Source organism: Tupaia chinensis, unplaced genomic scaffold (genome assembly GCF_000334495.1).
Source record: "Tupaia chinensis unplaced genomic scaffold, TupChi_1.0 Scaffold000096_1, whole genome shotgun sequence".
Taxonomy (NCBI): Eukaryota; Metazoa; Chordata; class Mammalia; order Scandentia; family Tupaiidae; genus Tupaia; species Tupaia belangeri.
Window position 1 is genome coordinate 2,644,860 of NW_006159558.1, and position 112,596 is coordinate 2,757,455.

At 44.9% G+C, this 112,596-nt stretch overlaps 3 protein-coding genes and 1 pseudogene across 4 annotated transcripts; 2 read left to right on the plus strand and 2 right to left on the minus strand.

Annotated features, from left to right (window-relative positions):
• The first annotated feature begins 1,084 nt into the window (after positions 1–1,084).
• On the plus strand, positions 1,085–13,553 carry CMBL (carboxymethylenebutenolidase homolog). The gene is made up of 6 exons (XM_014585842.2): positions 1,085–1,136; positions 5,298–5,520; positions 7,913–8,020; positions 9,226–9,368; positions 12,252–12,343; positions 12,958–13,553. Exons 1-6 carry the CDS (start codon positions 1,085–1,087, stop codon positions 13,135–13,137), a joined length of 798 nt encoding a protein of 265 aa, XP_014441328.1. The 3' UTR covers positions 13,138–13,553.
• A 6,188-nt stretch (positions 13,554–19,741) lies between these two features.
• CCT5 (chaperonin containing TCP1 subunit 5) lies at positions 19,742–37,471 on the minus strand. The gene is made up of 11 exons (XM_006143311.3): positions 37,247–37,471; positions 33,740–33,800; positions 32,347–32,511; positions 31,324–31,522; positions 28,528–28,720; positions 26,257–26,406; positions 24,302–24,421; positions 23,498–23,683; positions 22,595–22,732; positions 22,206–22,386; positions 19,742–19,935 (listed from the first exon to the last, which is right to left on the minus strand). Exons 1-11 carry the CDS (start codon positions 37,349–37,351, stop codon positions 19,808–19,810), a joined length of 1,626 nt encoding a protein of 541 aa, XP_006143373.1. The 5' UTR covers positions 37,352–37,471; the 3' UTR covers positions 19,742–19,807.
• Positions 26,847–28,520, minus strand: LOC102495381 (plasminogen activator inhibitor 1 RNA-binding protein pseudogene; annotated as a pseudogene).
• Positions 37,472–37,547: 76 nt separating the features above from the next.
• On the plus strand, positions 37,548–60,113 carry ATPSCKMT (ATP synthase c subunit lysine N-methyltransferase). Of its 2 annotated transcripts, none has more exons than XM_006143309.2 (5): positions 37,548–37,788; positions 46,216–46,496; positions 48,620–48,757; positions 50,393–50,443; positions 59,893–60,113. In XM_006143309.2, the coding sequence occupies exons 1-5, from the start codon at positions 37,731–37,733 to the stop codon at positions 60,094–60,096; spliced, it is 732 nt and encodes a 243-aa protein (XP_006143371.1). In that variant the 5' UTR covers positions 37,548–37,730; the 3' UTR covers positions 60,097–60,113. The 2 variants fall into 2 exon arrangements, with proteins under 2 accessions (XP_006143371.1, XP_027625691.1); XM_027769890.1 differs by lacking the exon at positions 37,548–37,788 and adding an exon at positions 45,497–45,552.
• Positions 60,114–112,596: the final 52,483 nt, after the last annotated feature.

A 112,596-nucleotide genomic window follows, 5' to 3' on the forward strand; every position in this document is an offset into this window, starting at 1 on the left:
AGGGAGCAAGCTGCCAGGTCGGGGATTCAAACCAAGGTCAGCCATGTGGGAATTCCAGCCCCTTAACCAGCATGCCACCTGCTGGTCCCCCTCCCCATGGTTTTTAAAAAAGTTTTCCAATTTTTTTTTTTATTAGAGACAGAGAGACTTCCCAACAGAGGACTCCATAGTGTTAGGAGAAACTGCTTGTCATTGGAAACATACGTGTTTTGTTACATACATGTTTCCTGTTGTCTGTCACACCTTATGGGTTGTCTGGTTCTAGCCCTGTGCGTTGTATCTGAGCCATTTTGCAAATCTATACATTGTGGGCAACACAGACTGATGGGTTTGGAGTTCTTTTGGGTCCTGTAGAGAATTGACTTCCTTCTCTCCTGTGGAGTATTTTGTCCATTTGCAATTTATCTTAACATTACTTCAGGGCATATAAATTTTTACCCCTTTGGAGGCTCCCACATGGCCAACCATGTTCAAGTCCTGGACCTAGCAGCTTGAGAATCATGCCAGATGCGTGGTATGCATGCATGCCCAAAATCCCGAGAGGAGAATGGAGGAAAAGGGATTGCAGTGTGGCCATCTCCCCTGGGGGGTGATTTCTCACTTTCCTTCTCGCTGTCTTTCTCCAATGAGCACTTGCACTCTATGGAAAAAAACTGTACCCTTTTGACTTTCCTTCAAGCCGGTTAGAACATCTTCTTCATTGCTTCTATTATCTGAGTAAAATTAAATCCTTAACAGTGTTCATTTTTTATATCTGTTATTTTCCTCCTGAAAATTTTTCATAATGTGTATTTTCATAAATGTGGTCTGAGGGGGAGGAAAAGCAAAAACACTGGAAGATATTATATACAGAAAGTGAACTTACAGTACAGTCAGGCAAGGGTCAAGGTAGTTCCCTGGAACTTGCCAGGGCCCACAGGCCAGTCAACAGTCTGCCCGCCCTGAGCCTCTGGACTCGACCCTGACATGGGCTTGGCCTGGCTGCGTAGCCACGTGAAGGTCTGGGCAGGAGTCCAGCCACCAGCGTATGATGTGAGCTCGCCCAGGCCTCTCCTGGCTGCCACCCTTTCTTGGGAGAATAAGCATGCAGCTCCGGCCACAGAGCTGCTCTGCTGGCTACAACATCACTTTGGAAGGTACATATCAACTGGAGGGAAAGTTAAAAACAAAGGTCCAGATTAGAGGCTGCTTTCCAACGGCCAGGACTTCCTGTGGCCCCTGGGCCGTTGCAGGGTAGCCGGCCAAGGTATCAGCCGGGGACTCCGTTCTCAACAACACTGTGCAGGAGGGTATAAACCGACTGCCGTTGGCATGGAGGGGCCAGGGCATCTCTTACTGGGAATAGTCTGATCGTGCAGCATGCAATATCAAAGCAAGAAACAGTCCGGTTGGCCTTGAGCGAATAACTAGTTATTCATTTCTTTCTCCCCAAAACCTAATACCAGCCCCGTCGGCGATGTGGTGGCTGAGGCAGCTGGATCTCACATGGCTGATTGTGAGGTTCCAGTCCTGGACCCGGAAGCTTAAAAATAAATACAGTGGGCAGGACCAGCAGATAGCATAATGATTATGTCACTGGACTTGCATTGACCGTGGTTCAGTCCTGGACCTGGTGGCTTAAAACTCATGCTGGGCACATGTGCATGTGTGCACACGAGAGGAGAATGAGGGGAAGGGATTGCGGTATGGCCATCCCCCCGGGAGGTAATTTCTTGCTTTCTGATTCCCTGTCTCTGTCTCAACATTGAGTACACATGCCCTAGAGCAAAAATTTCTCTTAAAAAAAGAAAAAGAGGGACCAGCAGTTAGCGTAATGGCTATGTCGCTGGACTCCCACGTAGTCGACCACGGTTCGTGTCTGGGACCCAGTGGCTTAAAACTCATGCCAGGTGCGTGTGCGTGCGTGCCCAAGATCCCGAGAGGAGAATGGAGGAGAAGGGATTGCGGTGTGGCTATCCCCCCTGGGGGGTGATTTCTCGCTTTCTGTCTCTCTGTCTCTCTCTGTCTGTCTGGCGAGCGCACGCGCCCTATAGCAAAAACCTCTAAAAAAAAAAAGATAAAGAAAAAGAAAAAGTACACTGGGCCCTTGTGCATGTGTGCCCTGAATTCCAAAAGGGTAGTGATGTGACCATTCCCCACGAGGTGCTTTCTCACTCACCCTCATCCCTGGCCCATCTCAGTCGAACCCATGCACCCTCTAGCAAATTAAAAACAAACGAGGAGATTAAGGCGCTGTATCCTACATGGCCGGCTTCACAGTTAAGAGTCCTGAACTTGACAACTTAAAAAATCACGCCGGGCGCAAGTGCCTTCATGGCCAAAATCCCGAGAGGAGAATGGAGGAGAAGGGATTGCAGCATGGTCATCCCCCTTGGGGGGTGATTTCTTGCTTTCTGTCTCTCTGTCTCTCTGGTGAGTGTATGTACCCTAACGCAAAAATCTGTCTAAAAAAAAAACCAACAGGTTTCATTGTCAGATAAGGTAGCAGTCTCCTTCATTTTCTTCCAGTAATCTTTGCTGTTCTTGTCCCCTCACTCTCTCTCTTTTTTTTTTCCCCATAGGGCACATGTGCTTGCTAGGGAGAGACAGAGAGAAAGTGAGAAATTATGTCTCGGGGAGATGGCCACACCACCATCTCTTCTTCTCCATTCTCATCTTGGGATTTTGGCCACACACACACATGCACCCAGCATGATTTTTTTTTATTATTATTTATTTACTTACTTATTTATTAACATTCCCAGCATGATTGTCAAGCTGCCTGGTTCAGGACTCGAACCACAGTTGGCCACAGGGGAGTCTAGTGTCTTAACCACTATACTACCTGCTGCCCCCGACATAGTCAGATTTTATCTGTTCCAAGTTGACATTTACTCCTGACTTTTTCTTTTTTTTTTTTTTTTTTGATCAGAGAATATTTTTGATTAAGTCCCTTACCCCACTTTCCATTGTGAGAACTTGGATTACAGGGGACTAGCAGGTGGTGTGGTAGTTAAGGCACTGGACACTCCCTCTTGGCCAACCATGGTTCAAGCCCCCACCAGGTGGCTTGCTTTCTGACTCTTTCTCTTTGTGTGTCTCTTTCTGGTCAAATTAAAAAAACAAATGAATGAATAAATAAAATTAAATAATTATTTTTTAAAAATGTTAACGTATTAAAAAAAAAGAAAGAACTTGGATTACAGAAAAATGTTAAGAACGGTGTAGCAAGCTCTCATGTGCTGGCCCCTTACTGGCCGTGTGCCATCTTGGGTCACGTGTCCACATGCGTATTTTACAACCTATTTGAGAGCAAAGTGCAGACGTTACGCCACTTCATCCCCTAGAGATTAGACACACGTCTTTTAAAAATAGGGACATTCTCCTACGTGGCTGTTAGACCACATCTTAGAAAATGATACTAATTCACAACATCAACTATCATCTCCTTTAACTCCCCCAGTTGTTCCCAAAATCTCTCTCTCGCTATCTTTTTTCCTTCCAAGTTTGCAATAGACATATGCATTTGCCAGAGAGAGACAGAAAGTGAGAATGCCGCCCACTCGGGGGCAGGGGGGATGGCCGTGCCACAATCACTTCTGCCACAATCACTTGGGCACACTCGCACACACACCAGCATGTTTCCTAAGCCAGCAGGTCCGGTGCTTGAATGCACAGTCGGCCTCGTGTGGGATCTGGCCCCCTTACCGTCCACATCGCCTGCTGGCTCAGAGCGAGGGGCTTCTTGGTGATTCCCCTTACTGCATGGTAGAGCTTATCTTGCTTTGTTTGGGACCCCTTTGCCCCCGGGTGTGAGTCCTGGAGGGCTCTGACATTGCAGGGTGGATCTCAGGGACCAATCACTGTATCATGTGGTCCCAAAGCTTCACAGGACACACAGTCCCAAGCACCTGATCGTTAGGACGTGGGTCTAAGGCTGGCCCAGCCCCCCCACCATTTCTAGGCTCTTTACACACTGCGGGGGTCGTCTTGACTCTGGCTTTTAACACCCTCTGTGATCCTGGCTCTGGGAGTTCCTTGTTCTCTGAGAGCTCGTGTGTGTGTTTGTGTGTGTTTTGAGAGGTTTTTTTTGCTATAGGGCGCGTGTGCTTGCCAGACAGACAGAGAGAGACATAGAGAGAGAAAGCGAGAAATCACCCCCCAGGGGGGATGGTCACGGCACAATCCCTTCTCCTCCATTCTCCTCTTGGGATCTTGGGCACGCACGCACACGCGCCTGGCGTGAGTTCTAAGCCACCAGGTCTGGGACACGAACCGCGGTCGACTACGTGGGAGTCCAGCGACATAGCCATTACGCTAACTGCTGGTTCCTGAGAGCTTGTGTTAGTAAGTGGTGGTTTCCCTCTGGCATTTCTGGGGTTTGCAGTGGGGGTGATCCTCCTTAGCCTTAGCTGTAGTATCACTAGGACCAGAGCTCACTATTGATTTCTTACGTAATAATGCCATAGATGTAATTAAAAGGAAATTTTTAAAAAGAATTATTTTACTTAACTTTATGTACTTATTTACTTTCTTTGGGGTTAGGTTTTTTTTTTTTTTTTTTTTTTTTTTTTTTTTTTTTTTTTATATGGCGCCGGTGGCAGAGAGACAGAAAGCAAGAAACCATCCCCCAGAGGGGATGGCCATACTGCAGTCCCTTCTCCATTCTCCTCTTGGGATCTTGGGCACACACGCACGTGCACTCAGCGTGAGTTTATGCCACCAGGTCCAGGACTCAAACCGTGGTTGACTACATGGGAGTCCAGCGACATAGCCATTACGCCAGCTGCTGGTCCCTATTTACTTATTTTAATTTGACCAGAGAGGGACAGAGTGAGACAGAGAGAAAGTGAGAAAGAAAGCCACTGGGTCTGGGATTCAAACTGCAGTCGGCCATGTGGGAGTCAAGTGTCCTTAACCACCTGCTGGCCCGAAGAGATAATTTTTGAGAGCCAGCAGGTGGTGTGGTGGTTGGAGTTCTGGGTTCCTACATGCCTGGATGCTGTTCAAGTCCAGACCCAGTGGCTTGAAAATCACTCCGGGTGTGTGTGCATGCGTGCCCAAAATCCCAAGAGGAGAAGGGATGGCGGCGCGGCCATCCCCGCTGGGAGTTGACTTCTCACTTTCCCTCTCTGTCAGTCTTTGATGAGTGCATGTGCCCGATGGCAGAAACCTAAAAAAAAGAAAAAGAAATCAGTTTTTGTCTGCCTGCCTGACTTCGGTGTGCATCCCGTTCGCCGTGTGTAGATGTGCAGCCTTCAGAACACGATGTGGTTTCTCTCCACAGCCCGACTCGCACGCCCGCCATGGCTAAAGAGGCTTATCCCTGGCTAACGAGGCTTATCCCTGCCCCTGTGACATCGGCCACCGAATGGAGTATGGCGGCATGGGGCAGGAAGTTCAAGTCGAGCACATCAAGGCTTATGTCACCCGGTCCCCTGTCGACGCAGGCAAAGCTGTGATTGTCATCCAGGACATATTCGGCTGGCAGTTGCCCAACACTAGGTACATGGCTGACATGATCGCCGGAAACGGATACACGTATGTACACGGTGACCTTTCGTTGCGTGTGTTCATGTGAAGGTCTGTGGTCTATTTTGTTCCCTTTAGACAGAAAGAAAACAAAATGAAAGCCAGCCTGGCTCCAGTGTGTGTATCTACTGCGTTCTCACTGGGAAGGGGGCTGGGAAGTGTATGAATTTAACGTGGTAGAAGCAGCTGCTCCAGAACCATCCCTGGGCTTCAGGTTCTCTTGGGAGTCTCTGGCCCCAGAGACTGGTTGGGCCCGTGCGGGCCTGCGGGCTCTCCGTCCCCGGGCACCTTGGGCAGCCCCTGCCAGCTCTGAAATGGACCCATTACTTGACCCTGGAGGCATCTCAGCCTCGGCTCCGATTTCACAGGCCTACCGGATGGCAGGTCACTTCTGAGTCACTGTCGGCCAACGCACTGTTCGAATTAGACTGGGTACGGGGCCAGGAGGAGGTGTGGGGAAGGTGCCGGACTCCCACATGGGTGACTGTGGTTCAAGCCCTGGGCCTGGTGGCTTGCTTTCTCATTTTCCCTTTCGCCTATCTCTGGGGAGCATGTATGCCCTACAACAAATAAAAAATAATAATAAGTAAAATTAAATAAATCTTTAGAAAAAAATTCCTGCATGAATTAGACTGGGTGCCAGAAATGACATGATGTGACCTCTCCCATGGTGCGGAGTTGACGTCTTTGTCCCACTGAGTGGCTGTGACCACCCTGGGAAGGCTGCGGCCTGGCTGCTCGGTCCGCCCCGGGGTTGGGGTTGCTTCCGTGGGTCCTGGAGGACAGTGGACCGTGCTCCCCCTGCCCCCTGAAGCTTAGAGAGCATGAGCCCAGCAAGCCCCGAGCCCGGCCACCGCTGCTTCTTGTTTTCTCAGGAAGAGAGGCTGGAACCCAAGGGTGCAGCCAGCAGTGTCCTGCAAAGGGGAACTGGCTCCAGGGAGTCACATGTGCAGGCCGTGAACCTCGTGGGGAATGGAAAGATGCCTCTTGCCTTTTTGGCCCAGGCTCTGGAGGTTGAGGCGCTGTACCTTCCTGGGGCAGCCCAGTACTAGCAGAGCCCACACCTTCCTGGGGCAGCCCAGTACTAGCAGACCCCACCCCGACTGCCTTGGCGCGGCCAGCCTCTGGGCTGAGGGTGTTTCAGGGATCCTGATCCTCCCAGCAAGCCCGGAGGGAGGAGCTGCCGTTGTTCCTTTTACTGGTCGGGGAACCAGGGCAGAAAGACAGAGGCGAGAGGTTGCCCTGGGTCCCTCTGCCGCTGCTGACGCTGACCAGTGGGCTCTGACCGAGTGGGCTCTGGGCCGTCAGCTGGAGTCAGGAAGTGAGGATGAGTGGAGACACCTATGCATGATGAGGGCCTTCACTTATTTATTTATTTATTTATCTTGGAGAGGTTTTTGCTCTAGGGTGTGTGTGCTTGCCAGAAAGAAAGAGAGACAGACAGAAAGTGAGAAATCACCTCCTGGGGGGATGGCCACGCTGCAGTACCTTCTCCTCCATTCTTCTCTTGGGATTTTGGGTGTGAATTTCCAGTCACTGGGTGCAGGACTCGAACTGTGGTCAGCCATGTGGGAGTCCAGTGCCTTAACCACTATGCACTATGCTACCTGCTGGCCCCAAGCACGTTCACTTAGGCACCTCCTTATGTCCTCAGAGCCCTGAGGTTGGTGACTGGCTGGGAGCTGACATTGGTGGATCCAGACAATGGGGCTAGAAGCTGAAAGCAGCTGAGTGAGGGGCTAAGGTCACAGGGCAGGGCTCGCAGGAGGACGAGCTGGGATTCTCCATTCCAAGTCTTGGGGTACTTTTGCTCCTGCAGGAGGCGCTGCCTCCCTCGGGTCCCCACAGCTCTTTATTTTAGGAACCAGGTCTCTGGCTGAGCTGCCTTGGCTCCTGGGTGGCTGGGGCAGAACAGCACGGTCTGGGCGTGGCCTCTTTTAGAACCTACTCTGGACCTTGCCCTCTGGGCAGAAAGCTGCCTTCTGGTGGCCGGGTGGAGGCGGGAAACTGCTTGGTCATGATGACTGGGTGCTGCCCAGGTGTGCCCTTGGTTCCAGGCTCTGGTGAGAGGCCCAGAGAGGCCTGGGGCAGCCGATGTACAAGTCTGCCCTGCCCCAGGCTGGGCCCAGGCACCCTGCAGCCCATGTGGAGTGTCCCTGGGAGCGCCTGCCATCCTCAGGGCTGGTTGCAGCAGGCTGCCAGGCCTGCACCTGCGGTTGTGAAATCCGAGATGGCTGAGTCCAGCACCAGCTGGCCTCTGGCTTCCACCAGGGCTGGCCTTCACGCTGCGGCAGTCCCGTCTGAGTCAGAGTCACCAGCTTAGCAGGCTTCTCAGTCCGGGTAAGCAAGCAGGCGTCCAAAGGACACTGGAACTAAGACCAAATGACGTCCATGTTTGCAGGACCATCGTGCCAGACTTCTTTGTAGGGCAGGAGCCGTGGGACCCCTCCGGTGACTGGTCCACCTTCCCTGAGTGGTTGAAAACGAGAAATGCCAGGAAGATCCATAAGTAAGTGGTGACCACATGGCTGGTACAGCTGGCCCAGGGAGGATAGTGGTGGGGGCTTCACTCAGGTACCTATCCTGCCTCGCTCCCTCGGGGTAGGGCTGAGCATGGCCCCAGCCAATGGTCCTTCTCACAGAGTAAAGGAAAATGGGGTGCATTTAGTACAACGTAGGAGACAAAGGTAGAACCAACATACTCCCCTGTGGCCCCAGCAGCTCCTCTGCCCCCTGAGAACCTTCTCGGGGCCTGATGCCAAAGTGGGGCTTTGTGGGAGTGACATGTGGGGCCGTGTACCTGGACGGCTGGGTTTCAGAGGTTAATTGGGTCAACCCATTCTTCTTCTCCTTCTGGCTGCAGGACCAACCAGCTGAGAAGGGTAAAGGAAGAAAAAAAAGGAACTAGATCAAACATCAGCCCATTGTCTCAGCTGATTGGGGACTGTGGTTAAAGAATTTTCAGAAAAAATGTCTTTTTCCTCCATGTCCTTTGCAGTTAAGGCAGTTATTCCTAAAATAAAAGCATTCAAGAAAAAAATAAAAAGTGCCATAGGATTGTTATTTTTTTAAAATTACAAACACTGCATTTATTTCTATTGGATCAAACAGAACCTCCCAGGCTCTCCTTGCAGCCCTAGATCTGTTTGGTGCCTTCTTGCGAGCTACAGTGGCTCAGTCTGGCAGTGGATCCGTTTGCAAATGAGCCATTTGCAGATGAGAGCAACTTTATTTGGTCCCTTGGCTGGGCTCTGGCTCTGGTGAAGGCAGATTCTGCTTCCTTCTTGGGAGCTGGAGGAGGTCAGTGATGCAGAGTAGGGAGTGTGGGAGAGAGAACGCAATGTGTCAGTTCAGAGTGCGTGGGATGGCAGCTGGCTGAGGGGACAGAGGGGACAGTCAGGTCTTAGGAACCAAGTTGTGGATTTTGGCCTTTATCCTGAGGCTGTGGGAGCCGGTGCTCAGCTCTGCCAGGAAGTAAGGGGTCACATCTGTGTTTTGGAAAGACCACAGCAGGCCTGCAGCCTCACCAGGTGGGCCTGGCGGGGAGACCTGCTGGGATGGGCCAGGGGTGGTCAGGAAGCAGTTCCAAAAATAAGAATCTTTGATAACTTCCAATAGCAGTTGCCAATACAGCCCTGTTGTCATTGGCACAGCCCTTCGAGGGCTCAGAAAATAACCCTGGGATTTTGAATGCCTTTATTTTTTCTCTTCTAGAGAGATTAACGCCGTCTTGAAGTATCTGAAGCAGCAGTGTCACGCCCAGAAAATTGGCGTTGTGGGCTTCTGCTGGGGCGGAACTGCTGTCCATCATCTGATGATGGCATCCTCAGAATTCAAGGCAGGGGTGTCTGTCTACGGTAACCTTGCCTCGTGTGTTTTTACAGTGTAACAGGGCTATTTGAGTGACACTAACCATTCGGCTTTCCCACCCAGTGCAACACAGAACGCAGTGGAGAGATGACTCGGCTCAAGAAAATTGGCTTTAAAAATCTGAAAATAGGGCCGGTGCCATGGCATGGTGGTAATGCACCCTGCAGGAGAAGCTGGATCCTCGGGCCAGCCGGTGGCATGGTGGTTAAGGTGCCTGGATTCCACATGGCTGAGAGCAAGGTTCAAGCCCCAGACCTGCTGTCTTGACAAACTTGCTTTGTGCATGTGGATGTGTGCCCAAAACCCTGAAAGGAAGAGCAGTGGAGAAGGGACTGCAGTGTGCCACGAGAGGGTGGGGTGGGATGCTTTCTCTCTCTGCCTCTCTTTGGCGAGTGCACACACCCTCTGGCAAACACTTAAAAAAAAAAGCAGCAGCAGGACTCCACATGGTGACCGTGGTTTGCATCTCCTGCCAGTCAGCCTGAAATACACCTGAGTTCCCAGGATCCCTGAGAGGAGCGGAGGAGGGGCATGGCGGAACGACGCACCCTGTGGTGGTTCTCTCCCCCACTCCCTCTCACGTGGGCACCCTTGTGCTTTACCATGTATGAAGAAAAGGTTTTTAAAAAGAATCTGAAAATACAGGTGGAGTTTGGTAATGCAGTGACCAGCGGATGTCGCTGGGCGCACAGAGGGCTGGTCCTGGCCCTGTGGCCCTGCGACTCGGGGCAGCCACTCGACCAGTCTCGTTTCCTCACTAGGGTGATGGGAGTCTTTCCTCCTGATGCTGACTGAGGTCAAGCAGTGTTTTTGAGTAACATCTATAAAAATACTTGCCCACGAAGTGAATTGCCCTCACCTAGGCACACACACTAAAGAAGGAAAGAAAGCAAAGGAAAACCCACTCTACTGTGCAAACAGCGACTTCACACATTCTGGCCACATGAACCAGCACTATCATAGCCCAGGAGTAAGACCATCCTATCGTGCATAGAAACTGCACACTAAGCGCATGCCACAGAAGCATTCAGACAAAAACAAAAACAAAAACAAAAACTGTGAAAAACCAAGAAAGAAAGACACCAGGAAGTTTCACCTTCTTTTATAACAGTATATCCTAAAGTTATACTAATGACTCTTACTTGGCTTAGTGATTCCTTACTGGTATTTTCACCTGCTTTTAGCATTTAAAAAAGTCCTTCAAATGTTTACTTATAAAAAGGAAATTGAGTTAGTAAAAGGCCAGTTGCCAGGACCAGCAGTTGGCGTAATGGCTATGTCGCTGAACTCCCATGTAGCCGACCATGGTTCGAGTCCTGAACCAGTGGCTTAAACTCACGCCGGGCGCATGTGCGTGCCTGCCCAAGATCCCAAGAGGAGAATGGAGGAGAAGGGGTTGTAGTGTGGCCATTCTCCCTGGGGGGTGATTTCTTGCTTTCTATCTCTCTGTCTCTCTCTGTCTTTCTGGCGAGCGCACACACCCTATAGCAAAAACCTCTCCAAAAAAACCAAAAAAACAAAAAAAACTGGCCTGTTGCCTCTGCGATGTGGGTCCAGGGTCCAGCCTGTCCCGTCAGTGCCTGAATTAGCAGAAGTGCTCAGGAGTGGACGCTGCGGTGGCGCCATCTGCTGGTGGCCCTTGTGTCTTACATTTACTGTAGAACGTGGCCAACCGCAGGCTCAAGGGGGTGGCAGAACCAGGCATGGTTTTGCCAGACTGTGGCAGGGAGCAAAGGTCATTTTTCTTGGGGCTCCCAGCCTAGAGAGGAGTTGTAGGTGAGGGGAGGCTCTCTATTACTGACTTGGCTGGGCTGCTGGCAGGAAGTGGAGAAAAAGTCATCACTCTTTTCTTTCCTTTTATAAAGAATTATTTTATTTAACTTTATTTATTTATTTGCTTATTTTAATTTGAGCAGAGAGGGACAGGGAGATTCCTTTTATGAAGAATTATTTTATTTAACTTTATTTATTTATTTGCTTATTTTAATTTGAGCAGAGAGGGACAGGGAGAGAGAGATGGAAATTGAGAAAAGCAAGCCACTAGGTCTGGGATTTGAACTGTAGTCAGCCATGTGGGAGACCAGCACCCTTAACCACCACACTACCTGCTGGCCCCTTCACTGTTTCCTTTATTCTCTTAAAATAGTAACTTCCTGTGAAACTTTTCATTAGTTTCTGTAGAAGCAAGCACATCTGCAGGTTGTTTCCAGAACCCCCAGGTTGGGCAGAGTGTGCTTTTGACTAGTCTGTAAAATTCTGAGACCAAAGATAATAACTGATTTTTACAGAATAACCTGGGAGGCAGTGGTGTCATCTGAGCATAAATAATAGTTCTAGTATGACGATTTGAAAGTTATCACCTCTTGGGACCAGCAAGTGGTGTGGTGGTTAAGGCGCTGGACACTCCCACATGGCCGACCATGGTTCGAGTCCTGGACCTGGTGGCTTACTTTCTCACTTTCCCTCTCTCTCTCTGTGTATCTCTGTGGGCAAATTAAGATAAATAAATGAATAAATAAATAATTCTTAAAAAAAAGAAAATGATCACCTCTCAAGAGAGCCCCCACCAAGCTGCTCCTGTATCTTGAGATACCAAGCGACTCCAGAGTCTAATTTCATTATTCGGTGGCCTGATACCTAGTGGGTAAAGTGGAGAGTAGGAGGAGCTGACTCAGTATGTCTCTTACACACTAATTTTGTAGGCCAGGCCACTTCTGTGGAATTGCTAAAAAAGAAAATAAAAAATGCCCCATAGAGAAAATAAAGCCCAGAAGTACATATTTTGGCTTGAAAAATCAAACCAAATGCATGTGGCTTACTGTGGCCCTAGTATAAAGCCCATACTCTCATGCCCTGTACCAAATTTTCAGGCATTGTCAAGGATTCTGAAGATGTTTACAGTTTGAAGAACCCCACGTTATTCATTTTTGCTGAAAACGATGCTGTGATTCCACTTGAGCAGGTAAGCTCCCATCCTTCCTCTTCTCATTTATATATTGAACACCGCAGTCCTTTCTCCTCCATTTTTCTTGCTCTGAATGTTTTTCTACATTAACATTTTAAAGATGGATTCTCTCAGGCACTTAGAGGGGATTCATAACCCCAAAACGTGCTTATTTAACATGACAGATGCAGGAAGTGCTCTCAGCTTGGCCTGGTATTTGAGTATAGAGTAGGCTCTTTCTCCCCCTATGGCAGCCAACGAGTAATCATAAAAAGCCACATGTGGATGTGGTAAATCCAGTATGACGATGAGGAAAAAGTAGAAGAAAATTGTTGCTCAAAAGCAGTAACTTAGAAATGACTGCTGTTATTGATAAATGATGCACTAGGACACAAGATTCAGATCATTGCAGTTGTGTCATGTTTAGTTGCTCTGTAATCTTTCCTTGGCCATAGGCGAGAACTGTGCTGGGTATAAAATTAAAAGAAAGACATCAGTGTAGCTGTGGAACTTGTTTATAACCTCTTAATCAATGTTAAATCTCTTTTATAAACAATCACTGATGATTTGGAAGATGGGAAATATGACCAAAGGGTTAAAATCCTACTATTCTGAAATCTTTTGCATTCCAGGTCTCTTTGCTGACGCAGAAATTGAAAGACCACTGCAAAGTTGAATATCAAATTAAAACCTTTTCTGGGCAAACACATGGGTTTGTGCATCGAAAAAGAGAAGATTGCTCACCTGAAGACAAGCCCTATATTGATGAGGCGAGAAGGAACTTAATCGAATGGCTGAACAAATACATTTAGCAGTGATTCAGGGAAGGAAAGAGATCTCACTCCCAAATCCATTTAATTTCTCACTTTATATAAAATAAGTTTAAGAATCCTGAAATTCATTATTTCACCTGAAACAAATTTAGCAGGAAATTTTAATGTATGAAATAATGTAATTTTAAACATGTATTAATACATCAAATAAAAATTTAAAATATAGGTCAGTATCCAAAGAATTTGGATGCATCCCCGAATTATTAACAAAAACCTAGGGCTGCTCAGGGAGTAGTGGACAGCTCAGGTATGGCCTTCCTATCTTTAATTGAACACATCCTTAAACCTAGCCTAGCTACTGTTGGAAAGCTATAAAGAACATGAACTGTAAACTGGGGTGAATTCAGAACCCTATTGTCTCTGTCTTAAGAGAGCTGAATTTGGGGGACCAGCAGTGTCATAATGACTGTGTTGCTGGACTCCCACGTAGTCAACTGCAGTTCGAGTCCTGGATCCAGCAATGTAAAACTCTTGCCAGGTGTGTGTATGTGTGTGGGCATGGGTGTGTGTGTGTGTGTGTGTGTGTGTGCGTGCGTGCCCAAGGTCCTGAGAGGAGAATGGAGAAGGGAATGTGGCATGGCCATCCGCCTTGTGAGATAATTTCTTATTTTCTCTCTCTGGTGAGTGCATGTACCTTATGGCAAAAACCTCTCTCTCTCAAAAAAAAAAAAAAAACAAAAAAAAACCACTGAATTTGTCAGATTCACATACTGCAATATGAGAAGTAATGAGATAAAAATAGGTTTCCATTGACCTAATGATATCAATGTAATAAAGTGATTTTTAAAAAAATTTGTAGCTTTATTTCTTTTAAGATGATAGAAAATGATGGATTAAGTCCTGGCCAGGGCAACTTGAAAATGATGCCAATGCATGCATGTGTATATGCAAAAATCCCAACAGGATGGAAAATGGAGAATAAATTGTGGTGTGATTGTATTCCATTAGAGGGTGCTTTTTCCTTTCTCTCTCAGCAAGTTCAACAGTCTGACAAATAAAAATACCCAAGTTGTTCCAAACATGCTTTAAGTTTTCTAGAAATTGAGGCTGTACCCGCACTTTTCTTTACGGCTCACCTTGGACATGGACAAAACTGGTTCATCTTTTGTTTTAGGAGGCTTGGTATGACTCTGAAGCTCACTGAGTGTGAGTGTCAAAGTTTGGAAGGGCCTGGCAGTTTATGCAGAGCAGCTCTACAGGTGTCGGTGTCCACAGAACAGCCTTCTCATTTTTGTCGTTTTTGCAGAAGTACGCTGCACTGCTTCAGCTTTTACATTTAAATTAAAATCTGAGCTCCCCAGTAGCACTAGCCACTTGTCAAGCCACTGGCCACACACGCAGGTCTTCACTGGCAAAGGGGATTCTAATCTAGCATCAGCCTGTTGATTTTCTGTACATCCTGTTGGCCCCTCGTGGGACAGCCCTGCTGTCACGATTTAGATAATGGTTCGTCCTCCAAGGGTTCATGTGTTGGAATTTGGTCCTTAATGTAATGGCATCGGGAAGTGGTAAGACTTAAGAAGACTCACCTTCAGTATAGGTGGGCACTTTGCCAGACAAGTTAGGCAGTGGACAGAGGGAGGAAGACCCAGCTTCAATGGGAGTGGGCACCATCCAATCAGCTGGGAGCATGGGAGCGACAAAGGGGGGGTTGAAAAGTCTGTTTCCTTTTTTTGCTCTCTGCATGAGCTCGCCTTTCCCTCTGGGCCATGCTGAGACATAGCACCAGATGCCGGCCAGACACCAGACCCATGCCTTTGGGCTTTCCAGCCTCCAGAATTGTGAGCCAATTAAACATCTAGTTTTGGTGCTGGCAGGTGGTGTGGTAGTCAAGGTGTTCAACTCCCAAATGGCTGATCACGGTTCAAGTCTTGGACCTGGCACCTTGGCTTCTCACTTTCCCTCTCTTTGTCTCTCTCTGATAAGCGTGCATTCCCTACAGGAAATAAATAATATTAAACAAAAAATTCTTTTAAAAATATTAAAAAAAAAAATTAACTTTATTTATTTATTTAAATTTGACAAGAGAGGGACAGAGTGAGAGAGAAAGAGCCACCAGATCTGGGACTTGAACTGCGGTCAGCCATGTGAAGTCCAGTGCCCTTAACTACTCCGTGACTTGCTAGCCCTTAAAAAAGTATTTTTTATAAACCCAGAGTTAGGTATTTCTGTTAGCAACCCAATAATGGGCAAATATGCAGATAGTTGGTTGTTATCAATAGTAGCCTGGAGAATTTGCCAAACCTCTCAGGCCTAGACAAATATTTGTCTCTCTCATTAGCTCCTCAGTCATTCATCTTCTCTCTCATCCAGGCCTGGGCCCTGTACAGGGCTCCCGCCATAAGAAGACCCTGGGAGGGGGTTTGCTTAAGTCGGGTTGAGGGTGGGGCATATATCCCAATGTGCCTGGTCAACTTGGGCAATTTCTTACCAGTCCTGGGTCTTCAGCAGTCTACAGACTCAAGGCCTTTCTGTTATGGAAGGACACTCCCAACCTCGGAGAACCACACCCTCCCCTTTGTCTTCCCTAAAGGGGTGGCCTGTTTTGGCTGGTCCAGAGCTCTAAGCTGGTGTTCTTCTAGGCCCTTGGAGTTACAAAATGGCATTTGTGTTTTTGGACTAAAGCCCTTCTGGGAGGGAGGGAGCAAGGGAATAGGGAGTTACCAGGTGGGTGATGGGGAGGTGAGGAGGGTCCCGCAGCATTTACAGCAGAGACCCAGAGGGCAGGGGATGGAGGGGTGAGAGGTCTGCTGAGATGGTCCAGGTTAGGAAATCCCAGAGACACATGGCTGTGGGAGAAAGGATTTTTTTTGTCTAGTCTGGAATATCAATTAGGGCTGCAAATACCAGAAAACTCAGCCAAGAGCAACATTGAGCACCTCCAAAGGGGTCCAGGGTCTTCCTGGAATCAGGCCCTTGGGTGGGTGCCCATGTACTTGGGGCAGAGCTTAGGTGCAGCCTCACAAAACACAGCCAGCAGGGAAGTGTGGGGGTGAGTGGGTTGCACTCCTGTCTCTAGTTAGGGAGAGAAGTCTGTTCCTGTCTTTCTAGTTAGGAAGTTTGTCCCTGTCTCTCTAGTTAGGGAAAACTGTCCCTGAAGTCCCCCCGTGTGCTCCTCCCACCCCCCCATGAATACAGCTGAGGGGGACCATGTCCCATGGTGGGTGCTCTCACCTTCCCTCCTCTCTTGCGAGTGTATGCGCCCGCTAGCAAGTTTATAAAAACCGTGAGTGGATGAGGGTAGCAGATGGAAGGCCTGCCATTCACTCCCTGGGGTCTTCCTGTGCAGCATCGCTTCCTCCTGGAAGGTGGGCGTCTTCAATGGAGGAGCGCCCTTCCCAGGTTTCATGGATTGCTTTGGGGAAGGTGGGTCCTGGTTGCTAAGGCCAGTGCTAGGAGAGAAGGGGCAGGGAGGACACAGAAGGGTGGGGTCTGCCCGAGGCCTCCCCATCACCTCGGATTACATGTTCAGCGTGCACGGCACCGTGCCTTGAGGTTCCACGTTCTGAGCCCCAACAGCAGGGAGGACAGGAGAATGGAGAGCTTGAGCTAGCTGGCAGGCAGGCAGGAGGCGGAGGGCTTCAAGTATGCTGAGGTCGCTAGTTGTGTGACTGGGGCCACTTCCCTAAATTCTGACCGTTCTTCTCAGTGTAAACTACATGAGGAGCATCACATGACCGTGGGGTCACATGTGACGTGGTATGTGTATCTTGCACTTGGGTGATGGTGGGGCCCAAGTTCTGGTCTATGAGTAGATGGCAGCTGTCAGAGGGCAAGGTGGGGAGGGTGCACTGAACAGCCAGCAAGGTGGGAGGACTGCCAGGACAAAGCCTTCCTCACAGAATTCCCGGGAGGAGTTTCAGAGGGAACAAATAAAGGGAAAAAAGGGGTAAGATGAAGGGGCAAGTCCACCCTGTGACAGGACAGAGACCACCACCCAGGAAACCTCCCAGGGCTCCAACGGAAGCCCACGTGACCTGTTTCCTGCACAGGGCCGCAGGCAGAGCAGAGGGTTGGCTTGGAGAGTGCAGTGAGGGCAGGGGCAGGAGAGGGAGGAGGCTGAGCATGCACCAGCAGGCTGTGTGTGGGGGGAACCCAGGCTGGCAGTGCAGTCTCACCTCGGGTTACCGCACACAGCCCGCCAAGGAAGGCCAGCTCTGCAGGGCCTGGCCTTGGCAAGGAAACGTTGCTTCTCCCAGCTCACTGGCCTAGCAGGATCCAGGAGGGGGGTCCTATCCTGTGCCCAGGAGTCCCACATAGGTGGGGACCACTAAGGACCATCTCCAACGCAGAGGAGAGAGGAGCTCTGAGGGGAGATAGGATTGAGCCGGCAAGCAGTGTGGTGGTTAAGGTGCTGGATTCCCATATGGCTGGCTTGGGTTTGAGTCCCCGGACCTGGAAGCTCGCTTTCTCACTTTCCCTTCTTCATAGTCAAGATTAAAAAAAAAATAATAATAAAAAATTATTTAAAAAGACCAGGGTACGAGTCCCAGACCCGGTGGCTTAAAACTCATGCCAGGCATGTGTGCACGCGTGCCCAAGTTCCCAAGAGAATGGAGAAGGGATTACGGCGTGGCCATGCCCCCTGGGGGGTGATTTCTCGCTTTCTGTCTGGCGAGCGCACGTGCCCTATAGCAAAAACCTCTCCAAAAACACAAACAAACAAACAAAAAGAAGTAAAAAAATAAAAAAATGGCACCTAGTGACACAGATGACCCCAGGGCCCCCATTCCCAGCTGAGGCCAGACAGCAGCAGGAGGCTCCGAGTGCCGCCGAGACCGACTCGGCGGCACGTGTTCCATCGTGCGGCTGTCAAGAAGCCAGCTGGCCATGCCAGGCGCCTGCTCTGTGCTGGCTCTGTGATGCCCTCACAGTGTTGACCGGCTGGCTACTGGGAGGCTGGGGACAAAACCCACTTCCAAGGTTGTTTCTAGTGGTGGTGATCTTGAGGTCTCCTCGCTGGCTGCCAGCAGGGGGCCACCTTCAGTCCTGTGCATGTGGCCCATCTCTGAGCCCCCGCGCAGTGCTGAAATTTTCTCTGGCTGTGGTCCCCTTTCACTAAACCTTTATCTGAGGGCGCACTGGGCCCACCTTGGTCATCCTTCCCAATGTCAGGTCAGCTGATGAGCGACCTTAACATCTGTCAAGTCCCTCACACAGCTTCTAGACTAGCGACTGAGAATGGAAGGGGTGCTGCCGTCTGCAGGTGGGAGCACAGTGGCCGGCAGTTCCCACAGCTAACTTCGGTGCTACTGTCTATTATGTTTTCTTAAAACCTATTTGCAGGACCAGCAGTTGGCATAATGGCAACGTTGCTGGATTCTCATGCAGTTGACCATGGTTCTAGCAGGGAACTGTGGTAACCAAACAGCACTTTCTATTACAGACCCGGTGGCTTTCATGCCGGGTGCCCAAGATCCCGAGAGGAGAAGAGATTGTGGCGTGGCCATCCCCCCAGGGGTGATTTCTTGCTTTTTGTCTCTCTGGCAAGTGCATGCGCCCTATAGCAAAAACCTCAAACAAACAAACAAACAAACAAACAAACAAAAAACCCAAAAACCCTATTTGGAACTTAAAGGCATCACATGGCTGACTACTGGGATGCAAGCAGGAAGGACCCAATCTCAGGCAGCAGGGGAGGCCTGAGTTTATGCTCAGCTCACCCTATAGAGGTGAGGAACGGTGGGGTGGTGTGCGCCTGCCGCCCCAGCTAACAGGGAAGCTGGGGCAGAAGGTGGTAAGGGATGAGATGGAAACTCAGAGGTCAGGCTGCTGGGACTGACCTGACTGCCACTTACTGGTGACAAATGCTGGCAGGTTATCAGAAGCCTGGCAAGATGTGAACAGTAAGAATGCATCTACTGCGTGGGCCGTGAGGACGGGGACAGGCCAGGTCAAGTTCTCAGAACTGCGGGGCCCACGAGCAGGGTGGTCAGTTGGTAAGCACTGGTCTACCTGTCCTGCTCATGGCAAAGCTTTCTTCCCACTTGATCCAAACCCTCCCCTATTCTCACTCTACCTACTATTTACGTTGTCCCTCTGATGAAACACGGAGTTCCCAACTGCCCCACGAAGCACCTGCTGGCGGTACAGCTCGGCCCACAGGCTGACTGGTGTTCACGAAAGGGCCAAGACCACAACAAAGCAGAGGGGATTAAACAAGACCAAACTGTCAGCACTGGCCCCAGCATCTCCACAACACCCCGGAACTCCGTGGGAGAAAGACTCATCAATGACCCCTCGCAACCATCAAAGGCCCACCCATTTAAACGGAATCAAGCCCATGTTCCGCTCAATGCTACAACAGACATTCAGAACACGTGCAATGCTTAAGCTGTTACAATAGCTCCTACAGCTTATTTTTTAAAAATTCACTTAAACCGCTTAAGGCAGCATTTAATTAATGTTATGATGAGTGTTTCTTAAACTTCAAGAGAAAAACGAAGGTTCTTTAAAGAGATCCCTTTAATATAAGGAATACAAAAGACCGAGAGTACCCCTACAATTACACAGCTCTGAGCAGGGAACTTTCTATTACAGCATCTCCAGCGTCTGAAAGGACAGAATAATAAATAACTGCAGATGCATCACAAGACACCCATTTATTTACTCACAGTAGTGGATCTCACTACATTTCACCCTACAGTTTTTATTCTTCAGATTCTCCAGGTTTACGGATATCGTCAATCTTCAAAATCATTCTAACCATTTGTGTTGCAAGAGAGATCTGTTGCTTTTTTCCAATCAAGGTTTCGATGACATGTTGTTGCTTCATATCTGAAAAACACAAGTACATTGATTACCCCAGAACAGCAAATGTACTTGGTATCGGTAACAAACTGATATGAAATCACAGTAAAACTTAAAAAATCCACACTACTGACAATGCGGGAGGCCACTGTTCATTATATTTCAGTTTCAGATGAACACAAAACTTTTTTTGAGAGATTTTTGCTACAGGGGGTGCTCACTTGCCAGAGACAGAAAGTGAGAAATCACCCCTGGAGGGATGGCAATGCTGCAATCCCTTCTCCTCCAGACTCCTCTTGGGATTTTGGGAACACGTGCACACGTTCCTGGTGTGAATTTAAGCTGCCGGGTCCAGGATTTGAACCGTGGTCAACAACATAGGAGTTTAGCAACATAACCAGTATGCCATCTGCTGGTACTCAAATGAATACAATTTTATTACTTCTGAGAACAGCTAGAAATTTGAGTCTGCCTAAAAACACCTGTGGGGAAGCAGGGACACACCCCTCCCCAAGGAATAAAAGATAAAACCTTCCAGTGACATCGTACCCCAGAGTACTCAGACCCTAACTTAGTTAACTAGAAACGAGTGAGATCTGATAGCACTTGAGATGTGTATTTCCCGAAAGACTGTCAACACTACATTTTAGAGCCAGGCATTCAATTAAAAACATTAAATATGTGTCTGACAAAAAGGTGCTATAATTAAAATTTGGGATGTGAGCATTAAAGTAGAATGTATCTTCACTCTTTTTTTTTTTTTTCCCCAGGAGAGGTTTTTGCTATAGGGCGCGTGCTCTTGCCAGACAGAGAGAGAGAGAGAGAGAGAGAGACAGAAAGCGAGAAATCACCCCCCAGGGGGGATGATCACGGCGCAATCCCTTCTCCTCCATTCTCCTCTTGGGATCTTGGGCACGCACGCACATGCGCCTGGCGTGAGTTTTAAGCCACCGGGTCCGGGACGCGAACCGCGGTAGACTACGTGGGAGTCTAGCGACATAGTCATTACGCTAACTGCTGGTTCCCGATCTTCACTTTTTATAGGACACTCGAATAATCCAGGATGTAACCACATAGCAAACTACAAACTAAAAAGTGCGTTTCAGAGCATTGAAAACAAACAAAAAAACCCATTTATTTATTTTTATTTGACAGAGTGAAGGAGAGAGAGTGCAAGCAAGAGGAAAGTGAGAAAGCAAGCTGCCAGGTCCGGGACTCAAACTGCAGCTGGCCATGTGGGAATCTAGCGCCCTTAAACACCATGCCACCTGCCGGTCCTCAGAGCTGTTTTACATGACATCCAGAACCCACTCTGACAAACGTCTATTTGTGTCAAGAAAAGCAACATGTGAATCCCCCCCCCAAGAGACTTTTGTTATAGGGTGCATGTGCTCGCTGGAGAGAGAGACAAACGTAGAGATATAAAGCAAGAAATCACCCCCCAGCCCCCCGTCACCGCTGGGAGATGGCCATTCTGCAATCCCTTCTCCTCTTGGGATCTTGGGCCAGCACACACATGTGCTGGCCTGAGTTTAAGTCACTAGGTCCGGGACTTGAACTGTGGTGGACTACATGAGAGTCCACGACATAGCCATTACGCCAACTGCTGGTCTCCACACCTGCTTTTCTTTTAAGAGTTAATTATTTCTGTTTGTCAGAGACAGAGGGAGGGAAATCAAGAAGCAAGCCGCCAGGTCCGAGACTTGAGCTGTGGTTGGCCATGTGGCTGACTACGTGGAGTCCAGCAATGTAACCATTACGCCCTCTAATGGCCCCAGGAATTATTTTCTAAAATCAGAAATTAAAACAAGTCCTCTCTGGGCCAGCAAGTGGTGTTGTGGTTAAGGGTGCTGGACTTCCACAAGGCCAACCATGGTTCGAGTCCTAGACCTGGTGGTGTGCTTTCTCACTACCCTCCACTCTCTCTCTCTGTCCCTCTCTGGTCAAATTAAAAAAAAAATAAAGTTAAATAAAATAATTCTTAAAAAAAAAAAAAATCTCTGGTATTAATACCATCTTATGATTAATTGTTGTTCAACACCCAAAAATGTTTAGATATTTAAAAAGGTAATACTTCATAGTTTCTATTATGAGGGGACTTTAACAAGTTTATGAAATAATGGAATTAAATGAGGTTCTTCTGGCATAAAATAATGAGAAATCTTGGTATAGACTTTACCTAATATGCATTTCCCATCAACTTGAGAACCCCTATTAGATACTGTACAATAAACTCAAAATTCAACGATCCACTTAAATACAACGCAGCACCACAAGGACGCGCGGCGGGGCCTCACCGTTTGTGCCCTTGTGCAGACAGTCAATTCCAAGAGCAGGATTCATCTCCTTCACTTGTCTGGCTCGGACTTCGGTCATAGTTTGGATGGGGTTCATGCCGCTGTTTTCGGAAAGGGCCATGGGGATGACCTCCAACGCGTCTGCAAAAGCCCTCATGGCGTACTGCTCCAAGGTCGGGCACTGGAAGGGCACAGGGCACAGCAAGTGCATTTGGCAAATAAGGAAAAACCAATAGAAAAACCAACCCGGCAACACTATGGAAATACACCTGTATACATACATTAAAAACACTAACTCCGAGTTTGAAGGACAGGCCATCCCGACTATGTTTAATGTATCAGAATATTAAACGTCTCTACAGAATAATGAGTCTTCCCACCTATCCCACCTTATCTGCCTCTTGGCTAACGGCCAAGGCGCACGCTATCTCGGCAGCACCTCCTCCGTACACCACGCGGTTGTCGCGGACCAGGTTCCGGATGACACACAGGGCATCATGAAGGGATCGTTTTGCTTCTTCAATAATCTATAAAAAACAGTTTTGCCTAAATTAAATGTGAACAAGGTCTATGCATTTTAGAGCTAAATACCAGGCATCTCTGGTTTAGTCTAAGTGTATTGGCTACTGAGAATAATCCTAACTGCCCTCATTAAAGCCATATTGGTTAAGGGGCCGGCAGGTGGCATGGTGGTTAAGCGCACTGGATTCCCACATGGCCAACCACAGTTTGCTTTGAGTCCTGGGTCTGGTGGCTTGCTTTCTCACTTTCCCTTTCTTTACTCTCTTTCACTCTGTCCCTCTCTGGTCAAATTAAAATAAATAAATAAATAAAATTATTCTTAAACAAACAAAAAATAAGAACTATATAGATTAAAACCAAATGGACAAGATGTGCAGATAATCTTCGCCATGCGTTTCCTCCTCACAATAATAGTTTAGAGGTTCAACAGGCAGAGGAAGCCATAGTGACTCTGTTCAGGACACACAATGAAGCCAGGTGGCCAAGAACCGACAAAGCCACAGCCTCTCAGTGACGTCTGGACTCACCTCGGTGTGCTAACCATTTGTTCTTGAAGAACAGAGACTGCCGAGGTCTACTAACATGGGGTTCCCAGTCTACCCGAGGGACAGAAGAAGGCAACGCAATGTGCCTCATAAAATGGACAATTTAACACCGTCTTCAGCGATTCTCACCAGGACACATCGTGGTCTGGAGAAGTATCTGTAAGGTAACTGTGTCTCAGTTAAACGCATGATGAGCAACCAGGTATCAGTTGACTGAGTACTCACCATCTTATTTCCTCCTCTAATGAAAATGGTGACGGCTCTGGAGTTCTTACACTTCTCGATGACCAGCATTTTGTCTTTAGTTGTCCCAAATGAGATCTCCTGTACGAGCCCAGCGAAGCCCAGCTTCTCAGCTGTGAGCTCAGAGAACCGTGGGACGATCCGCCCTCCAGTCGCAATGGCGATCAACTAAGTGGAATGGGTTAGGGGACAGAGGAAATGTCACAGAACAGTTAACTTTCAAAGCTGGACCACGAATGAGCTAAACTGTGTCTAGGACCACACTGCTCACCGGAACCCACACAGCACTTGTTACACGAACATATTTCTGAAGAGTTGGGTGCCCTGGTCTGGCAGGGCGCTGCCCACTGTACCCCTGACCCACCTGCACCCCTGAAGCTCTCTTCTCCCCTCTGCACAGCCCTGTCTGTGAGCCTGGGCTACAGTGAGGACCAACGGGACAGAGTATGACCAAGACCCAGACCGCTGCTCGAGATGGCTGTTGGCACTGGCCAACACAGGAGGGGATGAGACCAGGTCTTCCTGCCTTTGAGAGCTGGGGAGTGGGCCCGGTGGGGTGGCAAAGCATTTCAAAATGCCAGGAAATAACTGTAAATACACAGCATTGTCAAAGAAAAAAAAAGACTAGCACATTTCTCCCCAGCTCATCCTCCTGTAACCTGGGAGCCCCGGGGATGTGGTTGTGGAGGCCAGCAGCGCCAGAGCAGCCTGAGTGCTAAGTGCTAAGTATCTAAGTACTGCGAGCTCCACCTCCGTGTCTCGGAAGCACTGTGTGGAGGTTCTTACCTCAATTTCAGGGCCTCCTACCCAGCGGACTGCAGGCAGGTTATTCTGGAGAAGTAAGTGATTCACTTCATCATCAAAGCCCCACTGGCAGATAGCTAGGTTAGTGCCTGTGTCTTTAATTTGTTGGATCATCGCCACAATCATGTCAATAAAAAGGTGGTCTTCACATGTGGCCGCGTCAAAAACAGAGGACGTGGACAGCTGGGTGTGCGAGGTGGGCGCATTACAACACCCAAGAGAGGAGTACCCTGCTGTCAGTTCCAGTTCCGCAGCGACATACGTGCGGGAGCTACCTCAGTTTTAAGCTGCACTTTACAATCCAATGGCTGGTCTGTTCTGTGCTCGTCGTCATGAAGCAAAACTAAAGACGTGTGAACAAAGCTAGTGCCCTCTCCCTTCTGGGAGAAGGGAAAAGGTCCTGCTAACCGCTCCCTCAGAGGCCCAGCAGTGTAAGTGCGCGCGGGCCTGATGCGAAGACAGAATGTTACGGCACACTTCTCTGCAACGTGCTCGTCTCACCTGAGAAACGACTGCCCGAGGGTCAAGTCACACGTTAGAGCTGGAGCGGCAGTCCTGTTTCCAGGAAGCACAACCCTGCTCCCCGCAGAGAGCCAAGAGACTTATCTCAAGGCCAAGATCCGAACTGACCAGCCCCTCCTTGGCGACCACCTGTTCACTACACTGAGCCCCACCCTGCTGCTGGCCCGTTCCCCCTCAGCAACTTGCGTTGTAACAACCATACTCCTGTGCAACGCGTCTGCCACAGTTTGTGAATGGACTCTGCCTGTCGCGAGATCCAGCCTGTCCTGCATCCTCAGACGGCGGCTGCTTTTCCTGTCCTGTGCTCACAACAGGCTACGGGTTCCCCGTGTGGCTCCCTCTCACTGCTCAAGATTCCAGCATCTTCCCCACTACCACCCCTGCCGTTCTTGCAGCCTGCCTATCCGCAGCACAACCGCCCCACACCTTTGGCTCTTGGGTATCTTTTTTCCCTCTGGTGCCCCTGTCAGGACCCCAAGCTGCCATGGAACCAGGTCATGGGGCTTTTATCTACACTGTCCTGCATGCATGCTCCTACCCCTCAGGCCGGCTATTCCGGCACAAGCCACCCACATTCCTCTGCAGATGCTCTCAGTCCACAGGTCTCTGCTCACCTGCCACCTCCTGAGAGAGGCTCCTCGGTGCCAACAGTCTAGCCCACCAACCTTCCCCTTAGTCTGTGCCAAAGGCTCAGAGTCTGGTTCTGGCTGCTGCACCTCTGGTACCTACAACAGCGCCAGGCACACCCACCCTGTGGTGGGCACGAGGAATGGACCATGGAGGGATGAATGAATTCGATGAATGAGTGCCTGACTTCCCTAAAGGATATGAGAACCGCCTCTGGTTTGTTGCCACGGTAAATGATGCTCTAACCAACATCCATGTTCCTGTGTCCTCGAGCACGGTACTGCGTGCAAGTCCTCAAGGGCAGAGTCCCCAGTAGGAAGTGCTGTCAGAGCACACACCCCCCAGAATACTAATAGCCACAAGGGAAACACTGAGGTATCTAGAAAACACCTCTGATTTGCTGAGGCAAAGAATTAGGATTACTACGAAAGCACCTGGAGTTAATTCCAGTTACTCAATACCTCCGTTGTCCAAAGTTATATCCAGAGCCTTTAATACATGGTAGGCCATGCTGAAGTTGTCCAGGGGAGCGAACACGTGCAATCCAACGCACAGCTCCAGGGACTGGTGTCAACTCTGTCCAGTACCCTGTGACACCATCTCTGTGTACGAACATTTACTACTTTTCTATTTTAAAACTGAAGGAAGACTATACGGTTAAGGCTATGTGTGGGCACATAATGACAAGCACCGAGGCGAGGGGAGCCAGTGCTACCACGCTGGCCACTCCTAACCGAGTGTGTCTTCGGGCAATCTGGCTTTCCCCCGAGGGCCAGGGTAAGACGTACTTGTTGGATCATTTCCTCAAACTTCTCCTTCTCGTATTTCTGAAGGGCTTTATAGTCTTCTACAGAGGTCACATCCAGCTTATGCTTCGTCTTTGGTTTAGGCGGTTCAAATGGACACGTGAGAATCGCAATCTTAGCATCCTCCACTTTCTACAGGAAGAAATAGAAACTCGATTTATTTATCTTATTTACTATTATTTTTGGCACACAGCATTCATACCTGTATTTTGAGTTTGGAAATGCACACTCCAAGCAGCAATTCAGGAGTATTTATAAGAATGCATAATCGTGGGACCAGCAGTTGGCTGGCGTAAGGGCTGTGTCACTAGACTCCCACGTAGTTGATCACGGTTTGAGCCCTGAACCTGGTGACTTAAACTCACGCCAGGTGAGTGTGCATGCGTGCTCAACATCCTGAGAAGAGAATAGAGAAGGGATTGCAGCGTGACCATTCCCCCAGGGGGTGATAGCTCGCTTTCTGTCTCTCTCTCTCTCTCTGGTGAGCGCATGTGCTCTACGGCAGAAAAACAAACAAACAAACAAAAACCCAAAACAACAACAACAAAACAAAAACAACCAACCAAAAACTCTCAAAAAACCAAAAAATAAAAAAGAATGTGTAATCGCTGAAAATTATGAAAACACTCGCCACCAACACATTTCTATGTACGAAACTGATTATCATACTTGTTACTTCTGTGTAGTCAGAAAAGTTCAGTTTCAAAATGGAAAAAATTCAGTCTTTAGGTGTGAATGGTATGAATGACATTACCTTTTTTAAAAAAAATTTTAGTTGTTTGGGATCCTTAAGCATGCAAAAGCTTTGAACGGGACAGCCCATGAAGGAGCCAGGGTTGTCTTACAGCACTGTTACGCCAGAGCTGGGAATGCCTCTAGGTCACCCACATCAGGAGCAAAGCGCTGGACGTGCTGGTCTGGCTGCCATGGTTGGGACGTCCACCACGCCCACTGAGTCCTTGCTGCCATCCCACCCGGAGTGGCCAAGTCTCCAAGATTTATCTCCAGCTGAGATGTTACGTGGTTTGTTGGCTCCCGGAAATGATGGTCTGTAACGGAATCTTCGGCGCAAGCCTCTTCACTGATTTATGAACAAATCTCTTCTTCCACTGACCATGGGCATCTTTGTTTGGTTTTTAAATATTAAATTCCACTTTTGCCCAGTCCTTATTTTGAATAGCTTTCTACTCATCCAGTCATCTCTTTTGGCCCCTCTTCCTTGACCTCTTCAAGGTGGTTTTCCTCCTTTTCTGTGACTGCCATGGGATGTTCTTCACCTTCAGGTGTTTCCTCGGTCACAGCTGATTGAACCCTGTCAATTAACTCCCCTTTGGCAGTTGCCCAGCTGTGAGAGCCGCTACCTCCATGGTTGTCCCCATGTTTCTGGCCACATCTGCCACTTCCACTATGCCTCTTAAACTGACGTTCGCCATGGGGATCAAGCCCATCTCCTTGACCTTTTCCAAGACCACCACAGCCTTGGACAGGTTGGTCAATACTTGGGTCTGTCAACTGAAAATTCGGCCCCTTCACCCTTTTCTTCAGGTGGCTTTTCAAATCTCCTTCATGGAGGTGGTTGCCTTCCCGGTCTCCTATCAGTTATCTCCCATCACTCTGAAGCTGTTGATCAGGTCACCTTCCAACATGTCATATTCCTTCTTTCTTAAACATCGTGGGTGGCTGTGTCTCCTGTCAATCACGCTGACACTGGTGGGCACCGAGTTCTTGCGTCCGGGACTCTTTATGCAGCTGTTTGCCTGCCACAGCAGAGCTGGTGTGGGCTGCGACCTGAGTCACGCTCTTGGCCCCAGGACTCCCAACGATGACCCTGTTGGCTTCTATTTTCTTATTCTATGCTTCCTTTAGCACCTCAAAGGGGTCCGATTTGTCATCAAATAATCGGTCGAATGGGCTGATGATCACGCAACCGAAGCTGTCCTGTAAATGCCCAGGCACGATGGCGGCTCGGCAGTGAGTTCGTCTGTGGACAGCAGCGGGCTGCACCAAGCCAAGAAAGCTCGCGGCGGCTCTCCCCACGAGATGGCCAGGCCCATTATGATTATTTTTAAATTCTGCTACAGGACACATGAGCTCACATGAGCGCAGAGAGACAGAGAGAGAAAAAGTGAAAAAGCAAATCACCAGGTCAAGCCCGTGGGAGTCCAGTGCTTTACCACATCTGCTGGCCCCTACTTTAACTGGTGGATTTAAGAGTTAAAAGGCAAAGTGAGGCTGTGAAAGGCAAGGGCTTACTTTTGGCATCTGCGGGTGGCTGAAATCCTTGTCCACGATTACGCCCTTGATAAGCTTTGTGTCCTCCAGCCTCCCGCCCACTTTGCCTTCCACTTTGATGAGCTCGAAGTCCACATCTCTCCGCTCCATGTCTGCAACAGTGAGGACAGCGTTCACGGCGATCTCGGCCATCTGGCGGTGACAGCTGTTCACCCTGCGGAGGACACCACAGAGCAAGCTTTCCACTCAAGCCCAGACCACAGGATGTTACGCGACTCAGAGATATTTTAGAACACCAATGCTGTACTGAGTCTTCTAGAATGGAAAGCCACCACAACCAGCATTTTGGACAATCTGAGGCAGGGATTCTCAGTCTGAGAGCCAAAGACCCTAAAAGGGACACCATAAGCACGGACAGGAAAGTTCTCTTTATCCTAACTTGGACTGAAAGTTACTACTTCCTTCCTCTATGAATGTATATAAACTACCACTGCAGTATAAGGCAGGGGGTAAGGATTAAGAAAGAACTAAGGTTGTACAGCTTTTAAGGGGCAGTGACTACTGGGTCGTCGGAAAAGTCATAAAGCCATTTGTGCACAGAAAAACATGTCCTGACTTTTCCGATGACCCAATATTTTACAAATTTGAAACAAAATGGAAAAATCAGTAATCACTCAGAAAAATCCCATCTCAGTGAGGTATGGCACTTAAAAGGAAGTGAACGGATGCCATACGGCAGCTTCCCATTGCAAGATTTCCCACTATAGCACTGACTACAGACAGGAAGTGTTATCTTTTTCAAAAGCTTTGAAACATTTGAATAGGCTGCTCGATAAATGTACTCTAATCTGGATAAGCCACAAAGAAACCTGACACTTGAAACACAGTATGTGAAAAATTGAGAAAAGAGAAAGCAACCTGTGGGGAACAGCCACTCCCTCCTTCGCTGATTTTGAGCCCACATGCTTATGTGACTAGCAGGTTTCTAAAGCTGCTGGGTCTGGGACTTGAACCATGAGGTTCTGAACATGTGGGATCTGGCTGATGCTTTTTTTCTTCCCCCGAGAGATTTTTGCTACATGGTACGTGTGCTTGCTGGAGAGACAGAGACAGAAAGCAAGAAACCAACCCCTGGGGGGATTGGCCACGTTGCAATCCTTTCTTCTTTGTCCTCCTCAGGATTTTGGGCATGCAAGTGCTCGCACACACATCCAGTGTTGATTTCTAGCTGCCAGGGTCTGGGACTCGCACCATGGTCGACCATGTAGGAGTCCCTTGTTTTCACTACTGTCACCTGCTGGCCGTGGAATCTGGCTGTCTTAACCATCAGGCCATGGAGCAGACCCCAGTATGTGAAATCTTAAGTCATCCAGAAAACAGAAACTTGGAACTAAGAATGTTGGTATCCTAAGTAGGTGACTTACAATGTTCTGCTTTCTGATGAATATATGTGGCCATTATCAGTCAACTGAGCATATTTTTACAGTGAAGACCTATATGAAGGAGCCAGCCATAGTGTGGTGGTTGAGACAGCTGGACCCCACATGGCTTGGAGGACACGACAGGTGTGTTCATGTGTGCTCAAAATCCCGAAAGGAGAAATGGAGAAGAGATTGTGGCATGACCACCCCTCACAGGGATTGCTTTCTCATCTTTTCCTTTTCTTTTCTCTCATGCAACCACTAACAAAGTTAAAAAGCAACACCCCCCCCAAAAAATATATATGAAAGGGCTTCAATAGTTCAAGAGAAATATATACTTAGAAAGTTACAGATTTCAATTTTACTTTTGCACCAAAATAAACTTGTCGTTTAATTTCATTTTTCCAAGAACTTTTTGAGTTCCTTTGTACAACGGTTGGGTTCCACAGAGACGTGCAAATAGAGCAGGATCAACTTATGCAACAATGAAGTAACTCAAATAATGGCAATGCCTTCCTTACGTGAGCATATAGTGCCATCCTTATGGCAGAAGCCACCCTGGGGGGCAGTCACTGTTGCCTAGTCACAAACTTGCCCCTGCTAGGCCCTGTGGCCAGAGGACTGCCCTCACCAAAGGCATCTGTCCCAACCCGAGCTGTGGGGCTGTCTTGCCCAGGGCAGACAGACACGTGCTGTATTTTTCCTAATCAATCTTACCTTTTTGCTAAAATGAACACACATATCGACCAGCTCTCACAGATACCAATTTAAGCAGCTCGATAAAGCACCGTAAACTGATTTGTATGCCGCATTATGGCAATACAGGTTAACGCATCCTTTGGTTGAAGATACTTAAGAGCCTCCAGGGGAGAGAGAACTGTATCTTTGTGTCCCTGAGACTTGGCAGTACACCTGGCAAGAGTGGATATTACGCAAATGTTTAAAGGACTTGACGTAAGTCAATTTTAGGCCTGCTCATCCATACTAAATTAAAACACTGGGCCAGTAATTTGGTTAAGTAAGTGAAAAGAGGAACCTTCCAAACAGCTTCCTGGCCAAAAAGTTACAAAAGATAGTTATGAAGATCAACACAACCTTCAAGCAGGACCCTCCCTTCCCGGCAGACCCCCTAATGAGCCTGTCCTGCTGCACTGAAGGACTGTATCTGGCGAACACCGTCATGATGATCTAATACCCAAACTTGGGAAGTCTGCTTCTGACTAAAACCAAGATGCATTTGTCTATGTCTACATTACAAATAAAGCAAAACCAGAGCCATGAGAGAAACTTGTCAAACCAACGTGGGCTGCTGGTGCCCGTTTCGTGTTGCTTCTAGGAACAGGCAGGCCGTGCCTCCTCCTCGGATGCTTAACCCCAACACTCTACTGACACGCACACTTTGGAGCCCAGAGTGGTCTTCGCAGTCTGAATCAGGGGCTCGATGTCGTTGGGGTCTACGAGGACGCTGTCGCTGATCTTGTCCAGGTGCTCAATGGCAATGCGGGCAGCCTGCTCATAGCCGTCAGCGATCCTGATGGGGTGGATCCCACGGTCCAGCAACTGTTCAGCTTCTTCCAACAAGGCACCAGCCAGGACTGCACACACGAGAGCAATCAGTTCAGAAACACGCCAAAACTTAACGCAGTACACTCAATACAAAGTAGACACTTCCCCGGAAGCAAGAAGGTTCCAGAATTAAGCTGCAAGTACCTTAGAAGCTGATGCCATCTATTTTCAAAAAGGAGCCTCTTGTTTTTGTTCTAGCAAAAATCTAACAGGGTCTCCTTTTATAGGATAATGTCCATCTTTTAGCAATAACATAAAAAACACTTTTACAGAGGGACTAAAACCCCATTTATGTTTCCTGAGCCTGGAATTTCTAAGTCAGTGAAATTTCTCCTGCTAATAAGAAAATTTCAACTCTGTTTATAATTTATCCTTTCACACCAACTTTCTATTCCCCACATTCTTTTAAAAGTGCTGTTCTCCAAGCACACCAAAAATGCACGCGGCATACAAGAATTTGTTGATAGGGGCATTCTCCTACATAATTGAAATGTAACTGCCACACTCAGGAAATTCAACAATGACATGAACACATGATCCATCACCAATCCCCCAGCCTGATCTAAAATTCCTTTTTGGCTTAAAAAGCAAGAACAGTAAGTAAGAAACACCCTAGCGTCCAATCAAGTATAACGCATGGCAGCTGGCTGTCACTTCTCACTGCCAGACTCCCTTTGGCCCCTGTTCGTTGTGATGCTATCGGTTTTGGGAAACCTGGGCCACCTGTTTTGTAGGGTGTCCTTCAACTTGGACTTGCCTGTGTCCCCCGTAGTCTAACCTAGGGTAAACACTCTTAGGAGGCACCTTAGCCCTGTGAGCTCAAAATGAGAAAGGCTACTTTGCCTTTTCTTACCAACCACCCCTGTGGTTCCATCTCCTATTTCGTCATCCTGTGATTTGGATAGTTCGACCATCAGCTTGGCGATCTGGTGATCGACATCCATCATGCTTAGAATGGTGGCACCGTCATTAGTCACAGTCACATCGCCATCCTTATCCACCATCATCTTGTCAAGCCCTAAAAAGACAACAATACTTAGACAGCCTTGTGCAAAGAACCCTCAAATACCAACGACTGTTAAAAAAAAAAAAAAAGTCTCTTGACCCAGTTTTCACCTATGCAGTTTTATTTCAAAGAAAACCGTTTAACGTACATAAAAGAATATCAACCTGATGACACTTTTAAAGCGAAACACAGAAAACAAACTCAATGATTAAGATCAAAGGAACAGGGGAAGAAGAGTCTCATCAGATGTAGAATTAATTCCAAAGCATTTGGAAAATGCTGGCAAAATGATGTTAGGTGAAAAGTCTGATCTCAAATTATACACTATTAAAACGGTGTTTAAGATGTCTAAAAAGGGGGGGGGATGGGGGTGAACCAGCAGTTAGCATAATGGCTATGCCGCTGGACTCTCACGTAGTCAACCACGGTTCAAGTCCTGGCTGGACCCACTGGCTTAAAACTCATGCCGGGCGCATGTGCGCCCAAGGTCCTGAGAGGAGAATAGAGGAGAAGGGATTGTGGTGTGGCCATCCTCCCCGGGGGGTGATTTCTCGCTTTCTGTCTCTCTCTCTCTGGTGAGCGCATGCACCCTACACCCACCACAAAAAAAAAAAAAAAAAAATTTTCCAAAAAAAAAAAAAAAAAAAAAAAAGTCTAAAACTGGAACCAGCAGATGATGTAATGGTTGTCACCAAACTCCACGTAGTCAACCATGGTTGGAGTCCTGGATCCAGCAGCTTAAAATTTAAGCTGGGAGCATGTGTGTGCATGCTCAAAATCCAGAGAGAACGGTGAAGGGACTGTGTTGTGGCCACCCTCCCAGGGGAAATGATTTCTTGTTTTCCATCTGTCTGTCTTTCCTCTTTTTGGTGAGTGCACACACTCTGTAGCAAAAATCTCTCTGAAACTAGCAGGTGGCAGAAGTTGGGGGTGCTGGACAACTGCAGTTTGAGGCCCAGACCTGGCAGCTTGCTTTCTCACTTTCCCTTTCACTCTCTCTCACTCTGTCCCTCTCTGGTCAAACTAAAAATTAAATAAATAAATTTAAATAAAATTCAATTCTTATAAAACAAACAAAAACAGAAAAACAAAATACCTCTCTACACCTCTCCAAAAAGAAGTCTAGGATGAACTAAAACAATTTTGTCTATGTTATGGTAGTAGGGCTCCCTCCCCCAATTTTCCTATAAAGATGCATTGGGTATTTTATGATTTAAAAACCAGAATATTTGACTCTTACCATTTGGTCCCAGTGATGTTCTCATGGTATTTGCTACAGCCTTTGCTGCCATTATATGAGACTAAATGAAACAATGAGAAAAAGCAAACACCTAGTTAGGTACAATTTCAACAGTTAAAAGCACACAACTGATGATTAGCAAAAATCACAACACATTATAGTTTCTGTTCTCTAGAAGCTTCTACATTTATAAGCACGGCTCTAAATCTAAGGGTGAACAACATTTACAAGGGCCAACTTAGCAGACACTTCTGTAAAAGAATCAGAACCAAGAGCTCTGTGTCACCTCATTCAGCCCTCAACACACCACAAGGCAAGTTTTCTCACAACCCACTCTCAGGCCTCGCGAGATGACTCTACAATACCAACTTCCTGTGACAACACCTTGAACTGTTGCATTTGGTCTTTTTTCTTCTCTCTCTCTCAATAAGGTTTTTGCTATAGGGCACGTGAACTTGCCAGATTAAGAGAGAAGGAAAGTGAGAATGTGCCCTCTGTGTGGAACGGCCAGGCTGCAAGCCCTTCTCCATTCTCCTCTCAGGACTTTGGGGTCACACACACCTAGTGTGATTTTTCAAGCCACTGAGTCCAGGACTTGAACCGTGGTTAGGTTAACTATGGCTGGAGTCCAGCGCCTTAGCCGCCACGCCACCTACTGGACTCACATTGTTTTTTAAAATGGTCAAGCAATACATAACATACAGAGAAGAGTCACTTGTACCTGACAGTTCTTAAGAGAGAGCAACTCTGGAAGAACAAAAGTTCTGAGAAGCGGCTAAGAAACCCGTGGAGGTTCCGTGTAGGCACGAGGTCCAGGAGGCTGCTCTGATGGAACGTCGCTTCTCTCGCCCTGAAACCTTCCTCCACCTGCCCCAGCTTCTACCTCTACTGACAGGTCAAGGTGGGCAAGTAAGTGGCTCTCTCAGAGGTACCAGAATAAGTTAGCTGGAGTTTTCCTCTTGCCACATCAGCGGCTAAACTTAGCCACACACTGCAATGATTTGTTTAGGGCGAAGAAACAAAATGGGAAGGAGGGTGAGAGTTTTGACAATAGAAGTGGAAGATAACTTTTGTTTCTTTCTCCTTCCAGTCTAAGCAGCCCTAGGACTGGGGCTGACTTCCAGAAGATGCCCTTCATGAGCCAAGTACTGCCTGTGTTACCTTAGGCACGGTCGGCCACGTCCCTATCCCTCTGCCTCAGCTTCCACTGTTCCTGGGATTATAGGTGCGGGCCACTGCAGCCGACTCTCAGGGTGGGTCTGGAATCAACCTGGCTTCCCAAGTGGCCACCGCCTGCATTTTTTAAAGCTTTTGCTATAGGGTACAGACACTGGCTAGAGAGACAGAGAGAGGGAGGGAGGGAAAGTGAGAAATCAGTCCCCTTCTCCCCCAGGGGATTGTCATGCTGCATTCCTTTCCACTCTTTTCTCAGGATTTTGGGGGTGCATGCGAGCGTGGGCACATACGCCCAGTGTGATTTTCAAGCTGCTGGGCCCAGGTCTTGAACTGTTGTTGGGACCTCCAATTCTTTTTTTTTTTTTAAAGAGAGATTTTTGCTATAGGGCATGGGTGCTTGTCAGAGACAGAAAGCGAAATCACCCTTCTCCCCACTCCCCAGCTCCCACCCCGGGATGGCTATGCAATCACTTCTCCTCTCAGGATTTGGGCACACCAACACACACGCCTGGCGTTGAGCTTTAGGTTGCTGGTTCAGGGACTCAGCCAGAGGTCAACTACCTGGGAACCCAGTGACCTGACCATTACGCCATCTGTTGGTCCTGCCTTTTTCTATTTTTAAATAAATGATTAATAATCTGGCCAAAGGGGGAAAGAGAGTGGAAGAGAGAGAAAAAGAGAGGGAAAGTGAGAAAGCAAGGTGCCAGGTCTGGGACTCGAACCACAGTCAGCCATGTGGGAGTCCAGTGCTCTAAACTACCACACTACTTGCTGGTCCCTTTTACTTAAAAAAATTTTTTTTTTTGGTCATAGGGCATGTGCTTGGGGGAGAGGAGGGAAGAGAAGGAGGAAGAGGTGGGGGGCATGTGCTTGGGGGAGAGGAGGGAAGAGAAGGGGGAAGAGAAGGAGGAAGAGGTGGGGGATGGCCACACCACAATGTCGTCTTCTCTTAGGATTTGGCCATGTGTGCACACATGCACCCAGCATGATATTCAAGACTTTGGGTCTGGGACTCTTACTGTGGTCAGCCACGTGGGAGTCCAGGCCCCTAACCACCATGTCACAGGCCAGCCCAACCTGTAGCTTTAATCATACCCAACATGTCCCTGTGGATCCCTTTAATTGAAAAATGGAACTGAATAAAGTAGCTGAAACTTTTTTCTAGAAAGGAAGTAAAAACGTTGGGTACTTCCCACGGACCCAGCACTGCCCAGCCTCTCCTTGGGTTACCCCACTGTGTAACACTGTGGCCCCCGCAGCGTGACAGGGTGTCATCCAGGAGCCTGCTAACTCGTCCTGTCAGTGTGGCAAAAAGGTACTACTTGTACGTTTAAGGCAACCCCAAGACACTAAGTGAACAGGGGCACTTCTGCCCTAGTGGCATTGCCTGTGCACCTAAACATTGCGGACTCACTCTATAATCAGCTCAGGAGGCCCCCTTACAGCGCCCCGTCCACGTCAGTGTCCATGAGCCTTTGTTACCCGGACTCCTGCACTGCTTTACCCAGCGGGTCTCCAGTCCCTCCAGTCCATCTCCAGCACTGCGCCCTAAGCTGCAACTACACTTAAAATCCTGCTCGAACACCCTCGAAGGCGCTCCTTCCCAGGGCTTCATCTTCGTTGCTGGAGGGGCATTCCTCCAAACTTCAGGCCGTCTGCTCCACCGAGTCGGGGAGCTCTTGCGACCCGGAGCTGTGCGGCTGCCGGCCAAGCCCCTCCTCTCACCGTCCTCCCCCAAGAACGCTAGCTCTCCGGCTGCGAATTCGTACCCGTTCCGGATCAAGGCCGCCCCCCATGCGCTGAGAGTCCCCTCCACTCCCACCTGCACCCTGTCCACGGCCGGCCATCCTGGCCACACACACCTGGCATTACGGTTTTGTGTCTGCTCCCGCTCTTGAAACACCTTCCTCGGAAGGGCACATGCTACTTGGACCAGTCCCATCCTCAAACACGCCCTGAATAAAGGCACCCCTAAATGAGCCTCCATTTCCCTTAGCACTGTTTGGGGGCACGCCGGTCGGAGCACAGCCTCACGCAGACAGGTGGCCGAGGCGTCATGTCTGATGAACGGGGCGAGGCTGGGCCGCGGGCCGCCGAGGCTGCCCCGCCCAAGCCTGGAGGGGGGTCGACCCCCACATTAGCACTAGGAGCTCAGACTTCGGCCCGAGCTCAAAGTCCGGGCGCGTGAATGGGGACCACCGGGGACCCCTCGGAGGAGCAGATTCTCTGCCTTCCCGAAGCACATGGTAGGTGGCTCCCAAGCTGCGCAGGCGCAGAGCCGCGGACTGGGCCGCCTCCCTCATCCCGGCCAAGTGTGTCCCCGGTCGTTACCTTGAGGGCCTCGAGGCCCATGAGACGAGACTTGCGATCCTGATCCTTGATGATGAGAAAAGGGCGCCCATACTCATCGAAGGCGAGGGTCCCCACGGACGCCATGGTGCAGCGTTAGACTTACTTTCCCGCAACCAGCAGCGACCACCCCAAATCGGGAACGCACCTTCCTCGCGGGAGGGCTCAACAGCTCGCGCACGCGCAGTACAAGCTGCCCGAGACTTATTTTTCAACTGAGATTAGTTTAACGCCAGACAGTACCTTCTGGAATCCACCGCCTTCGGAAACTTCTATCCTCCAGGAAGCTGTAGGGGGGTTCGAGTACACGCGCGGGAGCTCTTTGGACCAACGAGCCGGGAGAGCATTGAATTTTTCACTTATTAAAGCCCTACAATCGACGTTGTTTTTGAACGATGGGTTCCAACGGGGAGCTCATTTACTTAAAGCATTACGTTTCCTCTTCGTCTTACCCCCCCCAGCTCTGATGGTAGGGCCTACTTCTGGTTACGATGCCGGAAGTCTCGCGATGGAGGGAGGAAGAGGTGAGGCCGGAACGGCATGGCGGGACCTGGCGGGTGTGCAGTTAAGCGGGCGGGCGCGGGCGTGGCCCAGCAGCGGCGGGGCGCGCGGTGGGCCGGGGTCCGCTTGCGCCGGTCCCCGGGCTCTGCGGGCGCTCCTTGGCACCGGGTGCATCGGCCGGGGACTGTTGTGCGCTTAGGGCGCATCCCCGAGCCTTTGGCGCGGCCCTGGGAGAGCGCGCCCTGGAGCGCGCTGCGGGGCTGGAGTCTCCGCCCCGCCGCCTGCTAGCTGTGTCTGGGGGTACTTAGTCCTTCGTTCCTCGGTTTCCTCGTCTGTAAAAATGACCGTAACTAAGAGTTATCTACCTTAAAAGGCTGTTGTAGGATTCACGGATAACAGTGCCTGGCCCAAGCTACGTTAAATGCTTGTTAAATAACCCCCCCATTTTGCACCGTTGGTCCGCTCACTTGCCCGAGGGTACGCAGCTCAAAAGAGACGAGGTTGCACAGCCTAGTGCTGCCGGCCCCTCCCGTGAGCCCTGTTTCCAGCGTCCTAAGAAGGACCCCTAAATCTTCTAGCGGCTTAGTTCTTTCAGAGATCACGACCCAGTATTCTACAGACTGAGATATTGTGGGCGCCCAGCCTTACCCACTGTCAGGATGGGAATTTACCCTTGCACTATTATTCCTAGTCGTTATTAGGTACTCTGGAAATGCTGAAATGACTGTGTGCACTGCACCATTTAGCCCTGCTTCAAAGTCAGCAGATTGTTGGGACCAGCCAGTGATGTAATGGTTACGTCCTTGGACTCCCATGTAGTGAACCAGGGTTTGAGGTTTGGACCTGGTGGCTTAAAGCTCACGCGCGCACAGAGAATAGCAGAGAAGGGATTGGGGCATAGCTATCCTCCCAACGGGGCGATTTCTCTATTTATGTTTCTCTGGTGAGGGTATGTGTCCTATAGCAAAAATCTGTCTTAAAAAAAAAAAAAAAGCAGAGTGTCATTGTATAGTTAGTGATTAATTAATCTCTCCAATTCCTTGGTTCAGTTACTCTCTCTGATGCGCCAAGATGTTTCAGATTTTGGAGCCAGGTTTCATTTCACTTAAGTTTTGGGATTCTGTGTTTCCTCATTAAGAATTTCAGCCTTATTAGATTGTAAGAATAGAAAATAATGCTCTGTGTGTATTTATTGTTAGTTCCTGTTAAACATGGAGGGCAGGTAGATCTCCCCTAATTGTCAATAGATGGTATGTATCAAAAGTGACAGACGAGTCTGGAAATGGCTTTTTTATTTTTGTCATAGGGCATGCATCTTGAGAGAGACAGAGAGAGGGAAACTGAGAACACCCCTCCCCCCCCCGGGGGGGCGTGCTGACCACATGGCAATCCTTTAGGATTTGGGGCATTTACCTTGTGTGACTTTCAAGCTGCCAGGTCCGGGACTTGAGCTGCTGGTGGCCATGTGGGAATCCAGCATCTTAAGCAGCATGCCACCTGCTGGCCCCCAGGAAGGCCTCTTAAGGGATGTAAGAATGAGTATATAAAGGGACACAGCACACGGCTACTGAGGTAGTATAGGGCAGTATACACATGTGCAGAGAACAGCTTAGATGTGACATTCTGATAGAGGCCCCCTTTATTTATTTATTTATTTATTTTTTTAGAGAGGTTTTTGTTATACGGTGTGTGCGCTTGCCAGACAGACAGAGAGACAGAAAGTGAGAAATCACCCCCCAGGGGAGATGGCCACACCGCAATCCCTTCTCTTCCATTCTCCTCTTGGGATCTTGGGCACACACACAAATGCGCCCGGCATGAGTTTTAAGCCACCGGGTCCGGGACTTGAATCACGGTCGACAACATGGGAGTCCAGTGACATAGCTGTTACACTAACTGCTGCTCCCTAGAGGCCCCTTTAAACACACGGCAGGTCGTGTTCATTCAGTACAGGCCCATTTGTTCTTCCTGGCTTTGGTCCTTTGGCTTGAACTTGAATAAGATCCCTGTATACCTTTTTGTACACCCCAGTCACTCCCGCTTGCTTCAGCTGATCTGAATCTGTCACTGAAAATTGAGGTTTTCACCCAGTATCAAAAGTCAGTGACTAGGCACAGCCTAGAGACAGAGTGGGAGTTAAAACACACTCGGGTTACTTTACTTTCAAGGACAGCCAGCCAGTGGCCTCCACAAGTCTTGTTTAATGTAGTGGTCAGTGTTCTAAAGGCACGGGTGACAGCAATCTTGTGCCCTTTGTTTATAGTATAGTAAACAGTTTTGTGAGTCTAAACATGCTCCATCAAAGGGATTTGTAGAAACAGTCTTTAGTTTTGAATGTTCAGGGATTGGTTTTCACTGATAAAAATCAATACATTTAATTTTTTTTTTTTTTTTGTTATAGGATGTGTGAGCTCATGGGTTGGAGTGGGTTTGAGAAAGCACCCTGGTGGGGCATGCTGCAGTCCCTTCTCTATTCTCTCCAGATTTTGGGCACCCATGCTTACACTTGGTGTATTTTTTAAGCCACTGAGTCTGGGACTCGAACTGCACAGCCATGTGGGATCCAGCCACCTTAACCACCTTGCCAGCTGCTGACCCACATTGATACTTGCTTTATTGGAGGGAGCTAACAATATAATTATATGTTGTATTTACATAGTAACTTCTTGCGTTGTTTTACCCGTATAACTCTGTGAAGTGGAAAACTTGGGACAAAATTTTGATTTTGTCACAGGGCACTCTGCTGCTGTTGTTGCTTTTCTTAAAAACATAAAACATTTAATAAGTGTTCAGAAAGTTCATCCCAGTGTAAAGAGAATAAAATACTCCACCTGATAGCCAAAAACTGGCCTTCCTGTTTATTGTTGTACTCAGCTAACTTTCCTCACCTTCCATGCCTGGGGTTTAAGGCTTCCTTCTTTTGCTCCAGCTCAAATTCTGTCTCCATCAAGACTTTACTGGTCCCCTTTTTGGGATCAACCATTCTTCCGCCGCCTCCCATATTCCCACAGGGTTTGGTACTCTATGGCATTTCTCAACCTGACATGCTTCTGCCTCAGCTGGACCGCACTCTCACAGACTAGGTGGGAGGCCCTGACAACCTGGAGCTTTATTTTTGAGAGGTTTTTGCTATAGAGCGTGTGTGCTCACCAGACAGAGAGAGACAGAGAGACAGAAAGTGAGAAATCAGCCCCCAGGGGGGATGGCCATGCCACAATCCCTTCTCCTCCATTCTCCTCTCAGGATCTTGGGCATGCATGCACACGCGCCCGGCGTGAGTTTTAAGCTACCGGGTCTGGGACTTGAACCACAGTCGTCTACATGGGAGTCCAGCGACATAGCCATTAGGCTAACTGCTGGTCCCAACCTGGAGCTTTTTATCCTGTCTTGCGGTTGAGTTGATGGATTTGTGGCTACAAAGGTAATAAGACTATGGATCATTCAACTTGTATTTTTAAAATAAACTATAGATGGACAGATGGGTGAATAAAGGGTGGTATAGCCATACAATGGAGTATTCAACCTTAAAACGGAATAATGTCTTGATACAAAGTACATGATGAATCTTGAAGCCTTTATGTTAGGAGGAAGAATGAGCCATAGGAGATGCCACACTATGTGATTCCTCTCCTCTAAGTACAGAACAGGGGACTCCGCAGAGACAAAAAGTAGGTTAGTGGTTGCTTAGGGCTGAGGGTAGAGGGTGGATGGGGGTTGGTAGCTGAAAGATAAGGAAATAAAAAGGAGGGAACAAAAATGTTCTACAAGTGACTATAGTAATTGTTACGCCTGTCATATTAAAAATGTATGTACTAAATACATATATATTAAAAGCCACATTCTTTAAATGGGCAACTTGTATGTTTAAGAATTATATCTCAAGAATTTGTTAAAAAATTGAGCCTCCTCCAAATGATAGTGCTGAGAATAATAGCTGTTAATTGTCATCATTTAGTTCCTGTGCTGAGTGACTTATCTGCAATGTTTAACAGTTCAGTGACCCTATAGGGATAGTACTGTATTACTGCTAAGTCATTAAATTTTTAAAAAATTGTGGTTAAAAAACAAAAACAAAAAAACAAACCCCCTAAAACATGGGCAGGCCCCATAACTTAGTGGTTAGGGAGCCAGATCCCCCATTGCTGATAGGGGTTCAGATCCTGACTCTGGCAGCTTGAAAAACACTCTGAGTATATGTGTGTGCATGCCCTAAATCCTGACAGAATGGAAAAATGGAAGAGAAGGGAAAGTGGCATGACCACGTTCTTTGTGGAGTGCTTTCTTCCTTTCTGTCTCTTTGGTGACTACATGTGCCCCCTGGCAGTTGAAAAGATTTTTTTTGAAAAAGTACCTCGCCATAATAGATTGCTGCAGTTTACAGATATGGCAGGGAGAACAGTGGACCCTCTAACTACGTCCACATTCTAATGCCTGTCATCTGTGCAATGTGATTAAGAATCTGGAGATGGGAATTTATCATGGATTATCTAGCTGGGTCTGATGTGGGTCATATGGAGAAAGGGGGAGGCAGGAATATGAGATAAGATGTCAGGACAGAAGCAGAGACTGGAGATGTGGAGTCAAGAGCCAAGGATGTGGGCAGCCTCTGAAGTTGGAAAAGACTGGAAACCAGTCCTACTGTTACTTACTTATTTTTGAAGGATTATCTGTTTAATTTTATTATTATTGTTACTATTCTTAAATTTGACCAGAGTGAGACAGAGAGAGAGGAAAGGTGAGAAAGCAAGGCCCTCGATTCGTTACTCAGCAGTTGGCCATGTGGGAGTTGAGCGCTTTAACCACTATGTCACCTGCCAGCCCTAGTCCTACGGTTTTAGGCTGTTGTGTTGCTAAACAGAAATACCTGAAGTTGGGTGACAACACTAAGAATAAAGGTTTATTTGACTCACGATTCTGGTGACTGGAAAGTCTGCAGGTGGGCACAAGCATCTGGCCAGCCTTTGCTGCATCCCACCATGGTAGAGTAGCAGAAAGGTCAGGGGTGGGTGTGAAGAGAGATCATGGGCAGCCGCCTTACTCTTACTACCATCCACTCTCATGGGAACTAACCTATTACCACAAGAGAAGGCATTGATATATCCGTGAGGGTGGTGCCCGCGTGATATAAACATCCCCAGTAGCTCACTCCTAAAGGTCCTTCCAACTCCCACACCATTACACTGGGGGCCAAACTTCCAGCACATGAACCTTTGGGGGAAGCCATATGCAGACCATCGCACCTACCCTAGGGCTGCTAAAGGAACAGTCTTGCCAACTCAATTTAGGGAGTTTATTTATTTTTTGTTTATTTGGAGAGGTTTTTGCTTATAGGGCGCGTGTGCTTGCCAGAAAGACAGAGAGGTAGAAAGTGAGAAATCACCCCCCGGGGGGATGGCCACACTGCAATTCCTTCTCCTCCATTCTCCTCTTGGGATCTTGGGCACGCACGCACACGTTCCCTGTGTGAATTTAAGCCACTGGGTCTGGGACTTGAACCGCAGTCGGCTACATGGGAGTTTGGTGACATAGCCATTATGCTAACTGCTGGTCCCTAGAGAGTTTCTTTCTGATCTGCAGACTGTATGATAATAAATGTGTGTTTGAAGCCACTAAGTTCGTGGTGATTTCTTTTTTACTTTTAGCTAGGGATGTGCATTCTCAGAGAGTGAGAAGTCTCCCCCTAGAAGGGATGGCCATGCCACAATCCATTCTCCTCTCAGGATTTTGGGCACATATGCATACGTTTCCAGCTTTTTTTTTTTTTTTTTTTACCAAATTGCTGGGTCTGGGACTTGAACTGCACAGTCAGCCATGTGGGATTCAGTCATCTTAACCACCTTGCCACCAGGCTGGCCCTTGGGATTTCTTACAATAGGTATAGGAAAATAGTACAGGGTACTCAAAAAGTTTGTGGAAAGATTTAATTACAAAGTGTACATCTATTTTGGTGCAAAAAAATGGAAACCTAGGCAGTTTTTTTTCTCTCCAAAATACACATTTTCAGTGAACTTTTGAAAGACCACCTTCTACAATACAGAAGGCCTTACTGATTATGAATGTTGTCATACCTCCTCTCACTCACCCGTTCCCTCGTATTTCTGCTCTTCCTCGGCTCCATGGCGAGCTGCCTGCGCGGAGATGGGCTTGTGCCCTGTGGGTCCAGCGTGCTGCCCGCAGTGTACAGAGGATACCTGGCATGGCCTGTGCCGCTGCCTCTCGTGTGCCAGATCCTGCCCTAGGTGCTGTGCCCGCACCCCTCCTTTCATCCTTCCGTCAGCCTCACGACCTTCACTTTACAGACGGGGAGACCAAGGTGAACCTCGAGCATGAAAGGACTCGGGGCCATGCTGTTAGTGAACCAACCAGCGGAGCCTGGCCCCTAACCACTGCGGCTGCCCAGAGACGTGCTCTCTCCCCGGTGCTGAGCTCATCGTTAAGCAATTCCTAAATCAATTTCAAATCAATATCAATTCCAGAAATGAGATTTCATTAAGAATGTGTATTGAAGGGTAAACTCAAAAGGAGAATATTCAAGTTACTATTCATTTCTCTGTAACCAGTGGTTGGAGTTTGTTTGCTGTATTGTGATAACAGTGAAGTGATTCTTTTATTTTTTTGTTCTTTTTGGATCTGCTTTAACAATCTGTATTATTATACTTATTTAAGACGTTTGGGGGCTGGCCCTGTAGTACAGTGGTTAAGCGCTGTACATTGGGAACCAGATCCCACATGGCCACCTGAGGGTCAAATCCTGGCCCGGGCAGCTTGAAGAACACACTGGCCAGTGTACATGTGTGCCCCAGATCTCGACAGGACGGAGAACCGGAGACAGGCCTCTGTGTGACCACGCCCTGTAGGAGGGTTCTTTTTCTCCATTCACCTACCTCCTACCCCATGAGTGTACATGACTTTTAGCATTAAAAAAAAGTTTGTAGCTAGTCTGCAGCACAATGGTTAAGTGCCATGCACAGGGTGCTGGATCCCACATGACTGATGTGGTGCAAATCCCTGCCCTGGTGGGTTGAAAAACTGCACGGGGTACACGTGTGTGCCGGGAATCCTGACAGGATGGAGAAGAGGAAGATGGATTTTGGTGTGACAACAACCCATTGAGTGGTGGGGGGCCAGGATTCTCTTTCTGATGAGCACATGTGCCTTCTAGCAATTAAAAAATGTTTAGGGGCCAGCAAGTAGCTTAGTGGTTGAGGTGCTGGGTTACCACATGGCTGACTGCAGTTCAGGTCAAGACCCAGCAGCTTGAAAATCACAACAAATATAAATAAGTAAATGTTTTAAAAAATATTTAGTAAAACTTGATTTTTGTTTCCTCATTAACTTCAAAATTGTACAAGAGGTCTTCAGAATATTCATATAATAAGAAAACTATGGGGACCAGCAGGTGGTGTAACGGTTACATCGCTGGACTCCCATGTAGTCAACTGTGGTTCAATGGCTTAAAACTCATTCCGGGCGCGTGTGCGTGTGTGTCCAAGATCCCTAGAGGAGAATGGAGGAGAAGGGATTGTGGCATGGCCATCCCCCTGGGGGGCAACTTCTCGCTTTCTGTCTCTCTGGCAAGTTCACACGTCCTATAGCAAAGATTTTTCTCTTAAAAAAAAAGAAAACTATGCATGGGTTTCAAACAACTTTTTTTTTTTTGTACCCAAATAAGCTTGTACTTTAATTCTATTTTTCCACAAACTAAGAAATACCCTTGTATTTGTGTAGCTGGATTGTCGCTGCTGTATCAGTTTTGATGTGGAATCCTTCCATCCTGTTGAAACTGGGTAATCATTAGACATTTTTATGTTTATTTGCTTGTGAGGCTTTGTTCACTCAGAAAAATAGAGTTCATGGTTAAAACTTGAGCTATTAGATATTGAATTAATAAGTACCAGATAGGCTTGAGTACATTGTTTTCTAAGGATTAACTCCTAGACACACACACACAAAATCAGTGTTAGAAAGAGAGAGTTTAGTCTTCCATCGTTATAAACTATTTTTCTCAGGAACACTTTAATTTTGTTAATGGAATTTAGAACTCACTGTGGAATACTCCAGTTGTAATTTAGATCATATTCAGCTCAATTATCCTTCCTTAAAAAGCGTGAGCTTGGGCCAGCAGGGGGTGTGGTGGCTAAGGTGCTGAACTCCCATGTGGCTGACTGTGGTTCGAGTCCTGGCTTCGGTGACTTCAAAAACTCATGCCAGGTACATGTGTGTGCATGCTCAAAATCCTGAGAGGAGCAGGGACTGCTATGTGGCCATCCCCCAGGGAAGTGATTTCTCATTTTCTGTCTCTCAGGTGAGTGCATGTGCTCTATAGCAAAACTCTCTTAAAAAAAAAAAAAAAGCATGAGCTTATTTGTTAATAGAATTTGGAGAAAAAGATGCTCTCTTGAATTTCAGACTGGGCGCTACCTAACGTTTTCTGCTGACCCCCACTGTAGGTGCACCCCTAGAAATGCTGCCAGAGGAAAGTCGTGTTTTACCCGAAAGTTTTGAAGCCAACAGTTTGAAGAGGAGCAGCTGGGGGCTCGTAGTGACTGGGATAGTTGGTGGGACACTGGTGGCAGTGTATGCTGTGACCACGCCATTTATAACTCCAGCCCTCCGGAAAGTGTGTTTGCCTTTTGTACCTGCAACTACGAAGCAGATAGAGAATGTCCTGAAAACGCTGCAGTGCAGGAGAGGACCCTTGGTGGACATCGGCAGTGGCGACGGACGTGTGGTGAGTTACACTGACACATCTGAAGGTTGCGGACTGGAAGGGGGAGCTTTCTGCTTGTGTTTTTTTGAGGCTTATGCAAAGACTTGCTAAATTTGACAGTTTAGGAAAGTGGGCATTTCATTTTGTGTGTGTTTGGTCAAATTATTAAACCACCAGCATGTGTTCAGAATTCAAGTTTTCAGATTTAATTTCTTCTTTAAAAAAAAAAAATAATTCATGGGGACCAGCAGTTAGCGTAATGGCTATGTCGCTGGACTCACATGTAGTCGACAACAGTTTGTGTCCTGGACCCGGTGGCTTAAACTCACGCCGGGCGCATGTGCGTGCGTGCCCAAGATCCCGAGAAGAGAATGGAGAAGAAGGGATTGCAGTGTGGCCATCCCCCCTGGGGGGGTGTTATTTCTCGCTGTCTATCTCTGTCTCTCCAGAGAGTACACTCTCCCTATAGCAAAAATCTCTCTTAAAGAAAAAACAAAACAAAATTATTTATATATTTTCTCCATGAGAAAGAAAGTAACATGCAGACAGACATTCCAACAGGGGTGATCCATTTTCGCCCCAGGTGGCTGGGATTACAGATGTGTGTGCTGGGCGTGTATGGGGAGCCCTCGGGACGTGAACCTGGTACCTCCTCGCGTGGCTTCTGTGTTGCAGAGTGTTATGTTATAGCTGCATCAGCGAAACTGGCTTTAAAAATTTTTTTTTTTAATTTTAAAGAGAAAATACTCTGTGGACATGGCCAAATAAATAAAAAGGAACAATTAATTGATAATCAAATTGCCTGCTAAAATGCCTAGGCTGATAGAAGTGGCATAATTAATTTTTTCTTTATTTATGTTAGATCATGTTCATGCACACACGTGTGTGTGTGTGTGTGTGTGTGTGTGTGTGTTTGAGAGAGAGAGAGAGAGAGAAGAGAACCCTCCACAAAGTCTGGCCACACCGTGGTCCCCTTGCTTCAGTCCTCAGCTCACCAGATCTTGGGCACATACCTGTGCACCTGGCATGTTTCAGGCGGCTCGGCTGGGAATTTACACTGCAGTCACAATGTGGCTTCCCGCACTGCAGTTGTCATGCTGCCGCTTGTGCCACCATGGCCAGGCCAGCCGCATAATTAGAAAGAACATGGTAAGTCATAGAGTGTCACTATTTTACATTTTTGCATCTACGTTTGTCTGTATTTATACTTGTGTAAGTAATAATTCCTCTGAGGTAACAATGTTTAGTTAAGGGAGGTGGTGATTAACCCCTACTGAGCCAAAGATCAGTCTTTCTTTTTATCTTTTTTTAAGGTTTTTGCCATAGGACACATTTGCTTGCCAGAGAGAGACAGAGATAGACAGAGATGGGGAAAACGAGAAATCGCACCCTCAGTGGGGATGGCCACATCGCGATCGCTTCTCCCTTTTCCTCCTGGGATTTTGAGCATATGTACACACATGCACATCTGCTGTGTGTACAAAGCCCCCAGGTCTGGGACTTTACTGCAGGCAGCCACGTGGGAGTCCCGTGCCTTAACCACTACACCACCTGCTGGCCCCCAAAGGTCAGTCTTTTCATGACCTTTGCTGGCTCTGACCAGCCACAACTCCGTACATGAGACATGAGGCCACTGACTGGCAAATTGATGTCTCAGAGCCTGTTTCTCTGAGGGCATGGTGGCACCTTCCTTAGGCCTCATCCCACTGATGGGCTGGAAAGTGAGGAGAGCACTAGGAAGTCTAGTGTTCTGGAAACCTTAGTGTGAGATCGGAGGACCACAGCACCTCTCCCAGCCCCCTGGATACAGACCTTGCCGTTGGCTGGCCCCAGAGATACATTCTTAAAGGGGTTCTTTTTAAAATATTAATTAATTAATTAATTATTATTTTCCAATTTGCTACAGGGCACGTGTGCTTATGAAATAGAGAAAGTAAGAGAAAGCAAGCTGCCAGGTCTGGGACTTGAACTGTGGTCGGCCATGTGGGAGTCCAGTGCTTTCACCACCTGCCACCTGCTGGCCCTGGGGTTTCTCTTTGATCGGAAGTTTTGGGATTTTAAACCATACATAGGACACATCATAGCGTTTGCTCGTGTAAGTTGACTTTTCTCTTCACTGTGGATGAGCCCTGGTGTCTCTGCAGGTGATAGCTGCCGCGAAGGCAGGACTCCCGGCTGTCGGCTATGAGCTCAACCCGTGGCTCGTCTGGTACTCCCGATACCGGGCTTGGCAGGAAGGCGTGCACAGCTCCGCCAAGTTTCACATCTCAGATTTGTGGAAGGTAGGTGAGGCAGAGCGGGCTCACCATTTGTAATTAGTGTGACTGAAAACTGGGAAGCACATTAAAATAAAAATAATTAAAATCCAGATGAATATATAATAAAATGCCTACACATTTTAAATTGATAGATTTTACAAATAGACTTCTTTAGGGTAGAGGGTTAAAGTTTCCTAAATGATAGGTCACATAAAATCCAGGAATTTATTTACTAAGTTAAAAATGGTCTCATTTTTGTTTATTACAAAATATTGAGACTTTTCATCTCATTTGGAAATTTTATGAATTATTATTTTCTTTAAAAAATATTTTATTTAAGTTCATTTATTTATTTATTTTAATTTGACTAGAGAGGGACAGAGTAAGAGAGAGAGAGGAGAGGGAAAAGTGAGAAAGCAAGCTGCCAGATCCGGGACTTGAACCGCAGTTGGCCTTAACCACCACACCACCTGCCAGCCCCTCATGAATTATTCTTGATAAGTGTTAGGCTTTTTGTGTTTGTGTGCACATGTGTGTGTGTTCATGCATTGTGCACATTTGGAGGGAGAGAGATGAGCGCAGAGGAAGGACAGAGTCTACCAACCACGCTGTCACAGTTATTTCTTGTCCCCATAAAGCCTGAGACACTTCCACATTTATCTGTACTCTAAAATGTGCCCTGTAATTTTGCTTTAGGAATGGTCCATAAAGTGCTTTTTCTTAAATAAGAATTTCCTGCTGTAATATCGTCATCAGTAGCTCATAAACATTTGCTTGTGTTCTGCTTGCATTGTTTGCTTGCTTTTGTTTTTCATACTATACTTAAACCATCTCTCTGTAGAGTAAATAAGACTTTTATTGGGCAATAAGAATTTTGACTGGTAAAGCACTTTTTCTCCTCATTTTTCAAGACCATTTTATTGCATTTTTTTACGTAGTATTTTTAGAGAAGAGGAGGGGCCTGGAATTTTCAGGACGGCTCTACATAAAAAGTCACAGAAATCCCTGGAGCTCTTGCTCAGCTGGTTTGTCCACAGTGCAGTGGGATAGGAACGGGTGGCTCAGATGCCACCAGCTGGACCGCAAGCTCGTGACTGGGAGTCTCTGGTCTTTCTGACCATGGCCCTTGGGCAGACCCTGCACGTATACATATCTCAGGGAGAGACGGAGAGGAGAGGAGGAGAAAGCACTCGCCATGGAGAATGGTCACGTCACAATCCCTTCTCCTCCATTTTTGCCTTCTTTCGAGATTTCAGGAACACACGCGCCTGGGCCTGGCTTGGTTTTCAAGCCACCAGCTCCGGAATTTGAAAGATGTGGTTGGCCATGTGGGATCTGCTGCCTCAGCCACCTAAAAGCCTTCCATAAACTGGAACTGAGTTCTGCACTTCGATTAAGTAGTTTCAGAAGTTGCAGTGAGGCCGAGATGAGATGAATCATGAGGAGGCATTTGGAAAACGGGGTTGGACTGAGCCAACACAGATGGAGGTGTGGAGGCGGGCTTCTTTGCAACTCCTAAAGAAGGGCCACTTTTTCTAGGAGTTTGTAAAGATCCTAGCAGTTGGCAAAATAGAAAAATGCTGCCCGTTTCTGTGAGACGGGTTAAGCTTCGTGTTTGACTTTTCAGACAGTTTACCAGTCGTTTCCCATCTTTTCCAGGTCACTTTCTCGCAGTACTCAAACGTCGTTATTTTCGGTGTGCCTCAGATGGTGGGTATATACCTTTGCGTTCTCCATTCGGGCCCCGGTGAGGGCGCAGGCTGTGCCAGCTCCCACACGCCATCACTCTCCCGTGTTCGAAAGCAGGAACTCCCAGAGATTTTGAGAGAGCATTGGACCTTGGTTCATTGGTTTAATAGAATACTTAGAGCCTTAAAAAGTTAAATTGTGAAAGATTCAGTCATATTTTTAAACTTTTGCTTCAGATAAAAATCACAATGATCTACCTAAGCCTTAAAAAATTCGGTTTGAAAACTGCTTTATGAGGTCCCACTGTCTAGTGTAGTTTATGATTTTCACGGCCACTCTCACATCCTGCAGATATCACTTGGGAAAGTTAATGGGATGTTCCCTTGGAATTGATCATTCCTCCCGTTTTGCAGGAAGATAATTTTTAGGGTGGATGAGCATTGACTAGTTTCAATTTAGTTCACTTGGCTGATTTGCCAAAGAACTGAGTATTGAACTTTGATTATGTACTTTCAAAAGTGAAAATACTATAGCACCGAACTGAAAATGGTCCTCTTTAGCCTTTGGAAAGATGGCCAGGGTGGGATACTTTCTCTGTAATTGCTGATTTACAGACCATAGAAAGAAGTCCCTCTGCACCTTTCCAAGTCTATAATTGGAGCCATCATAATCTTGCTGGAATTGGATGTTTGTTGAAATGCCACTGTAGAGCTGATACAGCTTTTAGTTTTTTTTTCTTATTCAAACCTTAATTTTTATGTACAATTTTTTTTTGTTTGTGTGTGTGTGAGTTTGGAGAGTTATTTTTGCTATAGGGCACGTGCCCTTGCCAGAAAGATAGAGACAGAGAGATAGAAAGTGAGAAATCATCCCCCAGCAGGGATGTCACGCTGCAATTTCTTCTCCTCTATTCTTCTCTTGGGATCTTGGGCACACATGCATGCACATGTGCCTGGTGTGAGTTTAAGCCACTGGGTCCGGCACTCGAACTGCGGTCGACTACATGGGAGTCCGGCGACGTAGCCATTATGCCATCTGCTGGTCCTGTGTGTGTGTGTGTGTGTGTGTTTTAAGAATTATTTTATTTAACTCTATTTATACATTTATTTATTTATTTTAAGTGACGAGGGAGGGATAGAGAGAGAGAAAGTGGGAAATCAAGCTGGCAGGCCGAGGACTTGAACCACTATCAGCCATTTGGGAGTCCAGTACCTTTAACCATCATGCCATCTGCCAGCCCCTTGTGTGTTTTCTTTTTTAAGACAAATTTTTACTATAGGGTGTGTATGTGTTCGCTGGAGAGACACAGAGAGACAGAGACAGAAAGTGAGAAATCACCCTCTGGAGGCATGACCACTCTGCAATCCCCTTCTCCTCCATTCTCCTCTCGGGATCTTGGGCATGCATGCACAAGTGCTGGCATGAATTTGAAGCCTGGGGACTTGAACTTTGGCCAGCCCCATGGGAGTCCAGCCATGTAACCATTACTCCATCTGCTAGTCCCTTTGTATGATGTTTTGATGCTTGAGAAACTTATTCTTACTGTTAGGGTTTTAGTGTTATGACATATTCTTTCATTTTAGAATATAATTTAGAATATTTATTAAATAATCTCGAATGTGACAGTCTTCTACATGTTTGACATTCTCATTAGGCCTAAAATTAAGGCCAAACTTGTGTATCTAGCTTTTATTATAAAAATGGAGAGAGGTGGAGGAGTGGAGTCACTGGTCATTAAAAAAAAACTAGCTGGGGCTGGCATGTGGTGGTTAAAGGCCCTGGATTCCCACATGACCAACTGCGGTTTGAGTCCTGGACCTGGCAGCTTGCTTTCTCACTTTCCCTTTTTCTCTCTCTCTGTCTCTCTCTCGTCAAATTAAAAAAGAATAATAATAATAACAAGTGGAATTAAATAAATAAATAAATAAATAAATATTAAAAAAACCTGACCAAACAAACAAAAAACCAGCTATAGGAGCTAGGGGGTTGTGTGGTGGTTAAAGCACTAGATTCCCACATGGTCGGCTATGGTTCAAGTCCTGGACCTGGCAGCTTGCTTTCTCACTTTTCTTCTTTCTCTCTCCCTGGTAGCAAATTAAAAACACAATAATAATAAGGATAAATAAAATAAATAATTATTTTTAAAAAGAGCTATTTGGGATTATAGAACTGACATCGAATTTTGGTGGTGATGTACTGCTTATTGTGACGTTTCGGTATTCCTTCTAAGACAGAAAAGTTTGCATTTTTGAAACAAGTGAAATCCACGCTTTATAAAAGCAGAAAGTAGGTATTACTGGGACTCCTGTGCTGTCAGGAGAGGCGGGGTGACGAACCAGGATGCGGACTGTGAATCCATGGCTGCCTTGCCCCAGCAGGGGGCAGCAGTGGCCTTTGGTGGTCACGCAACCTGCCACATGACCTGTGATTGCCGACTGACTCTGGGTGCTTCCTGTGTATTTGAAGTACAGTGTCGGACCTGTTCACTCGGAAACTAAGAGTCTTATTATTTCGATGAATGCTTTAGTAATTTTTGCCCATTTTTCAGTTCATAGAGAAATCTTACTTATAAAGAATTATTTATTTAATTTTATTTGTTATTATTATTTTTTTAATGTGACCAGAGAGAATCAGCTAGAAAGAGAGAAAGGGAAAGTGAGAAAGCAAACCACCAGGTCTGAGACTCAAACCACAGTCAGCCATGTGGGAGTCCAGTGCCTTAACCACCGTGCCATCTTCCAGTCCCTCATAGAGAAATCTTAACTAAGGAACTCGTAGCATCACTGTCCTTAAGGAAAAGAGGAACACCCACATCCCTATAAGAGCAGCAGCCAGCTCGCAGTCTCCACGCTGGCGGTCTGTCGGGGTGCAGAGGCTGCTGTTTCCTGGAAGGCTGATGCTGCGTGTGCAGAGGCTGCTGTTGCCTGGAAGGCTGATGCTGCGTGTGGAGAGCCACACTTTTAACCTTTGTCAAACTTTGTTTAGGTGGACATGAGGGGAAGGAGAGCGTGCTGCCTGGGAAGTCCGGAGGACAGGTTGACCTCTGCAAGTCACATGACCCTGTCTGGCCTGAATATGTTGTCCTGTTAGAATGGATTCCCATTTTCTGAGCACTGGCTGGTCTTCCAGTTGTGGCCGGCATGTCAGGAAATGTTTCCCGTGCTACCTACCATCCAGGCAGATGACTGGGAAGCCAGCAGCGCCTCAGACGAGCCTAGGGTAGGGAGTTCTGGCTGTGGAAGCCCTCACGCCAGCTTCTGCTGCCTGTAGCTTGAAGCTGGGACTGCCCCACAGTGGACATGGTGTGTACCCTTGTACTCGGGTGACGGATCCCATCTGGGCCTATAAATCCAGTTCTGGGATTGTGAATATATACCTTTTTTTTTTTTTTTGAGAGTTTTTTGCTATAGGGTGCGTTTGCTCACCAGAAAGACAGAGACAGAGAGATAGACAGTGAGAAATCACTCCTGGGGGACGGGGGATAGCCATGCTGCAATCCCTTCTCCTCCATTCTCCTCTCAGAATCTTGGGCATGCACACATATGTGCCCGGCATGAGTTTAAGCCACTGGATCTGGGACTTGACCTGCAGTCGACTACATGGAAGTTCAGCAACATAGCCATATGGTGGTCCTGACACACATGTACCCATCAGTGGATCTCAGCCGCTGGGTCCAGGACTCAAACCACGGTCCATCATGTGAGAGTCCCATGCCTTAACCACTATGCCACCTGCTGAGCTTGCAAATATTCATGAGTTTAGGTACTAAGAACATCTTTTCAAAATGTAGAATAGGTCAGTATTAAATAGTATCCTTATTTAAAATCTTTCAGTGACTTCTTGTGTTTTTGTTTTTAAGAGGTTTTTGCCTTTGGGTGTGTGCACTTGCTGGAGAGAGAGAGAGAGAGACAGAGACAGAGGGAAGGGGAGAAATCACCCCTAGGGGGATGGCCATACTGCAGTCCCTTCTCCTCCATCCCCCTCCTGGGATCTTAGGCATACACGCACATGCACCCAGCATGGTACTCCGTCCACCAGGTCTGGGACTCAAATTATGGTCGGCCACGTGGGAGTCCAGTGATGTGACTGCTACACCACCTGCTGGCCCCCCACAACCCCACAACCCCACATGGCCCTGAGCGTAGTGTGGCGGAGTCCTGCCAGCCCCCAGCCTCCCCTCAGTGTGCCTTCCTACGCTCTCTGTATGCAGCCCTCTGTCCACTCTGGGTCCCTGGACCCAGAGCCTGCAGTGGTGCCCTTCCCTCCGACACCAGCTGCTCTGCTCTGCACCTAGTTAGTGGACACCTGATCACTCACAGGCCAGCTGTCCTTCCTCTGGCTTCAGATGAGTTATCGTGTTTCTTTACCTGATGATTCAGGGTGTTTCCTGTGGCACTGCTCTATGTTCCAGGATATGAGCCAGGCCATTGTCCTTGTCCCCAGCCCTCCGGCATAGTTGCACCCAGCGCAAAACACTTAGTGAACATTTGTCGAACGAGCGAGTATGATATATACATACACACTATTTACATTTCCCCCAGAAAGCTATTAGCTTTTGTAACTTTAAAGAACAACTAACTTAATTTTAGTGAAGAGTTCTGTTATGAATTGACGGATGAAAATATTATCATGTTGCGATGAAGAGGAGTGATTCACAACTGAAGCACTTATCTTCCTTCTTTCGTTCATTCAGCTATGTGCCAGGCCCTGTCCTGAGCACTGGGAATGTTTAGTGAATAGACAGAAGATGGGGTGGCTCTGTAGCCTGGTGGTTAAGGGGGCTGGATAGCACATGGCTGACTGGGTGTGAGTTCTGTCCCCAGTGGCTTGAAAAACATGCTGGGTGCATATGTATGTGTGTGTGTGTGTGTGTGTGTGTGTGCCCCAAATCCCAATGGGATGGAGAAATGGAGGAGACGGGATTGTGGTGTGACCACGCCTCACTGGAAAGTGCTTCCTTCCTCTCTCTATCTGCTTATGCTAGGGTGTGTGACCTCTGGCAATTAAAAAAAATAAAGATAAAGGACGTTCTGGCCCAGGTGCTTCTGTGCCAGTGGGGAGAACACATCTTGAATGAGATATTCGTGAATATATGCAATTGTAGACGGGGATAGGGGCCGTGGAGCTCACTGTGCAAGGAGAGACCCGCCAGGAGAGCGTCCCTGAAAAGGGCGTTTGGAAGTGAAGCCAGGGTGGTTGGGAAGGAGTGTGGACTGAGAAGCGGCAGTTGCCAAGGCACTGAGGCCTGAGTGCCTGCTGAGTTTCAGGAGCCAGAGCAGGGGTGTAGTGGGTGTGGGTAAGGAGGGGAGAGGTCAGAGAGGGAAAAGAGTCAGACTGAAGCCACTAGCCTTTGTCAGGGCGGGAACCATTGAAGAACAAGCAGAGGAGCGGATGTGGGGCTGGGGCAGGAAGGAGCAGAGGTACCACAACCTGGCTGCAGCCAATCCGGGAGGAACCAGGAGGTCGGGCTGAGCTCTCAGGTGTCCTGGAAGGTGGACATCGGGGCCTGGATTAGGGCGGAATAGCTGGCGAACAGCAGTCCCATTCTGGGTGCCTCTGAGGACCGGGCCAGCAGGGTTAGCTGCCAGAGCCAACATGGGTGAGAGGGAGAGTGGCAATCCCCTGGGGGGCCTGAGCTACTGGAGGTCTGGAGTCGCCCGGAGCTGAGCTGAGCTGGGAAGGTGCTGCAGAGCCGTCGGGGTCGTGAGGTTCGAGCATTCGTGGAGATATCAGGGAGCAGCCTGGGTAGGTTCCGGAAGGGCTGGCAGGGGATGCGTGCCTGCCAGGTGCCGTGTGCGGAAGGTGAGGAGCGCAGGTCAGGCACAGGAGCCGTTCAAGGTCTGAGCTTGGGACTCTTAACTGGAGGGCTGGGCTCCGAGGGACAGTCAGCAAAGCACTCCTGGAGAGTGAGCTGCCCTCCTGGCCCCAAACTGGAACAGGTGCTTAGGGAGGAGGCGGCGCATTGTCACCCCCTCCACCCCGCCGGCGGGCGGGGCCGCTCTGTCTTAGGCCTTTAAACTGTTTTCCACCAGGTCTAAAGTTCTGAAGATGTAATTAGACGATGAATTTGTGTCACTGTGAAATCTGTAATTGTGTGAGTAATTTTGAATTCCATTAGACAGACATGACACATCGCTGCCTCTCTTTGTGTATGATATCAAGACCAGATTCGCTGCATATTTATGTGTAATTTAGTCAGTTAATTTCTTATGATTGAAATAGCTCCTTTCATTTTTAGGTTTATCTTGACTTAGCATATGACAATCATTTGAAAATAAAAGAAACTAAAAGAGGAAAGGATAATAGTAATATGAATAAGTTTACTATTATCCTCTTTATGAGCAAAATTACCATAAGAAACCTCTGATATTTTGGGAAAATGCATATTGTCTTATTCTTTGCTTGTTTAATTTTTCCCTCAAGGAACATTTTTTTTTTTTAAATTTAATCCTTTGCTGGATCTTAAAAGAACAGCAATGTCCCGTCCTTAATGGATGGATATAAACTTGGTCATCTTGGTGGTGTTTCTAGTGAGGAATTGGTGCCCGGGCTCATCCTGCCATCGGCCATGCTGGGGGTTCTCCAGCACTTCTAAAAGCTATAGGTCAGAAAGAACCTTTGTAGCAGCACTTTTGACATGTGTCTCACTTTAACTGGTTACTTTAATTTTATTTTATTTTTTTAGTTTTTGCTGTAGAGCACATGCGTTCACCAGAGTGAGACATGGAGAGAGAGAGAGAGAGAGAGGAAGTGAGAAGTCAACCCCCTGGGGGGGGGTTTCTCCTCTATTCTCCTCTTGGGATTCTGGGCATGTATGCACATGCACCTGTGATTCTCAAGCCACCAGGTCCAGGACTTGAGCCATGAAGTCAGCCGTGTGGGATCCAGCACCTTAACTTCCATGCCACCTGCAGGCCCTTCATCAATTATGTTTAAAGGGAGTAGTTTTTGCTTAGATATGTTTCTTTTCTTCTAAAGAGATTTTTTGCAATAGGGCACATGTGCTTGCTGGAGAGACAGAGAGACGGAAAATGAGAAGTCATCCCCAGTGGGGACAGCCATGCCACAATCCCTTCTCCTTCATTCTCCTCTTGAAATTTTGGGCACACGCAATTGTCCTTGGCGTGAGTTTCAAGCCACCAGCTTTGGGACTTGAACTATGGTTGGCAAAAGTTCAGTAGCATAACCATTACTCTTTTGCTGGTCTCAGATCTATTTCTAAATACTGTTTTCTACGAGGAGAACCAGGAATCTTTGAGAAATGGCCGGCCTAGGGCCGGAGAAAGGAAGGTACAAAAGCATGGAATATTTTGGTGAGCCAGAATATAAGGAAGTGCTCAAAATATTTGGGGGACATTACCCAAAGGATGAAGGACCCATTGGCCAAAATAGGACAATTTAAGCGTTAGCATAAAAAAGGACAGTAATGGGATACTACCCACTGAATGAACCAAGAATCTAAATGTTCCTATTTACACTAGGTAGACAGATGGTGAGAGGGAGTGAAGGAGAAAGGAAAGCTCTTTTTTTTTTTTTAAGACTTAATTTAATTTATTGTCATTATTATTACTTTAATTTGCTACATGGCACATGTGATCTCCAGAGAGAGAGAAAGTGAGAAAGCAAGCCACCAAGTCCAGGGCTTGAACCATGGTTAACCACGTGGGAGTCCAGTGCCTTAACTACTACTCCACCTGCTGTCCCAGAAAGCTCTTTTTTTACAGTAGAATGCTGACTGCATGTCTAGAAGAAATGATGGCATTAGCAAATCGCCACTTTGAAGGCACGATAATAAGGATCCATTCAGGCCAGACCCCTCCGTGAATACTAGCTGTAGCGCTGGGACTGCCCGGTGAGGAACAGGCTGTTTACGTCATCTCATGGTGTCTCCTCGCAGACTGTGCACTGATTATAAAAGGAAAAGCAGTCGCTACTCCGTGGAGATGCCAGAGCCCGCCTTCACGAAGCAGCTCATATCACCATGAAGAGCAGAAGGGTGTCCTGGGCCTTGGCGGCCTCACCGAGAGGCGAGGGCCTGCTGAGCTGATCCCAGGCATCTACTGGGGCCCCAGGTGAGGGCCACGTGGTCCAGTCACCAAAGGTGGCGCTGTCAGATCTAGGAGCTGTTTCAGACCAAAGAGCAAAGAACCGTTGTAGCTAAATGCAAAAGTGCCCTTGCCTGGATCCTGCCAGGGAAATGTCCTCTGGGACATCACTGGGACCGTGACAGCCCTGGAGTGCTAGTGGAACTGTTCGTATTGGAATATGTTATTACGCTTCCCAGGCAGTGACTGCGGGACTGTTTAGGAAATACTCATCTTAGGAAGCACACGTCAAGGTGTCAGGGGGTAAAGAAGCACGCTGCCTGCCACCTCCTGTCAGACAGCTTAGGAAAACGTGTTCACAGAGAAGACAGCAAATGCAGCACCATGGCAAAAAACGGGAAACCTGGGCAGTGGAACACGGGGTTATTTGTTTTAAACCAGCAACTTTTCTGTAAACTTGAAATGATCTCAAATGTAAAGATATTTTTAGGATATGAAGGTGGTAATGTACTTTTAGGACTTGCAGATAATTTTTTTTATTGCTGAAGGGTGTGTACACCAAGGAGGGCGAGAGAGAGGCAGGGGGAGGAGACAGAGAGAGAGGGAGAGGGAGGTAAGCCATTCCCCAAGGGGGCAGGGTTACACCACAGTCCTTTTCCCTCCCTTTTTCCATCCCATCAAGATTTGGACATGCATGCACATGGGTTTGCTGTGTCTTTTAGTCTGCTGGGGCTGCAGTTGACCATTTGGGGTCCACCTCTCTAGGCACAGCCCTATAGCAAATTAAAAGTAAATAAATAAATAAAAAGTTTAGGTAGTTAAAGTACCTTCTTCTTCACTCTTCTTCCTTCTCCTCCTCTTCCTCTCCCCTTCTTCTCCCTCTCTCCCCTTCCTCCTCCTCCTCATTTTTCTTCTTCTTCCTTCAATTGCCAGAGGATGCATGCAAAACCAGAGAGAGAGAGAGAGAGAGAGAGAGAGAGAGAGAGAAAGTACCACCTCCCGTGGGATGTGGTTGTGCCATAATCCCTTCTCTCTTTCTTTATCATTTTGGGATTTGGGGTATGCACATAAGCTTGACTTGTTCCTCAAGCTGCTGAGGCTGAGATTCGAACTATAGTTAGCCATTTTGGATCTAGTTCCCTTAACCATGAGCCTATGGGGTCAGTCCTAAAGTTGCTTATTATTTTAATTACTATCATATTAGTCAGAAAACTGGAAGTCTATGGTGCACTTCTGCTAAAAATGGCCTATTTATGACTGGTACCAAGATGTTCACGTAACTGCTGTTAATGTGTTTTCTGTGTGTTAACGGATGGCATGATGACGTGTGTGTACCCTGGGGTGATCGTTTCTACGCGCAGTAATTTTTACACAGATCCTCTCTCCTGACTCACTCCTCACTGAAACAGTGGCTGTTCTCCACAGATGCTGCAGCTGGAGAAGAAACTCGAACTCGAACTAGAGGATGACGCGAGAGTCATTGCTTGCCGGTTCCCTTTCCCTCACTGGACCCCAGACTGCGTCGTGGGAGAGGGGACTGACACTGTGTGGGTGTACGATGCGAGCACTTTCAGGGGGGTCAAAAGAGCCCCTGAAAGTCGGTGCTTTTCCAGTCGGTCATTCAAATAGAACCTTCACTGAGAGTGCTTCCTCAAGTGTTGACCGTCCTTGGCTTGTGGAGACTGAGAACTGTGTCTTCAGCAACAGAGCATCATTTTCTTTGGTGGAAACGAGACATTATATTACTTTGCCTAACTTTTGGAGGAAACAGAAACGTTAAACAAAATAAGTAGATTTTAAATTCTTTTTTAAAATTTATTTTATTTATTTTTTTTGGAGAGATTTTTCGCTATAGGGCACGTGCGCTCGCCAGACAGACAGAGAGAGACAGAGAGACAGAAAGCGAGAAATCACCCCCCAGGGGGGATGGTCACGCCGCAATCCCTTCTCCTCCATTCTCCTCTCGGGATCTTGGGCACACACGCACACATGCCCGGTGTGAGTTTTAAGCCACTGGGTCCGGGATGCGAACCGCAGTCGACTACGTGGGAGTCCAGCGACATAGCCATTACACTAACTGCTGGTTCCCCTAAATTCTTTTTTTTGTTTTTTTGTTTTTTGTTTTTAAGGCTTTGGTCATAGGGCACGTGTGCTTGCTGGAAAGAGACAGAGAGAGAGAAAACGAGAAATGACTCCCTGGGGGGATGGCCACACCACAATCACTTCTCCATTCTCCTCTTGGGATTTTGGGCAGGCATTCGCACACATCTGGTGTGAGTTTCAAGTTGCCAGGTCTAGAGCTTGAACTGCAGTCAGCCATGTGGGAGTCCAGTGCCTTAACCACCACACCACCTGCTGGCCCCTTAGATCCTTTTTTAAAAATCTGTTTTTTTCCTTGAGAGAAGTGAGAGAGGAAGGGAGGGAGACAGGGACCCCCAGCAGGGTCTCGCGCCTCGGTCTATGCCTGCCTCCAGCCAGCCAGGACTGCAGGGAGGTTGTGGCTATGCCACTCACTATCTCTGAGGCCTGGTTTCGTGAGTGTCCCTGCCACATGGCAGACTGAACAAGGGCTGGGGACCAATTCGTGAAGCTCACTGCACATAGTCTTTGGTCTGTGAATGGTATTTATTATTTTAGACACTAAGGAAAAGCTTATTCACAGAAGTTACAGATTATTCCTGCTAGCCACTTCTTTATTTTATGAGAGCAGTCATTTATTTAATATTTCCCACTTACGAAAAGAGACTTGGCTGATAATAGATAAAAGACAAGGAAAACCTTAGGATATGAATAGACAAGCTTCATATATCTGAAAAATGAATGTTGAACAGTGGCTTAAATAATCCCTTTATCACGGAGAAGAATTGAACTTCCAGTCGTATACTATAACCCCCAAACCAGATTGTCCTGATGGGGAGGTAATAGAGTAAGATGGATCGGGCCGGCAGATGGTGTGGTGGTTGGGGGTGCTGCACTCCCACATGGCTGACTGTGGTTTGGGTCCCAGACTGGCGGCTTGCTCTCTCTCTCTCTCTCTCTGTTCCTCTCTGGTCAAATTAAAAAAAAAAGTAAATAAATAAAGTTAAAAAATAATTATAAAAAAAGATGGTTGCATCTTTAAGTAAATGGATAAAAATACAATCAGTTTTTAAAGTAATTATTTATTTAATTTTATTTATTATTATTATTTTTTAATTTGACCAGACAGAGACAGTTGGGGAGAGAGAGAGAGAAAGTGAGAAACCAAACCATCATGTCCAGGACTTGAACTACAGTCGGCTATGTAGGAGTACATCACCTTAATCACCACACCACCTGATGGCCCAGAATATGATCAATTTTATAATTTTCATTTAAAGGGGACCCATCTGGGGACACAATTTTTATGTATTAAGCATCTGTGTATTAAGCTCTGTGAATTTAAGGTGAACAGACATGGCTCCTAACCTCTGAGTTAGGATTCATGGTCTAGAACAGGAATCAGAAAGTGTGTGTGCGGTGTGTGTGTGTCTGGGAGGAATGAGCAGAGTGATGCCCAGCGCTGCTGTGTGGGAGGAGAGGAAGGGCTGTTGGGTATTCACCTCTCTTTCTCCGTAACCCATAGCCTGTGCTTTCCTTATGAAAAGGGAATTGTTAAAAAAAATTAATTACATTTATTATTATTATTATTTTAATTTGGAGAGTGAGAAGGCAAGCTGCCAAGTCTGGGTCTTGAACCATGGTTGACCATATGGGAGTCCACTGCCTCAACCACCACACCACCTGCTGGCCCCAGGAAGAGAGAATTCTCTCCCATGAGGTGTCGATTCTGGGGGAGGGCAGTCCTGGCGTCTGCCCCTGGCTGTGGCCTTCCCCTGTAGACAGTCCTGTAATAACCTGGGCTCACCTGGAGAAGACCCACTTAGCTCCTTGGCCATGAAGACGTGGCGGGTAGAAGCAGGGTTCTGTGGAAGCTTGGAGGCATCCCGCCATTTTCCAGATGTCTTCCTGGAGGCTTTGTCGAGGCATGAGCGTGCGCACAGTCATTTATGCCTTGCCATTTTGGGAATATCTCTTAGGTTCTCAAGAATTGGATGATGCTTGGGTCTGCAAGCTCCAAATAACATGAATTGTTTCAGAGAAATCCCATGATTCATGGAGTCCTCAAGATCTTTAGTTGCTTTTTAAAATTGCAGCTCATTAAATAACTACAATAAGGATTTTCCTAGAGAGGTTATTGTGACTTTTCTGAGTGGCAAGTTTGAATTTCTGTCAGATGTGAGGTTAAAGATTAAATTTGCAGATGACACAAGACAGGGAATGCCATCTATCATTTTGGATGGTAAAAATAGGATTCATAAAAGTCTACATATTTAAATTAGGGGCCAGTGCTATTTTGATAAAATTTAAAGTTAAAAAAAAAGAAATGCAGCATAGGGGTGATGTAGCCTAGCAGGAGGTGTGGTGAGCAGACCCGGCAGTTTCTTTCTCTTCCACTTTAAAATGTGTTTCTTCCATGAGTGAGGGAGACAGAGAGTGACAGAGAGACAGCACCCCCAACAGGGTCTTGACACTGAGATCACCCCAAGCTTCAGCCAGCCTTGGGCCCTGGGCTCGCATGCCTGGCATACTCCAGACATGGACCCAGAACCCATGTGCGTTTTCATTTAAAGAGGAACGATCTGGGGACACAATTATGTATTCAACAAATATGTATTAAGCATCTGTGTATTAAGCTCTGTGAATTTATGTGGGTCAGCCTTGCAGAGTGCTGTGTTTTGCCGCTGTGGTGGTTTCAATTGATACTCAGGCCCATGACTTCAGCACATCCACCTGAGTGCAGCTTTCTCCAAAAGCATAGCCCAAGCAATATATGCACCCCCCCCCATGGCCCCCAGGTCCACCAGGGGGCCCCATCAGCCTTCCCTTGGCTGGTTCTGAGTTCAGACTCCCTGAAATGCTCAGCTCCACCAAGTGCATAAACAGGAAACCAAGTTTATGAGTGAAGAAATGCAATTCTCTGGGGCTAGGAGGTGGTGTGGTGGTTAAGGTGCTGGACTCCCACATGGCTGACCGTAGTTCAAGTCCCAGACCTGGTGACTTGCTTTCTCACTTTCCCTCTCTGTCTCTCTGGTGAGCACATGTGCCTAATAATAATAACAATAACAATAAATGCAACTCCCTTCCAGATCTAGTGTGTGTCCGCCTCTTCTGGGAGACAGCATATGCTAGGACAGGTCATAGCCAAGCAGAGTAGAAGAAAGAATATTCTTGATATTTGGTTGAGCCACACAGCTGGAGACTGTTCCTCTATCAAAGGTATGAAAGACCTGGCTGTGAAGATCTGAGTGTTCCGAGTCCTCTGAGTTGTGCTGTAACAGGCATTTCTTAGCATATCCTGGGTGGCTGAGTACGGGAGGGGAGGCCTGTTAGTTATGCAGAACATTCACTGGAGCCCCCTAAGTCTCAGCAGAGAGACAGATGGACAGACAAGTACACCATGTCTTGTCTCTGGAGCTGTCTATGCCATGATGGGACCAGCCCTTCATGGAGACATCTGGGATCATCCAGGATGTTGAAGAAGCCATGCTTCCAGAGAATTCTTCAGTGGGGTAGGGAAGAAAGGAGGCTGACTCTGCCTAGTGATGATCAGGGTTGGTGGGCTGACAGGGTCCCAGACGTTCCACTGGGCCCCCCTGTGGGTCACCATTGGGGCGCAGTCAGCACTGTCCTGATGGGAGGCAGCTCCTTGGGAGGGTCTCCTCTGTGCTTTGTCCTCTTGGCTCACCCGGAGGATGCCTTTGGCATGGTCTGTCCCCAAAGTAGCAATGGTTTAGAGTGAGCAGTATAGGGTTGGCCCCATGGCCTATTGGTTAAAGGACCTGGATCCCACATGGCTGACTGCAGTCTGAATTCTGGCCCTGGGATCTTGTACATAATGCCCCAGGTCCTGAAAGGATGGAGAGACAGAGAACTGTGGCATGACCACGCCCCATGGAGGGGGATGCTGCCCCCTCCCCATCGCTCTGGCTCTCTCAGGTGCTCTCTGGCAATTGAGGAAAAACAATGGATGATTAAAAAAAAAATAGGAAAATGACAGATGAAACCACATTGATAAATGGAAATAAATTCCGGGTGGCAAAGTGTCCTGAAAGCATATTCTAAGGGGCACAGTGAAGGGAGTGTGGATGTTTTCTCTGGGTAAGAGGGTGTGCAGAGGCTGTGTGACGGTACTTGCAGGGGGCTTCAGTGCAGGAGAGATGAAGGTGACAGCTGTCTCTGCAGCATGGTTTCCATGTACACCCAGCTCATCTCTCGGAGCTGGTAGTGTCTTCAAAAGATTATTTATTTATGTATCTTTTAAATCCAAGAGGGCGTTGCTAACTCGCTGAGAGTCACAAGCTGACACAGTAACTCTGGGTCTATTGCTGTAAGAAGCCTCCCTGGAATTAGATCTGTTCTGATTGGCTTTGGGGAGCAAACTAGGGTCATTGTGTGGATGCTGAAGGGAGGGAAATTTAACTCAATGTGAAGTATAGTCTTAATAAAGTCATTTAAAGTTAGTTGCCTTTAGCAAATTCCTTCTTAGAGATAGGGAGCAGAGGCCGGGCAGCCACTTGGGGGAGGTGTTGCAGAAGGAATCTATCCGCAGCAGGCGCCGGGTCCTGAAATGACCTACATGGAGTTTTCCAGTTTTTGCAGGGCTGCCAGCGGGTAGCTGGCCTCTGTGAATCTGGGGAGCATCACAGTCCCCTTCAACGGTGAGGCTGATGCTTGGGCCTCCAACAAAATGCGGTGTCCCCACCAACAGGAGGAGGCAGCAGCGATTTTCTGCTCTGGTTTTGCAAAACGAAAGCAGTCAAAATACTGGGGAAACTGACGATGAAGACGAGCTGTAGCAGAGCTCAGCCAAGGAGCGTGAGCACTCAGAAAGGGCCGTCTGTCTGGGAAACCCGAGAGGGCTTCACCAGAGTGAGCCACTGAGTGTCACGGTCTCAGCTCAGGGGCTGCTCTTGCAGGAAGAGCGCAGTAATGGCTTCTCATCCTCCTTTTGAATTTTCTTCCTGTGGGAGAAAGGCAGAGACAGAGACAGAGACAGAGCAACAGGGATGTAGATTTTTTCTTTCAAGTTTTATTATGTGAATTAATTTTTTTTTCTATAGGGTGTTTGTGCTCCCTGGAGACAGAAAGAGAAAGAGAGAGAGAGAGAGAGAGAGAGTGAGGAAGGACCGTTGGGGGAATGGCCACCATGCTGTAACCCTTTCTTTTCCATTCTTTTCATGATTTTGGGCACATATGCACGCATGCCTGGCGTGCTTTTCAAACCTCCAGCCTGGGACTTGAACTGTGCAGTCAGCCATGCGGGCTCCAGCTCCCTTAACCTCCATGCCTCCTGCTGGCCCAAGTTTGTTTACTTTTATTAATGGATGAGAGCACATGGGTGTGTGAAAAAGAAAGGTTGCTGGAGAGAGAGAAGGACCCTTGACAGGGCCTTGTCATTTCACAAGCCCCTTCCTGCGGCCCTGCAGCTTCTTGGGATCACAGACGTGTGTGCAGAAGTTCCACCTGTTGGTGGGCCGGCTCGAGCGTTCAAACACGTCAGTCATGTGGCTTCCAGCGCAGCAGTTCGGTTTGCTACTAACTGTGCCACCAGGCTGGGCCACATAGTATTTTTGACAGGGTCACATCACATTGTAATCCTCCTGCCCCAGCCACCCAGTCTTCTAGGATCGAAGGAGTGTCCCACTGTGCTTGCTGTGCTCAGCTTAGCCCAGGTCTCCTGTGCAGCTCCCGGCCTCCCAAGCACCATTTGGTGCTGCCTATGCACTGTGGCTGGCCCCTCATTCTCTTTTAAGTGACACTGCCCCACTTATGACCTTGTAAAGGGAGTAGCCGCATGAGGACCAAAAGCCCCGACCCTTCCCTAGTTGATCCTGCCCTGGCCATGGCAGGCTGTGGGCTGGTCAACAAAGCGGCTGGCAGAGAGACTGGAGATGAGCTATTCAGATTCCATGGTGAGAATTTAAATAAGGGAGCGGAGAGACTGGGGCGTAGGAGTGAAAAGCGAGGTCCCACGACTGAGGCTGGAGCAGCCGTGATGCCTATGAGAGAGACGAGAATGAAAGTTGGGCTTCTCTGAGTTCTGGGAGCAGGCCATAGGCCCGGGGGAAGACCGTGCCAGGTCTGCTTCTCCTCATCCCCCTCCCCACGCTGGCCAGCAGGAGCAGAGACAGCAATGCTGCTGGGAACCTTGGGCGGCTTAGCCTGGCTCCTGATTGGATTGGGCCAAGGTTCCTGCTCCTAGAACTCCATGGAAGAGAGAGTTTTTATAAATGAGAATACCGCTGTACAGGTTTTAAACACAAGGAACTTGTCCCCAAAGACAGTGCAGGCCATATATCTAAGTAGAAAAAGGGATATTTACATAAATTTGAGGACATCTGCATTTAAATACCACAGTGAAGTTTCTATGCCCAAAGAGAAAACTTCAGTCAGGCAGAGACTCCCCGGCGAGGCACCTCAGCCGGCAGCGTGAGGTGCTCTGTCATTAGGACACGTGACTATGTTGGAGCAGGCACACTTGTGGCTCAATGGACTGGTGCAAATTGAACATGAGGAAAAAGATCATTTAAGTTTTATAGGTGAGGAAAATTAGGTGTCTTATCTTTCTAATTTAATATCGTGGTGTGAACGTTACCCTGTAAAGATTGATAAAGCAATAGCTTACTGATCACTGGGTTTAATCTAAGGGCGGAAGGGAGGAATCAAGTTAGTTTCCTTCTCTTTTGTATTTTGTATGAGAAATTGAGTAGCAAATAAAAAATTTTTTTAAAAACAACCATTAACCCAAATGTCAACAATGTCACAGAACTCCATGTATGCCAAACTGGGTGGGTACCTTCGTGTGGCGAGGTCCAGTGGGGTTTGATGTCACACAGCTTTGCAGCCCTTTTCGTGTGGCATGTAACGGTTACAGGGGAGATGGTGTGGCACCCGGCAGGTGAAGTCCCGGTGCGGGGTAGCTAGCAGTCAGCCAAAGCGAGGCAGGCGGCGCCTCTGGCTCCCTGCTGATCTTCCCACGCCCCTCGCTCCTGCACCTTGTCCCAGGCTCTTGGTAGTAATAATTTTATCACGTGGCCCTTTCTTCATATGTCCTCGAGTCCTCGATTTAAGAGTTAAATTATGTATTGCTATTTTCAAGGGCATTTGCATTTTGCTAAGGAACTCTTTAATATAAATTCTTTAATATAAATAGTATAGATTCAGTAAGACTGAAAAAGATGATTTTTTGGTGGACAACTGTCAGGTTCCTTACTTTTCTTTTTATGATAGTGTATATGCATGCACAATGTGAAAGAGAGAGGTGGGGGGGCCCTGACAAGGTCTCATCAAGCTATGATCCCCCTTTCCCAGCTCTCCAGCGCCCCAGGATACTTGGTGCCCGCATGCATGCCTGGAGTGTTTTCAGGCGGTCCTGGGGATTTGAACCTGAGCCTGGGCCTGGCCATGTGACTTCCAGTTTTGCAGGGCACTTACGTTACTGCTGTGTCTCACAGGCTGAGCCAGGTTCCTCATTTTATCCCTGGCCCTCACTCCAGCTCAGTCTACCCTTCTGACCCACCATAACCTCTCAGAAATGTAAACTACAATCACCATGTCTCTCTTGACCTGGCAGTGCTAATTATGAGTAGAAATTCATAGTTTAGAAACTACAGTAGTATGGATAGGTCTCATATAGGGCGTGTGCACTCATTGGAGAGGCAGAGAGACAGAAAGTGATAAATCATTCTCCCAGGGGATGGCCATGCCTTCTTTGTTCTCCTCTCGGAATCTTGGGTGTGTGTGTGTGTGTGCACACATGTGCCTAGCACGAGTTTGTTGTTTAAAATAATTATTTTATTTAACTTTATGTATTTATTTAATTTTTTGAAGAGGTTTTTTGCTATAGGGCATGTGTGCTCGCCAGAAAGAGAGAGAGACAGAGAGACAGAAAGTGAGAAATCACCCCTGGGGGGGGAGGGGAAGGCCACGGCACAATCTCTTCTCTTCTAGGGATCTTGGGCATACACGCACATGCACCCAGCGTGAGTTTAAGCCACTGGGTCCAGAACTCGAACTGCGGTCAACTGCATGAGAGTCCAGTGACATAGCCATTATGCCAATTGGTGGTCCCGAGATCCAGCTGTTTTTGAGCAGTGCGTTACTGCTGCACCATGGATACAGCACACACACTTTAAATTCTCATATTAAGTCTGCAGTGTAGCTATATTTCTCAGTTAGGTACATTGAGGCCTTTAGAAAATAACTCATTGGGCCAGCAGGTAGGTGGTGGTTAAGGTGCTGGACTCCCCTATGGCTGACTGTGGTTTGAGTCTCAGATCTGGCGGCTTGAAGATCGTGCCAGGGGCATGTGTGTGCATGCCGAAGATCCCAAGAGGAGAATGGAGGAGAGGGGATTGCAGTATGCCCATCCCCCCTGCGGGGCGATTTCTCACTTCCTCTCTCACTGCCTCCTCCAGTGAGTGCATGTGCCCTACGGCGAAACCTGAAAAAAGGAAAGAAATACCAATAATGGCTATGCCAAGGCTCATGCACGATCAGTAAGAAGTGCAGTCAGCCCACGCCTGCTATGAGAGCCTGAGTTTTTCTCTGTTCTGCTTCGTGGTCAGTAGGTGCTCAGCTGCTCAGCTGCTCAGCTCGGACACTAGCGACCTTCGGGTCACCCTGGCGCATGGGTGCATGCCTCTGAATCAGAATACCTCTCTGGTAACACAGGATGGTCCTTAAGTCAGACCCAGGCCAGACGAGGGGAAGCGGGAGATGTTCCAAAGTTCTCCCACATGTGAACAGGAGGCGGACTGGGGGCTTCCAAGCAGAGCTGGATTGGCTCCCGCCTCTTACTGCAGGTCTGCTTCCCTACAGTGGGCCGGTGCAGCTGGTCCCCCGTGTGAGAACCCAAGCAGCTTTGGAAAGAACAACGTCGGTTCCCCCGTGCTTAAACAGCAGAAGCTGTCTGGCCGTCCTGGAGCCGGAAGCCCATGGTATCAAGCAGGTTGGTGTGTCCTGAGGGCTCCCCCGTCCTGCAGGTGGCTGCCTTCTCCTAGTGGCCTCGCATGCCCTCTCCTCTGCCTGCGGCCATCTCCAAGGCCTCACCAGTGCCCTAACCTCTTATAAGGCCTCCAGTCAGATCTGATTAGAGCCCCCTCTAATGACCCCATTTTAAATTAAGCTCCTCTTTAAAGACTCCACTTCCAATTACAGTCACACTCTGAAGTACTTGGGGTTAAGATATTAGCATCTGAATTTCTGGGGACACAATTTAGACCATAACAACACCTCACCAAATTAATTATAGTACTGTGTGTGTGTGTGTGTGTGTGTGTGTGTGTGAGATAGTGTGCTTGAATTCACAGGAGACAGTGAGAGGGAATTTTACAGTATATTATTATTATTTTGTTTTTAAGAGGTTTTTGCTATAGGGTGCGTGCGCTCCCCAGAAAAACAGAGAGAGACAGAAAGCGAGAAATCACCCCCCAGGGGGGATGGCCACGCCGCAATCCCTTCTCCTCCATTCTCCTCTCGGGATCTTGGGCATGCATGCACACGTGCCCGGCATGTGTTTAAGCTGCTGGGTCCGGGAGTCAAACTGTGGTCAACTACGTGGGAGTCCAGCGACATAGCCATTATGCTAACTGCTGGTCCCTTATTATTATTATTTTTGAGAGAGATTTTTTTTTCTATAGGGAATGTGGGCTTGCTGGAGACACAGAGAGAGAGAAAATGAGTGATCACCACCCAGGGGGACGGTCTGTCTCTTCCATTCTCCTCTTGGGACTCTGGGCATGTATGCACACAAGCCTGGTGTGAATATATATATTTTTTTTTTTAGAGAGGTTTTTACTATCTATTGGGCATGTGCACTCACTGGAGAGTCAGAAAGCAAGAAATGACCCATAGGGGTGATGATCACACTGCAATCCCTTCTCCTCTGATCTTAGGTATGCATGCATGTGTGCCCGGTTTGAGTTTTAGGCAGCCAGGTCTGGGACTTGAATCATGGTTTACTAAGTGGGAGTCCAGTGATGTAACAATTTTGTCATCTGCTGGTCCCCTGGCATGAATTTTAAGCTGCCAGGTCCAGAACTCAAACAATGGTCAGCCATGTGGAAGTCTAGTGTCTTAACCACTACACCACCTGCTGGTCCCTACATATCATTAAAAAAAAAAAGATTATTTATTTATTTATTTTTATTTGTTATTATTATTTTTTGAGAGGTTTTTGCCTTAGGATGTGTGTGCTTGCCAGAGAGAGAGAGAGAGAGAAAGAGAGAGAGAGAGAGAGCAAGAGACAGGCACAGTGAGAGGGAAAGTGAGAACTCACCTTCTGTGGGGATAGCCATGCTACAATCCCTTCTCTTCCATTCTCCTTTCCTGACTTTGGGCATGCTGCACATGTGTCTGGGGTGATTTTGAAGCTACCTGGTCTGGGATTCGAACCATTGTCGGCCATGTACCCACTACACCATCTGCTGGTCCCATATTATTTATTTTTTAATTGGACCAGAGAGAGACAGAGAGAAAGGAAAAGTGAGAAAGCAAGCTGCCAGGTCCAGGACCCAATCCGCCACGTGGGAGTCCAGCGCCTTAATCACTGTGTCACTTGCTGGCCCCTACAGTATCATTTTTGTAAGTACCTCGCTGGACTCAGCCTAAGTGCTTATCACCTGGAGACCAAGAGTATCTTGAGACCCGGTATGGAGCACTGTGAATAAGACCGGCGCAGATACCCACCCCGGGGTGGCCAAGACGCGGCCTTCCCTGCCCTGCTGCACCTCCTGCAGCAGCCCAGGACTCAGGGCCAGACTGGCGGAGGAAGCAGGGCAACCGGAGACAGCTGGAAACACCGGCAGCTCTGAAAGCGCGTTCCAGGAGCGATCACTGGTCCCCGGGGAGGTAACTTAGTAGTCCAGGCAGGCAGCTCCGTGGAGCTGAGACTGCCTGCGGGAATAATAATGATTTTAAAAAACGCCCTGGGAGTGCTGGCGTGGAGCACCGACTCAGTGTAAGCGGGGACCGGGGGACTCAGTCCTGGCGCAAACTGGTGCTGGACAGGGCGGGGCCGCTCTGGGGAGGTGCGGGCGCTCGGGGACTTTTTCCTGAAATACAGCTGAACCTTCTCCTGGCTGAGAACCGTTTCCTGTGCTGCTGCGGGCTCTACCTGCCCTCCTAATGCAGAGCGCAGCAACCTTGATCTAGAAAACTCACGTGTGACTGACTCGGCTCAGGTTATTCGGGTGCTGCCCTGCGCCGCGCCGGTGGTGTGAGTGAGCCGGGCGGTGGCCCCCGTGTCGCAGCGCGGGCGATCACGAGGGCAGAGAGCAGGAGAGCAGCAGAGCAGCATAGCAGCATAGCAGCATGCAATTGCTTACACTGTGTAAAGGAGGCCTGCACGTGGCCAGCGGATGGTGTGGCGGTTAAGGCTCTGGACTCCCACTTGGCTAGCCACAGTTCGAGTCCTGGACCTGGTGGCTTGGAAATCACACCAGATGTGTGTGTGTGTAAGTCCAAAATCCCTAGAGGAGAACGGAGGGATTGTGGTGTCACCACCATCTACCGGGGTGACCGATTTCTCACTATGCCTCTGTCTCTCTGTCTGGCAAGTTTTATTTATTTATTTATTTATTTATTTATTATTATTATTTTTTATAATTTTTATTTGTATGTGTGTGTGACTTTTCAGTAAAGACTTAATTTTTAAAAGTTCAGACATCCAAGTGTGAGATGAGCTTTAATTCACCTGCGAGGTGCAACTTTGAGCACGTGTGAAGAAATAAATACTTGGCGATGATGCGGGTTAAACCGTGCTGAGCTGTGGTGATCATTGCACAGGTGAGCAAGCCTTGAGCGTGAGGTTTGGGGTACAACGGGTACATCTGTCAGCCTTCAGAGCTAAGCTTCTAGAAGATGGAGAACTGAATCTCAGCGACTTGCACTGGGGAAATGTTCACAATTCCTTTTTACCTCTGTGGAGTTCCCCTTCTTCTTCCTGGTAACTCTTTATAATAAAATGGGAAGAGAGAGATACAGAATTTGTAAGAATTAGGTCAGCAGCTCGAAGAACCAGAGTTAGACTCAGGAGGCAAGTGGAGGAGGGCCGACTTGGTCAGCACTGAGGGAGCTCGGACCAGATGGACCCGGTGGACCAACGGTCCTGGGAGCACAGTTCTTCATGCCACCCCTGCCCCCTACCCCCCTGCAACTCCTTCTCTACACCCTTCTCCATCTCCTGACCTGCCCTAGGTCACCACTACCCTCCAGTTGGCTTCACTCTGCCCTTTCCTTCATTGTCCTTTCTGGCCTTCTCTAAAGTTTAACGCTAACTTAGAACTCATTACACCTAACACGAGATTTCGACAGCCAGGTAGAAGCCAAGACTCTCTTTTACATTTGCGTTGTCTAAGCAGGGTGCTTTGGGTAGAAGAAGGGGTGTCTATAAGCAGGACCTTCAAAGAGTTTGTGGAAAATGTGTTTTATGAAAAATCTATGCATGGGTTTCAAAATTCTTTGGCACCCAAATAAATTCATACTTTAATTCCATTTCTCCAGGAACTTCCTGAAGTCCCCCTCATACACCAAGCACTAAATGGAGCCTTTATTATTTTTTTTAAATAATTTTTTAAAGAATTATTTATTTATTTCCACTTGTTATTGTTTTTTTCTTTCTTTATTTGAGGAGAGAGAGAGAGAGAGAGAGAGAAAGGGAAAGTGAGAAAGCAAGCCACCAGGTCCAGGACTTCAACCATGGTTGGCCATGTGGGAATCCAGCGTCTTTATCCACCACACTGCCTGCTGGCCCCAAATGCCCAAATGGAGCCTTTAGATCATTGGCTTCAGATAGCTACCCACCCTTTCTGATACGTTTCTCTAGGGGTTTTGGAGCCACTGCAGAAATGTGTCCTGGCACTTGTAATCCACTGCCAATTCTTTGTTCTTCTCTTCTCTCTCTTTTTCCTTTTCCTTTTCCTTTTCCTTCCCTTCCCTTCCCTTCCCTTCCCTTCCCTTCCCTTCCCTTCCCTTCTCTTCTCTTCCCTTCTCTTTTCTTTTCTTTTTTCTTTTCTTTCTCCTTTTCTTTTTTCTTTCTTTTCTTTTCTTTAATAGCCAGAGGGCTTGTGCTTTTACAGAGAGACAGAGAGATAGAGAAAGAGGGAGAGAAGGTGAAAGCACCTCCACAATGGGGTGTGGTCCCGCCTCCATCTCTCTGTCCTATCAGGTTTTGGGCCCTCGTGCACACATGCCTGGCATGTTTCTCAGGCCCCTGAGTTATGATAGGAATCATGGTCAACCAGGTGTCATCATGTCAAAACACAAAAAGTTCAGAATTTTGGAATATTTTGGTTTTCAATTTTTTTCTATTAGGGGTACTCAGCCTGTACCCCTGTAGACTTTTGACACTCCTCTTGTTCTGTGTGATTTCCCCACCTGCTCTAGTGACAGTGTGCTCTCATTTACTCGGCCTCTCAGATTTCTGGACAACATTTTATCCTAACGTGCTCGGAGCCTGGATTCACTCAGAGCAATTAATGCACATGGCCATCTCTCGGTGGATGGAAAACTTAGAATACATCTGCTCTCTGTTTCTCAATTTGCTATAGGGCACATACAGAAAAGACAGAGATGCGGGGCAGGGGGAGGGGATGAGGGGCATTGGCCAGCCACAACCCCTTCTTCTCTGTTCTCCCCTGGGGATTTTGGGCGTGCACGCACATGCGCCTGCTGTGTTTTTCAGGACTCAGACTGCCTAGTCAGCCATATGGGATCCAGCTGCCTTAACCCCCTACCACTCAGCTAGCCCTCTGTTCTGCCTTTTAAAAGCTCTTTTACTTTTTATGACTGTAGCATTCTAGCAGGGTTAGTTTCTTCCTGAGTAAATGAGTACAAATTAAAATTTTTAATGAAAACTTTTCTCTTAGCATAATGACTAATTGAAAAAACATTTCTCTCTACAACAGTTTTTCATTTGTCACATGTCAATTAAAATACATGTTTAGGGGTGATGAGTTCCCACCATGAATGTCACATTCACCACATCTCTGTGTTTGTTTGCAATTTACAATTTTTTCCCCCATTTAATAGTTTCCTTTTTCCATCCGGTGTTTAACTAAGCACACGTCTCGCCTCTGTCAGTGTCCCATTTCACATCGCTGTTGTCCTGTCTTTCTTGAGTCTTGGGGCCTGTGATTCCTGGCGTGTGCCCTGTGTCCCTTCTGTCCTCAGTGAGATCGAGGTCTTTTCTGTCCACATTTTAATTTAGCCAAGTACAATTTTTGATTGCAAAATTCATGCCCTAACGAAGCCTCTTGTCTTTTTGTTTGGTTCACATTGAACTAGTTGCCTTTTTAAAATTTTTTTTATTTCAGTGTTGTATTTCGTAGTCTATGTGCTGATGCAGCATCACTTTGTTTCCAATAAATGAAAGGAAAACATTTCCACCCACTTAGTACTTAGGCAAAAAGAAGAGGAAAAGCTTGAGTGTTCAGCAGTTCTCTGAGATGGGATAAGTACGTGATGGATTTCCATTTAATTCTGCTTCATGTTGGACTCGCATGTAGGGAGTTTGTATCTTCAGTCATTCGATGATGATTTCTTTATGTTGGTTTTACTTGATGCCATTTAAGACATGAATTTTGATCCAACATAAAAAGAATTTCCATTAAAACAGACGGTTTTGTGTGTGTGTGTGTGTGTGTTTTTTTTCCCGGCACAAAGAATTACTTTGCTACAGAACACAATGAATCATATTTAGACTGACACAAACAAATATTTCAAATTATCCATATGACTATTGGTCAAATTGCACAAACTGCTAGCAAACATGAAAATAACTCAGATTGGTTATGATGAATTCTTTCCTAGAAGCAAATGAACTATTGTTAGAATTAAAATGAAAAGAGAGTTTTACTGTTCAGTTCTATGTTAAGGGAAGTGATGAAGGGCAGTGATTTGCAGTTTACGGACTGTGTTTGTCCCCACAGCAGGAGAAAGTTTCAAAGTGGACTTGCTAGTATTTTTTTGTTTTTAATCCTTTGTTCAGAAAGATATATATATATAATTTTTTAAGAGAGTTTTGCTATAGGGCACATGTCCTTACTGGAGAGACAGAGACAGAGAGAGGGAAAGTGAGAAATCATGATCCCCTCTGCAGGGGGGATGGCCACGCTGCAATCCCTTCTCCTCTATTCTCCTCCTGGGATTTTGCGCATGCATGTGCCTGGGGTGTTTCAAGCCGCTGGTTCTCAGACTTGAACCATATGGGAGTCCAGAGCCTTAACCACTGTGTGACCTGCTGACTCCCAGAAAACCCAAAATTCTGTTCTAGGATAATAGAAATATCTCCTGATGGGCAAGCTGGTGGCATGGTAGTTAAAGGTGCTGGACTCCTACTTGGCTGACCATGGTTCAAGTCATGGGCCTGGTAGCTTGCTTTATCGCTTTCTCTCTCTGACTGTTTCTGTCTGGTGAGTAAATTAAAAATAATAATAACGGAGATGGCTACTGAACTTGAGCTGTGAAATATTGCTTTCAGGAACTAAAAATGAAGATAGTCGGCTGAGACTTCTATCAGATTCATTTCTAGTGGGAAAGGCACAATGAAGTTATTCTGCTGAGACTTTTCCCAATAGATTCATTTCTAGTGGGTAGGGCTACTTCTGTATCCTTCTCTCCATCTCTCTCTCTCGGTCTCCCTGTGTCTTTTCATTTTTTTTTAAAAGGTAAAGTATTCTCTGGGCTCTCAAGCCACTCCTTTGTCATGCTAACTTGTGTCTTTCCCCTTCCCACTTAGGAAAGGCACAAACCCAGGCCTATCCTGAGATGGTTTCGTGTGGCTCTCATGTGCGACACACAGTTTTTATTTTTTTGCTTTTTAAAATCAAATCATAATTTTTTGTTGTTATTTTTCTTTCTCTTTTTTCATTTTTTCTTCTTCTTTCCTCTTTTCTAATTCTTCTCCTTTGACTTAATTCCTTGGCTGCTCAGTCTCTATGCACTGAGTGTCAAGACAGGTCCAAGTGAACAGGATCCAAACATCTGAATATAATTAGAGTCAGAATATTCCTCAATTCCCACTGCATCTGATGCACAAAGAGTGAAAAATGGAATGGAAGAGAGAGTGCAGATCACCTCCTCCTGCACGCCTCTGAACACTCAGATTGAACTTCAAGATTTAAGAAGAAATGCAAAATCCATCAGATGACCAGAAATCACCACAGGGTCACAAGAAATATGAGAAAGCAAGAAAATACTTCTCCTCCAAGGAAAAAGAATAACTCCTCTTCATCCTCAGACAGTATGATGGAACTCATGGAAATGTCAGATAAAGAATTTAGAATATTCATAGTGACAAAACTAACAGAGATGAAAGAGAACAGAGACAACGAACTGCAGAAGAGGCAGGAGAAAGGAGCCAATGAGTTCCAGGAGGTGAGGAAGTTCTTGCAAGATCTGGAAGAGGAAATATACATCATAAAAAAGAACCAGATGGAACTGTTAGAAATGAAGGCTATCACATAGCAAGTCAAAAATCTCCCTTGAAAGCATTAAAAGCAGACTAGATCATACAGAAAATTGAATCTCAGATGTAGAAGATAGAATCACTGGCCTAGAAAAATCAATCACAAAGACTGACAAAATTGTTCCCCAAAATGAGAATAGTAATGAGAAATACTAGATACCATTAAACATCTAAACATCCAGATAATATGTATTGCAGAAGGTGAAGAGACTAATAAGGGAATTGATAATCTATTCAATGAAATCCTGGAAGAAAACTTTCCAAACCTAGAAAGGCATTCAAATATCCAGACCCAATAAATACAAAGGACCCCAAATAGGATCATTCCAAGAAGATCTTCTCCAAGACACATTATAGCCAGATTGACCCAAACCACAAAGACAAGATACTAAGACTGGCAAGAGAGAAACATCAAATTACCTCAAAGGATATCTCATCAGGCTCACAGAGGACCTCTCAACAGAAACAATGCAAGCAAGGAAAGAATGGGAAAATATATACAAAGTGTTAAGGGAAAAACAATTTCAACCAAAAATACTGTGTCTGGCAAGATTATCTTTCATATGGGAGGGAAGACAAGGGCATTCTCATATAAACAAAACCTGAAAGAATATATCAGCACCAGACCAGCTCTCCTAGAAGTTCTGACGGGAGTGCTATACCAGGAGAACTAAAGTCAGACACGCAGAAATAAGAGTTTTAAAACAGCTAAGAAAATGGCTGGCTTAATGGTAGGGACAAGTCCAGAGTTGAACATTATCTTCCAGAATTTAAATGGAAAGATTGGACCACAGCAGAAGATAAAGTACATGAGTTTGAACTAGTGAAATAGAATTTTTATGACTTTTAACTAAAACATTACTGATTTTCTTCTAAGGCTATGTTTTCCGGATTTAAGGATTTTTGTCATGTCTTGAGCTGTTGATAAGTTCATGTACCTATTATTTGAACAGCATCCTAACCTGTTTCCTGGCTTTAAGTTTTAAGCAAAGCTCTCTCAGCATTTCTTTGATTTTTATTTATTAAAGTTAAAAATACTTTTCTTGAAATTAAAAAATATATTAAAAAATACCTATTTAATGACCACAGTAAGCTATATAGCATCAGCTAGATACTATTTTATAGTATATTCATTCTACTCAGAGTTTCATGCCTAAAGTCAGACATGTATTCACATATATGTATACATCAGTTCACCTTACTATTGAAAGTAGTTAGATTATCTAAGATATTTTGTAAATCAATAAAATGTAGGGGTAAAAAAAGAATGGAAAGCAACTGTAGACACCAGGGATAGTGTGGGAGTGTGAGCAATGGCAGAGGGTGAGACATGGGGGAAAAATACATACACACATGTGAAACTAGAAATGGAAAATTATCAACAATAACATGTATAATTAAGTCACTATGAAGTATATTCTGGATGGGAAATCACATTTTGTATGCTGTGACTATGCTCAGTGAATGAATGTAAAATTAACTAATTAATTAATTAACAATTAAAAGAATAAATAAAAGGGAACCACAAAAAGATACAGATTTAAAAAACTAATAACTTAAAACCTCCACACACAAAGTTAAAAAATGGTCCACAAAGCATAGGCTTATAGCGACTTTACTCGTAATCATCAAAAAGATGATTTGGAACCCTGTAACACGGTAGTTAAGGGCAAGGACCCTGGTCAGTGATGTGGAGTCTGACTTCCTCTCTGAAGCCTTTAACTACTGTGTTACAGGGTTCCAAATGATCTTTTTGATGATTACGAATAAAGTCACTATAAGCCTTTGCAGGCCCAGCCTCTGTGTAACAGCTGGTAGTGTACTGGACTGTGAAGCTGGAAACAATATGCTTTCTCATGAATCAAGTCTCTGACCTGGTTGGCCTGAAAACACTCCAGGCACATGTGTGTGTACCTAGGATCTTGGCTGGCTGGAGGCCAGAGGAAGGGGATGGTGGCGTGGCTGAGCCCTGTGGAAATCTCCCTCTCATGTGTGCATACACACCATGAATTTTTAAAAAAGAAAGAAAATATAAATCTATTTTCATACAGGTGTTCTTTTGTGAACATACACTTCTGTGGCAGTTGGGTAAATACTGGAGTAGAATTGCTGGGTTGTATGTTAGCTTAATAAGAACCTGTCAGACTGCGCCTGTACCATTTGGCATTCCGGCCAGCAGTCTATGAGAGTCCCAGTTGCTCTGTATCTTTATCAGCACTTTTTTTTGTTTCTTTCAGTTTTATCCCTTCCATTCTATCCTGCTGGCTTTTTTTTCCTGTAAAGATTATTTTTTATTTAGAGAAAAGTACTCCCAATGGGATCTTCATGCTACAATCCTACCTCTAGCCCTGTAGCCTATCAGAATCATGGGTGAACTTGGCACATTCAGGTAGACTCAGAAGTGAACCCAGGCTCACATGGCCTCCAATGTTACACAGCAGCTCCCCCTACTGCCTGTGCCACTACTGCTGGGCCTGTACTGGTTTCTTACTGGGGCATTTTTTTTTCCTAATTTTTTAAATTTAATAATAATAATGATAATGATTTAATTTGCTATAGAGCACATGTACTTATCAGAGAGAGACAGAGAGAAAGAAAGAGAGAGCGAGGGAAATTGAGAAAGCAAGCTGCCAGATCTGAGACTCAAACCATGATCGGCCATATGGGAGTCCAGTGCCTTAACCACCATGCCACCTCTGGCCCCACTAGGGTATGATTTTCATTTTCCTAATGATATATGAGGTGATACACCTTTTCATATGGTTGTTAGCTACTTATAGATATTCTTGGTGAAGTGTCTGTTTAAATCTTTTGCTCTTATGTTTTCATGTTATAGCTAAGAAATTTTTGCCAAGGTTATAAATATATTCTTCTGTGTTTCATTTTAGAAGTTTTATAGTTTTAGGTGATACATTTAGATCTGTGATCCATTTTGGGTTAATTTTTATGGATTAAGGCTTATTTCTTTGTACATAATTACCCAATTTTTCCATCTTTATTGGTTGAAAACGCTATTCTTCATTGAATTCTATTAAATCTGTGTTGAAAATACATTGACAAAATATATGCAAATCTGTTTCTGGACTGTACATTTTATTCCATTGAACTATGTGTCTATCCTTTATTCAATACGATACAGTCTTTAGCATTGCAGCTTTATGGTAAGTCTCAAAATTGGATAGCGAGTCTCCAACTTTGTTCTCTTTAAAAATTGTTTTGGCTATTGAAGTTTCTTTGCCTTTCTGTGTAAATTTTAGAATCAGTTTGTTGTTTTCTACAAAAAATATTTATTGGCATTTTTGAAAGACTTTGAATTAATTCTGTAGATTAAATGAAGAGAATTGATGTTTTTTAAATTTAAATGTATTTATTTGCATTCATTCACTGTACATCATTACAGCATACAAAATGAGATTTTTCCATCCAGGATACACTGTATAGTGTCTTAATCAAGCACATCAACAAACATGTTATTGTCAGCAAATAATTTTCCATTTCTTGTTTTCTGTATGCTTTGCTTTTTAACCTCCATCCTTGATTCCTTATCTCTTATCCTCTGCCACCTCCCATGAGAATTGATTTCTTAATTTGAGTATTCTAATACATTAACATTGTATATCTCACATTTACTTACATTTATAAATTTTGTTACCAATATTCATGATTTTCAGCCAACAAAGCTTCTAGATAATTTTTTAGATCTAATAGTTTGCTTGGGGATCCTTTACGATTTTCTATACACAAGATAATGTTATCTAATATGGATGCTTTTATTTATTTCTTTATTTATGTTCTTGTCTACTTGCCCTGGCTAGAATCTCCTGCACAAAGTGTAATGGAAGTGGTGAGTAGGCATTCTTGTCTTATTGCTGATCGTAGGGAAAAGACTTTAGTCTTTCAGGGTTAAGTATAATATTATCTGTATTATTTTTGTAGATATCCTTTATCAAGATGAGGAAGTTTTGTTCTATTCCTAGTTTGTTGAGTGTTACCATGAAAGGGTATTAGATTTTATCAAATTATTATTTTTTTTGAGAGGTTTTTTTTTTTTTTTTTTTTTTTTTTTTTTGGGGGGGGGGAGCCCTCACAGAGAGACAGAAAGTGAGAAATCAACCCCTGGGAGATGGCCACACCACAATCCCTTCTCCTCCATTTTCCTCTCGGGATCTTGGGCATGCATGCACACGTGCCCAGCGTGAGTTTAAGCCACTGGGTCCGGGACTCAAACCGCGGTTGACCACATGGGAGTCCAATGACATAGCCATCACGCCAATTGCTGGTCCCCAAATGATTTTTTTAAAAGAATTGTTTATTTAATTTTATTTACACTACTAAAGAATTTTTGTGTGGTAGTCATTCATAAAGGACATTGGTCTATAGTTTTTTTTTTTTTTTTTTGTGATGTCTTTGTCTGGTTTTAATATCAGCTTATTACTGAAGTCCTACAATGAGCTGGGAAATGTTTTCTCCTGGGGCATGGGGCATGGGCCATCGCATTGTAATTCCTTCTCCTCCATTTCTCCATTCTTCAAATTTTTGGGCACACAAGCACACACACCCGGTGTGTTTCTCAAGGCATCAGGTTGGGAATTCGAACCACACAGTTGACTATGTGGGACCAGCCTCCTTTAACCATCCACCCTTCCTGATGGTTTTGAAGAAATTAAAATCTGTGTTAAGTTTTTTATGCATCAAGGACCAATGTGTTAATAGTCTGTGTCTTAGTTAGATGATCACCTTAATAGTATGCTTATTCAAATACCTTGAGAAATAGCTCCCTAAAGATCAAATCCATCAATAATTGACTAGTTGCAAAATTTACAGCTTTATCAGGCCAAGGAGTTATGTTTGATGGGTTCAGTTCTCTTTTAACTGATTAAACCCATTAATTGAACAAACCCATTTATTCAGTAGACATTTATTGCACATCCATTATGTGTTAGATTTAGAAGAGAGAATTTGACCTGAGGATAATGCTCTAATTTGCTGCTGCTGAAGAGACTTTAGCTATAATGCATATATTAAATTATACACTGGTTAAAGTGGAAGTTTTTGATTACTTGAGGCACTCATTTGATAATTAATTTCTAATTTGCCCAGCTCTTAATTTTGTTATTGAGCAAATATTTATTTCTTTTGGAAAATTTGACTACTCATAACTTGTGCAAAAATATCTAAGATAAAAGATAATTAAAGTTTTTGTTCTTTCAGAGTCTCATATAACTGACATTTTGTTCTTTTAATATTAATTCATATTAATTAAATCATGTTTTAATAAAAGAGATCTGACCTCAGGACTTTAAGGATATTCTTTTTGTTTTTTAAAAAAGAGTTATTTAATTTTATTTATTCTTATTTTTAAAATTTGCTGTAGGGCATGTGCGCTCATCCCAGAGAGACAGAAAGAGAGAAAGAAAGTGAGAAAGCAAGCCACCAGGCCCAGGACACAAACCGCAGTCTGCCATATGGGAGTCCAGTGTACTTTAACCACGACGCCACCTGCTGGCCCCAGTAGACATTCTTGAGAGAATTACTATTACCATGGATCAAGAAAGATGAACTTGAAAATATGATCCTTAAAAAATTTAGTTAATTGATAATTTGGTAATTTTCTTTAGGCCTAATTATTGTCTGTCCTTTAAACAAACCCGCTACAAAGAAAGTATTCTTAGGTGAATAAAAACATGTTCCTTCCTAGATTTAAAAAAGTTAGCTGATCCCTATAAAGTTTAATTTTAATAACCCCCAGTTCAAAGAGTTCCAAAGTATTCTTCAGTCTGAAGGATATTCTTAGAGGTAGAAAGAAAGGAAATTGGGCTACTGCAAAGCAAATGAAAATCTCAAAGTGAAAAATCTGTAGCAAGATGAATCGTCAATCACTCTTCAAGGTCTAATTCTTCTTATTGAATTTTCTTCTTTTGGCTCGGTGACATATTCAGTGAAGGATCATGATTTTATACAATTAATTCCATGACAATAAGTACTGAAAAAACAGAGGTTATTAAAACTCAGGAGACTTCTGAGTTCTAGTAAAACCATTAAGAAGGAACTAATGTGATAATAAAATGAAAAGCAATTCAAAACTTATCAGCCTAATAAAGAATATTACCAAGTATCTTACAGTAATAAAAATCTTTGAAAATGAAACAAAGGGGAAAAAGAACCCCACCAGCTCAGATTAACAATCTGTTATGATGGGTTTGGCCCTCATTAAATCAGCCATGATGTCTTGAAGAGGATATTTAATTACCAAGTGATTTGTAACCGAATTCACAGGAGAGTAAGACGGGACTTGTATTTTGACATTAAGATCACACATATGAAGTCCAGCCACAGTTCTGTGTCACTTAGATCTCACCGATCTTTTCTGTGATCCAGTTAGAAGCAATCTTTTCCTTAGCAAGGGGGAGAGTTGCATTGAAATAGCCTCACTGTGCCAAGAAGCAGAGTGTTTCATCTATATGAGGGGAGTTTGATGTCAAAAAATGCTTTGTGGCAGATAGCAATATGTACAGGTCTGCTCTCTCTCTCTCTCTCTCTTTTTTTTTTTTAGCCCTGAAGGGAAGAGAGGATCTTGTGTTCCACACTGGGACTCTAATTCCTTTCTAGAAGAAAGGCTGGCTTTCACCTGAGTGAACTGGTGCCCCTTCTGCCTTTCACAGAACACTCAGAGCTTATGTTTCACAACCACTGGAAATGCTACGATGAGACGTTGCGAGTCATCAGAACCACAGAGAGCCAGGCGCTCTCTCCTGCCCCGCGTGCCTGCACCCCTTCACACCCTCTTCATGCCCTCTATTCCTTTGGGTGCCTTTCTCTCACCCCTACTTTCTCAAGGCTCTCCTCCTCCCAGCACAGACCCTTGTGTTACTTCCGGGTGCCCAATGGAGTCTTGGAAATCACTGTTTTGGACTTCCCTCTCCATAAAAACCTGATAAAAGGTGAGCTTTCTCAGAATATTCTCCAGAAATTATAAAACTGGAGTGGACTTTCGAAGAATTTGATTCAACTCCCTTATGTTAAACATGACGTAAACTGGGAAAGCGGCTTGTCCCAGGTCATAAAAAAGTGGCTGAACTGGAGTGGGAATGCTGCTGTCCTTGGCCCTTGTCTCATGAATCAAATCACAGTGGGCTGGTCATAGTGATGCTGGTGCACTGCGGAGTCTCTGCGGTGTTAGAGAGGGAGATAAAGCCATAGGAGGAGTAAGCACAGTACACCTTGGTACATGGACGCAACCAGATCTGTTACTGGAAAACAGTTAAGACCAGCGCTGGCTGCTGAGGTATTGTCTCATCACAACCTACTCTTCCGCACTCAGCTTTACGGTGCTGGGCCTGAGAGTGGGCACTCATGTCCTCTTTGCCAGCTGCTGTCTTCACGGTTCTGCTGAGAGGAGGCACGAGACACTGACTGCAAGACCCTGGATGAGGAAGGGACACACTTCTTCCTGTCTGTTGCCTGTCACTGACCACAAAGCCCAGGTGTTTTGGAGTCAGCTGTTGGTACAGTGGTTGGGACACTGGACTCCCACATGGTTGACCACAGTTTGTGTCTCGGAACTGGCGGGTGGAAACACACTGGAGCATGTGTGTATGTGCCCAAAATCCTGAGAGGAGAAAGGGGGAGAAGGAATTGTGGGTGACCATTCCTCCTGGGGCGTGATTTCTGGCTTTCTGTCTCTTTGTCTCTCTGGCAAGTGCACACGTCCTACAGCAAAAATCTCTCAAAAAAACCCCCCAAAACAAAACAGATGTTTCAGTAGCACTGGCTGCTTTTTTGGTGCTGTTTCCCCACATGCCCAGACCTAGCTTCATTTATCCCCTCAGAAACCCCTGCATGAGCCACTCACCTCCCTGCCTCAGAGAATTCTGTTCCAGCTTCTGAGCCCCAACTCTCTGCTTCTAGGGGTTGTTATTTTTATTATTATTTTTAAAAAGAGATTTTTGCTATAGGTGTGTGCACTGACCAGAGAGATAGATAGAGACAGAGAGACAGAAAGTGAGAAATCATCCCTCCCTGCAGAGGGATGGCCACACTGCAATCCCTTCTCCTCCATTCTTCTCTTGGGATCTTGGGCATGCATGCACATGCGTCTGGCGTGAGTTTTAAGCCATTGGGTCCAGGACTCAAGCTGTGGTTGACTATGGGGAAGTCCATTGACATAACCATTACACCATCTGCTGGTCCCTGCTTCTGGAATTATTAACTCCAGTCTACTTCTTTGGTTCCCAGTCTACAGTTAGCTGCTTTTGCATGACTACTTCTGGGAACTGCAGCATTCCCGTCTCTTGTTTTTGGTCACCAACATTTCATTCCCAACTTTTTTGTACTAAAATCTCTGCTTTAATAATGAGCATGGCTTCTGTTTCATGACTGTACCTCGATGATAGACATACTTCAATTGGTATTTACTATTATATTAAAGATTATAAATACCTGAGACCAGCAGTTAGCGTAATGGCTATGTCGCTTAACTCCCATGTAGCTGACCATGATTCGACTCCTGACCTGGTGTCTTAAACTCACGCCTGGTGTGTGTCCGTGTGTGCCCAAGATCCCAAGAGGAGAAAGGAGGAGAAGGGGTTGCGGAGTGGCCATCCTCCCTGGGGGTTGATTTCTTGCTTTCTGTCTCTCTGTCTCTCTCTGTCTTTCTGGCGAGTGCACGTGCCCTATAGCACGTCTCTCAAAAAAAATTACAAATACCTAAACAGTAGAACATAGAAATTTATTTATACTTAAATGATTAAAAAAGAGGGTCAGTAGGTGGCATGATGGTTAAGGTGCTGGATCCCATATGGGTGAATATGTGGTTTGAGTCCTAGACCTAGTGACTAGATGAAAATGGAGGAGAAGGGATTGTGGCATGACCATCTCCCCTGGAGGGTAATTTCTCTCTTTCTTTCTTTCTCGTTCTCTCTCTGTTGAGTACATATGCTCAATAGCAAAACAAACAAGCAATAGCAAGATAACAAATAAATAAACAGGAAATTTTTCCAAGAAATTTTACTCCTCTTCAGAAAGCCTCTTCTGGATTCTCATCCTGACACCTTTATTCTCTTCTGCTAGGGTACCTTTGTGGGAAAGTTTGAGAACAGGCTTAATGAGCTACTCCCTAGGGCATACTGATGCAAGACAGGGGATACCAGAGACTAATGCCTCTATTTGCATAGACAGAGATGGCACTTTGGCTGGAAGGATAACTTTTAGCATCCCTCCACAAATTTTACCTATAAATAATCCAGACTCCTTCTTCAGAGATTAAGAGTATGTGGCTTTGGGAGTCGGCAGGTGGCAAGGTGGTTAAGGCATTGTACTCCCACATGGCCAGCCATGGTTCAAATCTCAGACATGATAGCTGGCTTTCTTGTTTTCCCTCTCTCTCTAGTGAGTGCATGTGTCCTATATCAAATTAAAAAATAACAATAATAAGTAAAGTTAAGTAAATAATTCTTTTTTATAAAAAAAAGTGTGTGGCTTTAAATGATGCTATTTAAGACCAATGGTTTGGATAATGGTTTATCCCTCAAAGGTTCAGGTTATGGAAGCTTGGTCCCCAGTGGTGTGGGAGGTGGTGAGACTTTTAAGAGATAGGTCCTAATGGGAGAGCATCATCTAAATGGCCGGAAGTGTGGGAGAGACAAATAGAGAAAGTGGAAGCATCTGTTCCTCTCTTCTTCCTTCCAGTCTCTCATCTCTAGCTGGTGCTTGCCTTCTGCTCTGTCAGCCATGTTGTGAGACCAGCCTGATAACAGTACCACATCTTTGGGCTTTTTGACCACCAGAATCATGAGCCAAACATAAGCAATCATGATTTCTTTATAACTACCCAGTCTCAGATATTTCTGTTAGCAAGACAATAATGAATTAATACATTAACTAATCATTAGAAAATGGCAACGGATTGGTATCAGAAGCATTGTTTTCTGAGGCTTGATGAAATTTGAGTAGAAAGTTCCACCTTAAGCTGAGTTTCCTAGCCCATATGGACTGGGTAGTTCATGCATGAATCAGAGCTTTAACCAGCCCTTGGAGATGGCATAAGTCACTACTTCTGATTTGAGCCAGAACTAAACTAGCAGCTGTGGTTTGTTCTGTTCATTGATCAGTGAAGCTTCTGTTGCACATTGGAATGCCCATATGCCTATGCTTGGCAGGCTGATGGAGTCTTGTTTGCAACTCCCAGAGAAGACATAACCATGGAGCATTATCCTTCTTGAGTAAGCTCCCAATGTTCTCCTCGAAGTAAATAAAGCAAGAGAAAAGGAAGAGAAAAAACTCATTCTTGAGAGTATATCAAACATTAAGTTGTAATGCAGTTCACTATCAGGATATAAATCTGTCTTGCACTTTTAAAGTCATAAACACAATGGTAACTTGATATAAATGGGTACATAGCCTCTTTGTACTCTGTAGAGAAAACCAGGGAATGGTAGTTATGCTATGACCAAAAGACAAGAAGTTGTCCAGTAGTAATTGGATGAGATAAGTGGAAGAGGTTAGAATCAGTGAGGCTCACAGGCAATTTTCAGTCATGCTCATGGTGATGATGGAATGTAGGTGTAGTTTTCTTCTGTTGCTAAAGAGTAAAACCACATTACATGAATGACAAGATTGTGTTTATGGAAAAGGAACTCCTAAAAGGGTGAGCTCAGCATTGTCAGTGAAAGGGAAGAGAACCAATTTCTGCCTGATCTGTGGTCAGCATGGAGAGCTGAGTGAACCTGTGATGTGGTAATTATTTAATGTGAAAACGTGAAGTCTTTTCATGCTTGTTGGCAGATGCCTCCCTAAGTCCTAGGAGTGCAAAATGTGAAACTGGCTTGCAGGGACTAGTGCCATAACCCAAAGATAACCCTTTCAAATTGCAGGTAATTCTTCAGATATCATGACTCATATCTTCCAAAATAAGTTCAGGGTTAATTCACTTGAGAAACAAAACCTTAGACACAACACAGAATACATTTACTTATTGAGTTATATTTTTAGAAATGAGGAGGCCAGACAGTGGCCCAACAGTGATGCTGCTGGACTCATATGGGAAGGTCCTGAGTTTGCATCCTCAGCATCCTTGCACATGCCTATCATGCACCCTTGCGCCTGTAATCCATACTGGCTGGGACTGGAGGTGGATCATGGCATGGGGACTGTGTTGGAGGTGACCTTCTTTCTGTATCCTTCTCCCTTTTAAAATAATTAAATAAACTTAAAAAATAAATAAAAGCTATTTTTTTCCTAGAGTGTATTTCTAGGTGAACTAGTTCCAGGAGAGGCTCCTTAGTAGTTCTGTAGTGGGTAAATATGTTTAATCCATCTTTTTTAAAAAGAGAATCCATTATTCATGATAGAGCATGTGTATATGAATAGGAGAAAGATGAAGAGTGAGAGAAAGAGAGAGAGAGAGAAAGAAAGAGAGAGAGAGATGCCCTCTTCATAGGATCTGATCACACCATTCTTCTAGTCCTCCATCTCTTCAGATCCTGGGCACTTAGATGCATACCCGATGTGTTTCAAGTTGATTGGGCCAGGGATTTGCCATGCTCTTGAGCAGAGCATTACTACTGCACCATGGAGCCAACCCTTACCTATCTTCTAAAAACCTTATTGAAGCGCACTGTTCTTTTTTTTTTTTTTTACATAGTATATTTTAAAATAGAGTGGAATCTGCACTTTGAAGAGCAGTCTGGGATATAGCCTAAGGTATCCTCATGTATACTGTGTTGTCAGGAAAGTCATGACACATTATTGCGCAGAAAAACATAGCAAAATACATCATGACTTTCCTGAATATCTAACAGAAATATCGATGAAGAACAGTGTCCTTTATTTTAAATTACATTAATCACTGTACAGCTTTACAGTGTACAACATGCTTTTTCCCAGCATCAATACAATGTATAGTAGTTGAGTCAGAATAGTGTCCTCTTTTAGTCTGGAAAGTTTACTTGAAGGTTATTAGTACTGCTATCTAAAAAAATGAGTGTGATAAACATAAGGAATATTTAATGTCATCATTGTTTTGGTACTGTAATTTCTGGGCACATGGTAAGATTGGACTTCTCCACCCTATTGAAACTAGGCATGGCCATGTAACTTGATTTGGTCAACAAAATGTGGACAAAAGTTGTTTTTTTTTTAAAAATTTTTAAATTTAATTTTATTTTTTATTTCTCTTCTTCATTTTCCTCCCGGGATCTTGGGCATGCACGCACATGTGCCTGGCGTGAGTTTTAAGCCACCGGGTCCGGTATTAGAACTGTGGTTGACTACATGGAAGTCCAGCAACATAACCATCATGCCATCTGCTGGCCACTGGACTGAAGTCTTTAAGACCTAGTATACCAATTACATACACTTCTTTCTGGCATAGCAGTTGTAGATGGTGGAGTCTTTGTCAGACTGCTTTCTTAGTGAAGATGATACAGAGCTTGCTTCTTGCCCCTCCTCAAACATTAATGAATTACATTAATGAAAATGTAACTTGAGAAAAAAATTATTTATCTTTTCTAGCCATGGAAATGTTGAAGTTTTTTTTTCTTGTTTTTAACTGTAGCATAATTCACCTTACTCTGACTGATAAAAAAATTGCCATCAGGAGTGGGGTGCTTGCATAGCAAGAACACTAATCTTTCATTGGCTTGAAGGACAAGTTGTAGTCAGTATTAAAACTGTTATAAAGTCTAGAAAGATGACAATTTATATTACGTAGTGGAATAATTTTGGTTAAACTATTGCTCCCAGTAATTTGGAAGACAAATTATATGCCTTATGAATTTGTAGCTCTAGAGAAAAAGACTGGAAAACAGAATATTAGTGATGTGTGTTTGGTTTCTGTTGGCTGCATTTGACAAGGTGATGTAAGAGATAAGGTCGGAAGAGAATTAGCTCAATTTCAAAAAGAAATAGAGGAAATTTTGAAGCTTTGCAATGTCAGAAAGGTTGATTGATTTTAGATTCCAAACAGTAGAAGATGAAATTGAGAGAGCCTTTTGGCAATACAAAAGTATTAAAACTGAGCCTTACAGCAAGGGTCATGATCCTTGCATCTACTGTTAAAACCATTCAAATGTTTGTTTCCTTGTCTATCATGCCGTTATTAAAAACTCTTAAACTTTAATGCGTACCACAGTAAAGATCCAAGTAAAATGTGTTTGGAAGGAAACTGCGGGTGTGGCTTTTGGCACAAATTTCTGGAATAAAATAGGTAAGAAGCTTATTAGGTTGTTGCAAGAGGCATACTTTCAAAGAAATTACCAGGTTGAACTAAAAAGATGATAACTATTAAAGACTTTTGAAATGACCCTTGGGCCACCAAATTTTTAGGGCAAGAAGTAGATGGAGGAAGCTGTGCAGCCCTCAAAGTAAAGCGCATTTCTTGATGACTATTTCAGATTGTTACGGAGTGTAATGGAAAAGAAAGCCAGGGGCCATGTGGGATTATGGATAATGAGGCTTCTTGCACATATTTAAGGGCAGATATTCCCACATTCAGGATAGACTTCACAATATTAGTCCAAGAGATTTTAGAATTTCTAAAGACCAGTGTCTGTGGTATGTCTCCCATTTTATTTCTTTCCAAACACAAATGTTTCTGTCCTGTTTCTTCTTCTCCTCATTCTCCTTCTTCTGTTTCTCCTTCTATCTTACTCTTTTCTCTTCTTCATTATTCTCCTTCCTTTTCCTCATCTTTCTCTTCTCCTTACTTCTTCCTTTTTCCTCTTTCTCCTCCTCTTCCTTCTTCAAAATTTGCTAGAGGGTGCATGTGGTCACTAGAGAAGGAAGGTGAGGACTCCCCACGGGAGATGGCATTGCCACAATCCCTTCTTATTTCTCCTTTCAGGATTGTGGGCTCAAATGCACATATGCCTAGTGTGGTTTTTTAAGCTACAACGTCTGGTACTTCAACTGCTGTTAGCCGTGTGGGATCCATCTGCCTTAACCACCACCCCGCCAACTGGCCCTGTACCTATTTCATCATTGTAGATTTGGCGTGTATGGATAGGTAAATACTCTGTGGTTTGAGTCCTGCATGCAGTGGCTTGAAAATCACACTGGGCATATGTGTGTACATGGCCAAAATTCTCTCCCTGTTTCTGGCTGTCAATTCCATTCACTTTGTGCTGCAACAAATGAACATGAAGAGTTGACACCAAGAAGGATCACCTGCAGATCTTCAGACTGTGTTTACCTTAAATGAGAACCGTAAGCCAGGAATAGGGAGAGGAAACCCACAGATTGCAAAAGTTGCAAAATCAAAGTATAGTAATAAAGAGTACCTGTTTCATACATTTTTGAATAATAGTATTTACAAGAAACTTTTACCACTTAGAGTTTCACCAACATATGATAAACTTCTAAAAATGCAGTGTTGTTATAATAATGCAGTATTGTTATAATAGAGAGTTAAGACTTGCTTAAAACATTCCATAGAATAAAATTCATTGTTGTCCATAATATGATTGGATGTTTATTCTCTCAGACAATATATTTCAGAAAGCAGAGAACCTCAACGATGTATGTGTTTATAGAGAGGGAGAAAGATGCAGAGAGATATTGAGGAGGGAATTATTGGGACACATCACTTGTTTATTCATTTTATCTATTTTATAGTATTTTATTATATCAAAACCACATTTAAAGAAAACTATTTTCCTATTGATAAAAATTCATTTTTTCCTGTTTCTAACAAAACTGTAAAGAATGTTCTTATCTGTAACTTCTGTGCACCTGTGCAAGTTTTCTAGGTATATAGCTAGAAGTGGGATTGGTGGACAGTGGGAGGTAATCTGTATCAACCTAAAAAATAAAATTTTCCAGAGGGCACATGTGCTCATGAGAGAGAGAGAGAAAAAGCACTTCCCATGGGGAATGGGTACCCTGCTGTCCCTTCTCTTCCTTTTCTCCCTCCTTTCAGAATTCTAGACACACACACACACACACACACACCCTGTGTGGTTTTCAAGCTGCTAGATCTGAGACTCGAATCATGTAGTTGGCCATGTGGGATCCAGCTATGGGCTGGCCTTTTTAAAAAAATTTAACTTTTATTTATTTGCTTATTTAGCCTTTAAAAAATTTCATTTTTATTTAAAATTTTTTCAATAATTTATTTATTTTTACATTTTCCAGCATTTACTTTACATATAAAAAAGTTTTGCTCATATTCCATATTAACTGTTCTTAACAGTTAATAAACAACTTTCAAAATTTCAAAAAACTGAATTTTAAAGATAATGTTCATAATATTTGTTATAATTTTGTTTGTGACTATAACAACAGAGACATTATGGTTTTCAATATTTTTGAGAAAATATTTACATGTCAACTACTCAAACTGTTGAAAGGCAAACACCTGGCACACAAGTCACACATAAACCTTTTCAATTTAGCCCGGCCGACCTAGTATTTTGTGATATACAATCAGCTAGCAAAGATCAGTCTCTTTTTCTTCCTTCAAAGTCTTCCTCAAGGTAATCCTCTGGTTGTGGCTGCTCTTTTGCAATCTCTACTGATTACAATGCTGAGCGGCAAAAATCCGGGTTATTTTATGGTACAAATTCTTTCATATAGCTTCTCTAATCCTCTCTGCCAGGCAGAACTATTTATGGTGCCAGGCCATCTTTCCAAGAGTTTTTGTTAGCTTACTTGAGATCTCTGTTAGTTCCATAGTTTTCTGGTTAATCTTCAGATATGACATTCCAGTCAAAGCTCTAATAATGAGTATTTCCAATTTCTAATTCAATGCAACAGGTTTTATTGAGCTTATGCAAATAACCCTTTTGCCACAAAATAAGAATATTCCCAAATATTTTCCAATTCCGGAGGGATCAGGAAGGAAGAAAAGTTTATGTTTCCATTTAAAGAAACAAAAAAGAAGAAAAAATATGTTAACAAATTGCTCAACAGCTCAAAAGGAAGCAAAATCCTTAAGTCGGGAAAACAAATCAGTAAAAACAATCAGTAATGGTTTACTCAAAAGTCATAAAATTCTATTTAATCAGCTTAGTCTTGTGTTCTGCATAGGGAGGGAATGTGACCTTGATGTTTCCTGAGAGATCTGAATGTGAGCATGCAGGGAAGCTGTAGCAGTGGTGCCTGAACCTCAAAAATGCTGACCATCGTGCAAGTATAAGTCATTTTCTTGGTTGCTTTTTGTTCTCTTATTTCTGTATGAATGTCTGTAGTTTTCTTGGTAGAGCACTTCTTTCAGAACTTCTTGAAGAGCTGGTCTGGTGTTGGTAAATTCTTTCAGGTTTTGTTTATCTGAGAATGTTTTTCTTTTCTTCCCATGTAAAGGATAATCTTGGTGGGTATAGTATTCTTGGTTGAAACTGTTTTTCACTTAACACTTTGAATATATTTTCCCACTCTGTCCTTGCTCACATTGTTTCTGATGAGAGATCTGATGTTGGTTTGATGGGATAACCTTTATAAGTAACATTACATTTCTCTCTTGCCAATTTTAGTATCTTGTCTTTGTGGATTTGGCCAATCTGGCTATGATGTGCCTTGGAGAAGATCTTCTTGGGTCGATTCTATTTGGGGTCCTTTGTATTTCTTGGGTCTGGATATTTGAATGTCTCTCTAGATTTGGAAAATTTCCTTCCAGGATTTCATGGAATAGATTATCAATGCCCTTATTAGTTTCTTCACCTTCTGGGATACCGACTATCCGAATGTTTGGGAGCTTAATGGTGTCTAGTATTTCTTATATAGTATTCTCATTTTTTTGGGTTATTTTCTCAGTTTTTTTTCCCCTTGATCAGAAGTTTTGCCTTCAACATCCAAGATTCAATCTTCTGCAAGGACTAGTCTGCTTTTAATACTTTAGAGGGAGGTTTTGATTTCCTGAATTGCAGACTTCATCTCTAATAGCTCCATTTGATTCTCTTTTATGGTGTATTCCTCTTTCAGATAGTGCAAGAACTTCCTCACCTCCTGGAACTCATCTCTTCTCCTGGATCTTCTGGAGTTCATTGTCTCTCAGCTCTTCCATCTCTGTTAGCTTTGTCACTATGAATATTCTAAATTCTCTATCGCACATTTCCACAGATGCTACTGTACTGTCTGTGGATGATGAAGGATTGTTCTTCTCCCTTAGGGTATAGATATTTTATTGTTTTCTCATATTTCTTGTGCCTTTGTGGTGTCTTCTGGTCATTCTGTGACAAAATCTCTCCTCTACTTGTGTGAGCATTTTGGGAGTCTAGAAGATGGAGTTTAGAGCTTAGTTTCCCTGAACAGGCCAGGACACACCTGAGATTTAAAATGGCTTCTTGTTTGAGTATTTTGGGAGTCTAGAAGATGGACTTTAGAGCATAGCTTTCCTCTATTTGTTTATTTTTTTTAGTGTACATTTCTGGATTTTATCTATATAAGATCATGTTGACAGCATAAAGAGTCAACTGTATATTTTTTGACTTATATTGGGGAATATATATATATATATATTTCTCATGTCTGATTGCTCTGGCTAGGATCTCCAGTACTATTAAACAGAAACAGTGAAAGGGACCAGCAGATGGTGTAATGGTTATGTTGCTGGACTCCCACATGGCCAACCGTGGTTTGAGTCCCAGGTCCAGCAGCTTGAAACTCATGCTGAGCATGTGTGTTTGTGTGGTGTGTGTGTGTATGTGTGTGTTCAAGATCCTGGGAGGAGAATGGAGGAGAAGGGATTGTGGTATGGATATTCTCCCTGGGGGGGTGATTTTTTGCTTTGTGTCTCTCTGCCTCTTTGTGTCTCTCTGGCAAGTGCACATACCCTATAGCAGACAAATCTCTCTCTCTCTAAAAAAAAAAAAAGAAAGAAAGAAACAATGAGAGTGGGAATTCTTGTTCTGTCCTGAGAATATATGAAAAGATTTTAACTCTTCTTGGTTGCATAAGACCTTAGCTGTGGACTTATCACATATTGTTTGGCTTCTTTTTTTCCCCCTAATTTGCCAGAGGGTATGTGTGCCAGACAGAGAGAGAAGGAGAGAAAAAGCTCCTCCTAGGGGGCATGATAATGCTACAAAGCCTTTTCCTTCATCTCTTCCTCTTGGAATTGTGGGCACATGTGTACACATGCCCAGTGCATTTCTGAAGCCGCCAGATCCAGGCCTCTAACTGGGTAGTCGGCTATTTGAGATCCAGCTGCCTTAATCACCAGGCTACTTGCTGGCTCAATCTGCATCAGCTTTAACAGCTGTTTCAGAATTGTTGCGATGGAGGTAAACAATTCACATTTTACCCACAGTTATGAGAACACATTCTTCCCAACTTTTGTTTTGCTGGGATTGCAACTTTTTGTTGATTAGTTGATTGTAAAATGATATTTTATTGGGACCAGCAGGTGCCGTAGTGGTTAAGGCATTTGTCCCCCACATGGTTTGAGAAATGGTGAGAGGAACTGGCAGGTGGTATAATGGTTACTCAGGTCAACCATGGTTTGAGTCCCAGACCTGATAGCTTGAAACTCACGCCAGGCATGTGTGCATGTGTTCTCAAAATCCCAGGAGGAGAATGGAGGAGATGGGATTGTGGAGTGGCTACCCTCCCAGGGGAGTGATTTCTCACTTTACCTCTCACTGTCTCTCTGGCCAGCGCATGTGCCCTATAGCAAAAACCTTAAAAAAATGTATTTCATTGCAGTTTTGATTGTATTTTGCTGGATACCGGTGAGTTTTTGCCTTCAGGGTTTTCTGAAAAGTATGTTTTCCTTTTGTATATGTGTGTGTTTAATATTGATCTGTAGAAGTTAAATATCCTGGGAATTAATAATTTGATTTGTTACTCCTAGCTACTCTTAGTCTGTGCTTTTTCTTTCACCTCTCATTGGCATATTTTATTGTGCAGAAATGTAAAGAATCAATTATTTTCTTCATGATTTGTCAATTCTCTGTCTAGTATAAAAAATTTCCCCTTGTTCTAAGGTAATATTTGCCTATATCTTTTTCTAACAGTTTTAAAGTATTGCTTTTTTCTGCTAGATATTTAATCTGCCTGAAATTTATTATTGTGTATGGCATGAGGTAGAAATTGACTTCTATGTGTTTTTTCCCATGGAGAACTAACTTTCATAGCCCTGCTTATTGAACAATCCACTTCTGTTAATTCTGAAATATCTACAGGCGTGGGTCTGTTTCGGGGCTCTCTGATCAGATTCTCTGCTGTACTTACCCATCTCCATGCCACACAACACTTACACTCACTATAGCTTGTAGTCTGTCTTTTTTGGTAGCCAAATAGCCCTCCTTTATTGTCCTTTTTAAATTTTTTATTAGAGAGATTTTTGCTGTAAGAGAGATTTTAGCATGCATTCACTGGAGAGACCCAGAGAGACAGAGACAGAAAGCGAGAAGTCACCCCCCAGGGGACATATCCACACCATAGTCCCATCTTCTCCATTCTTCTCTTGGGATTTTAGGCACGCATACACATGTGCCTGGTGTGAGTTTTAAGCCACTGGGTCCGGGACTTGAACTGCAGTTGACTATGTGGGAGTCCAGCAATGTAACCATTACGCCATCTGCTGGTCCCTATTGTCCTTCTGTTTCAAAACCGTCTTAGCTACTTGTGCTCATGTATACTTTTTCCTTTAAAACAGACGTGTTGTGGTGAATCGACCTACATATTAAACGTGTATAGCACATTTTGATATATGCGTGTCCCTGTGAAAACAGGAAGCACAAGCAAGATCGTGAACATTCTATCCTCCCTGGTTCCCTTCCTGCCCTCCGTGACATCTTCCTCCTGTACCTCCCCCTACCCGTCCCCACTCAGCCACTGAGCTGCTTCCTGCCACTAAAGATTAATTTGCATTCTAATTTTTTTTTTTTGGAGAGGTTTTTGCTATAGGGCGCGTGCGCTCGCCAGCCAGCCAGAGAGAGACAGAAAGTGAGAAATCACCCACCAGGGGGGATGGTCACGCCGCAATCCCTTCTCCTCCATTCTCCTCTCGGGATCTTGGGCATGCACACACACGTGCCCGGCGTGAGTTTTAAGCCACTGGGTCCGGGATGCGAACCGTGGTCGACTACATGGGAGTCCAGCGATATAGCCATTACGCTAACTGCTGGTTCCCTTAATTTGCATTCTTTAGGATTGTATAGAAATATGGTCATACAGTATGTGCTCTTTCTCTTCTCACTTCTTTCATTTAGCATCATTATCTTGAGGCTCATCCATGTTGTTAGACATTAAAAAATATTTTAATTTATTTTATACATTTAATCACTATGCATCTCTTAGCTCATAAGTTGAATTTACCCAACATGAATACACTTCACACCAATCCAGTTGAGGATACAAAACATTTTATCATCAGCAGATAATAACCCATTTCTGTGTCCCACAAACGTCTTGCCTCTATATTTTCCTCCTTAATTTCTTTCCTGACAAATTCCCCTTTCTTCCAAAATCTTCCCACACTGTATCCAGTATCCATAACCATTTTCAATGCTTTGATATCCTCTAATCTTTCAGTTTCCACTATGTTAATAATCTATTCTCTTTTATTGTAACTTTATTAAACATACTAGTTCTAGTAGTTTCTTTTTTTTTTTGACAGAGTGTTTCAGATCATGATTACATTTTTTATAAGAGTTTTCAGCCTCCCAGCCAGGACCATAGGTGTGCACCATCATACCAGGCTCTTTTTAATATAGGGTCTTGTAGGACTGGATGGTGGTGCAGTGGTAAAATGCAATGCTCTGTGAGGTAAACCATGTGGGGAGATTCTCAGTTCTCGGCCCATGTCTGGAGACCTCCCTGAGGATATGTGTGTGTGTCTAAGATCTGGGACGGAATGAGGACTGGAGTGGGTTGTGGGGTCAGGACCATGTTGGGAGTACTCTCTTTTTGTCTCTCTCCTTTGTAGAAGAAGTAAACCTTAAAAAAGAAAAAAACGAGAGCAGGAGGTGGCATTGTGGTGAAGGCACTGGATTCCCAGCCTGTGTTCCTCTGGCCGCTGGCTGCTGAGTTGCTGGCCTGACAGGCACGTGCACTGAGCCTGGCCTCTAGGTTGGGGTGGGATTGCACCTGGCCTCCCACATGGTCCCTGCCTGAGCAGTACAATACTTTGGTGACAAGTGCCACTGTGGCTGGGGCTAAAGATGTTTTTAAAAAATTAACTAAAGCCAGCATTTTGTTTAGACTTCTTTAGTTTGTACTTAGAGTCTTTTTAAAATTTTTTTCCCTATTGCAGGATCTCATCCAGGCTACCACATTACATTAGCTGTCATGTCTCCTTAGGCTCTTGGCTGTGAGTTTCTTAGACTTTCCTTATTTTAGATGTCCTTGACTTTTTCGAGGTCAGGATTTCAGAGACTGTTCTTCAACTGGGATTTGGCTGATTTTATTCCCTCTCTATTGGACTGTAGTTATGGGCTTTAGGGGAGACCACAGAGCTATGTGATAGTCTCATCACATCTTGTCCAGGGTATGTGCCCACGACATGAGTTATCACTGTTGATGCTGACCTCGATCACCGGGTTGAGGTAGTGCTTGTCGGGATTTCCTACTGTGAGCTCACTCCCCGCTCCCCTTATACACTTCCCTCTGTGAAATAAAATCATATGTGTCGTCCTCAGCTACGCTCCACTTCCTTAAAGGATAAAGTATCTGCATAAACTATTTGGAGTGCTGCCTGAGATGGACTTATTTTAATTTTAATTAATTACTTTTTAGAGATTTGTTTTTGCTATAAGGTGAGTGTGGTTGCTGGAGAGACAAACAGTCAGAGAGAGACAGAGGGACAGAAAGTGAGACATGACCCCCCCATCCCCGGAGGGATGGCCACACCACAATCCTTTCTCCTTCATGCTCCTCTCAGGATTCAGGGCATGGATGGATGCACACGTGTCCAGTGTGAGTTTCAGGCCACTGCATTTGGGACTCAAACAGTTGTTAGTCATGTGGAAGTCCAACACCTTAATTATTATGCCATCTGCTGGACCCAATTTTAATTTTTTTCAATTTGCCAGAGGGCATGTGGACCTGACAGAGAGAGACAGAGAGGCAGAGATAGGGAAAGGGAGAGGGAGAAAACAGCTCCCAAAGGGAATGGTCATGACTCAATCCTTTATCACTCCCTCCTTTCTCCTTTCAGGATTTTGGGCATGCACATAAGGCCCAATGTGTTTTTCAAGTCACTGGGTCTGGGCTCGAATCCCATAGTCAGCCATGTGGAATCCAGCACCTTAACCACCACACGGCCTGCTGGACTGGATATATTGCTCTTTCTTGATTTTTCAGTTTTAGATTACAGTTTTATTTCTATTGAGTTTGTACTATGAGTGGTCAGGATTCAGCTGTTACACTGTTGCACAACCCTCATAAACATATCCCCTCCATCACATCCTGTGTCCTTAAAAGACTGTTACGATATGAGATTTTATATCTGAGGGGGTCTTCAAAATCTTCATGGAAAGGGTGTATGAAGAAAAAAAACCATGGATTTCTATTTTTTTTTGTGCACCAAAATAAACTCATACTAACTAGTTATAACATGTCTCAGCAGGATTTAGTTTGAGACATTAAGGAAAAGACATCAATTTGAAAAAACCCTCATCAGAGCAACATGGATTCTGTTAAAATTGAAGTAAGAACAAAATCAGATTGATGGTGAAGCTTGGTTGGAAGAATGGCAAAATTACTGATGCTTTACAGAAAGTGCGTGGAGACAACGTCCCAGAAATCAGCCGTTGACAGGTGGCTGACTCATTTTAAGAAGGGATAGATGGTGTTGAAGATGACATTCACATCAATCTGTGAGGAAAAAAAAAATTAAGCCTGTCTGTGCCCTAATTAAAGATTAACAGCAGGAACAGCCCACACCACGGGCATCTAGATCAGTTCAACTTACATGGTTCTGACTGAAAACTGAAGTTGAGCAAAATTTCTACTTGATAGGTGTAAAACGGTTGTGGCCAGATTAGCTGCAGATGACAGCAGAGTTTTCAGTGGAAGTTTTGAGTAAGTGAGATCAAGATTCTGAGGCATTTCTTGAGAATGGCCAGGGGATGGCTCGTGGCCCTGCCAGTACTATCCTGGAGACAAGGCACAGTCAAAGCAAGGGCTTGAGATGCGGCAGCGAGCTCGTCAGAGCAACGGCGCTGCAACAGTCTTTCTGGACTCTTAGGGCAGTTTGCTTTCTGACTTTCTGGAGGCTCAAGGAATGGTAACATTTGCTTATTATCAGAGTGTTTTGAGAAAGCTAGCCAAAGCTTTAGCAGAAAAAGTCCTGGGAAAACGTCACCAGAGTCCTTCTCTAAGACAGTGAGTGCCCTGCTCATTCCAGTTGTCCAACAAGGCCAGACTGGGGAGAGTTTTAGACACCCACCTTACAGTCCAGATTTGGTCTGTTCTGACATCTTCGTGTTTCCTAATCTCACAAAATCTTTAAAGAGCACTCAGTTAAAACTGCGAACGACTCGTGGACATGAGTAAATTCCCAGGATGCTCAGTTCTTCAGGGCTAGGCTAGATGGCTGGTAGCATCACTCTCAAAAATTGTCTTGAACTCGGTAGAACTTATTTTGAGAAAGACAGTTTATATGTATTTTTTACTTCTATTTCTTTTCTGTTCTTTTTTCTTCTTTAATTTGTTATGGGGCATGTGAGCTTGCGAGAGAGAGAGAGAGAGAGACAGACAAAGCACCCCCAGGGCAGATGGCCATACCGCAATCCCTTCTACTCCATTCTCTTGTCGGGAGTGTGAGCACTTGCAGAACCTGATGTTAGCTCGTCTCCCTGTGCCAGGTGCTAAGAGCTGTCTCGCCGCCTGTGCCTTGCCTTCCTGCCTGACCCTGAGGGATCAGAAGCTGTATTTAGCAAGCAGGAGTAGAAGCATGAGCCAGGGAAGGGAGGCGACTGAGCCACCTCCTTCCTGAACTGCAGGTTTTCCACCTGCGACTGCTGGGACTTGGGGAAAGGAGAAAAAACTCAGCCTGGAATCAATGCTTGGATTTTATGTTTACTGGGTATTTAAAATATAGAACTGATATTTTGTTTATGACTTGGACCTTCTTAAAATTTTAAATATAGCAGTGACCAGAAGATTCAAGGGACTGAATTTTTATCCAGGAGTAGAAGGATTTGTCCACTAGCAGTTTTGCTTATTTATTTACTTTCATTTTATAAATGCCTACTTTTTTTTTTTTTGTCTTAGAGTGTGAGAGAGAGAGACAGCTCTCTCAACAGGGTCCCAATGCCACAATCTACCTTCAACCAGCCCTGGATCATGGGCACCCACATGCCCAACATACTCAGGGAGGTCCCTGGACTTGAAGTTGGAGCCTTTCCATACAGAATTGTATGGGAAGCCTTGTGTTTTATCACTGTGCCACTGTCTGGCTCCAGTTTTTAAAAGTTTCTTTCTTTCTTCTGATAGAGGGGGAAAGAGAGGTACTTGCAGCAGGGATTCCATGCCATGATCCACTCCTGGCCTCAGCCAGCCTGGATTATGAGCACCTGGTGCCCCTGCTGTGTACAGGGAGACCTCAGGAATCAAACCTGGAACCTTCCTGTGTATCACAGTGTTGAATTCCCGCGGTGACACCTCAGCTGTTCCAGTTTTAAAGAGTAAATGAGAGACAAAAATGGATGTTGTTGTTGTATGACAACTACATCCCAGAATTTGGATCGTTCATGATAGTGGTTATACCTACATGACAGCGTCTTAATTTTGTCATCACTGTGGAGGGGATAAAATCCTTGGATATCTTTTAATATCTCGTGCTGTACTTCAGTGTGTTTTTACTATCTTGTGCTCTACTTCAATGGCATTATTCCAGAGCAAGTGGTAGATTTGCATAGAACCTTAAAAGTTAGAGATAATCTCTCTCTCAGGGGCATTGGCTCTCCTCAGAAATTGAATGATTTTTTTTTCTGAGTAAAGTGGGACTTAAAAAAAAATAATTTTATTTATTTATTATTATTATTATTATTATTATTATTATTAGTTTGATCAGAGAGAGACAGAGGGTGAGAGAGAGAGGAAGTGAGAAAGAAGCCACCAGATTCAGGACTCCAACCCCAGTCGGCCATGTGGGAGTGTCCAGCACCTTAACCACCATGCCACCTGCTGGTCCCTAGTGGGACGTATTTTTAAGCCCAGTTTTCTTTCTTTCTTTTTTCTTCCTTCCTCCCTTCCTTCCTTCCCTCCCTCCCTCCCTCCTTCTTTCCTTCCTTCCTTCCTTCCTTCCTTCCTTCTTCCTTCCTTCCTTCCTTCCTTCCTTCTTCCTTCCTTCCTTCCTTCCTTCCTTCTTCCTTCCTTCCTTCCTTCCTTCCTTCTTCCTTCTTTTCTTTCTTTTTGTTTGTTTCCTTTGGCTTGGAGCACAGGGAATATGATTTGAATAGGAAATTTATTAAATTTAAATAAACAACCATTTTAATACACTTTCATTGATTGTTCACTTCTAGGTGGTAATGCAAATAATCCTGAAGTAGTACTTGTTTTCATAGCAGTTTTCTATTGATAATTTCCCCTTATTAAGACTTCTTTTAGTTTTAACAGAAATAATTTATCTTTTTCTCCTCAGTATTTATTTTAGAATATTTATGCTATTTTTTTGTTATTTTAAATTTAATTCTTCTGGTCTTCCTTTATTTTCTGCTCTTTTAGGATGTTCTGATCAGAGGTACTGCTATTCTTAAAACTGTCATGATGGCAGCCCCGTTTAATGATCTGCACGCTTCCCTCTTCCCTTGCTCATGCTAGATATGTTACATTTTCCGTTTTATGACTTCTCACTTCTTCGAGCTGCTCTTTATTGCCGAAAGTTCCACACTGTAATTTGAAAAGTAGAACACTAAAATATCTATTTCTGAATGATCTGCTAACTACTGGGCTGTAATTGTATTCAAAATGGATAGTTCAGCTCAAACTTTAACCATTTTATTCAACTTGAGAGGTATTTTTGTAGCTGATTATTCCTGCTTATGGTTTTACCTAGGGCCTTTATTTTACAGTTATATTTTTGTACCACGTTAGATATTTTTCCATCTATTTGCACAAAGCTAGATAAAAATGTTAACAAAGACATAAAAGTCATGTGTTAAACCAGGAGTAGTATTGGAATCAGAAATGATATAATGTATCATCTTACTTTTATTTATTTTTTTTTGAGATTTATTGCTGTGGAGAATATTCAACCCAAGAATATGATGGCTAATACAGTTATACCAAATTCTCAAACACCTAAAATTATGACGTGAAAACTTCTTTCTTATGCTGACGGGAAATGAAAAGGGAAATATGTTCAGATAAATTACCCAAGGTAGAAGAATAAGTGCCGTCATACGGTTGAAACACATCTTGCTTATTATATATGTTGGATTGGGTATTCTCTCAGTGAGATCTGTTTATTTCATTTTAGTTCTTTTCCTTCAGTGATTTCCACAGCACACTTTAATCCAAGGGAAGTTAGGAAATCGTGTTGGTAGAGTATTGCCACATCTTTTTCTGTAATTGAAGGGCAGGGGATTCTTAATCTGGGACCTGCAGAGGCTCAGGGGTCCATGGGAGGCTTTGTGTACAAGAGGGAGTCAGTTCATTTGGGAGCTATAAAAAAATATCACGGGCTGGGAGCCTGCTCACCAACAGACATTTGCTACTCGCAGTTCTGGAGGCTGGGAAGTCCAAGATCATGGCACCAGTAGATTCAGTGCCTGGAGAGGTCTGCTTCCTGGTCTGTAGGTTACATCGTGGTCTCTTTCTAAGCCAGTTGTCCGATCCTCAACGTCTAGTTCAGGCTCTTACTAGGCTGGCCATAGTCTTCACTTGCATGCTCCCAAGCCACTGAGGACTTTTATAATAGGTGAAAAGAGGCCTCCTGGAACTTCTGGATCCAGGCCCTTCCTCACTCCTGGACACCTAGATTTGTTCTTGGGAACGGTGAGCACCATCTCCTGTCGGAAGGGGCATGGCTGTCATCTCACTAAAGTAAGCACCCAGACGAGTGACATCCCAGCACTCCAGACACATTCCTGTCCAGGATGTGGTTGGTTCAGCATAATCAGTATCATCTGACACCTCATCCAAAGATACTACCTTATGCTTGGGAATGTAGAAAAAGGGAGAATTTTGTTCAACATGGAGGTAGAAGAAAAAAAAAAAGAAACTATAGGGAAAATATCAGAAGCCAGAATGTTTTTGTAAGAAATCTCCTCACCCACAAATGTATGATAATAACTAATCTTCATGTTCAATATGTTATAAGCACATTACTGCTAGAACATTAACATATAATAACTTGGCTGTTTTTGATAGAAAAACTGTATGTATTTATATAGGTATAGAAAGCTCTGTGTAATACTTGAGATTTTTTTAGGGTGGGGAGAACAGGCTTCTCACTTTCTTCTTCACCCATTTTTTAAGAAAGAATTATTTATTTAATTTTATTTACTTATTATTATTTTTAAATTTTCTACAGGGCAAGTGTACTCTTTCTGTCAGAGAGAGACAGAAAGAGGGAGAGTGAGAAAGCAAGCTGCCAGGTCTGGGACTCAAACCACCATTAGCCATGTGGGAGACCAGCGCCCACACCACCACACCACCTGCCAGCCCCAACCTCATTCAGTTTTAATTTAATTTAAAAATTTATAATGAACACGTATTATTTTCTATCTTCAGAAGAACCAAAAATATGCATAGATTAGGAGATCTACTCCCAATATGAGTAGATTGGGAAGTGAGATTTCATTGCTTTCCCTGGAGCTCACCTAGGGGAGAGTTTCTATTAGAATCTCTTAGGAGACTCAGTACACACATTCCTGGCTCCTGCCTGTGCCTGGCCAATAGGTGCTAGTTCTCCTGAATTTCTTGGGTAACTCATAGCTTACCCAGGCAGAGTTGAACCGCTAAGATGATGTTCCACAGGGTTACCATGAAGAAGGCCTTACCTACTTGGACTCCAGGGCATCACTTTACACGTAGCCATCCTTTGAGGCTTCAAGTGGCTTGCTGGGCCTTGTAGCCATCTCCTGCTCTTCTCTAATGGGTGGGCAGATGTTGCCAGGGGAGATGAAAACCTTAGAAAAATACAGGAGATCCAAATTGTTCTCCACTCTGTCAAATCAAAATCTAAGGAGAAGCAAAATTTGTCTTCCTTTCATGGAGAGAGCAGTTTGTAGAATTTACTAGCCCCCTTTCACTCCCATGAGGGACCAAGTGTTAGACATAACTTCCTGAAGTTAGGGACTTTTCTGAAAGATCAGGGAGGAGTGTTGTCTTGAGATCGGGACATTCTGGAGCAGGATGCTTGCTGTTGTGGCCTAGACAATGGGAAAGTGCTGGGGGACATCCCTGTCTCTGTTCTCCATATCCAAGGGGAGCGGGAATAGGCAAGTTTAACCTTTCTGTGCCTCACTTTCCTTATATGGAAAGTGCGAATAATAATGATTGTTGTAATGACTCAGTGCATTAATATGAGTATGCATGTAGCATTTCATAAATATTGGCTATTTATTCTCTCATAGTTTTGGGAGCTGGAAGTCCAAAATCAAGGTGTCACCAGGGCCTTGCTCCCTCTGAAGGCTCTAGGGAGAATCTATTAAGCTTTTGTGGCCTTATGTTCCTAGGCTTCTGGCACCATGACTCCAGTCTCTGTCTCCATATTCACATGCCTTTCCCCCTGTGTGTTTCTGGATATTCATCTCCTCTTATTATTCAGACACCTGTAACTGGATTTAGGGATTGCCCTAATTCCAAGACGATTTCATCTTGAGATCTTTAATTATATCTGCAAAACCCCTTTCTTTCTTTCTTTCTTTCTTTCTTTCTTTCTTTCTTTCTTTCTTTCTTTCTTTCTTTCTTTCTTTCTTTCTTTCTTTCTTTCTTTCCTTCCTTCCTTCCTTCCTTCCTTCCTTCCTTCCTTCCTTCCTTCCTTCCTTCCTTCCTTCCTTCTTTTTTTTGGGAGAGGTTTTTTGTTATAGGGCTCATGTGCGAAAAATCACCCCTTGGGGGGATGGCAACACCACAATTTCTTCTCCTTCATTCTCCTCTTGGGATCTTGGGCATGCATGCACACGCGCCCAGTGTGAGTTTAAGCTACTGGGTCCGGGACTTGAACTTCGACTACATGGGAGTCCAGTGACATAGCCATTATGCCAACTGCTGGTCCCCAAACCCCTTATTTCTAAATAAGGTCACATTGTGAGTTTTGAAGTGGACATGGATTTTTGGAGGATACTACTCAACCCACTGCAGACTGGGTGGCAGAGAGAAGGCAAGAATCATGAGGTAGTGTTTTCATGGTAGACATTGTCAGGGTTGTAACTGGTGATTTCCACCAGCTATTTCCTCAGATGATAGGTGATGCTAGGGTACATGGGCTAGCCAAAATGGACCCGAGCCCACAGTCCCTGACCAGTACTGCTGATCTCATGACATCATCATCTTAGTCCTGCAGCTCCTTCCACAGTCCTCCATGGGTGACTGTGTGGAAAGCCACATATCGGATCTTCCATTCGTCCATTTTGATCCCTTACCCTACCATGGCTGTCTGCTTCTGTAAACCTGCTTGCTCTTCCCAGGAAAAAATAGCTTATGCTAGCCATACAGAAAGCCGCATTCGGGATGACATTCTATACCTCCTACTGTCTTTGCTAACTAGCCTGAAACCCTTTTGTTTAGCAATATAACTACTTGCATAGAAACCCCTGGTAACTGACCCCCTATAAAAAGACTGCTCAAACTTTGGTTTGAGAACTGCAGTTCTGACTTTCAGCCTCCAAGTCTCAGGCTGTAGTAGCCAGCTGTAGTCCCTGGCCAGCTAATAAAGACTCCCTTTAACCTTAATCTGACTTTGGTGGTCATTCATTCAGTTGCACTCTACCACAACTGAAGTTCCCAAGAAGGCAGTTAGTGTCATAAACTACAACCCCATGAAAAGGGTTCACACACTCCAAGAAACTCTTTGGTAATATATCTCAGTGAAGCAACCTTGACTGAATTTATTCCTTCAATTCTGGTAACTATTTTGTTGTTGTTGTTAGTTGGTGCTCAGAGACAGTAGTTTGAGTTTGTTTATTTATTAATTAATTATTATTATAATTTTTTCTTCTTTTTTCCCTTGATCCCCCTTCCCTTTTCTACCCTGCTCCCACACTGTCTCTAGTATCCACAGTTGCTGCCCAAGACTTTATGCCTTCCAATCTTTCAGTTTCTGCCATAGAGTACAGACATTTGGTATATGTTAAGTGGGGACATACAATTCTTCTCTTTTATAGTTTGACTGGCTTCGCTTAGCATTAAATATTTCATATTCATCCATTTTCTATCAAATGTCAAGTTCTAATTGCTTTTTATGGATGGAAAGTATTCTGTAGTGTATATGTGCCACACTTTTTCAATCCATTCATCTGCTCTTGGACATTTGGGTTGATTCCATGACTTATCAATTGTGAATAATGCTGCAATGAATATGGATGTACAAGTGTTTTTCTGAGTGTATTTTTATCCCTTGGGTAGATAACCAGGAATGGAATTGCTGAATTATATGATAGTTCTATTTGTACTAACTTTCAGCAGTATAGGAGAGTTCCCTTTTCTCCATAGCCTCACCAGTGAAGCAAAAGGAACACTCTGGTCACTCTTAATACCTTAGCTGGACTTTGTGGCCTGGTCTAGTTATCCAAACCATTCCAAATCAGTCTAAGGAGATACAAAATGAAGTGGTCTATTTGACTTAAGCCAATCAGGTACAAACCTTGAATGGGGTATGGTAGTTAGAACCAGTCTCAGTCAACACAAGTGAGTAGTAGAGGGAAGAATTCCTAATGACTTGGAATTTTGTACTTTAAAAAGAGGAGAATAATGCCAGAAGAAGAAATAGCAGATGTATCCTTTAGGCATTGGTATTTTAGAGATTGTATGTATCTTACAGATAGTTGGAATGGATAATTACAAATTTCAGCATTTTCATTCCTTTTTCATTCCTTTATGATCCTCCCCCCCCCCAAATGTGAGGTATAACTTTCATTTTTCTCACTACTGGGAGCAATTCTGGATAGCTCTGCCTTGCAGGAATAGATGTTATATTTGGGGCTATTAAATTAGATGACTATTTATTTAAACCTTATTAACAGCCATCCTCTGTGGAGACACTGGGGATACAAAGATGAATAAGTATGTATTATCTAGAGTAACACTAGCTGCTATAACAAGAAGACCTCAAAATAGAGAAGCTGACTGTGACAGAGATGTGCAATAATTCTGAGGGGAGCCCTTCAGGTAAATGGGTGGCTCTGCTCCATGTGGTCACCAGAGACTATGGCTGACAGTGGTTTTGCAATCTTAATACATGGCTTTCAGTCACCCTAGTCCTTGGTTCTTGAACCAGCAGGATGAAAGAATGTTGGGGGAGTGCCCAACCTAGAGGTGATACTTTTTACTTTTGCTCCCATTCTTTTCTTTCAGAAAGCTTCTTTCTGTTCTCTGGGGATATGCTCAGTTTAATGGGGGAAGACTACTGTGTACCAGACAGAGAAGAAATTTGTTTTCAGTAATAGTTTTTCTACCTCACACCCTGCACCTCCCACTTCCAAATTGCCCCAACACTATGAATAGTTCATGAGAAAAACAAACAAACAAAACAAAACAAAACCCAAAATGGAAACACACAGCCTCCTGTTAAATAGAACAAGGCCATATTTTAAAATGTCATTTTCCTCTTATTTCTGCTTTTAGTAAGCTATTCCTTGTTATAAGTGATGTTAAATTTTATTTACCTCCTTGTAGTTCCTGGTCACTGTTAGTCTCTATTTTTTCGAAAAAGACAAAGAAAACCCTCAGAATGGGAGACTATTTTTATAAACTATGCCTCAGATAAGGAACTGATAGCCAGAATATACAGGGAACTTAAGCGGCTTACCCCCGCAAAAATGATTAACTCAATTAAAAGATGGGAAAATGAGCTGAATAAAAAACTCTTTAAGGAAGACATATGAATAGCCAAAAAGCATATAAAGGAGTACTCAGCATCCCTCATCATAAGGAAGATGCAGATTAAAACCACTATGAGATACCATCTAACCCCTGCCAGAATTGCGAAGATTAAACATACAAAAAATGTTAAATGTTGGTGGGGTTGTGGTGAAAAGGGAACTCTTCTACACTGTTGGTAGGAAGGTAAATTGGTGCAGCTACTGTGGAAAACAATATGGAGGTTCCTCAAAGACCTACAAATAGAACTGCCATATGATTCAGCAATTCCACTCCTGGGTATCTACCCAAAGGATAGGAGACTGCTCAGTTGGAAAAGCACTTGCACGTCAATGTTTATTGAGAGATTATTCACTGATAAGACATGAGACCAACCCAAATGTCCATGAACAGATGAATGGATTGAAAAAGTATGGTCCATATATGCTATGGAATACTAGTCAGTTATTACAAAAACAAACAAGACCCTGACATTTGATAGAAAGTGGTTGAATATGGAAGATTTATTGCTGAGTAAAGCAAGCCAGGCTATGGCAGAGAGATATTGTATGTCTCCACTTAATATATACCAACTGTCCGTACTCTATGGTAGAAATTGAAAGATTGGAGGACATAAAAGCATTGAAAATAGTTATGGACACTGGAGACAGTGTGGAAGGACAAGAAAATTGAAAAGTTTATTGAAGAATTATTGTGTTCCAGGTTCATGTTCCCATTCTCCCTGACCAAGTTAATTATCACACAAACCTGTAATGTGGTATGATACTTTTCATTTTATGAATGTAGACACTGAAGCTCTGAGAACTTGGGGGACTTCATCAGGATTGCGTATCAGCAGGGATCGAGCTGGGCGTTGTTAGAGCCACACTAGCTGCTTTAACAAGGAAACCTCTGAATTACAGACCTGCACACCTAGGACTTTCTCACTCACACAATTGTCCATCTGGGGTGTTCCAATGGACAGTGGTTTTTGTCCCAGGCTTCTTTCCTGTGGACCTTGGAGCCTTTGAATTGAGTGAGCTTCCAACTCAAACTCATGCCTTTTTCTTGTTCTAGAATCCATCTTTTTCTACAAATGTACTATGCTGTAGATGTGCTTGCATGTGGTGATTTTTAAATTTTTATATTGCCTTTGTACACTTTGTTATTAACAGCATTTAAAAAACAAAGTTTGTAAAGCTTAATGTAGGGTTTCTTTTTAATCCCCTAATTTTTTACTTCATGAAATAGCAGAAAAACTGCATTTTCAGACTCTCAAATACTAGGCTATTTGTCCTTAGCCTTTACTCAGTAAAACTGCGTTTCCTGACAATGTCTGCTTTTTTGTCTTTCTCCTTTCTCGTTTCCCACCTTGAGAGTTGTTTCCACAGGTGTTTTGACAGATGCCTGGCTCAGGTGGGTTCCCATGGAGAATGGCTATTTCTTGGCAGTCCACTCTTAAGCTGGGTTTGTCAACAGGTCCTTAAAGGGATTCACTGAGACTCAGTTCTCCCCTCACCACTGGCCTTTTCGAGTTTGTCTGCAAGAGGTAGTGATGCTTCTAGCACTTTCTAAAGGTCACTGAACCTTGTTCCACATTGAAGGGCTCATCATAAAAAGCCTAGACTGGTGAGGAGACAAAAATCTACCTGGTTCTAGGAGCAAGTTTTTGAAAACAAATTTATATGGTTTATCATTGTTTTATTCTTTCTGAGGAATTTCTCTTAGGGCCCAAGATAAACGGTCCCCAATTTAAAAGCCATGATTCATGAACACGAGAATGCATGGTTAAAGGTGACCCCACCATGTAGTGGCCAACCCCAAGTAATTAGCTACATTCCAGGACTGGGTCACTGTCACATTTGCCTCCAGATACCTCCCCTGCTAGACCGGCCCTCTCAGTCACTCGTTTCTAAGAAACACCATTTTCTCTGGGTATCCCTGCAACATGGCTGCTGAATGAGAAGGCTGCACTGAGCTTCCTACCGCACTGCTGGGGATAGGGGCCCTGGGACACACTGGCCCTTGCAAATCTACCAGCTCTATCAGAAGCAGGGATTGGAGGCAGATTGCAAATCTACCAGCTCTATCAGAAGCAGGGCCTGGAGGTAGCTGGGCTCTCAGCTTTCTCAAAATCAAGGGTTGGCATCTAGGGTGAGCTGAGGGATTATTCTTTGACTGTACCCTAGGACTACACGGAGGCAGGCTGCTTGCCTGCTGGGGAGCACGGAGCACGACTAGATTGACCTTGCAGAGACTTTGGTTAGAGTGGGCCTAACCACTGGATGGCTGAAGAGACAGGAGCAAAGGACATTTGATTGCAGGGAGGTGCGTGGGAAGCAACGCTGTCTTAGCTAAATTTTGTTTCAAGTTGTTCTATAGAAATGCATTTAAAATCATGGCAATTATTGAATTTCCTTGATTCCAAGGTGCTACTGATTGTAAAACCCGTCAGTTTAATAACTATGTGTATGTGTGTATATATAATGTTTGTTTATTTTTGCTAGAGAGGACAAGTGCTGTTCCAAATTACAGAAATGATAAAACTGGTGAAATGGTGAAACATTTTAGCTCAAGAAAATATGCTGGAGATTTCCTGCTCTAGACTAGAGCAAGACCAGCTTCTTGGGCCACTGAAGAAGGTTTTTTTTTTCGCAGTTTAGTTGTTCCATTCCTGGCAGTGGTTTTGGGACTGCAATTACCAGAGCAGCAGAGGCAGCAGCTCTAGCACCACAGCGCCTGCGGAGAAATCCGTGGCTGCAATTTCTCGCTGTCGCTGTCGTCTGTGCTGTTCCTCCGCCCACCTAGCTAGGTGAGCCAGTGGCCCCCTAGGGAGTGAATTTGCAGAAAGATAAATTCCCCTGTCCCTGCCTATATTCGTATGCTATTGTAGAGGCTGAATTGAATACAGATCACCCCCAAATTGAATTCAGTGTACCTGCTCTGCTAAATAGAAAATTGCATATCAAACAACAGTTCCTAAACTCTGCTTTGTCTAGACACAAAACTTGCTTACAGTGTTTAATATTCTTTGTCATTCAGGCACATGAAACCTTTTTGCCCCTAGAATCTCAGGATCCTAGGCATTATGTATTTTATATTTGGGTGGAGGTTTTCAACACCACTGATTAATTCTTAAAAATTTCTGCAAACTTTTTGAAGTCCTCTTGTAGTGTTGAGTTCTCTTAACATTTTTGTGTTGAGATATTTGTACATTATACTGGACATTTCTTTTATTACAATTGTGTTGATTATGTTTCTAGTTAAGTTTGTGTTAGGTTTTATATATAAGTATATAAATATACTTACATATTTTATTTTATATATATATATATATATATATATATATATACCTTCTTAACCATTTTTAAGTGTCTAGTTTGGAAGTGTTATAATTACTAATTTGGAATTGTTATCAATCAGATCTCCAGAGCATTTTTATCCTGCAAATCTAAAACTCTGTACCCATTAAACAACTCCCCATTATCTCCCCCTTCCAGCCTCTCGAAACCACCATTTTACTTTCTGTTTCTATGAATTTGATTATGTTAGATATCTCATGTAGGAGGAATTATGCAGTATTTGTCTTTTTTTGTGATGAGCTTTTTCATTTAGCATAATGTTCTTTTTCTTTTCTTTCTTTCTTTTTTTTTTTTTTTGGAGAGGTTTTC

Coding starts and splice junctions, on each gene's coding strand:
- CMBL (XM_014585842.2), top strand. CDS start 1,085: ATGCAGCTCCGGCCACAGAGCTGCTCTGCTGGCTACAACATCACTTTG. Junction 5,521..7,912: donor ATCGCCGGAAACGGATACAC/GTATGTACACGG, acceptor CCATGTTTGCAG/GACCATCGTGCCAGACTTCT. Junction 12,344..12,957: donor CTGTGATTCCACTTGAGCAG/GTAAGCTCCCAT, acceptor TTTGCATTCCAG/GTCTCTTTGCTGACGCAGAA.
- CCT5 (XM_006143311.3), bottom strand. CDS start 37,351: ATGGCGTCCGTGGGGACCCTCGCCTTCGATGAGTATGGGCGCCCTTTT. Junction 33,801..37,246: donor TGGGCCTCGAGGCCCTCAAG/GTAACGACCGGG, acceptor TGTTTCATTTAG/TCTCATATAATGGCAGCAAA. Junction 22,387..22,594: donor TTAGCCAAGAGGCAGATAAG/GTGGGATAGGTG, acceptor GTGCCCTTCCAG/TGCCCGACCTTGGAGCAGTA.
- ATPSCKMT (XM_006143309.2), top strand. CDS start 37,731: ATGGTAGGGCCTACTTCTGGTTACGATGCCGGAAGTCTCGCGATGGAG. Junction 48,758..50,392: donor ACATCTCAGATTTGTGGAAG/GTAGGTGAGGCA, acceptor CATCTTTTCCAG/GTCACTTTCTCGCAGTACTC. Junction 50,444..59,892: donor TTTTCGGTGTGCCTCAGATG/GTGGGTATATAC, acceptor TGTTCTCCACAG/ATGCTGCAGCTGGAGAAGAA.